The sequence below is a fragment of the Amphibalanus amphitrite genome, unplaced genomic scaffold (genome assembly GCF_019059575.1).
Source record: "Amphibalanus amphitrite isolate SeventyFive unplaced genomic scaffold, NRLGWU_Aamphi_draft 000346F_arrow, whole genome shotgun sequence".
NCBI classification, from domain to species: domain Eukaryota; kingdom Metazoa; phylum Arthropoda; class Thecostraca; order Balanomorpha; family Balanidae; genus Amphibalanus; species Amphibalanus amphitrite.
This window is the reverse complement of record NW_024881841.1, coordinates 59,080-186,214: the sequence shown is the minus strand read 5'-3', so window position 1 is coordinate 186,214 and position 127,135 is coordinate 59,080. Positions and strand designations below refer to the sequence as shown.

The window sequence follows — 127,135 nt, the reverse complement described above, 5'->3', positions numbered from 1 at the left end:
TTATTTTTGGGGGTCAAAATCCAAAAGTTTCAAAAATCCGAGATTGCAGTTTTGTAGCCCTGTCAATTCTACAGCTTTTATGTCCTAATCGTATTTCTGTATTTGCAAAGCTATAGGCCTGACAGCTCTTCCCGCGAAACCCTTTTTTCGGTCGAAAACGGCAGAACATGACGTCACTCTGACGTCATTTCCGGCCAACCTATCATAGCCTTTGGAACAAATTTTGGTCACAATGTGTACAATTGATGTCCGGGAGGGTACTGAAAGTTTGGTGACGATCGGCGCAGCGGTTCTGGAGATATATCGAAAAGTCTGGAGGGGGGGCAAAAAATAGCCCCCCCCCCCACCAGGGCGCGGGATAACTGATAGGTATGGGCACTGGAATAGAGCGACAAGCTAAAGAGACTTTGTCTATGTTACCACGTTTATTTTCAAAATGTATATTTTGGCCAGGTGTAAACCAAACTGCTCAGTAGGACCTATCATCTCATGGAAAACAGCGGTTTAGTGGCATTGCTCTCGGTTGGGGGTAAGCTTGCCCACTCAACCGGGGTTACCCCAATGTGTTAATTTCATTTTAGAACAGCGATGTTCGAAACAAAATGCCACACTTAACCCGGCAGGCGGTGGCCTCCCGGCCACCTTCTGCGCGGTGGGGGGGGGGGGGGGCATTTTTTTGCCTCCGAAACTACTGGACGGATTCGGAAAATTCAAACGGCGCTCGATATAGCCCTGTCAAATTTGTTGAAGGAAACCAAATTTCATTGACCTCGGGGTCACCGATGACGTCACAGGTCAGGTCAAAGATAGACACGGGTCATCTAGGGTAAGCGCTATAACACCGAGTAAAACGCATTTTGTCGAAAATCAGCGATAGGGCGTCAGTTGAAGTTGTCTAGTACATGTGTTGCTATTAGAGGTCACTGGTCATACCAGGTCAGGTCACAGGTCAGGTCACCAAGGGTCACCACATGAACCCAACTTTACTAATGTTGTACGATGCATGTTTTATGGCCAGTTTTTCATTTCCAACTCAATGGTGTTGGTTATAAGACCATCAGGTACAGTTTAGGTCACTTTCTGGTGGAGGTCCTGGTCAGGTCAAGGTCAGGTCAAAGAAAGTCAAATTTCAAAGTTGTTAGTTTTGCATAAAATGGCTATTGATTCGATGCAGCTCGTCACGGGGAGTTTAATGGTTGTCTTTGTTTTGCGCTACGAGGTCTAAAATTGCTAACAATTGAGTTTGAAAATTTGACTTAATCAATTTTGAACAGTTTTTTTTCGCTATAACTTGGCCAAAAAAAAAGAGGTATCGATCTCAAATTTGGTATGTAGATAGGAGGCCCAGGGGGACTATCATATACACACCGTTTTTTTTCGAAATTCAAAAAAACTTCTTGGATTTTTTCGGCTATTATATTTAAAAAATCAATTTTTTTATTTTTGGGGGGTCAAAATCAAACATTTCAAAAATCCGAGACAGCAGTTTTGTAGCACTCTGAATTCTTCACCTTTTATGTCAAAAATATTTCTCTGTGTCTCTAAAGATGTAGGCCTGACTGCTCTTTTCGCGAAACCTTTTTTTGGTCGAAAATGGCAGAAATGACGTCACTCTGACGTCACTAGCGTCCAACCTATCATAGCCTTTGGAAAATTTTTGGTTGCAATGTGCAATAGCTATTCGCGGGAGGGTACTGAAAGTTTGGTGACGATCGGCGCAGCGGTTCTCGAGATATATCGAAAAAACGAAGGGGGGGGGGGCAAAAAAATGTTTCCCCCCACCGCCTGAAAGGTTAAGCCTCCCAAAAGTTTTCTATCACGGAACAAATCATTTAATCCTTCAGATAATCCGCAAATCATTAACAATTTGTGTAATCCACAAAGAAAAACAATTTCCTACAATTTTTATTCAGTAGAAACAAGCGCAGCTCAGTTTGGTTTTCGACAGCGGAGACAACAATGGCTCGTCCGGCTCATCTTCCCCCGGGTGAAAATGGCTCATCTTGCCCCACCCGCGGCCATTTTCGATTAATGACACCCGGTAAGAAAAATAACTATGCACCGCAGATTCTCAGCAGCCACTTGACCGATTTACATGCGGCAATTTTTGTAGGGTAGCTTCATTCCTTCTACCAAGTATTGGACTATTCCCGATGCATGCGAGTGACCCCTTATGCACGTGCCACGTGCAAAACGAAGAGGTGTCAGTTTTGTAATAGTTGCAATATCTCGGTAACTACTTGGCCGATTGCGCTGAAAGTTGGTATGTATGTAGGTAGGCACCCACTAGGCAATGCATATCCATGTGCCAGAGTTGGGGTGCTGCTGCAAGTGCGCACGTGCAGGGGTCGTTTCCAGATCTCGACAACGGCAGACCGACTGCGCTCAAATTTGGTACACGGCTAGGGACCAGTTAGTTGGGTGCCGTGCACAAGTCAGTTGGGACCCATTTTGCACGTGCGCACGTGCAGGGTGCCGCTTCCAGATCTCGAGAACGGCTGGGCCGATTGTGCTCAAATTTGGCACATCGCTAGAGACCGGTTAGTAGGGTGCCGTTCACAATTTAGTTGGAGGTACCCCCTCGGAATTTCACACGTGCAAGGCTCACCCTCTCGCTCGCTCCGTTAGTCGCCCCAAAAGGCGTTATACTGGTGCCAATCAATTAACTTTATCTCTCCTGTCCTAATCTGAAGTGACCTACCTCATTTGTCCTATACTTTATCTTTGATCAAAACAAATAGGTACGGATTTCGTTATCAACACCCTAAAAAATGTAATAACAACTTTGATAAGTTCTAGCAGAGCGGGCCATTGACATGACCTGGAAGGTCAACCTTGGGTCAACCAATGACTTAAAACCTAGAAATTGGGTATCATCGGCTTCCTCTCGCCACGGGCAGAACGCTCGTGTATTTTTTTTTTTTTTTTTGTGAACCTCCAGCTCCATGGGCGCCGAATGGCTGCAGTAGTACAGCTGACTCCTCTTCACCTCATACGTAAACTGCTGGAAAAAAAAAAACATTGTATGGGCAATGGTTAATATCTCATGGACATCCTATAATTTATTCTAAAACACGGTTTGCTAGGTCTATGACCCGGTAGCCACCTTGATTAAGTTTGCGTGGGGGACTGAAGATGAAATCGTCGAACGTTATTGATTGCTGATGCGCTTTATGGCTAAAAACATGCACGCACTTCTTGTGTTCGTTGTAGGTTTGGATAAGGTCAGCTTAGGGTGTTGACCTCGGGTCAAAGTCAGGTCAGCGCCCCCAGGTCACGAAATTGGTCGAAGGAGGTCATGTCGCAATCATTCGATTCAGAAGGTCTTCCTGAGTCCATCGGTGGCCTTCTCGACTACGACTCGCTAGTTCAATATGATCGGGCGTTATTGACGAAACACTAATATGACCCTAATGACGTCATACATGACGTCACGCAAGGTTAACATTGCAAAAGTAACGCATCGAACCTTGCAAGGAATGCATGAAATTACGATTCTGTGTGCTTGAGTTAGTTGGAGATCGTTCTCGGCGCCAGAATAGCAGTTTTCATGTTCCCCATTGACTTATAGTGGTGAGGTCACGAAAATCACCTGACCTGATATGACCTTTAGGAAAAATCCGAGATAACAAGTTGTGAGACTTCTTATGGATACTAGGTCCTGCGAGTTTCATTTCCCTGTGACAGCTCTCCCATGTGGCAGTGAGGGCGTCGCGAAGTTGCGACATCTGAAGACCGTGCAGTGCAGAGGTTCACTTATGACGTCATAGGTCAGTGACCTGACCTGAAATGCGGTTGGTGTCAAAAGATCCGACTTGAATCAGGGGTCAGGTATGCCAAGTTTCAGCTATCTATCACCAGCGTGTTCTGAGCTATCACAAAAAAACATATGGGGGGCGGCACCCCCATCCAGAGTTGGCCTGCGCTACGCTACGTTACGCACTACGTTACGCTGCGTTTGCTTTTTTGGCCAAAACTACGATACCGAATTACGATACGTTATATATTGCTACGTTACTGAATTACGGTATTTGTTAATTAACGCAGCAAATTATTTTATCGTACTACGTTATGCAATATGTCATCATCCACCACCCAGTGGAAACGGTTAGTCTCTAGTAAGCCAAATACTGCGCACAATGATCGCCGGCTTTGCAGCATCGTCGGTGCGGCGGTGCCTACGCGCTACTCGCTAGATGCGCTGGACTTCCGACAGGGAATTCCGTGGGACTCCACAGTGGGAAATCCCCGGTGTCGGTCCGGCCGGAAGAAAGACTCAGTGGTATTCATATAGCAGGCGTCTCACATCCGTGTAAACGGCCGGAGGTCTGGTGACGATATGAGTAAACTGAAAAAATTATGTACTTTATACAAATACAGCTGACCTGTAATTGCTACGGAATCCATTTCGTAGTTCCTACGTTATTCTATTATTTTCCGTACTACGCTACCGAAACATCCCAATTACGCTACGAAACGGTAGGTACTGACAGCTACGGGTTACCGAAAACTTCAAAATAACGTAACGTATGCCAACTCTGCCCCCATCGGCCGGCGAGGGTTAATTTTTTTCTAAGAGGAAAAATTCCAGCAACTGTGAGTGAGTGCAGGTCGAGACGGGTTTCCTGGGCCCAGCCTTACCAATGCCGTAAATAGGATTTGGCAGCACTGGCCGGAGTTTATGGCACTAAGTGATATCAAATATATCCTTTTTAATTACATCCAGCTAATCTTGTCCAATGATTTTGATAGCGTGAATGATTATAGATATTGCCTGAACGAATGAATAAGTGACTGTGGAATAGATTTGAATGTTATCAAGTGCCATGAATGCGCATTCATGGCTTTTGGTAAGATTGGGCCCAGGTTCAGGCCATTAGCCTCGAGTATTTCTTTCTGAGAAAGATACCAAGACATAACATTTCGCCACGTGCTTATATACCCTGTTCGCCGATTGCATGTGCTGTTGAGAAAATAGCCTTGTTATGCGATACAAAGTTGACGTGTACCAATCCAATTACCTTGTTCTTCCACCCATATTTAATTGATCGCATAGGAGATCTACTGAGTCGGAGCCGGAGCCGGAGCCGGAGCCGAAGCCGCCGGAGCCGGACCATTTTACTCGGAGCCGGAGCCGGAGCCAGAGCCGGAGCCTTCTGAAATTTCCACGGCTCTGCTTCCCTGATTATATTGCTTTATAGAACATGCACATAAAACTCAATGAACATAATGCTAATAAGTAAAACGTATTATCAATGAACGTATTATGAACATATTGTTTAACCTGCGCGGGCCGGGGGTGATTGAACACCCCCCCCCCCTGCGGTTTTTCGCAGATATCTCAAAAACGGCGGCGCGGAGCGCCACCGTTTTTGGCACACCTGTTAAAGGGACTATCCCACCTTTAACATGGGGTTTGAGTTGAGATAGCCAAGTTTGCGGCGAGATTCAGAAACCACTATCTATCTAGGTTGCAACCCCCGCGGCCTCTTGGTGTTGAAGAAATTCGTTCCCTTCATTTGAAAATGGGCCTTGTACAAGGCCCTATCTTCAACATGGAGCGACCGTTAGTGTGACGTCACCTCGTTTAGTCATTCTGATTTAACCCGCGCCCTGCTGGGGGGGGGTGTTTGAACACCCCCCCCTTGTGGTTTTTCGCGAATATCTCAAAAACGGCGGCGCGGAGCGCCGCCGTTTTTGGTACACCTTATCATACATCAATTCTACACATGTTGTGAAAATTTCAGACCAAGGTCATTCAAGGTCAGGTCACCAGGTCACTTGAAGTGACCTCACCTCATAAAAAGTTTCAATGTCTGTCATAGCTACACCGAGTGACCGATCGCTTTGAAACTTTCAGCGATTGCTAAGAGCAATAGCATGTACAACATGTATATCTCAGAATTTTGATATCGATGACCTAAGGTCAGGTCAATTTTGCGACCTCCCCATTATAAGTCAATGGGAGAAAATTGAAATGCGCCTCTTTTGAACGAAAGACATTATAAACACTCCCAAACACTGAATTACAAGTGGTTTAGACACACTGAACATGAAAATGGTGTCCGTGACCCCTGTTTATGCCCTGAGGTCATCTTAGGTCACGAATGGTATCTAACAGTTTTTCGCAAATAACTTTTGATAGAGGCATGCTAGAGCGATGAAAACGCCTTAGATGTGTTCAGCTCGACGATACGGATCGACTGATATGCAACATGACCCTTTCCGGTCAGGTCATGACCTTGACCTGAGGTCAAATTTTCAAGTTGACCTTTCAAGGTCAAGTTATAGTTCATTCGATGCGTCTTGACGAGAGGAACACGATGCCGGTAAAAGTAAGCTCGTACAAGGCTTGGGTCAGAAGTTATTGCAGAAAAACTGTTTCCGAAAAAATCGGCTATTTTTGCAGTTTTTGCCCCCTGCAGGCAAAACCGTTGACGTTAGGTGAAATCTGAGAAAATTACTCAGAAAGGGCGTTAATAGGGCTATCGAATGCGCTTTTCCGCGGCGCTGTAGCTCTATTGGTTCCCGAGTTATGCGTTGGCTTCTTGGAAATTTTCGACATTCGACTTGGAAATCGGCGAAATTTTGCCTTCAATGACCTCTGGTGACCTGACCTTTGACCTGACCAAAAAATTGACCGAAGTGATTTCGTCATTATTTTTGACGCTCTTTCGAACGCCGCCTTCCGCGTATCGGTACGTGGCCCAGGAGCCGAGTTAGAAGGGGGGGTGTTCAAACACCCCCCCCCCCCCCCCCCAGCAGGGCGTGGAAATCCAGGACCCCCAGCAGGGCGCGGGTTAAATGGGTTTGTTCGTTGAAAAATCGCTTAAAACTTGGTCTGAACTTTGTTGTGGTGCCTACAGAGTAAAAAGAATCAGCTTTATGACAGTAATGTGGCCTGGGGAAGGAGGTAATTTTGGGCTGTGACGTCACATATTTGAAAGTTTGTGTTTGGAATATGGGAAGCCTAAGATGTTTAATGAAAAATAAATGCCAGAACCGTGTTCCTGGTCATCCAATCTATAAAGTCGGGCACAATTTAACTGGTTTTAACAACATTTTAGAAGGTGGGATAGTCCCTTTAATGCATCTTTTTCGCACATGTTGTTAAAATTGTAGACCCAGGACTCTCAAGGTCAGGTCACCAGGTCAGGTCAAGTGACCTCACCTCAGAAAAAGTTTCAATCCTCGTCATAGCTACACCAACTGAACAATCGCCTTAACCCTATTAGTGGCAGGGGGGGGGGTTGTTTTTATCCACCCCTCAGGTTTTTCGGGAATATCTCCGAAACCGCTGAAGCTACGATGCTGAAATTTTCTGACTTTTCCTAAAACTAAATTGGGCACATTCCCTGAAAATTTCAAGTTCATAACTTTACCAGGGGCGGCTCCAGAGCACTGGGAATTGGGGGTCCTATTCGTGAAGCGAGTCATTTGGGCGAAGATCACGATGCTGCACCAGTTTTACGAACAGTGAATGAAAGGTATCATGTGATAACATATACAAAGTTATTGTGCATCCTCTTTTGACACGTTTTTGCTATAATAGGCGGATCCAGGCGTCCAAAAAGGGGAGTTATTTTTTACCTCCCAACATATGTGCCCTGACACCGCCTATGCATGAACAATACAATTTTAGTCGTTCTCTCATAAGAAAATTGTAACATAACAAGACCATTGCCACCCTTTTTAGAAACAGTACCAACAAAAACCTTATTTACTATACTTTTTGTGTACCCCCAATCTCAATGATCTGTATCCGCCTATGATTTTTGAAAATGCATATTTTTAGGATCCATGTGAATTTCTGGTTCATTCTCTATCGATCGGCAAAAGTTGCGTTAAGGTTGGTTCAGAAACCTGGCCGTGATAAACAGTCTAAAATGTATCTGCAATTTGCCAGTTTTTACCCCCCTCTACCCCCCTATTGACATTTTTTAATTTTTTTTTTAGAAATGTAGATCTCGTTGAGCCAAATCGAATGCCGTTTGAATTTTGAAAATCGGCCGGTTAGATCTCGAGATATCAAGGGGGGGTCGTAAACAGCCCCCCCCCCCCCCTGCCACTAATATGGGGTAGCCAGGAGCCTGCCACTAATAGGGTTAAAACTTTCAGCGATTGATAAAAATAACAGCATGTACAAAATGTTTATCTCGGAATTTTGATATAGGTGACCTAAGGTCAGGTCAATTTTGCGACCTCTCCATTATAAGTCAATGGGAGAAAATTGAAATGCACCTCTTTTGGACGGATGACGTTCAAAACCCTCTCAAACATCAGTTCACAGGTAAACATGACACACTGAATCGGAAAAATGCACCTGTGACCCCTCTCTGTGCCCCTGAGGTCATCTCAGGTCATGAACGGTCACCAGCAGTTTTTTGGCTATAACTTTTGATAAAGACGTGCTAGAGCGATAAAAACAAGTCAGATGTATTCAGCTCGACGATACGGATCGACTGATATGCAATATGACCCTTTCCAGTTTCCGGTCAGGTCATGACCTTGACCTGAGGTAAAATTTTCAAAATGACCTTTCAAGGTCAACAAATTGTTCATTCGACGCGTCTCAACGAGAGGAACACGATGCTGCCAAAAGTAATGTCGTGGCTCTCTTGAGATAAAAGTTATTGACGAAAAACCACTTTCGGGAAACTACTATTTTTACAGTTTTTGCCCTCTGGAGCAAAACCGTTGACCTGAGATCAACTCTGAGAACAATACTCAGAAAGGTCTGTAAAAGGGCTATCGAATGCGCTTTTCCGCGGTGCTGTAGCTCTATTGATTCCGGAGTTAGCCGTTGTCAGTTTCCAAAATTGTTGAAATGGACTACATTTAACCTTCGATGACCTCTAGCGACCTGACCTTTGACCTGACCCAAAAAATGACCTAGTGTTTCCGTCATAATTTTTGACGCTCTTTCGAATGCCGCTTACTGTGTGTTGCTACCTGGCCCAGGAGCCGAGTTAGACGGGGGGTGTTCAGACACCCTCCCCCCCCCCGGCCCGGCGCGAAAGTCGCAGAGCACTGGCCCGGCGCGGGTTAAAAACTTTTGGAACACACTGTAGGTATACTTTGGACCTCAAATCTCACCCAAGAGGGATCGGGCTTCGGAAGTCCAGGAATTTCTTCACTACGCCTCCAGAGGTCTCTGTGAGCGCCTTCCACGAGTAGATGGCACTGAAAGCCCACGTTGGTGCTGAGACTGCTTACGCTGTGCAGTTGTGCACTACTGCATCAGTGGCGTATCCAAGGAGTGGTCCTGGGGTCCTAGGGTCCCCCTGGAACATATTCCGATTTTTTGTCTCGAAAGAATCGAAATGGCTTCGAGGGCCCTTTTGACCACTTACCCACTAATTTTATATAATTTTTAAAACGGGTCCTTTTAGGTCTTTTCACGACCTGAGGCCAACCGCGGGCCCGTTTTAAGTTAGCCCAAATGCCTAGTTCGCGCGTATGCACGTTTGGGTACGGCGTCAAAGACCATTACGTCAGCGATGACGTATTTTACCCAGGATCGCATCCTGACTGGTCCACCGGAGAGTGATTTTCCTTGATAGTAGAGGACCTTGGTCTAACGTCGTTAAACACACCTGTCCGTGCTTCTATCCTCAGGATACTGAAATCCTTCTCCTCCACGCCACAACCCCCTTCCGGGCTGGGCAGGCAACTTTATCTCATGCGGGCTGCTCCCTTGGAGCGGCACCGCTGCTCCCGAGGGAGCGCACCCCGTAGCCGGGTGCAGTGAGTGCCTTGGGGCTGGGTGGCCTGTCCTCTGGACGGGCTCAGCCCCGGCGACTCACTAGGGTGCCTGCCCAGACCAATGTCTCCCCCTAACTCCTATCATCCTTCCGGCTCTGCAATGGTCTTGTCGACCGAAAGGGCCTAACCCAACAAAACAAACAAACAAACAAACGTCGTTAAAAGAGCTTCATATGAAGCCCACTAAAAATAGGCGTGATGCTCGCCACCCCCGTTCAAAGCGTGAATAACGTCCACTGAACCTCGAGAGTCACAGATATGACGTCACACGCCAACGACCGCGTTATCATTGGGTGCCGGTGGCGGTGCTGACGTCACTGTCGGGAGTATGACCGTTGAAACGGTGCCGGTCGACCGCCGTGCCGCCCTACCGCCGCCCGCGTCATACCACCCACTCAATACGGAAACGATAGGCGATGTTCGACGGCACTATCGCATCGAACCACCAGTAAGCCGAATTTTGTGACGAACGACAGACAGCCCAAGCTCTTCCTGCGTCATGTTATGTGTTTTCTGTCACATGTTCTCGTTTACATTTAACTGCAAAAACATAAAACTTTTAGATAACTACCGAATACGTAGGTAGGATAATACCTGTGCAGGAACAAGAACGTAATTGTCGCTGAAGTCAATCAATTTTATCAGAATGCCCATGCTAATAGGAATGACGGTACTCCACCAGTCAGCCTGGGACGTGCATTCCTATCGATGAACAGAAGCTCAGTAACCAGATACTACGATAACATATCTTTTTTTAAGCCATAGACTGAAGTCCCAAGCCGGCAACCGCATTCCAAAATTTTGCGGACGCTTTGCATTATTTTTCATCACGAATTTAACCGAGTCCAAGAAAACATTCGTCGAGGAACATTTTTACTTTCCACGATTTTAAGTACCCACACGCGAGCTTGATGTTTTCACATAATTTGTTTATTTGATAATATTTGTCTTTGTTTCAGACGATATTAACCTAGTCATGTACCTTTCATAGGTGTGTTTGTACTGCCAGATCCAGAAATTTGGCTTTCGATAATCTGATTTTTTACGTGGGAGGAGGGGGGGTGCTAATCAAAAAGTATCGCCTATTCCTGAAATCAGGGATGCGGAGCCGTAAAAATTTCAGACGGTTCCGTCTCCGGCTCCGGCTCCGGAAAAAAATCGGCTTCAGCTCCGGCTCCGGCTCCGGGTGAAATGTCATGGCGGCTCCGGCTCCGGCTCCGGCTCCGACTCAGTACATCTCCTATGCGCAGGGATGCGGAGCCGTGGAAATTTCAGACAGCTCCGGCTCCGGCCCTGGCTTCGGAGAAAAAATCGGCTCCGGCTCCGGCTCCGGGCAAAATGTGCCGGCTCCGGCGGCTCCGGCTCCAGCTCCGGCTGCGGCTCCGCACCCCTGCCTGAAATATCATCGGATTTCTCCATTTTATGCATTTCTGTTCAGTTGAAAATAAATTTACATGTAAAGGTATTTAACTAGTTTTCTTCAGCTGCGAAAAACATAAATAGAATATCACCAATTTCGGATTTTGCGGGAGGGGCAAGTGCTCCGGCTACCTTGGACCCATCAGTGTGTGCTCATCTGTTAATCAGAAACAAATATCGTCTCATAGTATTTCAGAGCCCAAAACTATCGACTTAACTCCTCTACTCATTCGATTTACCCCTTTTATGTATACCTCATTTTAGAACCCAAAAACATTTCAAAGTCTTGTCGCCCAAACCATTAATCTGCCATCTTCTCACGCGTTGGCATTTATGCAATACGGAACGTTTGTATGTTTGTTCAAAGGCTGTCGTTTACCGGAACAGCTATGATTTGTCACTCGGATCAGAGATCACATGCCAATAGCGCGGCGCGGCCGGGTGCGGTGGCTCGGAAGTATAGGCTCATTGTATTCCGGGACACTCAGCGGGGCTGAGGCGGTGCAGTCGCAGTGACGCGCCACTCCTCGGCGGCCCGGCCGGCGTCACACGGCTGTGACATCAGCGTCACACGCCGGCCACTTATCGGCGGCTGCAAACACCCGCCGAGCGGCGCCCCTGACACGGCTAATTTTGGCGATAGTGAGCTCGATAGGTAGGTGAGCGATAGCGCGGGTGGCGGACGGCGGACGGTGGACGCTCGGTCACTCAGCCGACACTGGGCCAAGAGAGGCAGCCGCTCACCCTCCCAGCGCAGCGTGTCACCATGAGCGTCACCAACAGCGGTGCAGAGGTCGTGGGAGAGAAGAAACGAGGCCGGCTGCACAAATTGTTACCATGGAAGAAGCACAAGGTAAGTGAATCCGGGCGGCAGATGGGACTATTTGAGACAGTTGGCTTTGTTTTAAGCTATTTTGTCGCTAACCGCAGTGTATATCCATCTTAGCCCGGCACCGCCTGGGCTATTTTCGTACCCACGACAGCCTGGGGGGGGGGGGTCGGATCCGACCCCCCCCCCCCTGTTATCTCGAGAACCAATGGTCGTATCGAGCCCCGCGAGGCGGCGTTCGAAAGGTCTCTACGAGACCTTCCCAAAGCACTCTTAAGATTTTAAGATTGAGGTCAACTTTCGGGTCAAGGTCAGGTCAAAGGTCAAATTCTGGGGTTTTGCACGATTAGGCTTACGGACAGCGGAATCGACAGCTGCTGCTCGAAACTCACCAAAAATGACCTCAAAGGCCTAGTGAAGGTACCATGTGCGTATAGGGGTCATACTAAGTACGGGTCAAGGTCAGGTCAGGTCACGAAAGGTCACGGTTTTCACTTTCTGCTACATGGGCGTGCGACACATGTTTTATGGCTTATTTTTCACGCCGAATCCGATGGTAATGGTTATATGTGACCCCAAGTCACTATGCTTGGTGATAAGTGTGCATTGAAAGCATAAAAAATCGTTTATACCATACATAACTAAGAGAGGGCTAAGAAAAAAAGTCAATTTTTCAACTTTTTATTTTTGACATAAAAATACACTTTTCTAGACGAGCTTTGTCCCAGGAATCTAGTGGTGCCATTTGTTTTCACATGCGATGTTCAGAAGTGCCTCTAATTCACGAAAATGCTTATGACGTCACCATGCCCTATGCATGTTGGAGCTATTTTTTACAATTTGGGGGTCAAAAATCAAGATAGAAAGTTGAAATTTGGGACATCTAATGTTCTAATAGAGCTCTATAACATATATTCCGGTTTTTTGGAAATTCTCAAAATTTTGGATTTTATGAGCTGTTTTTAAAAAAATATAGTTTTTTGAATTTTTGGGGGTGAAAAACGCATTTTATGGAAAATCCGAGATAGCCATTTTAAAGAACTCGTTGAGCTGCATCTATTCATGTCCTTAATTTGCAATTTGCCTTAAACCCTGATTTTTGGCGATTTTTTAAACATTTACCACTTTTTGACTGAAAACGCCATGTAGTTACATCACTAAAATCGATATATCTCACAATTTTTTGGAAATTTTTTCTTCAAAATTGCACAGGAGACGTCAAATTGATGGGGGAAAAGGTATGCCAAGTTTCAAGTCGATAGCGTAAGCGGTTCATAAGTTATTCAAGAAAAACGGAGGGGGGGTCGGATCCGACCCCCCCAGGCGGTCGCGGGTTAGGATGGTTGGGGCAGAACTTTATCAGTTTTGTGCTTGTTTCGACCAAGCATTAGGTATTTATGGCGGTCCTTCCTCATTGGTGGGGTCTGAAGATAAAATCATCGTCAGCTCTGTTGTGTCCTACGCATTAGGTATACAGGGTGTCCCGAAAGTTTTGCAACATCCGTTTTCCCATATGTTTTGTCTCTACCGCTAATATCAACGTTCCACTGGCAACCTTCCGCTTGTCCCGGGTAGACGGCGCGACTGCCCACCCGACCCAGCGGCGGTTATTGCCGCGGGGCACGGCTGACCCGTCTGGGGCGGCCGCCGTCTGACCTTAGGTCAGTCGCAGACATGAAGGTGGCCGGACGGGTAACGCGCAGAGAGGCGGTGCGCTCCCGCGCGATCGGGTTGCTGGAAGGTGGCGTGGCGCAGGGGGTTGTCGCAGAGAAGCTGGGCGTCGATCGGACCACTGTCTACCGGTGGTGGAAACGTTTTCGCGACGGCAAACCGTTAGCCGACAAGAAACGTTCAGGCCGGCCGCGTGCCGTGTCCAACGTCGCCAGAATCGTCTGTGCCAAAGCTGCTGGCAAGCGTGGCCAAAGCGTCAGGAAATTGGCCACGCGGCTGACGCGAAAGGGTTACCCGGTGTCAAAGTCGGGTGTCCATCGGTCCATGACCCAGTCGAAGCATTTCCGGTCGTACAAAAGATCAAAACAGCCGAAAATGACAAGAAAACAGAAGCTTGCAAGATTGGAATTTTGCAAGAGGGTAAAAAATTGGGGCTTCGATGAGTTCAAGAACGTCATCTGGTCTGACGAGTCCATCTTCGAAATCCAGCATACGCCAAATCGGCAAAACGATCGAGTCTGGGCGAAATCTCGCGACGAAGTGCCCCCGGTTGAAACCATCAAGCACCCCGCGAAACTCATGGTGTGGGGCGGAATGACCGCACAGGGCCTGACTGAACTTCACGTGGTGCAAAAAACCAGACTGTCAACACCGCATACTACGTGTCCGAGATTCTGGAGGGCTCACTTCTGCCGGCGGTCAACCGTAAGAGCAGCAATGGCGGTGTCACGGAGAAGAAAATCGTCGACCGGAGGTCAGAAGGAATTTTTATGCAAGATGGCGCACCAGCACACACCGCAAAGCGGACACAAGAATGGTGTGCGGAACACCTCCCAGGGTTTTGGGGTAAAGGGGAGTGGCCTGGCAACTCCCCCGACCTAAACCCGATAGAGAATGTGTGGGCAATCATGAAGGAGAGCCTCGACCAGCAGGAGCCCGCCACCAACCTGGGTCAGCTCGAGCGCCGGCTGAAGAAGGCCTGGAGAGACATCTCCGCGGACACACTGCGCCGCCTGGTGGCCAGCATGCCATCACGTGTCCAGAAGTGTGCCCGGCTTCGCGGTGACTATGTTGGTTGTTAAATAAAGCGGAAAGGACAACTCTGAAGTGTTTAATTTACAACGTTAAGGATGTTGCAAAACTTTCGGGACACCCTGTACATACATAGGTATGTAGGTGCACATTGGTGTGCACTACGCACTATCCCTACTACGCAATGCGCTGGCGAGTGAATCGCATGCCGTCAACAGCGGTGCCTTTGCGTGGGATGCCTCCATAGACGAGTTTCTTAGCCCAGTACCTATGTAACTCTTTGAAGGTTGCGGCGCCGGCCGTCGATACACCGGCTTCAGCTGCCCGCTGTTGCATTAGGTACAACAGTTGACCATTAAGACAGACACATCGGGTGGTTCGAATGTAAGTCTGCGTCCAGGAGGATCAGACTAAGCTCTACGTCATCAATGGTACGACCGTCATCGATACAGCTCCGGGAGAGAGTTGCGGAGAAGGATGGATCGCTACTCTTGATTGCTATACCCTCTCTTACCATTCTTATTTCTCCCCCTCATTCTCTCTCTCTCTCCCTCCCTCCCTCCCTCTCTCTCTCTCTCTCTCTCTCTCTCTCTCTCTCTCTCTCTCTCTCTCTCTCTCTCTCTCTCTCTCTCTCTCTCTTTCTCTCTCTCTCTCACTCTCACTTTCTCTCTCTCTCTCTCTCTCTCTCTCTCTCTCTCTCTCTCTCTCTCTCTCTCTCTCTCTCTCTCTCTCTCTCTCTCTCTCTCTCTCTCTCTCTCTCGTCTTTCCCCTTTTTTATCCCTCTCATGTTTTCGCGATGCAAGGCAAGACATCAGGCTTACATGTCACTCGGGCATAAGGCTTGTGCATGTCAGCAAGGTCAATAACGGTGTTAATTCCCTTTAATTGGCCGTCGACTCAACTGTGTCAGGTGCTCCACGAATCTATCGATTTTGTGACGCGTTCGCCCGTGGGCTCATCCACTGGTGAGGAGTCTGCACATCCAATCGACATACTGCGTGTCCGGCGGGTGTGTGGAGACTCCATCCCAGGGCCTACTCGTCCGTCGAACCGTGCATACGTATAGCCAGGGTGTGGGGCGCGGTTCTCGACAAAGTATGGTAGATTTGGTGAGTCAGCTATACCTATACGCAGTACACATTTCTGCTGTGCTGTGGTCTATTGTTTGATTAGTGTACATATTTTAGTCTCTATTTCCTCACTTGCATAACGCCGAATAGCTTCTAGGTATTACTTCTGTTGTATAACATGTTCAAGTGCAGATGTGTTTTGAAATACTGCGCACTGCACAGTATATGATGGTTCAGGTGGCCGGCGTGTAGCGCAATAGCTCACAATGCGTTGCACACTCGCACTGCCCTTAGCCAAGGCGATGCGGACCTTGGTCTCCAATACGTCACCCAATCTCCGTGGTATGTGAGCACTTAAGAGCGCATGTCAGTGTTTGTCGAGTAAAGCTATTTATCTTATCTGGCCTTGTATATCTGAAGCTAATCTGGCGCTGACTATGAGTCAGTGCACTTCTGCTGAATGCTCGCCACTCGCTGAGATTGTGTATGGTTGCCACGTCGACCCACCATTGTGATTGATACAATGCTCTTTTTGACTGGAGACACGTGCTTGCAAGTTAAACGGGAAATATTTCAGCATAATCAATAACCTGTTTTGAAAATGTTTCGTGCACATAAACGCAAATAAAGCCTATATTTTGATAGCTATTTAGTTTTACCGCCCAACTTTCACCATTCCTATCGGCTTAATGTGCTGATAGAAATGTAAGCAGAGAGCGCGTCCAATTTAATCCTTTAAAAGTGAGCCGCGGTGCGATGAACTGGCGACAGGCGTTTGACCTCGTCTTAGATGTTACATAAGGCAACCAGGTACATACGTCTGAGTCTGGCTCTCGTGACACAGCGGAGTGAACCTTCACCTTGAACAAAACGTAGTACGTACGTCCTGCCATAGCGCCGGTACCACTACCTATCTCCTTTTCTACACTTTCTTTAAGAGTAACGTTGATAAATATCTATTCGTTGACGCATCCCGGTCTGTTTGCCTTGGGTTGTGTGTGATACCTAGACATCACCATGCTTTTATTTTGGAGGGTCGTTAGATCCTAGGGTAGGTAATATTTTGGCTCCAGGCTCGGTAGATCCAAATGTCTTCCTTGACTCACTCCCTCATTCCCCGCCCGATTCCGCAATGAATCTCTCTGACGGACGGGTAATAGATTTGTGAAGACGTATCCTATTTGCGTATACGACTACGTAGTACGTACTACCTGCACTTTTACTTACCCAACACCAGCCTGTCATCCAATCATTGTTTTGTTTCAGGCACAAATGAAGCTCACTGCCAGTCCCATAGCCTTCGAGCAGTACGACCCGCAAACCAAGTCCCTGCTGAAGCAGAACTTTGGCGTGTTGAACAACCTGGAGACGGTGTGGCCGGGTGGCATCTGCCTGCCGTCCACCTACCGCGACATCGCCGACAAGGTGTACCACCTGCCGCTGCGTCCGTCAGACGTCTGGGTCATATCCTTCCCGAAAACAGGTCAGCCATAGCGGCCCTGCACGTATCAAACTGATTGCCAGTGTAACCGTGACTCGCGGCGTGTCCGTCCACTATCCGTCCATGGCGGCTGGGTGCTTTGATATCAGGGCCCAGGGGAACCTGATAAGAAATAATAAAACTTCACCTTGCATGAGCTAAGAAAAATCGCATTTTAAGTATCACGGGAAAGGTTGCTATCTTTTTAGCTTGTTCGATGGTTTACTTCAGAGAAACAGTAGCATTTTTACGTTTATGCGCCGGCAGGCTCCACATGGACACAGGAGCTCGTTTGGTGCGTTGGCAACGACTGTGATCTTGCCAAGGCCAAGTCACTTCACATGGACGTGAAGTTCCCGCTGCTGGAGCACTGGATCAACAGCAAAGGCATGATGACCAAGGTGATCAAGCAGAAGGGTGCGAAGACCACCAAAATGTTCACCATGCTCCGTCACAACCCTGAGCTCATGGCGCTAGCCAAGAACGACACAACACAGATCATGCAGCAGACTCCCGATAACGAGAGACGCTTCGTCAAGACGCACATCTTCTTCTCTCTGCTGCCGCCCCGGATACTGGACGTCTGCAAGGTGAGCTCTGTCACTGTGAGCACTGATGTCAGGCTCATGTGACCCTGACATCGCCGAACCAAGCTTACGGCGGCAGCTCATCCCTGTCCTGTCACTCCGTATCAGAGTGGTATCTGCAGGCCGACACTGACGATAGACATGCATCGGGTATCGAAACCATTGGTCCTTCTGCGACGAGGCACAGCAGGACCCATAGCCCAACCCTGCCGAGGGTCCTTGGGTCGACCTAAATGTGGCTCATTCCGTGGTAGCGGAACTCAGAAGGTTGACTCGGGAAGGTCGGGGCTCGTCTAGGAATTTTTGTCAATCTAAGCCTTGATCTAAGCTGTCTTGAATTTCAGCTCCGGTAGTGCAGAAACGTGTCTACAGATAACGCAGAAGTTTGTGTACTATCTTGCATCTTACCTGGCGTCGTAATGCACTGGAGAAATAACAATTCCTTAGCTTGGTGACTTCTCTCACCGAATATTCCAAACTGCGCCGCGAACATGTCAAGCCAGTAACGACCAGATCGATAGGGCGCGTGCGTAGTTTAATTGCACGTGGAGTCTGGAGCGTACACTCCAAATGAAACCTAGAACTGCAGTCTGTACCTATGTACGGCCCTCCAGGTATTAAGTGGTTGGTTGCCAACATCACAATAATCGATCTGCATTGATGAATACGTCGAATGGCTGTTTAAAACCACTGCCGAAATGTGTGCACGAACCCTCTTCTCATTTCTATCGAGTCATTTTACAGGAGTGTCTCTGTCATTTTAAGTTATTACACCAAAAGCACATAGGCTAACCAACCACTCTTTTGCTGAAGGGCCGTACAGTATGTTCCAGAGATGGGCCTTGGGAGAAACCTATACAAAGAATTTCACAACGCGCGTACGTGTTTCCTCAGTCCTCACAGCGATATCTCTCAATTTGAGTGCATTCAACCAGGAATTGAATATGCATGCTGATCGTGTACATCTTTTCTTTTCATTTTAGATAGTGTACGTGACCAGAAACCCGAAGGACACAGTGGTGAGCTACTACCACCACAACCTGCTCTTCAAAGGCCTGTATGAGTTCCGGGGAGACTTCAAGACCTTCGTAGAACTATTCATGGCGAACACATGTGAGTTGAGTTGATGTGTGATAAGTAGCATTAGAATATGGCTAACACACGTTTTCAAAACACCTATAATGTTCAAATCCATATATCGCGCCTACCTATTCTGAGTATTCGAATAACTTTCTCACAAATACCTAATTGAATGCGAGATTTTACGTTAGCGTTTGCGTTTGTTGTTTCATCGCATCTTATCAAAAACCTTGTCAACGTACTCAGAAAATGTCAACCTAGGTGAATTGAATGAATTTTTATGTTGTCATCGACGCACATATCTATGCATGTTGCATAAGCAGATATAGGTATTTCACACGCTTAGGTATTTCAACTGTCACCGGTGTTGTGTGTGTGTGTGTGTGTGTGTGTGCGCTGCAGTGCCGTGGTGCCCGTACTGGGAGAACCTGCGGCAGGCCTGGAGTCGGAAGGACCACCCCAACATGTGCTTCCTGGTCTACGAGGACATGAAACAGGTGAGTGCCGATGAGCCTTGGTGTGGCATCTCACTGTATGAGGATAGTGGGCGTGCTATCGCGGGGACTGATACTCGAATCATTCAACGTTTATAGGTTTACCGGTCTGCGAAGTGGTCGAGGATCTAAAGAGCTCACTGCAGTGCCCCACCATACACAATAAATGCAGGACGATAATCAGATTTAGACGCGTGGTTTATTTGTTTCACTTATAGATAATCCATTGTACACGGACCACGGTGTTTTGGCTGCTCAAAGGGCTGGTTTGGGCTCACGTTTATAGTTTTGGGAACGGTAGCTGGGCGGTGGGCTGCAGCCAGTTCTCCTCAGAGTACTCGGCGCCGTCCGTTTCCACCACGTGGAACGTGTAGATGTGCCGCGAGCGGGCCGACGTGTTAGCACTGCTGCGGTGCTGCACCAGGCCGCTGATGAGCACACAGCCGCCCCTCTTCACCGGCACCGGCACGAACGCCTCCGGGTCGACCTCCTGCTGCTGGCCGCGGAACAGCAGCCGCGGCCCGGCCGGGTCGGGGTTCCTCACGAACCGGCGCGTGACGGGACCTTTGTGCGAGCCGGGCGCGAACCACAGACAGCCGTTCTCGACGTCGGCATCCTCCAGCGCCATCCAGAGGCCGGCGATGGCCGACGGCGGCTCCGTGTAGAGGAACGTGGCGTCCTGGTGGGGTGTCACCTCGCCGCCGATGCCCGGCTGTTTGAAGATGTACATCGACTGCGCCACGGCCGGCGCCGAGAAGCGCAGCGAGCGGCACAGCGCGCGCACCTTGTCGCTGAATGTGACGGCTCGGAACTCGGGCACTAGCCAGTGCAGCGCGTGGCCGATCTTGTTGATGGCCAGCGACCGGTCCACAGTCAGTTCCCCGGCCGTGTTGAACGCGCCCTCCTCCCAGAAGAACCGCACCTTGTCGCCACTCTCCAGGAAGTAATCATCCTTGGCTCGAAGGTCCACCTGCAACAGACGAAAGCAACAAACGCTGAAGAGAGGCAGTGAGTGTGGACTTGCGCTAATTATTTACATGCACGTTACTGAAAGACAGGAGTTTCTATCGGAAAGGCTCTTCTCGTATATGGTGCGCAATGCGTATAGGTCGCTAAGTGGATAATGAAACAGCCCCGCAGCTTTTCGCACATGCTGCGTATAGAGAATGGTGTCATGCCATCCATAGCGGCAATTCCCACCCTTTTGTTTTTGTTCCTTTTTCGCGAACATATAAGAAACAGCGGCGCATCTTATCCTCTATCTTTCCTGCAAATATGGTAAAAATTCACCTTCAAGCGGGAATCAAACCTGGATGGCTGAAATGGTGAAAACTATAAAGCGCATTGCCAACGAGTTGAGAAAGTACTCATTTGTGAAGATTCTCCGATAGCTCCAAACGCCTGTTGGTGCTGTGATGTGAGCCGTACGGCTGCGCCCGGCGGGTGTGCGCAGTGTCACCTGACGGTCCTCCAGCGTAGTGAAGATGCTGATCCGGTGCTCGGCCGGGTCCAGGCCGTCCACTATCCGCGCCCGCGCCGCCTCCAGGGACGCGACCTCCTCGTCGGAGAGGAACTCGGGCAGCACGAGGTAGCCATCGTCCTCAAACTGACGCAGCTGGCTGGGAGTGAGCATGGCGCTGGCCGCACTCCTGCGCCGCTGACCCACGCGTCACCACTGACCAGTGACCGCCGTCTCGGCGCCAGCCGGTCGGATAAACAGCCGGCCGACCGCACCAGACGGCCGCTGGGGGCTGGTCTCGGCCAGCGGGACCCCGTATCCAACAGGCGTCCCGCCGTGCTATCCCACTTATATAAACAACTGAGTTACGTCTGTTATTGGCTACAACCGAGCGCCCTTTCCGCACTATATACCAACTCAAGGCCATTTGGGTGCGTGGAATTTGTACAATGCTGCTTTTAAAATAGCATTCCCTAGAGAACGGATAGTACCATGTACGACCGTTATATTCCGCAGCCGTTTGAAAAATCAAGACGAGCTCCCACCATCTCTAAATTATGGTGTAGCTTTGTAATTTCGCAAGTATAGGTCTGCATATGTTTTCTCGTCACTTCGTTATCCCGGGAAGGAGGGAGAACATTGAGGGCTAATGCACTTTCCACTGCTAATGTTATCTAAATAAGGTACAGACTTGTGTTGGGCACAAACTTTTTATTAAACGTGAAATTGTCGACAGATGAATAGCATTTCCCGATAAAGTGCACACAAGACGAACGGACATGATTGCATATAGCATCTTGTACGACAGGCGTACAGTTAGGCTGACCCGCTTAACTTCAAAGTCATGCGGCACAGTCGACCTGCAGTATCATGCGGCTGCTGCCAGTGCTGAGGCCTAGGTTAACACCGAATTAATAGTCCCTATCGGTTAACTTGTAACTGACTCTACCAATCACGGGTATATACTCGCCCGAAATCGAAATCGTTATACTTCACCCTGTCGTTGTGACGGGTATAACTCACGCTGACCCGACCCTTGACTTCGTGCCGGTACCTATTTCGCACTGACCCAACTCTTTTCTTTGTGAAGGACTTGGCCGCCGCAGTCCGGAAAGTCTCCGACTTCCTGGAGAAGCCGATGACGGAGCAGCAGGTGGTCGACCTCTGCGACCACCTCAGCTTCAGCTCCATGAGCAAAAATGACAAGGTGAACCGAGAGGTCTTCAGAGACGTCCTGATGCACGAGAACAAGTCTGAGAAAAAGTTCATCCGGAAAGGTAAGACGCGTTAAAAAATCAGTCTTCTCTACTATCAAGAAGTCTTATGTGTCAATTTAAAATATTGCTGCACGTAAACGGATTAAATATGCAATTAAGAAATTCGGTAAGGCAAATCACGTTCAATGTTAAACAAGGACTAAGAGGAAAATGTGTGGAACTTCGTCTGGCGTTGATAAAAGGACGCCCCTTTATTCATCAAAGGTCATTCGTCTCATGAATTGAGCCCTTCAGCGCATTAGATTGGTGGTGGGTGTATGACTGTTGGGAGGGACTCCGCTCGACTAACCTGTCAATTTCACTTTTTCCCAATAAAGGTCAGATCGGTGACTGGAAGAACTACTTCGACGAGGACCTGAACCGTCGGTTCGACGCCTGGATCGCGGCAAACAGTGAGGGCATCGACATCCAGTTCCAGTACGAATGACGGCCGCCGTTGCTGGGTGGTGGTGCCGAGACTCGTGAGGGGTAGGACGGTCTGACGTCTCTGCCGATGCCGCTCTCTGGAAAAGGATGGCGACTTCGGCCGCTCTCCAGGAAAGGACAGTCGTCCCTCCCTTTCTAGAGGAAAGGACAGAGACCTCGCCAGCTCTCTAGGGAAAGAGCAGCGGTCTTGCTCGCTCGATGTGAAATGACAGTGGCGCAGGCCACTGTTATCAGTGGCGCAAGTCCGTGGAAGGGCAGCAGCCTCGCTCTGTGGCGAGCCGCGCCGGAGCCGACCGGCTGCTTGCGCGGTACACATGCAACTCAGGAGTGCAACTAGCAAGTGCAACAATATGCGAAAGACGGCAAAGTCAACATTTATGAAATAGTGTGCGCCAATGAATTGTAGATGTGCCTAACTCTGCGACAACGACAAGGAACGAGCCAAATATCCAATCGCGTCGTTTCTTCATGCCCGGACTTGTATAAGAGGTTGAAGAGGGGCTAGAAAGCTGGAAGGAAGCCTAGGGGTTGGGGGAATCGTGTGGGCATGGTATATCTTTGTATGGCATCGTACGTTGTAGAAGAATCGCAGAAATGGTAAAACTACCAATGTGAAATTATGGCGTGCAATTACTTGCGCTTGTATCGGACCGCTCTACGATCGTATACACTCATTGTTCATGTTACATATTTCTAAAGAATTGTTTTATTCCCGTATTCCAGGAACATTGTGTGCTATATGTCACATGTTTTGTTAACCGACAAACCGAAAGAGGCGAAATATTGTTAGCATTCCTTACATTTGGCGTGCATCTGAGATTAACCCTGACTTGAGGGGACCGAATGAGATCAGTGTTTGTGATAAAGTGGATTGAAATATAGGTGACTGTTTTCAATGCGAGAACATATGTGATGAATGTGAGAACCGTGCATTTTTTTCAGTCCCTTCATAGCTATCGTTGATAGTCGAAACTCTCTTGGTGGTACGAATTTCATTGCTTTGTAAAAAGACACGAGAAATGCAATTGTCTCTCCCGTCCCGTTTATTTTCAAGCTCATGCAATGTGCATCCAATACGAATGTATTATTGTTCGGTACCGATTCACGACCTTCTGCGCCAGCTCCGAAACCTCCCGATGTCGGATACAGGCAGCATGGCCTGCATCTGCTCTACTCTACAGCCGGCAGTTTCCCGGTTTCACCTGTGACCCCGCGACGAGACGAGGCCACTTAGCTCGCTGTTCTACCGTTCAGTGGCAGGCACTCACATTATCTAACCCTTAGACGGATGACACCACCGACATGCCATGCACGGGATCGCAGACGGAGGGCAATCGGTTACATTTACCGGATCAGAGGCGGAGAGGGCACCTGGTACCTACTCACTACTCAGTGGCAGATACCGAATCAGACACGACGAGAAGACACTGTACTTTGACAATGCGATATGAACATTAGGTACTCAGTATAAAGTTCATAATCTTATCCCGCGCCGTGCCAGTGGTCTGCGTTTTCCGTGTCATGATGGGGGAGGGGGGGGGGGGGGGGTCCGGGGGGGCGTGTCACTTTCACGCCCCCCCCCCCCCCCATCTAACTCGGCTACTGGACCACGTAGCAACACGCAGTAAGCGGAATTCAAAAGAGCTTAAAAACAAAACAATGAAAACATATTCCAGTAATATTTTGGTCAGGTAAGGCCAGGTCACCAGAGGTCATTAACCTTCCAGGCGGTGGGGGGCATTGTTTGCCCCCCTTTGTTTTTTTTTCTCGATATATCTCCAGAACCGCTGCGCCGATCGTTACCAAACTTTCAGTACCCTCCCGTGAATAGCTATTGCACATTGTGACCAAAAATTTTTCCAAAGGCTATGATAGGTTGGACGCTAATGACGTCAGAGTGACGTCATTTCTGCCATTTTCGACCCCAAAAAAAGGTTTCGCGAGAAGAGCTGTCAGGCCTACAGCTTTAGAGATAGGTACAGAAAAATGTTTCGACATAAAAGATGTAGAATTTAAAGGGCTACGAAACTGCTACCTCGGTTTTTAGAAATTTTAGGAATTTGACCCCAAAAATTAAAAAAAATAGATTTTTTGAATATAATAGCCAAATAATCCAAAAAGTTGTTTGAATTTCGAAAAACCGAAGATATGTGATAGTCACTACCACCTTCTATCTACATACCAAATTTTAGATCGATACCTCTTTTTTTGGCCAAGTTATAGCGAAAAAACTGTTCAAGATTGATGACGTCAAATTTTCAAACTCAATTTTTAGCAATTCTAGACCTCGTAGCGCAAAACAAAGAACACCATTAGACTCCCCGTGACGAGCTGCATCGAATCAATCATTTTATGCAAAAATATCAACTTTAAATTTTTACTTTTTTTACCTGACCTTGACCTGACCTCCACCAGAAAGTGACCTAAACCGTACATGATGGTCTTATAACCAACACCATTGAGTTGGAAATGAAAAACTGGCCATAAAACATGCATCGCACAACCTTAGTAAAGTTGGGTTCATGTGGTGACCCTTGGTGACCTTTGGTGACCTGACCTGTGACCTGACCTGGTATGACCAGTGACCTCTAATAGCAACATATGTACGAGACAACTGACGCCCTATCGCTGCTTTCCGACAAAATGCGTTTTATTCGGTGTTATACCTATAGCGCTTTCCCTAGAAGCCCCGTGAACGGTGAAACATTCTATCTTTGACCTGACGACCTGTGACGTCATCGGTGAACCCGAGGTCAATGAAATTTGGTTGATTTCGACAAATTTGACAGGACTATCGAACACCGTTTGAATTTTCCGGATCCGTCCAGTAGTTTTTGAGATACGGGGGGGGGCAAAAAATTCCCCCCCCCCCCACCGCGCGGAAGGTGGCCGGGAGGCCCACCGCCTGCCGGGTTAAAGTCGTGTTCAGGTGTCATTCTTCACGGCTGGTCACCAGCGTTGCTCTAGCCTCTAGTTCAGTCCAGGCATAAGCGAGAGATTTCTCCGGAGTCCGGACCTACGTCTCCGACTCTCGTGTCCGTGTGGCGGCTGTAGGGGTGGAGACTCGAGCCCGGTCCTGTGGGTCTGTCGCTATCTCCCCCCCCCCCCTTATCAGCTACTTTACTCTACATATGACAAGTGGTTGGCTGGGATGTCTCCCTTGCTTGCCGTTAACCCGTCTGCCACCCGGGCCCTTGCCCGGGCCACTGTCATTCTACATGTGCATCTACGGTGGGGCCGTACACTCGAGTGGTTCAGTGATGAATGCTCGCCATTTGGTAGCCGCGCGTTGGGTAGCGTGCCGATGAGTATAGGTACTAATCTAATGAGCACAAAACACTCCTAAGCCAAATAAAGCTAAAGGGACCCTCCCACCTTAACATAAGATTTGAGTTGAGATAGCCAAAATGGGGTCCCTGGCTCACAATTAGGTACCGGTTTCGGCACTCACAACATCGAGAAATGCCTTAAATCGGAAATATTGAATTTCAAAATTGCAGCATTTTGATTCAGAGGGGCTAATGGCGCTAATGCATAGGAATACCCCTCTGAATGTGTGACGTCAGCGCAGATATCTAACGATTTTTAAATATTTGACTAAAACGTTTTGTAGCACGCGGTGGTATATGCTGCGTTGCGCGCAACAAATGCCGCACTTTTAAAGGGACCCTCCCACCTTAACATTAGATTTGAGTTGAGATAGCCAAAATGGGGTCCCTGGCTCACAATTACCGGTTTCGGCACTCACAACATCGAGAAATGCCTTAAATCGGAAATATTGAATTTCAAAATTGCAGCATTTTGATTCAGAGGGGCTAATGCTTAGGAATACCCCTCTGAATGTGTGACGTCAGCGCAGATATCTAACGATTTTTAAATGTTTGACTAAAACGTTTTGTAGCACGCGGTGGTATATGCTATTTGCGCGCAACATCTGCCGCAAACGCCGCACTTCTAAAATAAAGTCGCTAGAAACAGCGGAGATCCCAAAAAAGTAAACAAAAGTAAAAGTATAATATCTTGAAAACTGGTGAATATTTTTCGGTGAAATTTGGTACATATTCGTTTTCGCTCTTTCTGAACCGAGCGACATCACTTTCATGCCAATTCATAAACTTTTTTGAAGGTGGGAGGGTCCCTTTAAATAAAGTCGCTAGGAACAGCGGAGATCCTAAAAAGTACCTAAACAAAAGAAAAAGTCTAATATCTTGAAAACCGGTGAATATTGTTCGATGAAATTTGGTAGATATTCGTTTTCGCTCTTTCTGAACCGAGTGACATCACTTTCATGCCAATTCATAAACTTTTTTGAAGGTGGGAGGGTCCCTTTAACCATGGCAAAACTAAAGTAGGCCGACATAAAATGCTTCCGCTCTTTCATTCCTCCTTCTCGTCTCGTATACCTCCATGAAAAGTTGATATCGATTTTGCCCCTATGCAATAACACCAAAATAGTATCGGACTGCGATCAATAAATACACATCAATAAAGCCGCCAAAATATGCGCAAACAGGGGTGGAGAATTATGGGTTTTGGGGGTGCTCAAGCACCCCCTGAAATTCAAAAGTCACCGTGCAATAGTGCTCCAGGGGTGCTTAATTTACGCCTGAGACACAAACTGCTTTGCGTAAGCCGCGAGGAGAGTGATGCTGCTTGGAAAACGTACCTACACATGCTTTTCTACGCAAGAATTTGAAGCTTCCATTCGCCAGATGCTAGAAAAGCACCCCCTGAGATTATGACAATTTTCCACCCCTGTGCGCAAACTAACCTATCATAACCTAACGCAATTCGCAATATAAAGTTATCCGCCTACCCAGCTCCAAACCTATCTATAGGAAGACCTTTGGGCCCGTATCTTCCCAGTGCCCAGGGACCGTACCTTGAGACCAAGCCAGCAGCGGTGATTCGTCGGATGGGCGGGCCTCGGAGCAGCGCACTCAGCAGCGAACTGGCATCGAAGACCCCGCTTCACTCTCATTCACCAATTTTGTACCTACTCGAGGCCCGAGGCGGTAGTGCATTCTAAAAACAGGCATGCCGCATGAGGCAAAGGCCATGTCCTTCGAACGTACAGTAGGTCTACAAAATAAGTCCCCGCCGTATGCGGGTCACCAGTGGACAGTTAGCGCCTGAGCGCTAGCTCGGGCGCCACCTGCTCGCATACGGAGAGGACTTATTTTGTAATTTGTTGCCTACTGTACCTGGCACCCAGGCACTAGCGCACCGCCAGTCACCGTCCCCCGACACAGGCATGAACGGCCAGTCTATTCTGACCGTCTACATTTCGGTGAGCTGACGGTTTTTAAACTACGGGCGCAAAACAATGCCGCAAATTTAGTCGACGAAGACCTTACATGACCTTACACGGCACGAGCCACGAGGTGCGGTCTGGCCACAATATTTCGTAGATATCTAAAACAGGTAGTTATATTACACTGTATTTTAACATTTTTGTTCTTGTAACGATGTGGGGAACTGAAACTCTTTTAGTTTCAGGGCTTGTTAGATTTCTTTAAAGGCTTTTGCAGTAAATTATATCGAAATAATATTTTTGCAGTATTTTAGACGATTGCATATCGTCAAAGTGACGCGCTTGCGACGAAACAATTCCATCATGTTTTCCGCAAGGGACGCGTGTATATCACACCACGGTGAGATTTACATAATGCATCGCACTGTAGTGTAAACCTCACCCGGGTGTGATTTACACAATACACTACTCCTGTGTATATCACACCACGCGGAGTGTGATTTACACAGTGGGCCGGCAATGCGTAAATCACACCGGGGTGTGATATACACAATGTGCTCCTAGTGTGTAAATCACACCCGGGTGTCAGACCACGCAGCACCTGGGTGTGATTTACACAGTAGGCCCGGCAAATGCGTAAATCACACCGTGGTGTGATATACACAATGTGTTCCTAGTGTGTAAATCACACCTGGGTGTCAAACCACGCAGCACCTGGGTGTGATTTACACAGTAGGCCTAGCCAATGTGTAAATCTCACCAGGGTGTGATATACACTGTGTGCTCGGTAGTGGGTAAATCACACCTGGGTGTCAAACCACGCAGCACCTGGGTGAGATTTACACAGTAGGCACGGTAACAAGACACTTAACCAAACCTTAGACCTGACCTGACCTGACCTAACCTAACCTAACCTAACCTAACCTAACCTAACCTAACCTAACCTAACCTAACCTAACCTAACCTAACCTAACCTGACCTACTGATTTTTGCCTACCCGTGGATGAGGAAGAAGGTACTCGCATGAAGAGATTGCAAGCAATGGTAAGTCAAATATTTTTAGGTTAAGTGGTTGTGCATCAGGCTTCAGGCCTTCGGCCTGAAGCCAGATACACAACCACTTAACCTAAAAATATTTGACTTACCATTGCCTGTAATCTCTCCTAAGGCATTGCCTTCGGCACTGCACCGCTTCGCCACGAGCATTCAGACGTCGCTTTCCATATTGTATTGGTGCTTTTAAACTTGTCGGTCGGCAGCGAACCCACCGCTACCAAGGAAAAGCGAAAATGCGGGAAAAAGCGCCCGCACCGACGGGACTCGAACCCGCAACATTCGTATGATGGTGCAAGCACCTTCACCACTAGGCCAGGCGGTCAGCTGATTTCGAGAGAGAGGACGCCCGGAATGCCGCCGGAATATTCGTAGTGCTTAGTCTGATCTGACCAATGGGCGAGCAGAGTCACTGCTCTGACCAATGGACGTTCAGCGTTGCTATGACGTCACATCGTGGTGAGATATACACACAGCTGCCCTCTCTGTGTATTCCTCACCCGGGTGTGATTTACACTACGTAGTAGATTTTGTGTATATCACACCGGGGTGGGTGTGATTTACACAAATGGCCGGTATTGTGTAAATCTCACCGTGGTGTGATATACACGGTCCCTTCCGCAAGGCCCTATATATCAGGTACAGTCTGTCTTAAAAGTACCGCGCAAAGTGACGTTGGATCCATCATGCCTGACCGAGGAAGGGCCTACTGCATTTGAGTCACCGAAGCAATTCACATCCTCGTCCATTCTCTAGGTCAATTGGTTCGGTGACTTTCAAATTATAGCAGGCCCTACCTCAGTCAGGCTTGATGGATCCACCGTCACTTTGCGCGGTACTTTTAAGACAGACTGTACATCAGGTATATAGGGCCTTGCATGATTTGTTGCCTGAGCGCCCGACGAGGCTGTGTTAGGAACACGAGGGCGGGGAGTGAGTATTTCATAGGTGGTTGAAGAATTGTATAGCTAATGCATTTCAGGATTATTTCAATTTATGACCAACAATAGGATAGGCTCAATTCGACTGTGTGTTTATGCTACATAAAGGAGGTGAAATCCTCCTTTTCTACCCTAGGCTCTAAAATCACAAGCAACCACACCATATTGTAAAAAGGTATTAAAGGGACTCTCCCAAGTCCCACCCTCAAAAAAGTTAATGAATTGGCATGAAAGTGATGTCGCTCGGTTCAGAAAGAGCGAAAATGAATATCTACCAAATTTCATTGAAAAATATTCACCTGTTTCTAAACTTTTACTTTTGTTTACTTTTAGGGATCTCTGCTGTTCCTAGTGACTTTATTTGAAAGTGCGGCACTTGTTGCGCTCAAAGCAGCATATACCACAGCGTGCTACCAAATGTTTTAGTAAAAGATTTAAAATCGTTAGATCTGAGCTGATGTCAGTCGTCCATTCAGAGGGGGCATTCTAATACATGAGCACCTCTGAATCATAGTGGGCAGAACGGGGAGGGCACCGGGGCACCATGCCCCCTTTGATTTGGGCATTTTAAAATTAGCCCTATCCTATGGGCGTTGTATGGAAAGAATGGGACCAAAAGTTGGCAGTGCCCCCCCCCCCCCTTCATTGAAGGTATTCCGCCGCTGCTCTGAATCCAAGTGCTGCAACTTTGAAATTACCTATATATTTTCGATTTGGGGCATTTTTTGATCTTGTGAGTGCTCAAACCAGTAAGTGCAAGCCAGGGACCCCATTTTGGCTATCTCAACTCAAAACTAATGTTAAGGTGGGATGGACACCTTAGCATAGAAAATTGTTCAAACAATCCTTTACTCTTACTCCTAAGAAAAGCAGGTACATTACAAGCAAAAATAACAAAACCTAATCGAACCTGACCTAACCCTTCTTAACGCCAGACGGGAAAAATACATGTTATGCCGAATATGTCCGGGGTGGTGGCGGGATTGCGCAAAAAATTTCAGCGCACGTCTTGTGTAACTTTGCATGCGCCGAATTCAGTGCATGGCTGATGGCGGCGGCTGAATTTTTCGGCGCAGGGTGGCCGCATAATTTTAGGCAAAAGACGGTCACCGAATTTAGTTGGCACGCTGGTCAATCTAGCAGCAGATTTGCCCTGCGGGCAGCTCTGGAGAGGTTTCGGGACGAGACGTCCCCGCTCCGCTCCGGTCATCGCGTGCTCGAACTGGCGAGCCGCCCTGAGTCTATTCAGCTGAGGAGCGGCCGCCCAGGTGAGGCCTCAACGTTCGGCGTGGAGATAGGCACGGAAGACCTTGTTGAACATCGCCGACCCGAGCGTTGTCAAATAATACTGCGGTGGGTTCTTGCCCACTCCGGTATCAAGGGGAATGAGAGCGCGTACGACCTGGCGAAATAAGCGGCCGCCCTGCCCTCAAACGCCCGCTCGCTGACCAGGGCGGTTCATTGTGCGGCCTAGCATCAATGGCGCTACACTGGTCCGAGTCACTATTCAAGCCACTCCTCGGGAGCACGCCGCCGCTCCCTATCCCCGGAGAGGACCGAGAGGACGTCGTTTCGGTGCACCCGATGAGGGCGGGCCAGCGGGGCCACTCGCTCCAGTATGTACAGCCCTCAGCAGACTGCGTGGTAGGTATTCTTTTTTCGACAAAACCAGTAATAACTCAAAGACTATGTTTTCAGTCGGTCGGAACTCACTGCAAATAGAGGCGCCATGCTCTACTTCTTCGATTGGGTCTATCACTAAACAAAGTTTATGCCTTGTGTGGCAACAAAATGCAAAAGTTTGTTTTGGGGGCAAATATAAACTTTTGAATTTTGTTGCCAAACTGGATGAAAAATAAATGCGATGATAAAGCCAATCTAAGGTGCGGAGTCTCGCGCGTCTTGCTGTTATGACTTCCGGTTGACCGATAGCATAGTATCCGCGTTATTCTCGGTTTTGTCGAAGAAAGAATATCTACCACGCAGTTTGCAGAGGGCTGTGCGTGCACCGCATCGGCTGTCTCCACTCCGCTGCGTGCCAGCACCAGCAGTGCCCAGACAAGCGGTGCCCCGCGGCGCTCTGCACCGTGTGCCGAGAAGAGGCTGATGTGCCTGAGCACGTGCTGCTCCGCTGCCCCGGGCCTTGCCGGCTCCCGCCAGCCTCGAACACACCGCTCCGCCGATTTTTGCGGCCCCAGAACTTCCGGCTCCGGCCTTGTTTCACGGCACGACGCTACAGTGCGCTAAGCGCATGCCGCATTGAAGCATTGGGTTTCCGTGGAAATAAAGAACTTTTCGGATACTGAAACATGAAAGAGCGTCCGAGGCCCCGGAACGCTCTATCTATCTCTATCCGCTTCCAGATCTCGAGCACGGCTAGGCCGATTGCGCTTGAATTTGGTACATCGATAGGGACCGGTTAATAGGGTGCAGTGCACAAGTTAGTCGGAGTTACAGCCCACCGCTAAAGTAATGTAGGGTTTTACCAATCTCAACGGTTGGCTTTGACTGGCGATTGTTTAATGCGGAGTGATCGAAAAGAAGATGTCAATAGCTAAAGTTGCAGCTGCAAGGGTGACGATACATATAAGCTACATTCAAAGTTTCATTGTAGTCTGGCTAATCGTTCCTAAGCTTCAGAAGCAGAACATACCCATGACTGAAACCCCACATTACTTCTGCTGTGGATTGACCTACCCCCTCGCAATTTCGTACGTGCAAGGCCCACTCTCTCGCTCGCTCCCTGGTCGCTCCAAAAGGCGTTTTGCTGGTTAGATAAGTTCCTCCTAGTTCCTCTGTAGAAAATTGTCACGGCATTATGATGAGGGAAAGGAGAAGCATCGCGTGCCAACCCATGATTATTGAATACTTTAACCCTGCCCCCCCCCCCATATATTTTTTCGCGATAGCTCCGAACATGCCGACGATAGAGGGCTGAAACTTGGCATACTGACCTTTGATTCCAGCCGTTTTTTTTACACCAACTGCATTTTTGGGTCAGGTCAGGTCACTGACCTATGGCGTCATAAGTGAACCTCTGTTCGGTCTTCAGATGTCGCAACTTCGCAACGCCCTCACTGCCAGAGGAGCTTTCACAAGGAATTGAAACTTGTAGGATCTAGTATCCATTATAAGTCTCACAACTTGTATATCTCGGATTTTTCCTAAAGGTTATATGAGTTCAGGTCATTTTGGTGACCTCACCATTATAACTCATTGGGAAAAATGAAAACTGCTATTCTGGCGCCGGGAACGATCCCCAACTAGTTATTTCAAGCACACAGAATCGTTATTTCATGCACTCTTTGCAAGGTTCGATGCGTCACTTTTGCAATGTTGACCTTGCGTGTCGTCATTTATGACTTCATGAGGGTCATATTAGTTTTTCGTCAATAACTCCCGATCAAATTGAGCTAGGGAGTCGGGAAAGCCACCAATGGACTCAGGAAGCCCTGCCGAATCGAATGATATGCGACATGACCTCCGACCAATTTCGTCACCTGGGGGCGCTGACCTGACCGTGACCTGAGGTCAACACCCTAAGTTGGCCTCACCTCATCCAAACAAGAAGTATACCATTCGACGCGCCTGAGCGAGGCGAACACGATGCTGCCAAAATCGCGGGCCCGCGGCTCTGCGGCCGTTTTTTTCTGCGAAGCTACTCACCAAAAACGGAACCGTACCTTGGGGCACTTGACCTGACCTTAGAGGTCACCGGTTGACCTAGGACCTAAAAATCGGGTATCAATATCTGCGTCTCGTAACGGCGCACACGATCGTTTTCTTCCGCGATGCGCTAGCTCCACCAGGGGCGAAACGACGAGGGGGGTCGTACCCCCCCCCCCCCCTCCCTCGGCCGGCGCGTATGTAAAAAACCAATAGGTCCGGCGAGGGTTAAGATAATCTTTTCGTTTAATCAGTTCTGTTAATTCATTCCAAAAAGAAACAATCCGAGAAGTATACTAAGATATTTTATAGAAATTACATAACGAGCACTCAAACATATTGATAAAAATGATAAAGATTATGTGTATTAAGTCATTCCTGTCTTTTTCCTTTACAGCAGATCACTGTAAAGCAAGATGGAGGTAGACATACGGTTGGCCGCAGAGAGGCTGCGTCAGGAGGAAGCCACGCGTGGTGCCGCCCAACTGGTCACACCAGGAGACACCGTCACAGGAGATGGCGGATTTATGAGGTAAGTCAGGTGCATGCAATTCCGATGCGTTTGTCACTAGGTGAAATGGAGTCGGAGAGAGCTGATGGAAACGTCAGTTCTCGCCCACACATGCAGAACTTTGTCACTCTAGAAGCACAAATGGGTTGCAAGGTGCTGCCTTTGTTCTGTTTAACTCCTGGAGATAGTTTTGCAATAAACGCCATCTGGATCGTGAGGATATCAAAAATAGTATAATTCTCAACGTTGGATGTTTATTATCCACGGTACATATGTATGTTGATCATATGCGATGTTCACACAATGACGGCTAATGGCTGTCCGAACATCGGCCCCGCCGTTTCCTTGAGAACGAGCTCGTGTAACGGAGTATAGATGAAGAGTAGAAAGGGAGCGGAACAAAAACAAAATCAGTCCTGCGCAAATGACGCAGCATGTTGCTAAGTAAAACTGTCTGTGATTGGCGATTCCTCACCCTCCTAATGTTTGTAAAAGGGTCCATAAAGTAAATGGTGCAGCGATTATCAGTCAATTAGGCACGACCCACACGAGAGTGACGATAGTGGATTAACTAGTGCGAGTAATGAATGGCCTGCTGACTCACTACGTGATGCCGGCTCTATGGCTCTGTCCTCTTTGTTTGCCATAAGCTGCCCATTGATGTGCTTTTACATTGCATATGTATTTTCAGGGGTCACGGTACCTACAAAGATGGAGAGAATTTAGTGGCCTCTGTTGCAGGATTTGTGAGAAGAATAAATCGACTTATTTCTGTTCAGCCCCTGAAAGCCCGATACAATGGTATGTATGTATACTTAACAAATCAGGGACATAGTCAAGGGGTAAGAACTCCTCCTGAGCTGGTCTATCCTTAGTGAAATGTGATTTAATTATTTAAAAAAGTACATTTTTACAATTTATTTACTTCCCGATGAGTGACCGAGTATGCCATCGTCCAGGGCATATTGCTGACAAATTGCTGACGGTTGACCGTGTGTTCTCCGTCCAGGGGAGATAGGTGACGCCTAACTGTGTATTTTCCGTCCAGGGGAGATTGGTGACGTGGTGACCGTGTGTCCTCCTGTCCAGGGGGAGATAGGTGTCGACTGACCGCGTGTCCTGCCGTACAGGAGGGATTGGTGACGAGTGAGCGGCTGTGTTGTTTTCCAGGGGAGATTGGTGACGTGGTGATTGGCCGGGTGATCGAGGTGCAGCAGAAACGCTGGAAGGTGGACACGTGCAGTCGACTCCACTCACTACTCATGCTTTCCTCTGTGAACCTGCCCGGCGGCGAACAGCGCCGTAAGACACAGGAGGATGAGCTGGCCATGCGCTCTTACCTGGAGGAGGGTGATCTCATCTCGGCAGAGGTGCAGAACATCTTCTCCGACGGATCACTGTCGCTGCACACTCGCAGTCTCAAATATGGAAAGGTAAGAATGGCTGCAACGTGAGTGTGAGCTGTGTCAACGTGCTGCACCCTGAGACAGATGAGCTCAGTAAATCCAATCTCTAGTTTAAGATCACCACCACTGTGAGGCACCACCAGTCTTGCCACTAGCTGTTGTGTATGTGTGTTGTGTGTGCCATCAGTGGCAACTGGCCTAACATCAGTTGTGCTGTGTCTGACGTCAGTTGTGTGACGTTCGTCGCCGCTGTTAGTTGTCTGAGGTCAGTTGTATCTAACGCCTATCATACCTGAGCTATACCAGTTATATCTATCAGTTATATTGCCCATACCAGTTGTGTGACGTCAGTCACCGCTGATAGTTGCGTCTGACGTCAGTCGCCGTCGGCAGCTGTGTCTGACGTCATTACCCCTAGAGTCGTGTGACTGTGTCAGTTGCCGATAATAGTTGTGTCTGACGTCGGTCTCTGTCGCCGCGTTCAGCTCTCGCAGGGTGTGGTGGTGGCCGTGCCGTCGAACCTGGTGCTGCGGCGGAAGAACCACTTCCACGACCTGCCGTGCGGCGCTACGGTGATCCTGGGCAACAACGGCTACATCTGGATCTGCGCCACGGTCGTTGGAGAGGACGGCGGAGCCGGTACCGGCGGCTATGTCCAGAACTTGGAGGTGGGTTGCACTACGCCGCGCGGACCGCTGTGATGCAGGATGTCGCCGTGCGGGGCGCTGTGGTGTGGGATGTCGCCGCATTGGCGCTGTTGGTCGAGGACGAGTCCCGATATATCTCAAGCAAACATATGATGAGTTTTCAAGCTGGCTGCTTGCTAAGATGTGACCGAGGATAGTAATGTAGCGTTGCAACTCCCCTCCCTTCCTGCCCACTTCCTCGTTTTTGGTGGATAGATAATACTGCGCAAGTTTACTTTGTAACTTTTCTTCCGATGAATAATGGCAAAATCACGTCAGTTGTCTTGAGTAGCTCTAAAATGGTTTTTATTATAAAATGTTTATTTCTAGTAACTAGTATCTGTCAAGCGAAATATCAGCGACGTTTTCCTTTTTTTATATTTCCCATGCCGTCGAGAAGGAAGAGGATGCTAAGTCCGCCGCGACTCGTGCCGATCCGCTGCTGTCTGCCTGACCGCGGCGTCCCCCCTACAGCGTGTGCCCCTGCCGGAGCGAGAGGTGATCTCACGGCTGCGGAACTGCATCCTGGCACTGGCCGGCTCCTGGATGATGCTCTACGACACGTCCATACTGTACGCCTTCGAAGCCTCCTCCAAGTTCCAGGTAGGTGCGGTACCTGTCTCGCAGGAGCCCGGGTCAGGTTACCGGGTGAGGTCACTTGATAAAATATTGACCGTTCTGGGACTATGTTTTGGTGACGTTATTATTTCACCGGTATATTACATGTAGCGTATGGGGCATTCCAGGACGATTCAACAGCTCATGGGTGCAAATTAACACCCGACCCCCTCAGATTTTCTTTAAAATTGCTGTATAGGGTTATTCTGTGCCCAGAAGCCGAATCTGAGATTTTTAGACCTGTAGGAGCAACGGTTTTTGAGTTATAACTTTGGGAAATTTTGGAAAGTTAAAAAACATCATTGTATTTTAGTAGCTATATCTAATCGAAAACTTTTTTTAATTATAAAAATTATACATATTTGAACTCGCCACATCACAAGCTTTCAGATGGTATGCAAACTTTTTCAAAATTTTGAATTTTGAATTTTCAAAAAATTGTTCAAAAATTTCTTTCAAATTTTTCAAAGTGTGGCCAGTTAAATAAAATTTATTTTTTTAGCTTTTAGTAATGCTTAGGGTATTGGGAAACTATATTGTGAAAATTGGAGATAGGTATTTTTTATAAATATTTTATTTTATTTTTTTACTTTCTCCATGTAAATATACCATTTTGCTTTGATATGGTGCCGACGGTGCTATCTCGGGAACGGATGATCGTAGCGCGCCGGACGAGGCGGCAATGGAAAGATCTCAACAAGATGGATCTAGAAATTGTCCGAATGTTGTTCTTAAAGGTCACGGGTCAGGTCAAGGTCAGGTCACGAAAGGTCATGATGAATAAAAAGGGATTGTGTGCATGCGACACATGTTTCATGGGTTATTTTCCAATTCAAAATCAATGGTGATGGGCATTTGACGATTCAGGACAAAATCAGGTCAGTTCAGGTCAGGTCACGGTCAGGTCAACCAATCCCTTGTTCAACGAAGGAAATACAACACACATTTTGGTGACCAGCTCGTTGAAATGTATTGGGCACACATATCACCAACAATACAGTGCACAGACAGCCACCATACAGACACACGGCAGGGGTGCTAGCAAGTCTACGCGGGCTCACTTTCGTCTTTTCGGTGCCCTACTGCGTTGCACTTTCACCAGCCGGCCTGGTCCCCCTGACAACTTTGAGACTCGCAGTGTCTCGTGGTTGACCGGAATAAAGCAGTGCAGACTCTACGTGCCTTTCACTGCCACCGCTTTGCTGAAACGCTCCTTGAGGTGTTCTGCAGCTTTTTCGACTTCGACCCTCGACACGAATACAAAGTTCACTGTAGTCTCGAATTTGTCACTTAAAAACTCAAACATTTCAATCATCTGATTATCTTAACACATAAAACGTCACATCTGACATATTTGTGATAATATTCACAAGAACATTTCACCGGTTGCAACATAACATTGTATTAATTGATTGGAGGTACTAATTATTTAATATCTCTGCTGGGTGGAATTAAATGAGGTACGGCATCAACATAATGTCATCAAACATCCCAGACTCTTAATAACGAAAACAGTATGGACTATGGACAATTTTTCTTACTAGGTCGAAGTGGCGTCTCTCCGAGAAGGTGAAGGACTTCGCTCGTTTCTTGCCTCGCGACTTCACTTTCGACTGATGAGCTCCTTTGAGTGGCAGGATCATTGTCGCTTGGAAGGCTTGGTGACCTTTGCTGGCTGCTCGAAGGGATCGGCGATGACCGTTCTCTTGGCGGTAGACATTTTGGATCTTTAAGCAGTCGTTTCCGGCAGGAAACGCATAAAAATGCACCAGTTCCTACCCTGTCGTCATTCACTTCACTCACTAGTCTTGCGGATACTCTCTGAACTCCTTTCAGCACTGGATTCGGATGATGACAATCAAACGGATCCTGGCAGTAATTTCTTGCTGCACGTGGTGACATTTCCAAGCACGAACGGTTCACACGCACTGTCGCATGCGGTGACTTTCGGAAGACTGGAGTCCCCATCCCGCAACTGGCCCGCGCAGCTGTGACCAGCGACCAACGTCACCCTATGCGTTTATGGCACCCGATGATTTTATTGTGCTGTTTTGACCGCATGGACCGGCGCGTCGTCTGTCACCGCGCCAAGGCTCATTCGAGCGAGCCGAGCTCGCAGTGACTGGTCTGTCACAGGCGCAGATGATATAGCGATAGGTTTCGGGATGGGCCAAATGGAAATTTGGAAACGGAGACAAATGTAAAAATTATTCATTTCATTTCACTCATTACTCTAGTATAGCCATATATCATCGACATAGAAACAACAACTTTACACATTGACCTTGGCATTGGCCTAATCTGACCTGATTTGGTCCCGAATGGTCAAATGCCCATCACCATTGACTTGGAATCGGAAAATAACCCATAAAACATGTGTCGCATGTCCCTAATCCCTGTTTATTCATCATGACCTTTCGTGACCTGATTTTGACCTTGACCTCACCTTGTGATTGCATATTTACTGATTCACCGCCTTTATAAATATGTTGGACGCATGCTGTGCGATTTTCACATCGCTTTATCATTATGAAAGTGCCTCAGGAGCAGCCGGGGAATGAGAACCTGGAATTTTGGTCTTTGACCTGACCTTGACCTGACCCGTGACCTTTAAGAACAACATTCGGACAATGTCTAGATCCATCTCGTTGAGATCTTTCCATTGCCGCCTCGTCCGGCGCGCTACGATCATCCGTTCCCGAGATAGCACCGTCGGCACCATATCAAAGAAAAATGGTATTTTAACATGCAGAAAGTAAAAAAATAAAATAAAATATTTATAAAAAATACCTATCTCCAATTTTCACAATATAGTTTCCCAATACCCTAAGCATTAATAAAAGCTAAAAAAATAAATTTTATTTAACTGGCCACACTTTGAAAAATTTGAAATAAATTTTTGAACAATTTTCGGAAAATTAAAAATTCAAAATTTTGAACAATTTTGCATACCATCAGATAGCTTGTGATGTGGCGAGTTCAAATATGTATAATTTTTATAGTTTAATAAAAGTTTTCGAAGAGATATAGCTACTAAAATACAATGATGTTTTTTAACTTTCCAAAATTTCCCAATGCTATAACTCAAAAACCGTTGCTTCTACGGGTCTGAAAATTTCAGATTCGGCTTCTGGGCACAGAATAACCCTGTACAGCAATTTAGAAGCAAATCTGAGGGGGTCGGGTGTTATGCACCTGTTGAATCGTCCTGGAATGCCCCGTATATTACATGTATGTATATTGTATAATATAAAAAGCACGGCTCGAAGATGTCGGCATTGGGACACCATATCTTTTCGATCTGAACATGTTTGATATAGTTCCTGAACGGCTAGGTACCGATTAAAATGATACTTCTGGCTGCACGCAGCGTATTTCAACGTCGCATTTTACGGGCTTACGACTGTGCGCGCCCCTGTTCTTGCCTGCCGCGGGCCGGCTCCCACCACGCCCTGAGGTGTGTAATCGGCGCGTGTGACGTACTCCCGTGACTTAATGAAACCTGAGGTGATCGCAGTACTCCTGCCCTAAGCTGAGGCGTCGGTATCCGCTGCCACCCTCCCCAACTGACCCGTGTGCGGCGCGTCTGTTGCAGGCCCGTGACCTACTGAAGCCAGAGGTGATGGCGGAGGCAGCTGACCTGTGTGTGTACTGTGTCTCCTGCCCTGTGTGTGTGTGTGACGCTTTGTCCCGGCCTGAGGTCTGTGCGGCGCGTCTGTTGCAGGCCCGTGACCTTCTGAAGCCCGAGGTGATGGCGGAGGTGGCCGACCTCACCCGGAAACGACTGGACCTGGAGGCAGCTGAGTGAACCGCCCCCATCATCCGATCATGGTTACTGTCACCGCATATTGTCCCCATCTTCATCAATGAATGCAATATGAAAATAAATAGGCACACAACATGACATTGTATCGGTTGATCCATAAAACCCAACTAGTGAGTGTAGTAAATCTCTGTAGATGGACATTGGGCATACCAGGGTACAGCACGTGAGCGTCAATGTGGGCTCATATTCTGGTGGGCTGGTCGGGAGCGCACCGTTTTCAGTTTTTGGCTGGCATCCACAGGAAATATTATTTTCCACAGTGGCCAATCGGCCTGGCTTAAATTATGTCTTGGGTAGACGTCCCGAATTCTAAATTGATACCACTTAATTGTTATCGTCTTTAGCGTAGTGCCCGATGTCAATTTTTTCGCGGGTTTCAAAAACGGTTCTTGCATTTAAAAACTTCAGATCTAGATTAACTAGGGTCAGGTAACCACTAACCAGGCTACTGAAGTGACATCACTTCGATAAAGTAAATGTTTTTCCAACTACAGCAATTGGAAGATCGTTTCAAGGAATCGAATGTAATCTTTCGGGAAAAGGTGATATAATTCATTAAAAGTGCGTTTCAGATCTGCGACATTAGTGACCGGAAGTCGATACCTTTGCGATATTTATATTTGAATACAATTGTTACAAATCATATTTGTTACAAATACAGCTGGCTGTCAGAAAGTGGGGCGTAAACATGCGCTGCATCCAATTTGTCGGTACTTGAAGCGTTTTTCATTTATTCACAAGATATTCCTCCTATTAGCTGGTCAGGTCTGGTCAGGTCAGTTATCCGTGGTATAAGTAGATGTGCTAGATGAAAAGTGCGAAACATGTGTAACAAATACACAAGAAACCATTTTCTAATGGCTGGCACCGGAATACCCACGCCTGCGTCTCTACCCATTTATCTAAATTATACGTAAGTACTTATCATCTGTACCAGGATCACAAAGTACGAGAGCACGAAGCTCATCATCGACAGCATGGTCTCCTTGCGGACGGTGAAGAGGCCTCCTCCGTGGAAGTTGGGCGGCCGGCGCGTCTGCTCCACCAGCATCTGCAGGGCATGTCTCACCCCGGGCGAGAGGCGGCGCGGCCACCGACCTCCAACTAGAGTAGTGTTGAGCCGCTCCCCGCAGGACAGCAGCCGGCTGCCAGCGCCCGAGACGAACGCAACGCGCAGCGTGTTCAACATCAGAAAGATGACCAGACTGACGCGGACGAACGTACCTTGCTCGCCGACGATAAAGAGGTTGATGGCGACGTACATTCCGATCAGAAGCACGGCAGTCACGCTGGCGTGGAGCGAGAGTGTCGGCACGGAGCAGAACTCGGCGGCGTCAGAGGCCAGGTCGTACACGGCGCGGTACGCCTCAGACAGACGCTCCAGGCCGGCCTCCAGGTCCCCGGCGGGGTCACGCAGCTCGATCGGATCGGCTGAGTCGCGCTCGACCTTAGGGGAGGGACGGAGTTCGGCGCTGTACAGCCAGAGGCCGTTCGGTGTGCCGGTCTGACTCGGTTTTATGACCAGACTGGCGACGAAGTCAGCGGACCCTTTCGGCGAGACAGCATTGTCAGATATATAAAATGCGCCCTGGTTCAGAGTCGGCACCGGCAGTTTTTTGCCGAGCCCCAGTTCGGTAGAGTCGCCTGCAGGACGCACCTTGTGCTCTGACGCGGGCGACGCGCCGTCTCCGGCAACTGCATCGTCTCCGGTGATGTACCGTCGCGTGTACCGATCCAACCGCTCCAAATATAGCGCTACCGAGTCGAGGAGGCCGATCAGCACCACGTCAAACACGGACTGGTAGGCGAAGCAGGCCGCGGCAGCCGGCACCTGGAGGGCGATGATGACCGTGAACCAGTCGGGCGTCTGCAGCGCGGCCGGCACCCACATGGGGAACAAGTAGTTGGGATGCTGCCACGGCAGGGCGCCGCTGAAGAGGCTGGCCGACCACACGCAGATGGTGGCCACCGCCAGCACGGCGATGGCCGCCGCACTCCAATGGAGCCGCGCAAAGTCGCCCGGCCGGCCGCACAGCGCCGTGGCGGCCTCCATGGCGGCGGCGCGCCGCAGCAGCGCGTGCAGCCGGTGCCGGCCGCGCAGCAGCAGCAGCAGCAGCAGCAGCAACAGCGCGTGGTAGGCGGCCAGGCCGTAGACGGCTCCGTACAGCAGGTCACCAGCAGAGGGGGCCGTCAGCAGGCTGGCTGTGTTCCCGGCCGTGGTGACGATGGTCAGCAGCAGGGGCCAGATACGGAGCGCGCGCCACAGCGGCGGCGAGTGGCGTCCGTCCACGTGCAGCCCAGCCAGGGTGATCAGCGAGCAGGCGAACAGCACCAGCCGCAGTACTCCAGTGTGGCACCACATCTGGGCACGGAGGGGGTCGGAGGCGGAGAGATCACCGGCAGTCAGCGAAACCAGACAGGATCCCGTGCTAAAGCTGGCACGGGTTGGAGCGGGCGTACTGTTTCCCTTCGGCTCACCTTTGCATCTGCTTCCTCCGATTCTTTGCAGCAAATTTCGATTGAGAATCCTTGATGCTAATTAAAAATCGTAGTAAGAAATTCCACGACCTGTAAAAGTGGTATTTCTAGTCCGGTCCTCTGGCCATATATCCCTCTTCCGCAGACTCCGCTTCGTACGGTCTTCGCGCGAGCAATGCTAGCGACGTGCTTTCGAGCCCGAGGTACCCCGCTTTTGACGGCGACGTTCGCTGTCATTCATTATCACGGTTCGTACGATCATGACCGGGCACCGTTACAATGTTTACCATTGCACCAAAGAATAGCTGCTGTTTGACGAAGAGTCGTTCCCAGCGATAATTTATCGCTCACCGAACATATCGCCGAATAACGGCGAGGTCATTCGGCCCAGAATTGAACCGAACTCAATAAGCTCTATTGCAGTTGTCCGTGTTGAGTTTGTTTCGTGTTAGTTATCGATGCATTGCGCAAACACACACATCGGCACGACATCGCTCTTGTATTGACTCTGCCCGCGCGTAACTCTGGAATACTGTTAGTGTTGACGGAACAAAGTCGGCCATGGAAGGAAAGTCGTTACCTCAGAAAGCACGAGTGCTTCAAACGAGGTCCGGTTACATATTGGTCGTTTCCTTTCATGGTTTCCACCATTAATTCAACAGAATTAATGGTGCATATTCCTTTTGACATAAAGACGCTAACCTTGGCTAAGTCCACGCCGTGTGTTTGGAGAACTTAATAAAGCTTGTTACGTTGGCGGGGCTGAGCACACGCCCACCCCATGGCGTGGGTCAGGTCGGTAGCCGAAGGATCCGGCTGTGCTGAACAAATACCTACACTGCCGACAGAAGGATTATTAGGAGTAAGAAACTACATAGGGCTATTTAGTGATTGGACTAAGGGGACCTATTAAGAACAGGACACTGAATGAGGCTCTTTGATATTTATGTCTTTGAACATATTACTTTGATCATTAGCTTGTTAAGCTAGTGTGCTTACTTAGCGTTCGCTTAAGAGATTATGTGCTTCTGCGCTAATTACATTTTACCGTTTCGCTACTCGGTACTTCTATGCCTGTTTCATTCTGGGACTACAAATGGAATGGCGAATGACATGCATGATGCATATTCTAACAACGTTACAATGCTGTGGTATGGCTGTAGCATATGTTCTACATCGGCCTGTATGTACTGATCAGCTGTAACGTTTCAGACGTGTAGTCGGCATACCGGTACCCATCGACGGTCCTCAGCAGACCGGCCCGCCCGTTCAAACCTCTCCCTCCTCCCACTCTGTCGGTCCATCCCTGGACGCCTCGGTCGGGTAGACGGGCTCAAAGAGCACGTTGCCGGCCGGTCCGTAGTTGCAGACGTATGTTCGCCGCTCGCAGAAGACGGGGTCGGCGACGGCCATGAAGCCGCAGCCGACGCGCCGGGTGTGGGCCCACAGCAGCTGGGTCAGGTGGCCCGTGTAGCCGCCCGACACGGGGTCCTGGCCGCCGCGGAACTCCAGGTCGGCCTGCCGGAACAGCGGCAACTCGTCGGCAAACCACTGGCGCAGCGCCTCGGCCGTCCAGTTCTGCCGGCCGCCGCTCCACACGAAGGCGAAGTTCTGGCCGACCGGGAATCGGGCCACGTCGCGGCACTGGTCGTGTCCGCCGCGGCACTGGTCGGCCCAGCGCTGGGCGACCAGCGCCAGCTCGGCGTCCCAGCGCAGCTCGGGCAGCGCGCTGGCCGCCGGCAGGTTCTGGTCGGCGTAGTGGCCGTCTCGCACGGCGCGCCGGATGACATTGTGCGCCGAGACGATATCGTCCCGCTCTGTCTCTGTGACGCCGCGCCGGACCACGGTGCCGCACCCGGCGGCCGGCCCGCCCACTGGGTAGCGGTCGAGCGTGTGGGGCTGGTGGTTGGCGCAGTGGTGCACGCCGAGACTGGAGTCGTCCGCGGAGCGCGGCGAGCGCCGGCCGACCGCGGCTGCCGAGCGAGACACAGCCAGAACAGCCAGAGCCACTGGCAGAGCCGATAACACCAGCATCTTGCGGTAGGTGGCAGAAAGAGGCCTGGCGAGGAGCCCCAACCAACTCTGCGGGTTCACGCAATCGGCTGGAGCAACCTGGGATTAGCAATGGCTCAGACTAAAAATTGGGCCTGAACTGGTTGATGCATCGACTGCCACCGATTTAAAAACGCAAAAAGGAAACTGTTCCAAAAGTTGATCAGGGCAAAACTTAACAAATTTTGCTCCGGAACATAACTCCAACCACACGACAAAATCCTCGACATGACTTTACATGGAGGCCAGAGGATGCCATTTGCAACGTAGTATCTACAGGGTGTCCCATAAGTTCGTTCTCACCTAAATTTTACGTTTTTAGGCTCTCTTGCTTAAAGGCACGCTGAAATTGGTTCGTAACTGAGCTTACGTGGTTGCCATGGCTGGTAGAAATATGCTCCACAGTAGCTAATTTCTGTAGGCAAAATAGTTTTTGCTAGAGAGCCCGCTTCCTACAGAGACGGCTCACGCCGCAACAGAGAGGTCTCTGATACGGGTACGTCTCAGTATTTAGTCAGCACGTGACCATTCGCGACAATTGAGGGTGATTGAGGCCTACCAGTCTGTAGCCAATGTCCATCGCTAACTCTACGCACAGTCAGCAGGTGACGCCGATGATTTGTCGGGAGTCAATCACTGCAAGTTTATCCTCTTTCCAGTCAGCCCTCAGGAGTGAGCCAAGTGGCCAAAACTGTGTGGCGCCAAAGTGGCCATCAAAAAGGTCAAAGAGTTAGAAAGTTGGTAAGCAGACTTTTCAGGATGGATTACCAGCTGTCTAAGAGGGTTCTTTCGGGGTACATAACTCAAGGTGACTTAAGCTTTGCTTACCGGAGGGCACAAAACAGTCAAAAACGTCTTAAAATGGCCAAACATGAGTTTCGTTATGCCTGCGGCTAAACAAAACTAGAGGGTTGATGACATCAACCAGGTCATCTGGACTAACTAGTCCACGATCGAGATGAAACACCCGTCCAAACCCGAAAACAACCCCATAAGGGCGAAGGAGGAGGCCTCCGTTTCGTCCCGTTATGTTCCTATGCAAAAGGCCAGGGTCACTGTGTTGTGGGGTTATAGGCGTTCTGGAGTTGACCAAGTTGCAAGTGGCAACCCAGAAACAGTTTTGGGAAGCAGAATGCTTTTCCAAGAACATCTAGGAGGAGTTTCAGCCCTTAAGCTGAACTCAAACCGCGAGTATGAACACATTTATAGAGGAGAAAATGGCATTCGGGAGGTCGTAGGCCCATCTTCAGGCAAGACAGTGCATCAGTGCACAGGTCAAGCAAAGCTTAAAAGCGGTGCAAGGAGACTGTGACAGGCGTTTGTGGCAAGATCACATGCCAGGCACCTCATCGGATCAAAATTTCATAAAAATTTGTTGGTTGTGCTGAAATTGAGGCTCGTCGAAGCGTAGCGCTGTTCCAGCCTCGAGGAGCTCACGGCGCATGTCAAGTCAGTCTGGGTTAACTTTAAGCCTGCTATGCAGCCAAACATGCCGGTTGGCATGCCGCAGCATGTATTCATGTGTTTGCCTATTAAATGGGGAGCACATTGAGGGGTCATAAATATATAAAAACGCAATGTACTCTGATTCACATGCAAACATAATATGAGAACGAACTTATGGGACACCCTGTAATTGTAGGGCAGTTTTATCAACAAACAGATATCAGCAATTTCTAAGGTGACGTTAAAAGCACAGTGGAGCTCTTCCCGTAATTGCTATTTTTCCCCGAGAAGTGCTCACCTTTCTGAGAGCAGCGGACGTGTCGAGCCTCGCGCCACCAATGACCACCGCCTGCCGACCATGCAGCAGCCAGTGCAGCGACCTTGCATTCTTATTCCGGGGTCAGATTTATGCTCTATGATAGGTGGTCATTGAAGCTTCACGCTTGATTAATTCTGGAACAGAATTGTCGGCGTACACATGCAAACGCGAAATCAAACGGGATAACAATGTCATCAGTCTTCTTTTATTTTATGGATCCGACAATATGGTAGGGCCTCAGTTCCACTTTATTGGTTGCGAATGACGGTCATAAATAAGCATTGCTTGGAGTTGCACGTCAGTACCTACTCGGTCCCGCCAGGAAGGATATCTTCATCTGCGTAAAAATCAAATCGCGTTCCTGGGCGGAGAACCGGCAAAATGGACGGTGTAGGTTTACAGCTCCTCTTCATGTGCGGCAACGAAGAGCGGATTCTAGCCCTGGGTACTGCTACAGGGAGGTGTGCGGTGTTTGTACGAATCATCGCCCTAGGATGCATCTATTTATGGATGCCGCTCAGTTTAAATAAATCATGGTATTCCTCTCGTCATTGGAGCGGTGACGTGTGTGTGCAAACACACAGATGCTTCTGTAGCACTGACTGACAGTAAAAAGCAGCCTCCAATTATTCGTCTCCGATCACCCACATAGTCTGACCTCTCTCTCAACACAAGACGTTCACGACAAAGGCTTTTTATGCAATACTGCAGTGGATAAAGGGTACGGCGGTGCCAGCACACATCACAACACAGAATACATGGGCATTAGCGCGGCGCATCGAGCCTGGCCTCGGCGTCGGCGGAGCCACCGGACGGACTCGGTCCATAAGCGCTCTCAGTCGTCCAGCGGCCGCTATCCGAACACAAACGCAGTCAGGCACGAGCGACCTATCTCCGGGGCGGAGCAGAACTCACACCGGGCACGGCTGTAGGCAGGCTCGCACTGGGGTCGATCGGCCGACACACAGCCGGTGACCGGTTACCGTCGCAGCGTTACCGGCGGGCGACACAAGCAGCCACGGCGGGCGCCGCCCCTGCCACCTCACATCGTTCTACATTCAAGTGATGCGTACAAATTTATGTTGATGTAATTACTACAGCTAGAAAATATCAGATCTTAAACAGCGACGGCGAATCGGCAGGCAGGCTGGAAAACGGGCATTGCATTATCTGGGCAACCGTTCTTGCGATGTCTAACCCTAAAAGGTTTTTTTACGGCAGTGCATTGAAAAATATACTTTTTCAGTAGCAAGTTAATGAAAATATATTACTTGGAAACTATAATGTTGCTTATTGACTGATGCGTGCCACGCTCGGATACTCTTGACACGCTCTAAGGTAAATGCCCAAGTCTGATATACGCGGGGTGCATAGCTGGTGGCCTATACGCCGAGCGGTCCAAAACGCCCGACGGGCTGCAGCTGCGCCGAGGCGGACAGGGCACACTCCCTAGCGCACTGCGCGCCGAGGCAGACAGGGCACACTCCCTAGCACACTGCGCGCCGAGGCAAACAGGACACACTCCCTAGCGCACTGCGCGCCGAGCGAGGCAGACAGGGCACACTCCCTAGAACACTGACACACTGACACTGGACACACCAACGAACACCAACTAAGCTAAGCATCTTCATCTTAGAAACTAGATGCCCTCCGCGCTGAGCTACTAGGCGGACAAACCCGCGGAAAAGCACGCGAACAAAATCCATTAAGCTCCGTTGTAAATAATAAAAGGATGTCATGGCAACTTGGGCCAAGTAAACAATTTCATATTGCACGCGTATAAATGAACCCGAATGACTGGCCCTGGGAGTTGACTAATTACACTCATCTTCCACAAATATACCAAAACATATGGCAGCAAACTCAGCGACTACAAGTTGTAAAATGGCAGACTAGTTCCTTCTCAATTCTGTTAATGAACATTCCCGCTGTCCCCCACTACTGACAAAAACTCTGAACAGTTATGGCACAGGCGGTTCTATAGGCATACTGCAAGAGGTGGCACCTTCTGGCTGGACTTTGACGGTACGCGCCATCCAAAAGGAACCAACCAGCGGTGATTAAAGTGACTCATCCATCCAGCACCATGCAGCTACTAAGATTTAGCGTTACTTCAACGTCGCATAGCTAACGATACCGGTAAAATACAGATAGGCAAGCAGATAAGCCGGCAGTTGTACAATGTCTTGCCATTCGTCATGTTTTGATGTTGGCTAGGCGGTGACTCCATACGAAATAAAACTCAAAAAGGCGCTGATACACTCCGTGGCTAACCTCCACAAGTTCGCCTTTGTTTGTCCCCGGTGCCGGCTGCCGTGGTCGGTCGGCCAGGTGGACGGCCTAGTTAGCCTGCGCGGCCTCCGACCGGACCGTTGAAACACTGTCCGCCGGACGCTCACACTATGAGGCCGCTGTAGGACAGCAGAGGCCGGCAGGGCGGATGACTTACAGCTTGGTGACGAGCATGCGGCGCACTGAGCGCGCGTACTGCTTGATGGTGGCGCACGACGGGCCGAGACACAGACTGGCGTCGGCGCCTGTAACAAAATACAACAGTCAGTGGCCGCGACACAGACTGCCGTCGGCGCCTGCAACAGAATACACCTGTCAGTGGGAGGGACATTGGCGGACAATAGTCAGTGACTAGAGTTTGTTTCTTTGTTGGGGGTTAGGGGCGCGCCGACTGCGAGGTCATTTTGCGCCCAGTCAGTGACTAGAGACAGACCAGATCTGTCAGTAAGGAGATAACACCAAACTCTGTCAGTAACAGATATAATGCCCGACCCACCAGTGCCAGTAACACCATCAGACCCTGTCGGCTGTCTGCCAGCCCCACGGGTGACGGCTGCTGACCCACCTTTGGCGCGGCCGGCCTGCACGCCGGCTCGCAGCTCGGGGTTGGGGCCGTGGCGCAGCTCCGGGTCAGGACCATTCCAAGCGATGTAGTCGGATCTGAGCCACAGAACGGAGTCAGTTACAAACGCACAACCACCTAAACAAAGACTAACCTGACACACTAAAACACACCATCACGCCCACTTCTGGGCATTGAGAAACTGGATGACTGTGAGTTAATATTTTACCGACTGACTGCATCAACGACTGGCTGACCAAATGATTTAAAAGCCGAGCGACTTACCAATCACTAATGAACTAAACAAGCAGCTGACTGACGACGGCTCGGCGCTCACGACCTGTCCTGGCCGTCCCAGTCGGGGCCCGGCCGGGTGGCGGAGAGCCAACTACTCACAGCAGGTTGGTCGACTGGGGTCCGCGCACTAGGCTTTTGTCGGCTCCACGCGCCGCCGTCCTGTTCTGAGACCGGTACTCCATCTTGGTGCTGCGTCCTCCGCTGAAACATGTGAGCAACACACTGTCAGCGTCCCCGCCCAACACTCATCGAAACACTGAACACCTCCCGACGGCCTACACTCAGTAACATTCTTCCAGTTTCTGCAATGAGGAACAGTCGAATCTTGCACGACCAACAGACTCTGTCCGTTCCGCCCGAAAAGATCGTGTTCTTTTCTGGCTTTATTGGACACACGCACCACTCAGGGTCTGATCAACGACTAGCCCGCCCCGACATTGTAGCCCCCCCCCCCCCCCAGCCGACCGGGCGGTGCAGGGGCGGCCCCAGGCTCCGTCCGGCGGGCCGAGCTCCGCCGGCGGGTCGCCCGCGCAGGGGCGGGCTCAGGCGACACAATTTATACACGACACAATCACAACAGACCCCATATTTATTTTCCTTAGGGTAAATTTCGATGACACACTAGACACTACCACTCATATGCCGTTAGTGCTTTGGTTTTGCACCAAATATTTCGCCCCATGGAACCTCGAAGTCGCTTGGGGCTAGCTTTCTCCCATTCTTGATGAGCTGGCTAAATACGCTGGATTTTGATGAAGAAGCTGGTGGAGCTACTTCTGCGTCTACGGCTGAGTCCGACTCTTCTGCCGGGCCAGACGCGCGTCCTGCGACACACCCAACGTGATGGGGACCAGCTTCAGGAGGGGCTGTGGCGAGGATAGCGGCGGAGTTTCCCCGGATGATTGCTATCGAGACTCTTTGTAGAAGCCAGGACACTTCTCTGGGGTCCTTAGTCGCCGCAGAAATCCGACCGCCGATATCCCGGAGCAGCTTTGACCCTGCTTCTCCGACTACGCCGGTAGTCTCCACTGCTACTGGAGTGAAGATGTAGCGGTCTGCAAGACTGGCGTAGCGCATGCGCTTCAGGTTCTCGGCGGCGGCTGCAGCTGCGCCGGGATCCACTGCACACTTCACCACGTGTGACTCAGCAAACGTGTCAACGCACGTGGCGTCCCATGTGAGGCTTCGACCGGCACTGAAGGGGAACGTTGTCAGTCCGTCGGGGCGCCTTCCATCTCCTCTGTCTAGCCCCACAGGTTCTAAGACCGATGGTACGCCAGCGCTTGCCAGTGCTCGTTTAATGACGTCATTTAGGGCTGCGTGCCGTGGGAAGCGACCGGCGCTCTTCTTGCATGATAGGCCGTGGTGTCCCAGCCTGTCCACAGGGCATCCACATAGCTTGCATTGGTGGGGCTCACAGATGGGCAGGCCTAGTCGGAGGGCTACCGCTATACGAATGGTCTCGTCATCAATGTACAGTCCCAGGCTGGGGATTGGAGGTGCTTGCAGCCAGGCTGCAGTATGCGGCATACAAGCAGCACCGAGACGAGCGCGATGTATCTGATTGGCTCCGGCGATCAGGCGGTTAGCGGTGACAGTTGACGCGATGTCGTCCCAGGTCTTTTGGAGGCTGGCCGCCGGGCGTTCTGGAACAGTCTCGATGCCAGTTGCAGCCATGAACTGCTCCGTGGCTGGTTGCAGTGCCGCTGGCTCAGGGCCCGTGAAGGTTGAAGGGCAGATAGATAAGACCAGCGGTGCTGCTGCGGTGAGACGACAAGTAGCAGGGCAGAGCGAGAGCGTGCACGGAGCGCACGCCGAGCCCGCCATGCCTCTGGGGCAGTGCAGCCTGCTCCCAGGCCTCGTCTGTCAGTGCCACGTTACCAACTTCCTGGAGCGTGAGACGAACTGTGCTGTCGATTCGGGATAGCTCTGCAGGCTCCCGATAGGCTGGCGATGAACGTAGGAGATATTGCACTCGCGGGGCAGCTACGTACTTCGATAAGAAGAACAGAGCTGTGTGTCGATCGAGGAGGCGGAGTCGACTGCACAGCAGTTTGATAGTCGTGTGGGCTGCTCTGACAGAGTCGCCAAGCCCAGCCTCTTGTAGCGGTGAGCCGAGCAGTGTGAGCTGTTCAGGAGGGGTGGTTTTGATGCCGGCGAGGACTGACGAGATTTTCCTTACATAGCCCGCTGATTATCCTAACGGTGATAACTCAGCTGAAGAAGAAAAAAGTGGTTATAAGAACAGATTGATGCGTTTTATGATTAGGATGATTAGGTGTTGACATAACAGTCCCGTACACCCTCGCTCGCATTATCTCAGTCGCACCACCTCAGAAGATAAACCGTCACACGGCTCGATCATTACGTGCAATGATCCAGTGTGTCGCATACAGCACGACTACTTGGTCGGAGTCAGAGAGGCCGGAGTCCGCCGGCTCCTTGGCACTCACCTGGGCGGCTCCTGGACACTCACCTGAGCGGCTCCTGGGCTCTCACCTGGGCGGCAACTCGACTCTCACCTGGGCGGCTCCTGAGCTCTCACCTGGGTGGCTGAGCGGCCGCTGTGGCGCGCGCCTTTCTGCTCGGACTGGCCAGAGGACTGGACGTGGACGTCGTCTCCGCCTGCACGCGGGCCACGCGCCGCGGCGAGCGGGGTGAACTGTGCTTCGGGGACGGACCGGCGGCCGGCTCACTGCTGAGGGGCGACAGAGCGGGCCGTCAGCGACCGAACCCAGTGCCTATCAGCAGCCGGCGCCGCGGCTCAGCCCCGCCCACAGAACACACTGCCCACATGGCCCCTCCACGGTACAAGGTTCAAAACGACAGACTACGAGTCGACTCAGACGTAATCATTTATCAACACTATCAGATGCACGTTTATACACAAAGCCGCTCGGACAAGGACGTAGTTTCTAGAACAATTGCACTCGCCGTGTCATAATGAAGTTGGGCAATGAAACGCTACGTCTAGGCTCCAAACTAATATGGTATCGAGTTGTCATCGGTATCATGTTTAAGGTGCAGAATAAACAGCCAATCCCAGATGCAATTGCGTCGTTAAGCGACCGGCGCACTGAGCAGGCCACCGGAGCACTGGCGGGGTGACAGGTCACTGACCTGGTGTGTGCCGAGCCCGGCGCCGCGTCGGTGACCGTGGCCGCCGACGAGCCGCGACCCTCTACCATGCTCTCCAGCACACTCCGGGTCCGCTCGAGGTCATAGCCGCCCGACTCGAGGGCCAGTTTCCGCACCTCCTCCGAGACGGACGGAAAGTCGCGCAGCAGGGCGTCTCGGGCTGTCAGACACAGACCGTCATAGGTCAGCGTCACGGGAGAGCCACACGATCCAGCGGAGCGTCGCAGTCTGTCCGACACATTGTACACGGTTCATCGTCACAGAATGTAATATATGTAGGTCCGGGGTCACGGGATACCCACCCAGAACGGTGTCACGGGATGTGCAACACACGGCACACATTAGTGGTGTTAAGACACCCGCCAGATATCAGTAAGTCCTCGTGGCTGGCCATTGCTTTCTGGTATCCCCGCGCCTACGTACCGTGCTGTCGCTCGGTCTCCGAGATGACCAGCCGGGAGCGAGGGGACGGCTCCGGCTGCCGTGGGCTCTCGGGCCGCCGCACCACAGCCGCGTCCCGCTGGTGACGCAGGTCGAACCGGGCGGGAACCACGGGCGTCTCGCTCTTGTCGTACCCCATGCCTGTGTGCGAAACGTAAGAACGTTAATCCGCCGCGGCATCCATAAGTTACACGGTGTCACACAGGGGCATACATTATCCATGATCATGATGAAATGTGCTATTTTTTTCGAAAGATAACATAGAAACAAGCAATCAAAATGAATATTGTCAAAAATAATGACAATAAACACCAAATAAGACCGCGTTGCACCCCCACTCCCCCCACAAAAGACATGCAACTGCCCCACCCTCCCCTCCACCCCCTACGGCAGACCAGCCCCGGCACTGCCACGTACTGGTGAGGCGGATGCCGGCCTTCTGCACGCTGTTGTCGCAGTTGGTGAGCACATCCAACAGGAGAGCTTCATCGGCCTCTGGGAACACTGACTTCAGGTACCTGTGGCGCAGCATGGGGCTCCCGTTAGCCGGCGCGGCACGCAACAGTCAGACGGGACCACCTGAAGAAAGGGAGGGTACTGAAGCCGTCCCGATTGACACCAGCGACGCACATCGGGAGCTGCTCGCTGTCGTCGGAACAGCGGTGCGATGAACGAATGAAAGCACTGCACTTGGGAACGTTTTAGTAGTGCAAATAACAACTACTGACACAAAACGTCAATGTCAGAGATACCTATGCTGAATCCAGTCACACTTGCAGGGTAATAGTACAACTGGGCTGTTTTGGCAAACGATGCATGTTATTACTTGATGCCACGCTGAACTATGCGTATTTACATACATATAGGTATATGGTAGAGTGAAACACACAGACTACATCAAAGATACCCGGGCACCATTTGCGACACATTGCTAGTCACCTTCATTGGTTGTGATGTTGTGAGGCTTTGAAGATAAAAAAGAGCCCAGCCGAGTCTACATCGCCATCATGTTGATCTCTCGTCAGAAGAGTCCTTCATTCGTAAAAATGCAAGCAAATGGGGCGAAAATCTAGCAAAGATGGTGCCCGGGCATGTCTGATGTTGCTAAAATAAGAAGCAGGCGCTACTAAGTTTGGAAGTGACTTATTGCCGACTGGATATGCTAAGAAAGCGTGTATTTATTCGAATTTCAAATCAATTGAACGACCCAGCCCAAGCTACGTTACGGACCAATGAAAAGGGCGCTTCTTGGGATCAAGTGGGCTTGAGAAGTCAAAACTTAGAGTCATCTGAAAATGCCCAGTCGACAGTAAGCCAAAACCAAACAGAACCATGCCGATGCACCCCTCCCCTCCTAGCGTGCACCCGTCCCCAGTCGCTGTAGCCTTATTTACCGTCTCCCACGAAGATAAGGTAGGTAGTCACGTGCAGAGAGGTGCAGCGTGCGGGACGGCATGCACTGTTCGGGCTCGACGATAAGCGCAGTTCGGCTCCACCGCAGGTCAGAAACCTTCAGCGGCAGTCGACCGGATGGGGTCGCTTCAGCCGCAGCTACGACGTTTTCGCCGGCCCACCGATCGGAACACGCAGCGCCGGCTAGTCAGCTACGCACTGGGTACAGTCAGGCCAGCCAGAGCCGACACTACCCGGCCCGGCGGGCCGCCCACCCCGCCGAGCTTGACCTGAGCTTCATTTTTGGCGACGAGTGGGGTCGCGGCTGGCCGTCCGGACGCGGAGACGAGTAGCCGAGCACAGGCGACGGCCAGGAGACGGTGGCGCCACTGCCGGCCGAGCCGGGCCGCGGAGAGCCCGGGCCCGTCACCGCTCCCGCCGCAGGCGCTCCGTACGACGGCGGTGACGGGGAAGCGTGTCGCGGCGTGGTCGTGGCGGCCAGCGAGGGACTGGCGGTGGCGACGGCGGCGGCGGCGGCAGCCCGGAACGAGGGCGGGGTTCCGAGCGGCCCGGGCATGACCAGCGGGTGGCGCTGGACCTGCAGTGCCGAGATGACCACCGCCTCGCGCTGGTGGTACCTGCCGAGCCGCCGTTAGCGTCACTGCCCGCGCCGCCGTCACTGCCGTCCCCGCACACCTCCGCCGTGCGGTTAGTAGGCGTCACGAAACAGGGTGCCACAGCAGTCGTCAGACCCAACGTACCAACCTGGCAGCTCGTATCAAAAGCCAAGGTCAAAAGCACCAGTGCTCGTTGCCCAAACATTAGCATGCCAATAGATAAAGTCAAGCTTAGCAAACCAATGAATGATTAAAGCCAAACCCTAGCCAAAAAGGTTATTCCAAAAAGGTAAGTATCAAAATAATCGTTCAGACGTAGTACTGAACTCAGTTGATTAGATTAAAGTACGCCTTCACGTCCCATACAAGGCGGCGCCCCTGTGCAAACACGATCTGCAGGCCAGCCGCTAGCCTGCGGTGAGCGGTTGTGTGAGAAGCCCAGCCGATCAGAGTGCGTTAGCGGCGGGCGGCCGGGGCGCTGTGAGGGACACGGGGCGCATGCATGCTGGCACCGTTTGAGCAGCTCTCGGATGCGCTCCTCGGGCACGGTGGGGAACAGGGCGCCGATCTTGGTGGCTGAGTCCTCCGAGTCTGCCGACTGGTTGTGGTCGTGGTCGGCCTCGGTGGCCGGCGGGGAGACGCTCAGCGCGGCGATCACCACCTCCTCGCGGCTGCTGTACCTGGGGAACACGGAACACGACGCACGATCAGTTACACCGCACAGATCAACACTGACAAACTCCTCGCGGCTGCTGTACCTGGAGCACCACGGAACGCGACCCACGACCAGTCATACCGCACAGGTCAATACTGATCACCTCCTTGCCTGGGGTACGACGTGCGCTCGGGTGTAAAACGCAATCCATTACCATATCGACTTCACTGTTCAGTACCTGTCGCACATCGCAAACCACATACGCTTGTCGAAAAGCAATGGGCTATAGGTATGAGCGGCTGAGGCTATGGTGAGTGTATGGGAAATGAGTGCCAGACAGTTGCCCACATCCTACATTAAGAAATGAGTATGGATCCATATTTGCTACAACATCGATTATTATGTATCGGTAAGCGTGGCGGCCGTCCGCTGCGGTTCTCACTTTGTCAGCAGGTCGCTGATGACGTGCGGCTCGATATGGGGGAAAAGAGCGCAGATGCGCGGCACGGCCTCGGTGCCGGTCACCGGCCGCTCCGTGCCAGACTCCTCGGACGTCAGCGAGCCGCCGCCTGTTCCCCCGGTCGTCTGTAAATACACATTTATCAGTTATCACACACGTCATACAGACTGGTCGTCTACACAGACGCATACACAGACAGACGGACGCCAACGAGCCGTCTCCCGTGCTGCCGGTCGCCGGTGCATACACACACAGGCACAGACAGGTGCCAAACTACATCGACGGGAGAAAGTACATCATGTACGTACATGTACATCGACGGGAGAAAGCAGCGGTGTAAACATATCCGCCGACAAAATATACGCCCACATTCATGACTTACTCACATAACTGGAATAATTCATAAGTCATGGAAAGACGACGCATTATAAGACTTGATCTGGACACTTGGCGCTGTACACTGCTCGCCTGTTTCTGACCTCAGAGGATGGGAGGCACTCCTCTCACCTGAGTCTGAGTCTGACCATGGGACGCCTCAGAGGAGGATGGGAGGTCCTCTCACCTGAGTCTGACCGGGCGGCACGGACAGCTGACTGGAGCGGCGCGCCGCCGGCTGGCCGCCGTAGGCCGCCTGCCGGGGCACGCTGAGCGGCGAGTCGGTCGCTGCCGGCCGCTGAGCGCTCTCTGTAGTCTGCACCGGCGGGGTGGGCGGCTGGTGAATGTGGTGGGCAAAGTGGCTGTGGTGCTCACCCTGCTGGGGCTGAACAGAGTACGGGAGCGCGGAGTGCTGATGATTAGCATGCTGCTGCTCCTGCTGCTGTGGGCGACTGGGATACGGGAGGCCGTGCTGATGATGGCTGTCATTTTGTTGTGTTTGCTGCGGCTGTGGCTGTGACTGATGCTGTTGCCACTGCCACTGTGGCTGTTGGTGCTGCTGTTGATGTGGCTGTTGGTGATGCTGTTGCTGATGCAGTGGCTGATGTTGCTGATGTAGCTGTTGCTGCTGTTGCTGCCACTGCCCATGTGGCTGGTGTGATGGCTGGTGTGAATGGTGCTGTGACTGGTGTTGTGGCTGATGAGTCTGAGGCTGATGTTGTAGCTGTTGCTGCTGTTGCTGCCACTGCCCATGTGGCTGGTGTGACTGGTGCTGTGGCTGGTGAGTCTGTGGCTGGTGCTGTGGCTGATGAGTCTGAGGCTGGTGTTGTGGCTGGTGTTGTTGTTGCTGTTGTTGTTGCCACTGCCACTGTGACTGGTATTGCTGCTGAGCCTGCGGTTGTTGCGCCTGTGAGCTTCCATGCTGGTCTCTTGGGTCCTGCCAGGTGGTAGTTTGAGACGTGTGATCGATGAAATACCTGTAAGTCAATAAAATCCATCCATCAAAAAGGCCATCAATAAAGTTCCCAGAGAAATGTTCAAAATTGACAATGTATATTCACTTGAAAGTGAATCATGACATTCAGCTTTTGTTATTTAAACTATAACATTAGGTTAAAAATCAAAGGTCAGTTATGACTGTTGTTCTTACGCTTTTCCACGCCTGCTGTCCCATTTCATTTCCCAGCCAGGAGGCAAAGGGCCCTTGTCAGCAACCATTTTTGCAGCCGGGACTGAAAAATGGAAAAAAACAAGTCACGGAGTGCTCTTGCATTTTCCTTCCACCAAGGTATTTTGAGAATTCCTGTGATTCTTAGGGCGGGTGGTTTAAAGGCAGGTGTAACCAACTTCAGAATTATGCATGTGCAAGACTTGCTCTCCAAAACTGACTCACTCCTCACTCCTGTCATGTGTCAGCTATAGCATGTTGCCAGCTAAGCATTTTACTCATGCTAATAATTAGGAAATGTAAGATCCTTTCTCAGAGAACGTATTTGCAACACCTTTGTGAATATGTCTAATTTGGGGCTTTAGCCACTTTCAATAATTGAAGTGAGAAACTGGTTTGGTAAATATCAATATTGCAACAATGAGCACCATACCTTTGGCCTTCTTTGCCTTGCCGCTCCTTCAGAATGTTGTTGTTATTGAAGAGTTGGGCGCACAGCAGCTTGGCTCTAGTGTCCAACTTCCAGGTAGTTTGAGTTATGTTCTATTGTAGTCTGAATTGCAGTTGGGGTTGGGTCTCCTCGAGAAAGGTCAGCGACTTCGCCTCTTGCCCAGGGATGACAGGGACTGATAAATGTGGCTGAGCCAGACGGCTGGGCAGTGGGCTGAATCCACCGTCTCAATGATATTGAGATGGGGGACTTGCCTGAGCCTTTAAGCATGGGACTGGCTTATCCCTAATCGTTCGATTAGTATCGTAATGGCCTTGATCGTAATTGAAAAATATTATCGTATCTCATCCCACAGTGCAAAATCAATACCACCGCAAACGTCTCATGCGCGCAAGGCTCATTAAGGGGTTTCAAAATCAACTTATTTTTTAATGACGTCATCAATACAGAATGCAAAATGGTATTTATCAGTCAAAACCCTTTGAAAAAATGCAATATAGCATGAAATTGACAGATTTGGATTAATTCGAAAAAAACGTCTACTTAGAAGAATCAAAATGATATGAATCTCGAATAAAAATTCGAGTCAGGCTGGTTTGGTCCAAGATGTTTGGTCCAAGATTGTTTGACGCTATTTCGAAGCGAGGGGATCAAAGAATACCCAAACCTTGAATAAAAAACACATCTTGAAGTCTTGAATTGTTTACATAAGTTCAAGAAGCAAATGAGGTAAGAGCTGTTGATTACATTTATATCAATATTGATATTTTCTAGGGTTGCGGAGCTGTTGGCCGCCTGTATTCTTCCCACTGAACTCTAATTCTTCCTCAGCCTTGTTGGTAACTGATTGGTCTAAGCGGATGAAAACAGAAGGGTCTGTTCCAGCGCCTCCAGAAACCTCCAGAAAGCTCCAGAAAGCTCTAGAATCCTCCAGAGAGCGTTCCAGCGCCTCCAGAAAGCTCCAGAAAGCTCTCGCCAAAGCTCCAGAAACCTCCAGTAGCCTCCAGAGAGTTGGGAGGTCCAAGGGCCTGTTCCAGCGCCTCCAGTAAAAATTCTTGACTGGAGGCTCTACCAGAGGTTTCACTGGAGGCGCTGGAACGCAATCTGGAGATTTCTGGAGATTGGCGTCATAGATACCAAAAGAATGACTATTGTTCTCTCTTGAAATGTAACATTTGTTTTCAATTTTAGTAAAAAAGATTAACAAAATTATAGCAATGTAATTTTCTTTACATTCAAGTTGTAAAGTTCTCAGTCAAAAGTTCTTTGTTTACATTCGTGATTGTCACATGTGCGCCATAATTGTAGACCAGAGCCTCCAGAGAAATTTGGACCTCCCAACTCTCTGGAGGCTACTGGAGGTTTCTGGAGCTTTGGCGAGAGCTTTCTGGAGCTTTCTGGAGGCGCTGGAACGCTCTCTGGAGGATTCTAGAGCTTTCTGGAGCTTTCTGGAGCTTTCTGGAGGCGCTGGAACAGGCCCCAAATTTCTCTGGAGGCTCTGGTCTACAATTATGGCGCACATGTGACAATCACGAGTGTAAACAATGGACTTTTCACTGATAATTTTACTACTTGAATGTAAAGAAAATTACATTGCTATAATTTTGTTAATCTTTCTTAATAAAATTGAAAACAAATTTTGCGTTTCAAGAGAGAACAATCGTCACTCTTTTGGTATATGTGATGCCAATCTCCAGAAATCTCCAGATTGCGTTCCAGCGCCTCCAGTAAAACCTCTGGTAGAGCCTCCAGTCAAGAATTTCTACTGGAGGCGCTGGAACAGGCCCTAACTTTAAGCGGATGAAAACAGACTAACTTTACAGGATTGGGATGCCTCCCTGTCCCTCTTTGATTCGGATTCTCTATCTTTGGCCCTCAGAAGTGAGAAGGACCTGAAGTCTGAGTCGAAACCGAGCTCTGAAGACCGGAAGAAAGGGAGGAGCACAGGATTTTGGAGTTCTCTGAGGTAGGCCATGAACAGGCAATCCGCAGCAGAAGGGATGTGATCTATGGTGGTTTTCTATCAAAACATGCCAGACTGAGACTGGAAAAAATCCATACACTGCCGGACACCTAGCCTTTGGGGGCTCATGCGTCAAAATTCACAGCAAATGACTTTGTGCTGAAATCTTTGCAAAATTTCCCCAGAAATTTGAAGCTTGTTTGTGCTAAATTTTAACCTCTTTGAACACTTAAGCTCATGAGTCATGCACATCTATCTGTGCCATAAACATTTAAAGGGTGGTCACATTGCCCACCTGTCCTGGTTCAGACATTAGTTAATTGAAATTCCTATAATTTGCCATTTAGCATTAGCCCTTCAGTAGAGCGTTGGAATCCGTGTGGTGAGAGTACGCGTTCTCGGTTATAACAGTCCGGGTTCGAAGCGTGACGGGCGCTTGACGTTAATGTGCCTCCTACCAGGTAGGTTGCGGTTGGTGGCAGACCGTAGCCAGGCGAAGTCAGTGAGGGGCCAGCCGTGCGCGGCTATGTGCGCACGTTAAATTTTGGACTCCAAATTCTGCCATAGAACCGGAATTCAAATTGCGTGATCGGAGGGTAGAGGGCAGGGTCACCGCAACAAGCTTCGCTTAGCAGGGCTCTGTCCTTGTGAATCCTTCTATTCAAAAGTATCAGACTACATTTATAAAAAAAAAAAACACCGGTACCGGATAATAGACAATCATTCCGAGTATTGAACTGCGATCTTCATACTGCCACTGCATGCGAACCTTCTGTGTTCCTCTTCAGACGACTCGGCGAGCAAATTACCTCCGCAGTCCGCACGTAATCGCACCGCTTCATTGCATATTGCAGACAGGGCATGGGCAGGGTACTCGGGCGGCGGGCCTAGTAATCCGATCAGTCTTTTCGAGCCCCGCGAAACCCCCAGTCGCCCCTAGCGGGTATGGTCACTCCAGACACAACTTCAGAGGCTAGGAGTCCGAATATCAACCAGCCCAGTCCGCACTCTTCACCTTGGTTCCAATCGTCCGAGGGCTGTCACAAATGTCGACCCAGGGGGGAGGGGGAGGGGACGGGTGGCCTCAGATGAACATTAAGCACCCATCATCGACTTTGTTTATGATCCGAACGTGGATTATAGCGAGTGAACTTAGGTAAGGATAGGTCTCGTGGTCTTACGCCGAAGGTTCTAAAATCGTCCACTTGCGCCAAAATTTATTTGTCCATTCGTGCGCCGAACTTTCGGCGCAGTTAGCCATGTCGACGGTACATGACGACGGTAACATGGGTTTTTTCCAGTCTAGAAAACATGGTATTATTTGTCAAATGCAGAATGAAGCATGCCACTTGTTTCTTAGATGCAAATCAAATCAAGCTGCTTGTTACATCAGCTGTTATTACGCATGCTATGTTCGACATGATATGACACTGGACCCATTGGGATTTTAAAGCAGATCAGTAGAGTCGACGAGTCCTGCCAGCTAGAGTTGATGGCATTAACTTATTATGGGGTTAAATCTCCGACCAGACTGAGGCACACCCTGGCTCCTACCCCACATATGATCCAGATACCAATATGTTGAGATTTCGGGGGTTGGGAAAAAATGGGATAGTTTCTGAGAATGGCTTTGAGACCAACATTGGTCGGAGTTGTCAGTTGACGGTTCTAGCTAGAGTCGGAACCACCGAAATCTGCAAGATTTTGTTTAGGTACAGTCACGGATATATCATTGCTTTGCTTCAATCATGTTCATAGTTGTTTCTTAGCTAAATTTTAAACACATTTAATAGTTCATTTTGTATGCCGTCAGTACATGTATCCACTATCCAATATACATATGCTTGGGGTAGTTTGAGACGGCTGCGGAGTCGGAGTCGGTCAGAGTCGACAGCACTAACCGGAGTCAGAGTCGGTGCAGGAGTCGATTTTGGAAACCGGAGCCGTTGTCGGAGTCACCGAAAATCCATCGACTCTGCAGACCTGGCAGGGCTGCGGAGTCTGAGTTGGAGTCGATCGGAGACCGGAGTCGACAGTTCTTCCCGGAGTCGGAGTCAGAGTCACCAAAATCCATCGACTCCGCAGCCCTGGTTCTAGATCATTTCCGGTGCTAAAATCGCAGTTTCCATATTTCCCCCATTGACTTGTAATGGTGAGGTCACATGACCGACCTGACCTCAGGTGACCTTAGGCAAAATTCGAGGTGTACAAGTTGTGAGGCCTCTAAAGAATACTAGGTCGAAAATTTTCTGAAGCTTCATCTCCCCATGAAAGGTCCTCTGGCACTGAGGGCTTTGCGAAGTTGCAGCATTTTAGGACCGTGCAGAGATTAACTGATGGCGCCATAGGTCATTGACCGTGGCCTGACCCTACCTGAAATGCGGTTAGTTTAAACAAATTTGCTTGAATCAAAGGTCGTGTATTAGGTTTCAGTTTTCTATCGCTATATTGTCCCGAGCTGTTGCAAAAAAAAAAAAACTATGGGGGCGACACCCTCCCCCCCCCCCCCTCTCGCGCGAGGGATAAAGCAGATATGTATATGGACTGATAATGAAAAAAGATAATGTAATAAATAATCATCAACATTACAAAAGTTGGTCCCTATTCAGCATTTCATGCGATCAGCATTTTTGCCGTGTCGTTTGGTGCAAGAGGCCGTTGTCAGCCTCCACTTCAGGCCCGTTTCATTTAGCCTTTGCGATTGAGCATTGTCTTCTTAGGATTCAGCTTCTGTTCCAGCCTCGGTTAGCTGGTCGGCCTCTGGAGGTTTGGTCCATCTTCTGCTCCGACATGTCAGGAAGCATCGTCATTCGTCACCGATCCGCTGTCGCCCAGGAAGGGCTGCCTTTGCTTCCCTGTGCGGTGTGTTGACGCTGCTTCAGGCTTACTGTGCCCGGCAGTTGCAGTGGTCTTCTCCCCAGGCTACGAGGCTAGACACGTTCTTGGCCGTACTTTGAACTCCGCGGCTGACTTCCGGCGTGGCTCGTGTCCAAACAGCCGTATTCTTCACTGCGGCCCGTCCACGAACGGTCGCAGGTTGTTACGTCGACTACTCTCCGTCTGCCCGTGGCCGCTGGTACGGCTGTCTCGTCAGTCGTATCCACCACGGCTGTCTCGTCAGTCGTATCCACCACGGCTGCTGGTACTCGACGTTTTCTGTTGCGTATCACTGATGCGACGCCGTGACCCTGTCCTTACTCCTTTCATCTCTTGTCAGATTCCATTTCTGTCAGCAATAGTGAAAATCTATTTATTTTGGAAAGCCAAATCCATCGGGGCCTGGGTATCGGGAAAACGGTGACGAATTTTGAGGAACGAACCGAAATTGTTCGGACGGTAGCGTTTGATTGTGCCTTTCAGAAGCACTAAGTTCCATTGCAAAGATGACTTACTTTAGCAGTGTGAGCTCTGCCGGCCATAGCCTCTTTGTTGAACATAGCTATCTGGTTTCCATGGGACATTTTTGGCACCAATTATCGTGCAAGTTGCACCTTGTCGCTTTATCTTTTCCGCGTAGTATTTTGTTCCAGATTACGATGCCTGAGGCTGGATCATTACAGCCAAACAAGTAGGTATAGTCAACAGCTTGCAATTCGGGGCTATTGATGAAGTTAAATTGCGAATTTGCATTTCTGTAGGTTAAATCATAGGCATGTGGGTAGGTAGTTTTCTGTCTTATCGTTATTGATTTTTTAAAAGCCTTTTTTGCTTTTTAAGTCAAATAGATATGACGTCCCTCGATATTTGGATAGAAGTTTCGTTTGCATTTGATATTACGGGTATGGTATGGGAAGTTGGGGTAAAAGCTGTATGGCGTTTATACTGAAAAAAAAACTCACAAAAAGCTTGTTTATAAAGCAACGCACTCTGTTGATGCCTTTCTGAGCTGCCCTATTGGTCCACCTAGGTTTTCTGGTCGCCCCTTGCCGCGATGCTGGCCAGAAGCTGTTGGCGACATCTGGGCGGCCGCCCGGTCAGCTCTGCCCTCCGGTCCGTCCGTCAGCTGAGCGGCGGTCCCACTCACTGGATGTACCCGCTGACCGGGCGAGGTCTGGTGCGCGTGCGGGGACCGCAGGCGGTGCCTTTCCTCCAGGGACTCGTCACCAACGACATGCGCCACTTCGAGGACGGTGCTCGAGCCATGTATGCCATGATGCTCAACAACAAGGGTCGCGTGCTGTTCGACCTGCTGATCCACCAACACGATGATGACGGCAGCTTCTTCCTCGAGGTGGACCGATCGATGACCTCCAAGCTGCAGAGCATGCTGAAAATATACCGGGTGCGACGCGCCATCGAGATTGACGACGTGACAGAGCAGACGGCCGTGTTTGTGGTACAGGAGGCGGCCGGTGCCGACGACGGCGGTCTGTCCGCCGTCCAGTGCACAGAGCACGGCGCCTCGCCGCACGCCACGGGGCCGCTGGGACTGCCGCTGCAGCCGGCCCAGGGTCTGATCTCGGCGTCCCGGGACCCCCGGCTGGCTGCGCTCGGCTGGCGCCTGCTTCTGGACGCGTTCACCCTGCCGCGAGACGTGCTGCCGACGGCCAGGACCGGTCCGGATCCGCGGCCGCTGCGCTACCGCCTGGGCGTGGCTGAGGGCGCCGACGAGGTGCCCTACGCCGCCTGCACGCCGCTCGAGTACAACGCCGACTACCTGCACGGCGTCAGCTTCCACAAGGGCTGCTACGTGGGTCAAGAGCTGACGGCACGCACACACCACACGGGAGTAATCAGGAAGCGGGTGATGCCGCTGCACTTCTCGCGGCCTCCCGGAGACGCGGCTGTGGGTGCGGCGGTGCGCGGCGCCGGCGCTGGACGGCCGCTGGGCAGAGTGCTGGCCGTCAGTGGGCCGGACGGTATCGGCCTGATGCGGGTGGCGGAGTGCCTGGCGGCGCCCGAGCTGACGCTGGAAGATGACGGTTGCGTGGTGACCACCCATCGGCCGGACTGGTGGCCACAGGAGGCCGCCAAAGACCCGCAGAACAGAACCGGCTGATAACCGCGGATCCAATCCCTCCAGCAGTCCAGTCGGCCGCCTGAGCGGCGGTGTCCCCCTCCCCCTCCCCCTCCCCCCTCCAGCAGCCCAGTTGGCTGACTGAGTGGCGCAGCTCTGTTCCTGCAGACGGGTTTAATTGTGTTTACTCTGATGCTGGTCAGCTGACGGCGGCGAGAAGCTTCCAGCCTCCGATCCGTCAGCTTACACGGTTTTGGTTTACTCGGCGCCAGCGGTGATATTTGCCGAGTAGAGCATAGCCATCTGGTCCGAATACGTGCTGTATTCTCTTGTATTGTGACGTCAGCTTGCTGGTCTGCTATGTGTCCAGTTAGGGGCTACAGTAATCCGCTGTTAACGCTTTCTATTAAGAGTGATGTTGGCATCCTGGGCCGAATACGCATCACTGCGTAAGCCGGCACCGTGTCGCCGGTGGGCTGTCTGTGGCCTGGTGTAATATGTTCAATGGGCTGTGGCGGTTGGGTAGTCTGTGTCTTGTGCATTGTTTCCCATGGGCAGTCTGTGCCGTGCAGTTTGCCCAGGTAGTCTGTTCTGGTGCAGTTTGTCCAGTAGGTAGCATGTTCTGAGTCCTAGTGCTGTGTTTGGTTGATAGTCTGTCCTGTACAGGGTCCAGTGCGGTGGCTGTGTTTCGATACAGTCAGACCGCAGCTCGAGTTCTGGGGAGGCTATCCGCTTTAGCTGTTAGTTGCAAGTCGCAGCAGTCAGCTGTTTTAGGCAGAGTTCGCTGCATGTTGATGCTGTTAGTTGCAGGGGGTATCGGTTCAGCTCGGCCCTTATCAGCAATGCCGTACAATTGTGTGGCATTATCAAGACTACGAACAATTCGAATGTCGAACGCTTGCCTGTGTGTGCAATACCTTTGTTAATTAAGTTATGGAATTATAATAAAAGTGCTCGAGCAACATTATTGTCTGCCCAATCTCTCACATTTGAACTCCCAGAAGTTTTAGCTTGATTGCCTAGTCACTGGCAAATTCTCGTGAAAATGGCGTGTGCGGTGTGTCACAGTGCAACCACCTGCCCATCACCGATTTTCGGGAAGCTATGTAGTATAAACTTCCGCCACCAGATGGGTGAGAGGAGGAAACTGTAGTGCAAGCTTACCGTCACCAGGTGGCGGGCAGGGTCTGGGAAAAATCTGGCTTGGAGTGGCCAGGCTTCTCACCACCACAAAACATACGTACGCAGTCGAGAACTTGGGCTGTGAGTCTCATGACGCTCTTGATGGTCTCAAGTGACATCAGGCTCTAGCTCACTCCTAGGAGCCTCAGGTGTGAGGTGGCTCTCCTTCATGCTCATTGCTCATCTCGTCTTGCCTCACTCCCTGCTTTAGCCGGAGTGCCGGCCGATAGATGTCGCCGTCGGAGTAGCTGCCACTGCCAGCCTCGGCTAACAGATGGCGCTAGTGTGTCCTTGTGGAGACTCCTCTGCGCTTCGTGATCGTGGGATGGAATGGAATGCGGCGTGTGACCGACCCACAGCGCTGAATCGCATCCATGACGAGACATGGCCTCGGCTGGAAATGCCGTATCACTTGCTGCGTCACGTTTCTATGGAAACGCTGGCGTCGGCTCTTGTAGACTGGCGTGCTGCGTGACTCTTTGAATTCTGACGTGAGTTCTGAGTCCTCATACCGGAACCTGCTGACGAGGCGTGATGAGCTCGACAGACGCTCGTCAGAAAATATCCTGTCTGATCGGACGTGCCCCACTGCTGGTTTGAGGAGGCTCAGTATCGAGGTCACATGAGTAGGAAGAGAGGTGGGTTTGTGGGCTCAGGCTTCCTCGATCGGCGTCGTCCAGGGACCAACGGGGCATTCCACGTCAAATCGAACAAAAATCGGCTGTTTTGCACCTTACCATCAGCGATTTCATTATAAATTTGTGAGTGAGTTCCTGTGTCGCCCCGGACATTACATTGATGTTTTTTGCACATTCTGACCACAGGTCTTCTAAATATAGGGCATCAAATTTTTACAAAATGTTGCATCTTTATATTTTTGAACGACCATAACTTTGGTTGTACTTGTTTGATTTGAATGAAATAAGCCTTACTCTTTAGGTAATTTCTTAAGCATTTGTTTAGAATTACATCGACTTAAATATATGACCTTGAAATTTGCTTAACTCTGTTCTTAAGCACAAAAATTGAAATAGCAAAAAACACGCCACCTTCGATTTGGCTCATTTTCATATATTTTATTGCCTACCATATTCTTAACAACCTGTGAAAAAATTAGAGTGGGCCATTCATAAGTTTTGAAGAAAATGGCACATATGCAAACGTATGTTAGCACGCGCAGTGGAGGGGGAAGAGTGAATTTCGCCCCACCCCTCCTGTTTTTCGCCAATATCTCATAATATTGATGCGAAATTACTTATGGCTACCTGTCCAGAATTGAATTGCACATCTCATCGTGCAAGCAATAAGAAAATCGGTTCACAACTGTTCTAGTAATAGCGGTGTAAAGTGAACATCCTGTCGCCGCGGCGACGCGGCGACTCGGCAGCCGGCGCCGACCGCTAGCCGCCGCCTGAATTGTAGACTGTGCCGGGACGGAACGGAACGTTCCGTCTTTACATCGCGCTCCTTACCGCTAATTACGTTTGATTCGCGTCCAATTTTGTGAGAAGACTAAGAAATGTACAGGCAATCTTATGGTGAAAGAATTCTGAAAATAGGTTGGTAAACAATTGAAATATGAACGTGTAAACACAAAATTGTGACTGCTGCGTTTCCCGCGTCGGCCGATCCCGCCTCAGCCGGCGACATGTTACTCTTAGCAGGACTCTAACTGCCATATTTATTATCGGATTAACTAGAAATTCCCCATACATACTCAAAAATGTATGTTCTTTCGTATAGTGAAGATCAAAAGACGTGAAGATATCGTTGCGTGATAATGTTTTCGTTGAATTTATGTCATGATGCATTTCCACACGGCTCAAAATTCACCGCAAAATACCGTTTGCCTGAGACACTTTTACAATGGAACGTGAATGCTTGACTACGATGACTATGCATTTCCATTCTCGCAGAGTTTGGGTTATCACTAATCAGCAATCATTCATTTCAGAAAGTGTACACAAGCAAGCATGTCTTGACTCTGTCTCTCAAGGTCACGCGCGGTTGCGTGATGTTGATGCATGAAAACGGCGTTTGCCGCGAAAGTTATGAATGGCCCACTCCAATTTTTTCACAGATGGTTAGGAACATTGTGACGGACATAATATGTAAAAATTACTCAAATCGAAGGTGGCGTGTTTTTTGCTATTTAAATTTTTCTGTTTTAATTCAAGGTCAAATGCATTTCAAGGTCACTTCAATTTAATTTTATAATTAAAAATCAAAGCCTTATCAATTGCCTACAAGACCCTGTTAATATCATTTTGATACCAGAAAAGGAACCAGAGTTATAAGCATTTAAAAAAATGATGTCTGGCATTTTTGGCTATATTCGATGACCTATATCTCGGCGATACGTTATCAAATTTCGAAAATATTATACGTAACTCAGTTTTGAACCATGCCCAGTCTGCCTACAAATTTTCAGAAAAATCGAAGGGGATGACGGATTTCGGTGTTTGATTTGACGTGGAATGCCCCCAACGCTAACAGCGGGCGGTTTGTTTTTCCGCCGCCCGGTCATGTTTTCGCCGCTGGCATGACGGGACGGAGGGGAGGGGATGACGGGACGGTGGGGAGGGGAGGACGGCGGCCCGCCGGCACGGAGGGAGCGCCGCCGCTCGGCTCCGAGGGTGTTTGTGCCGCCGCCGCGGTGTTGCGTCAGCCGGCCGAACGGACGGCGAGCGGTGGACCGGTGGTGTCGCCAGCCGGTTCTCTCTGTTCCACCCCGTTCGTCTGGTGAGCGGCTGACGCCACCTCCTTCCCTCCAGCCCGCCGGGCCGCGGAGCTCTGATTAGCCGGCTCGAGCCGTGCCGCCATGGTGGGTTTTGTGGCCGGTCGGCGCGGCTCTGAACCGGTTCCCGCTCGCCGGGGGTGGTGACTGCAGAACACCCTGTCCGCCGCCGGGCCGGACCGGCTGTTGCCCTCTGTCTGACCTCCGAGTGGTCCCTCTGTCTGTCCGCCGACTGGACCCACTGCAGCGGCCGCGGCGTCTCCGACCGACCTCGGTCCCTGCAGTCTGCAGCGACGGGACGCCGGTCTGGAAGATTACCGGCGGCGTCCCCGCCCTGCTGCCGAGGTGCTTTATCTCATTTGGACATATGACAGCCAGCTAACCACAGCAAGGAAAGCTTCGGCCCTAAGTCTTGTTCCACTGTTGGTGTTCAAAAGCTGAACGCACTGTTACACTTGCAGTGTTACTTTTTTCGAGCACCTGTCATTTATCTACCCAATTACAATTATGGACGGACGAAAGTAAGACAAATTGAAGCTCTCACACTGACGTAAACCTAATCCGTAATTGATGGAGCCTGTCATTTGATTCAGGTGCTGGGGTGAGAGCACGTGCAAAATGTCAACTTTGATTGTGATTAGGTATTTGTCGTTTTTTAGCTACAGTGCCGGGTGCTGCGCAAGCACATGTGAGGTGCACGCTTAGCTCTGGTATCCCGAAAAAATGTAACCTAACGTTCGGATAACGATATCCAGTTCCACAGTCCAAAGATAAGCCAGGATCCAGTCCAGCGTAATCGGTTCAAGTCCAGCCATTGAGCAATGATTTTGACGCGCTTGACCGCACCCCGTAGTTGACTCATGCCCCGAAGTTCAACTCATTCAATCATGAGTTACAGGATACAGGATGAGGCAACCTGGCAAAGAATATGATTAGTCAGAATGACGTGATGTTGCAATGCTTTTAGCGTATCAATGATGCTCTGGCCGGACCGGGTCATTTTTGCCTCACGTTTGCACTTGTCCCAGGTGATCATAAATAGCATAATCTGCATTCATTCTGCTTAATTTTCTCGGCATGCTTCAGTGGAATAGACGTCATTCATTCCTTGCGTAATGCGGCAAATTCAGCGTTAGGCCGAACAGCGCGGCGTGGCCAGCCCGCCGCCGCCGCTGCCGCCCCTCCCCCGGTAGTGCCGCTGACGCAGCCGGTTATTTCCGGCAGGCCTCCCCCTCCCCTCCCTTTCCCTCCCCTGCCCGGTCAGCGATCCCTTGCCCCTCGTCCGTCCGCGGTGGCTATTTACAGGTACTGGCGCAAATAGTGCTTCACACCCCTCTCGGCTAATCGATATCCTCGCCGATCCCTAGTCCGTCACCAGTCGCCAGAGAAACTCAGATGTGATGGTCAGCACTGGATCAAAATTTGGGTACGATGGTCCCGAGATGGACTATGGAGCGGAGGGAAGGAGTGCTCAGCTTGGCTTTCCGATTTATATCGTCAGACCAATTTCAGGTTATGGAATTTTATTAACGCGCGCCCTGCTGAGAGAGAAGGGAGGCAGAATCTGCCCCGCTGCCGTATTTCGCTTATATTTTATCTTCTAAACGCGTCAAGCCAGCTGCGTCAAACTTTCAGTCCATTTCATGCATCAAATTCGTGTTCCAACTTCGTGTCATGTCACGCCATTTCGCTTCAAGAACTCGAAAACTCAAAATGCGTCTAACATCTTCAGTTTTAACCCGCGCATGACGGGGGGGGGGGCTCTACAGAACCCCCTCCCGTTTTTCAGCAATATATTCTGAACCGTAGGTATGACGGATCAACACGAAACTTGCAGTACCCTCAGCGGCATCAATTTGACACACTGTGTTGAAATTTCAACTTTCTAGCTATCATAGTTTGGCTGAAAGGAAATGACGTCAGAGTAACGTCATGTCGCCCGATTTTAATGCAAAATATTGAATTACGGCAAATGCTCTCACGAGCTCAGTTTTAAAGGTAGATCCATTTTCTTTGCATGAGTGGACTACAAATACACGTAGCTATCAAACTGCTATATCGAATAAAAAAAATGAAAATTTTGAAAAATATGTTTACAATTACAAAAAATATGTCTTGATTTTTTTCCAAAAAGTTTTCGATTTTTCGCAAAATCCGGAATACATGTGATAGAACACACTCTGATGAACTACACTAGCAATTTTCAGTCAAATATCTTCAAAGTTCAAAAGTAGGCAAGTTATTCGCATTATTGTCAAAATTTTACAATTACACATTTTTCCAATCCACTTTTCAGTACGTTTTTGACGTCGTACAGCAATATAAATGGCACTATCGTGCTCCTGAGTTCAAACTGCATCTGATAGGCACCTTTTTTGTTGAAAAAAATCATTTTCAAAATTTGACCTTTTTCTGACCTGAAAGTGACCTGACCTCCGGTAAATTCAGCTGACAATAATCTCAAATGACACAGACGACACTATTTTCGAAATCTACGAGTAAAATGGACCATAAAACATACGTCACGTGACCAATACATGATATACAATTTTCGTGACCTAGGATGACCTGACCTTGACCCTAAAAATTCGAAGTAAAAGTTCGTTACCCTCAGGGTATCTAGGGAATCTATCAAGGAGTGCGTAAACCAAAAATGGGCCTGATCGGACATGTTAGCCGGTGGTCAGAGCCCAAATTGTGAACTAGCAAGAATGCCGATAATTTTTACTTTGACCTGACCTGTGACGTCATCGGTGACCTCGAGGTCAATGAAAATATATTTCGTCCGACAGTTTTTCCAGGGCTATCAGACACCGTTTGAATTTTGACAATCGGCCCAGTAGTTTCGGAGATAAGAGGGGGGCTCTGGAGAGCCCCCCTCCCCCCAGTCACTCGCGTTATGGAAAATACCCCAGTCTTGCGCGGGTTAAGGAAACAAGACGTAACAAGAGGCACAAGTGCGATTCTACTTTTTCAAATGACTATATTCTTTTTATTTTGATTCAATTTCTTTAAACACCAGAACTGACTTTTTACTGTGCCCCGGTGAATATTTATTTATTATTACTGACCTGAATCAGTGAAATAGCCTCTAGCAAGGATACTCTTCTGTGACATTGACCTTTCAGCAGCCTCGTATCGTAAGATGAACCACAAATAGGGAACTGATAGCCTCAAAACATTTCAAAACATTTTGGAAGCTAGCACGCAAGATGTACGAAAAAGTGCAAAGTTTGAGGTCAATTTTGAGCGTGACCTTGACCTTGACCTTTCATTTTGAGCACATTTTCGGAATTCTCAGATTCTTTTCTTTCAGTTGACCCCCAATTTTGCCGGTTTATGCATCCTGCCGTCCTCTGGAACGCTTACTTTGAGATCACTACACATGTGCCGGTTTTTGCCTTTGACCTTAACCTCTGACCTTGAAAATTGACCTGAGATCAAAAATTTTGGGTGCTTTAGAATCTTCTCGTAAGGACCTTTCGTTTGGTATCGCTTTTGTTTCCGTAGCTCCCTTATTTACGGAGTTAGACAGGGGGGGGGGGCGAAAACGCCCCCCCCCCCGGGCTGCGGTGGTTGGGATTACCCCCGGGCCCGGCCGGGCTAGGAAGGTCAGAAGTCAGGTCAAGGTCAGGTCAAGAGTACAAAAAACAGGTTTCTACAGGCTGTGGAAAGCAGCTGGCGAACAAAGGACTGAGATTGGTTTGGTTATCTAAAACGTGTACCTATTTAGGCTACGAAGACTAGATTCGTTGCATACAAATGTCGTACAAATGTCAAAGTCACTAAAAGTAAAATATAGAATAGGTAGGACATGTTCGACACATGTTCTATGGGTCTTTTTATTCATAGAATTTAATGAGCACACTAAATTAGTGATTAGGACCACATTTGAATGAATTTCAGGTCGAGGTTAGGTCAAGCTTAGGTCATGTCAAGTGATGTCAAATTTTGAAGTTGATTGTTAAAACACAAAAAGTGTCTCCTATCTGATGCAGTTTTTCATGACGAGTCGAATGGTGCCATTTTCGTTCCCGTACGCGGTCTAGAACTTCCCATTTTTTTTTATTGTGTTTTTCATGACTCATGACATCTGAATATTTGAATAACTCCTAACAGTCTCCTATATTTTTTTTTAGTCCGTTAGTCTCCTACATTTTTGAACCGATTTTTTCTTCTAAAAATTGGGATGTAGGTACACAGCTACTACAAGAGGTAATACCAAAGATTTAAGTCACGTATGTATTGTGCAGCGTTATGCAGATAGGCGGCATTCTTTTTCCATGCCTTTTCCTGTTTTCTTTCTCTCTCTTGTGTTCCTTTTCTTTTGTAGGTAGGTACTCCTTCTTTTTCCTTTCCCTCTCCCATTCCCAACCTTTTTCTTTTTTATCTTTTAGTCTCTTGATCTCACTTTCGAAGTCTCTCTCCCTTTCTTCTGTGGACTTCTTTATGTAATTGTGAAGTATCGGCTTTCTATACTGATACGACATTGGCCAAGTAATGGCAATGCTATTTACTGCAAAATGACTGCAAATTACTCAGCAATTAGACCTGCATACAGGACCTGCCGGGCTGAATAAAGGTGCAGTGAATCATACCTGTCCAGCGTATGAGCGCTGATAGCCAGATACGTGGTCGGCATATTTGTTGGCTATAGCCGTGCTGCTCTGTTACTGTCGCCGGGCGATTGTGTGTCGCGTGACGTCATTTCCGACGTCATTTCCAGCCGGGATTAGCCGGCTTCAAGGCCGTCATGAACACGGCTCAGCCAGTCGGCGCCGTGCACTCACGGAAAGACGGCACCGGTCCGCTTCACAAGATCGTCTTTGATCGCTCAGCTTTTGCTGCACTGCTGGTTCCCATGTTCTTTGTTTGCGGATGACACGTTTCTTTGTGAGCTAAGTGTTACGGAGAAGAGGGATGGTTCAGTGGTAATCTTATGATCACGTCTTTGTTTCTTCTCCACAAAAATGGCATCTTGCTTTTTCGGTGTGCCTTCATCACTTTACAACGGCGGGTATTGCAGCTTGGTGTTTGTGATTGAAACCTGCCTAGTATCTACTAACAGAACATGCAGGCATACACAGATCTATCGTGGAGGTCAAATTGGAGCTAAATCTCAGGCAGGCCTTGCATGGCCAGTTTGAACTAGGCTGAGACGGGAGGGACGCCGCTGAATTATGGATCACGATCTGGACTGGACCTTTATCAGATTCAGATGAGAAACAGCCCATCTGCGCTGCTGGAGGGAGGCCGCCGCGGCTCGGTCTCTCGCTGTTCGAATAACGGTACCCCGTGCGGGTGACTGGCAACTGGCGACTGGCCCGGCCGGCCGGTTCTGCAGCCCGGTCACCGCCTTTTGCGGCCGCCCCGCACGTGTGGTTTCTGCACTGCGCCGCCCCCGCTCTGCTCCTTGACGACGTCCAGACCGCTGCGGAGCGGCTGGTCGCTGCACGCTGCACGGCCGATGGTGCGCCGACGAGCCATCGCGCCGCCCTGGCGCCGCCAAATGGCCATCGCGCTGCACAGCGCGCAGGTCAAATCACTTGCGAAACGCCGCGATCCCAGGCTCTGCACCAGTTGGGAGAGGAGCTGCAGCTCCCTATTCGCCATTTTAGGCAACTGATAGCACACTTTATATAGTATCTACCAGCAGTCTGCACCTCAATGGGTCACAAATTCAGTTTTATGATAAATCCGCGGGAATGTTGTGCCGAAGCACGTGAACTGATTGGCTATAAACACGAACTGCTCGTCTAAATCTGGTCTAAATCACTTTTTTATATTTTGCGGATCGCTTGACGACTGGCTCATCACTAATTAGTTTTCTTATGTAATGTGTTGACTGTTGAGCGAATAATCTGCATATTCCCCAATATTCTGTCAGAGCCTTTAAAGGTAGTGTGCCAGCTTTCTTGGACCATATGGAGTTAATGACCCGGATAAGGAGAACCGGATTTTTAGAACTTATCCATACCTTCAAAACTTATGGAAACGTCTTAAATTCTTCAAATTTTGAGTACCCCAGTGCGAAATTCGCCCCGACGGGTTGTCGGTCGTACCCCAACCACATTTCACACCACTATGAACAATAAATGCACACACTAAAATCGCTATTACCGATAGGCTCATCCAATCAAGTTTCGATAAACCCGTTCATCATCATCTCCTGCGGTTTCGAACACGCCTGTTAGGTGGCTTCTGATGCTCGTCGAGGTCGGAATTTCCAAATACGCGTGGTACCGCGTCGGGCCGTGCGCTCTGACTTCGGCCAAGAAAAATGCGTCAGCTGATCATTGTCATTTCTGCCACTTGCGTGTGGTGTAATGGGGTCATAACTTAAGAGACGGCTGTTTCATATCAATTATTTTACATAAAATCATATTTCAAACCACAAATTAATGTTCGACAGCCAAATTTAAGAAACAATACCAATACAGGCTTACAGTTTAAGGCTCGACATTGTGTTGTCTACGATTAGACAGCTGATAACATGTAACGGAAGTTAGCAGGGATTCAGCAGGGGTTCAGCAGGGATTCAGCAGGGATCGACGGCCCCTACGATTTCGCTGAATTTTGGTGGAGAGGTGCAGAATGGTGTACTCTATCGAAAATCCTAGTGCCAAAATGCGGGGAATCCATCAGGGGGGCCACAAATCCCAAAAAACAGTATGCCCTCAGGGCACAATCGACGAACTTTGAAAACCCTACTTCTAGCCGTCAAAACAGCTAAAAATGCACGTCATTCGAAAGAGGACAAAATTTTACGTGCAACGGTACCAAATTTAGGGGGCTAGCGCCCCCCTGAACCGAACAAAACAGCTTCAAATATATGGGCCCGGGAGTATGCCCTCGGGGCATAAATAAACGTTTTCAACAATTTCAGGCCTATAACATCGACAAAATCCAGCAATATGCACATCATTAGAAAGAGCGTAATTTCCCAAACAAAAAACCCAAGTAACATTTTTCGATGGGGCCCACCTGGGGCCCACGGGACCCAATTGAAATTTGGGGCCCAATGGGGCGGCCCCTACGATTTTCTTCAAAATATGCACAGACACTCTCCTGGGCCCCCTCTTCAATCTGGCTGAAGAAACCTACCGGGGAATCCAAAGGAAGGGGCCCAAAGAGGGCCCCAAAGAGGCCCTTTCTAAGTATTGCCCCTAATTTCGCGACCAACCCCGGCAATATGCACATCATTGGAAAGAGCGTAATTTCCCAAACAAAAAACCCAAGTAACATTTTCCGATGGGGCCCACCTGGGGCCCACGGGACCCAATTGAAATTTGGGGCCCAATGGGGCGGCCCCTACGATTTTCTTCAAAATTTGCACAGACACTCTCCTGGGCCCCCTCTTTAATCTGGCTGGAGAAACCTACCGGGGAATCCAAAGGAAGGGGCCCAAAGAGGGCCCCAAAGAGGCCCTTTCTAAGTATTGCCCCTAATTTCGCGACCAACCCCGGCAATATGCACATCATTGGAAAGAGCGTAATTTCCCAAACAAAAAACCCAAGTTACATTTTTCGATGGGGCCCACCTGGGGCCCACGGGACCCAATTGAAATTTGGGGCCCAATGGGGCGGCCCCTACGATTTTCTTCAAAATTTGCACAGACACTCTCCTGGGCCCCCTCTTCAATCTGGCTGAAGAATCCTACCGGGGAATCCAAAGGAAGGGGCCCAAAGAGGGCCCCAAAGAGGCCCTTTCTAAGTATTGCCTCTAATTTCGCAACCAACCCCGGCAATATGCACATCATTGGAAAGAGCGTAATTTCCCAAACAAAAAACCCAAGTAACATTTTTCGATGGGGCCCACCTGGGGCCCACGGGACCCAATTGAAATTTGGGGCCCAATGGGGCGGCTCCTACGATTTTCTTCAAAATTTGCACAGACACTCTCCTGGGCCCCCTCTTCAATCTGGCTGAAGAAACCTACCGGGGAATCCAAAGGAAGGGGCCCAAAGAAGGCCCCAAAGAGGCCCTTTCTAAGTATTGCTCCTAATTTCGCGACCAACCCCGGCAATATGCACATCATTAGAAAGAGCGTAATTTCCCAAACAAAAAACCCAAGTTACATTTTTCGATGGGGCCCACCTGGGGCCCACGGGACCCAATTTAAATAGAAAGGGCCTCTTTGGGGCCCTCTTTGGGCCCCTTTCTTTGGATTCCCCGGTAGGTTTCTTCAGCCAGATTGAAGAGGGGGCTCAGGAGAGTGTCTGTGCAAATTTTGAAGAAAATCGTAGGGGCCGCCAAATTGGGCCCCAAATTTCAATTGGGTCCCGTGGGCCCCAGGTTGGCCCCATCGAAAAATGTTACTTGGGTTTTTTGTTTGGGAAATTACGCTCTTTCCAATGATGTGCATATTGCCGGGGTTGATCGCGAAATTAGGGGCAATACTTAGAAAGGGCCTCTTTGGGGCCCTCTTTGGGCCCCTTCCTTTGGATTCCCCGGTAGGTTTCTTCAGCCAGATTGAAGAGGGGGCCCAGGAGAGTGTCTGTGCAAATTTTGAAGAAAATCGTAGGGGCCGCCCCATTGGGCCCCAAATTTCAATTGGATCCCGTGGGCCCCAGGTGGGCCCCATCGAAAAATGTTACTTGGGTTTTTTGTTTGGGAAATTACGCTCTTTCCAATGATGTGCATATTGCCGGGGTTGGTCGCGAAATTAGGGGCAATACTTAGAAAGGGCCTCTTTGGGGCCCTCTTTGGGCCCCTTCCTTTGGATTCCCCGGTAGGTTTCTTCAGCCAGATTGAAGAGGGGGCCCAGGAGAGTGTCTGTGCAAATTTTGAAGAAAATCGTAGGGGCCGCCCCATTGGGCCCCAAATTTCAGTTGGGTCCCGTGGGCCCCAGGTGGGCCCCATCGAAAAATGTTACTTGGGTTTTTTGTTTGGGAAATTACGCTCTTTCCAATGATGTGCATATTGCCGGGGTTGGTCGCGAAATTAGGGGCAATACTTAGAAAGGGCCTCTTTGGGGCCCTCTTTGGGCCCCTTCCTTTGGATTCCCCGGTAGGTTTCTTCAGCCAGATTAAAGAGGGGGCCCAGGAGAGTGTCTGTGCAAATTTTGAAGAAAATCGTAGGGGCCGCCCCATTGGGCCCCAAATTTCAATTGGGTCCCGTGGGCCCCAGGTGGGCCCCATCGAAAAATGTTACTTGGGTTTTTTGTTTGGGAAATTACGCTCTTTCCAATGATGTGCATATTGCCGGGGTTGGTCGCGAAATTAGGGGCAATACTTAGAAAGGGCCTCTTTGGGGCCCTCTTTGGGCCCCTTCCTTTGGATTCCCCGGTAGGTTTCTTCAGCCAGATTGAAAAGGGGGCCCAGGAGTGTCTGTGCACATTTTAAAGAAAATCGTAGGGGCCGCCCCATTGGGCCCCAAATTTCAATTGGGTCCCGTGGGCCCCAGGTGGGCCCCATCGAAAAATGTTACTTGGGTTTTTTGTTTGGGAAATTACGCTCTTTCCAATGATGTGCATATTGCCGGGGTTGGTCGCGAAATTAGGGGCAATACTTAGAAAGGGCCTCTTTGGGGCCCTCTTTGGGCCCCTTCCTTTGGATTCCCCGGTAGGTTTCTTCAGCCAGATTGAAGAGGGGGCCCAGGAGAGTGTCTGTGCAAATTTTGAAGAAAATCGTAGGGGCCGCCCCATTGGGCCCCAAATTTCAATTGGGTCCCGTGGGCCCCAGGTGGGCCCCATCGAAAAATGTTACTTGGGTTTTTTGTTTGGGAAATTACGCTCTTTCCAATGATGTGCATATTGCCGGGGTTGGTCGCGAAATTAGGGGCAATACTTAGAAAGGGCCTCTTTGGGGCCCTCTTTGGGCCCCTTCCTTTGGATTCCCCGGTAGGTTTCTTCAGCCAGATTGAAGAGGGGGCCCAGGAGAGTGTCTGTGCAAATTTTGAAGAAAATCGTAGGGGCCGCCCCATTGGGCCCCAAATTTCAATTGGGTCCCGTGGGCCCCAGGTGGGCCCCATCGAAAAATGTTACTTGGGTTTTTTGTTTGGGAAATTACGCTCTTTCCAATGATGTGCATATTGCCGGGGTTGGTCGCGAAATTAGGGGCAATACTTTGAAAGGGCCTCTTTGGGGCCCTCTTTGGGCCCCTTCCTTTGGATTCCCCGGTAGGTTTCTTCAGCCAGATTGAAAAGGGGGCCCAGGAGAGTGTCTGTGCAAATTTTAAAGAAAATCGTAGGGGCCGCCCCATTGGGCCCCAAATTTCAATTGGGTCCCGTGGGCCCCAGGTGGGCCCCATCGAAAAATGTTACTTGGGTTTTTTGTTTGGGAAATTACGCTCTTTCCAATGATGTGCATATTGCCGGGGTTGGTTGCGAAATTAGGGGCAATACTTAGAAAGGGCCTCTTTGGGGCCCTCTTTGGGCCCCTTCCTTTGGATTCCCCGGTAGGTTTCTTCAGCCAGATTGAAGAGGGGGCCCAGGAGAGTGTCTGTGCACATTTTGAAGAAATACGTAGGGGCCGCCCCATTGGGCCCCAAATTTCAATTGGGTCCCGTGGGCTTTAGGTGGGCCCCATCGAAAAATGTTACTTGGGTTTTTTGTTTGGGAAATTACGCTCTTTCCAATGATGTGCATATTGCCGGGGTTGGTCGCGAAATTAGGGGCAATACTTAGAAAGGGCTTCTTTGGGGCCCTCTTTGGGCCCCTTCCTTTGGATTCCCCGGTAGGTTTCTTCAGCCAGATTAAAGAGGGGGCCCAGGAGAGTGTCTTTGCAAATTTTGAAGAAAATCGTAGGGGCCGCCCCATTGGGCCCCAAATTTCAATTGGGTCCCGTGGGCCCCAGGTGGGCCCCATCGAAAAATGTTACTTGGGTTTTTTGTTTGGGAAATTACGCTCTTTCCAATGATGTGCATATTGCCGGGGTTGGTCGCGAAATTAGGGGCAATACTTAGAAAGGGCCTCTTTGGGGCCCTCTTTGGGCCCCTTCCTTTGGATTCCCCGGTAGGTTTCTTCAGCCAGATTGAAACGGGGGCCCAGGAGAGTGTCTGTGCACATTTTGAAGAAAATCGTAGGGGCCGCCCCATTGGCCCCAAATTTCAATTGGGTCCCGTGGGCCCCAGGTGGGCCCCATCGAAAAATGTTACTTGGGTTTTTTGTTTGGGAAATTACGCTCTTTCCAATGATGTGCATATTGCCGGGGTTGGTCGCGAAATTAGGGGCAATACTTAGAAAGGGCCTCTTTGGGGCCCTCTTTGGGCCCCTTCCTTTGGATTCCCCGGTAGGTTTCTTCAGCCAGATTAAAGAGGGGGCCCAGGAGAGTGTCTGTGCAAATTTTGAAGAAAATCGTAGGGGCCGCCCCATTGGGCCCCAAATTTCAATTGGGTCCCGTGGGCCCCAGGTGGGCCCCATCGAAAAATGTTACTTGGGTTTTTTGTTTGGGAAATTACGCTCTTTCCAATGATGTGCATATTGCCGGGGTTGGTCGCGAAATTAGGGGCAATACTTTGAAAGGGCCTCTTTGGGGCCCTCTTTGGGCCCCTTCCTTTGGATTCCCCGGTAGGTTTCTTCAGCCAGATTGAAAAGGGGGCCCAGGAGAGTGTCTGTGCACATTTTAAAGAAAATCGTAGGGGTCGCCCCATTGGGCCCCAAATTTCAATTGGGTCCCGTGGGCCCCAGGTGGGCCCCATCGAAAAATGTTACTTGGGTTTTTTGTTTGGGAAATTACGCTCTTTCCAATTATGTGCATATTGCCGGGGTTGGTCGCGAAATTAAGGGCAATACTTAGAAAGGGCCTCTTTGGGGCCCTCTTTGGGCCCCTTCCTTTGGATTCCCCGGTAGGTTTCTTCAGCCAGATTGAAGAGGGGGCCCAGGAGAGTGTCTGTGCAAATTTTGAAGAAAATCGTAGGGGCCGCCCCATTGGGCCCCAAATTTCAGTTGGGTCCCGTGGGCCCCAGGTGGGCCCCATCGAAAAATGTTACTTGGGTTTTTTGTTTGGGAAATTACGCTCTTTCCAATGATGTGCATATTGCCGGGGTTGGTCGCGAAATTAGGGGCAATACTTTGAAAGGGCCTCTTTGGGGCCCTCTTTGGGCCCCTTCCTTTGGATTCCCCGGTAGGTTTCTTCAGCCAGATTGAAGAGGGGGCCCAGGAGAGTGTCTCTGCACATTTTGAAGAAAATCGTAGGGGCCGCCCCATTGGGCCCCAAATTTCAATTGGGTCCCGTGGGCCCCAGGTGGGCCCCATCGAGAAATGTTACTTGGGTTTTTTGTTTGGGAAATTACGCTCTTCCCAATGATGTGCATATTGCCGGGGTTGGTCGCGAAATTAGGGGCAATACTTAGAAAGGGCCTCTTTGGGGCCCTCTTTGGGCCCCTTCCTTTGGATTCCCCGGTAGGTTTCTTCAGCCAGATTAAAGAGGGGGCCCAGGAGAGTGTCTGTGCAAATTTTGAAGAAAATCGTAGGGGCCGCCCCATTGGGCCCCAAATTTCAGTTGGGTCCCGTGGGCCCCAGGTGGGCCCCATCGAAAAATGTTACTTGGGTTTTTTGTTTGGGAAATTACGCTCTTTCCAATGATGTGCATATTGCCGGGGTTGGTCGCGAAATTAGGGGCAATACTTAGAAAGGGCCTCTTTGGGGCCCTCTTTGGGCCCCTTCCTTTGGATTCCCCGGTAGGTTTCTTCAGCCAGATTGAAGAGGGGGCCCAGGAGAGTGTCTGTGCAAATTTTGAAGAAAATCGTAGGGGCCGCCTTATTGGGCCCCAAATTTCAATTGGGTCCCGTGGGCCCCAGGTGGGCCCCATCGAAAAATGTTACTTGGGTTTTTTGTTTGGGAAATTACGGTCTTTCCAATGATGTGCATATTGCCGGGGTTGGTCGCGAAATTAGGGGCAATACTTAGAAAGGGCCTCTTTGGGGCCCTCTTTGGGCCCCTTCCTTTGGATTCCCCGGTAGGTTTCTTCAGCCAGATTGAAGAGGGGGCCCAGGAGAGTGTCTGTGCAAATTTTGAAGAAAATCGTAGGGGCCGCCCTATTGGGCCCCAAATTTCAATTGGGTCCCGTGGGCCCCAGGTGGGCCCCATCGAAAAATGTTAGTTGGGTTTTTTGTTTGGGAAATTACGCTCTTTCCAATGATGTGCATATTGCCGGGGTTGGTCCCGAAATTAGGGGCAATACTTAGAAAGGGCCTATTTGGGGCCCTCTTTGGGCCCCTTCCTTTGGATTCCCCGGTAGGTTTCTCCAGCCAGATTAAAGAGGGGGCCCAGGAGAGTGTCTGTGCAAATTTTGAAGAAAATCGTAGGGGCCGCCCCATTGGGCCCCAAATTTCAATTGGGTCCCGTGGGCCCCAGGTGGGCCCCATCGAAAAATGTTACTTGGGTTTTTTGTTTGGGAAATTACGCTCTTTCCAATGATGTGCATATTGCCGGGGTTGGTCGCGAAATTAGGGGCAATACTTAGAAAGGGCCTCTTTGGGGCCCTCTTTGGGCCCCTTCCTTTGGATTCCCCGGTAGGTTTCTTCAGCCAGATTGAAACGGGGGCCCAGGAGAGTGTCTGTGCACATTTTGAAGAAAATCGTAGGGGCCGCCCCATTGGCCCCAAATTTCAATTGGGTCCCGTGGGCCCCAGGTGGGCCCCATCGAAAAATGTTACTTGGGTTTTTTGTTTGGGAAATTACGCTCTTTCCAATGATGTGCATATTGCCGGGGTTGGTCGCGAAATTAGGGGCAATACTTAGAAAGGGCCTCTTTGGGGCCCTCTTTGGGCCCCTTCCTTTGGATTCCCCGGTAGGTTTCTTCAGCCAGATTAAAGAGGGGGCCCAGGAGAGTGTCTGTGCAAGTTTTGAAGAAAATCGTAGGGGCCGCCCCATTGGGCCCCAAATTTCAATTGGGTCCCGTGGGCCCCAGGTGGGCCCCATCGAAAAATGTTACTTGGGTTTTTTGTTTGGGAAATTACGCTCTTTCCAATGATGTGCATATTGCCGGGGTTGGTCGTGAAATTAGGGTCAATACTTTGAAAGGGCCTCTTTGGGGCCCTCTTTGGGCCCCTTCCTTTGGATTCCCCGGTAGGTTTCTTCAGCCAGATTGAAAAGGGGGCCCAGGAGAGTGTCTGTGCACATTTTAAAGAAAATCGTAGGGGTCGCCCCATTGGGCCCCAAATTTCAATTGGGTCCCGTGGGCCCCAGGTGGGCCCCATCGAAAAATGTTACTTGGGTTTTTTGTTTGGGAAATTACGCTCTTTCCAATGATGTGCATATTGCCGGGGTTGGTCGCGAAATTAAGGGCAATACTTAGAAAGGGCCTCTTTGGGGCCCTCTTTGGGCCCCTTCCTTTGGATTCCCCGGTAGGTTTCTTCAGCCAGATTGAAGAGGGGGCCCAGGAGAGTGTCTGTGCAAATTTTGAAGAAAATCGTAGGGGCCGCCCCATTGGGCCCCAAATTTCAGTTGGGTCCCGTGGGCCCCAGGTGGGCCCCATCGAAAAATGTTACTTGGGTTTTTTGTTTGGGAAATTACGCTCTTTCCAATGATGTGCATATTGCCGGGTTTGGTCGCGAAATTAGGGGCAATACTTAGAAAGGGCCTCTTTGGGGCCCTCTTTGGGCCCCTTCCTTTGGATTCCCCGGTAGGTTTCTTCAGCCAGATTAAAGAGGGGGCCCAGGAGAGTGTCTGTGCAAATTTTGAAGAAAATCGTAGGGGCCGCCCCATTGGGCCCCAAATTTTAATTGGGTCCCGTGGGCCCCAGGTGGGCCCCATCGAAAAATGTTACTTGGGTTTTTTGTTTGGGAAATTACGCTCTTTCCAATGATGTGCATATTGCCGGGGTTGGTCGCGAAATTAGGGGCAATACTTTGAAAGGGCCTCTTTGGGGCCCTCTTTGGGCCCCTTCCTTTGGATTCCCCGGTAGGTTTCTTCAGCCAGATTGAAGAGGGGGCCCAGGAGAGTGTCTGTGCACATTTTGAAGAAAATCGTAGGGGCCGCCCCATTGGGCCCCAAATTTCAATTGGGTCCCGTGGGCCCCAGGTGGGCCCCATCGAAAAATGTTACTTGGGTTTTTTGTTTGGGAAATTACGCTCTTTCCAATGATGTGCATATTGCCGGGGTTGGTCGCGAAATTAGGGGCAATACTTAGAAAGGGCCTCTTTGGGGCCCTCTTTGGGCCCCTTCCTTTGGATTCCCCGGTAGGTTTCTTCAGCCAGATTGAAGAGGGGGCCCAGGAGAGTGTCTGTGCAAATTTTGAAGAAAATCGTAGGGGCCACCCCATTGGGCCCCAAATTTCAATTGGGTCCCGTGGGCCCCAGGTGGGCCCCATCGAAAAATGTTACTTGGGTTTTTTGTTTGGGAAATTACGCTCTTTCCAATGATGTGCATATTGCCGGGGTTGGTCGCGAAATTAGGGGCAATACTTAGAAAGGGCCTCTTTTGGGCCCTCTTTGGGCCCCTTCCTTTGGATTCCCTGGTAGGTTTCTTCAGCCAGATTGAAGAGGGGGCCCAGGAGAGTGTCTGTGCAAATTTTGAAGAAAATCGTAGGGGCCGCCCCATTTGGCCCCAAATTTCAATTGGGTCCCGTGGGCCCCAGGTGGGCCCCATCGAAAAATTTTACTTGGGTTTTTTGTTTGAGAAATTACGCTCTTTCCAATGATGTGCATATTGCCGGGGTTGGTCGCGAAATTAGGGGCAATACTTAGAAAGGGCCTCTTTGGGGCCCTCTTTGGGCCCCTTCCTTTGGATTCCCCGGTAGGTTTCTTCAGCCAGATTAAAGAGGGGGCCCAGGAGAGTGTCTGTGCAAATTTTGAAGAAAATCGTAGGGGCCGCCCCATTGGGCCCCAAATTTCAATTGGGTCCCGTGGGCCCCAGGTGGGCCCCATCGAAAAATGTTACTTGGGTTTTTTGTTTGGGAAATTACGCTCTTTCTAATGATGTGCATATTGCCGGGGTTGGTCGCGAAATTAGGGGCAATACTTAGAAAGGGCCTCTTTGGGGCCCTCTTTGGGCCCCTTCCTTTGGATTCCCCGGTAGGTTTCTTCAGCCAGATTGAAGAGGGGGCCCAGGAGAGTGTCTGTGCAAATTTTGAAGAAAATCGTAGGGGCCGCCCCATTGGGCCCCAAATTTCAATTGGGTCCCGTGGGCCCCAGGTGGGCCCCATCGAAAAATGTTACTTGGGTTTTTTGTTTGGGAAATTACGCTCTTTCCAATGATGTGCATATTGCCGGGGTTGGTCGCGAAATTAGGGGCAATACTTAGAAAGGGCCTCTTTGGGGCCCTCTTTGGGCCCCTTCCTTTGGATTCCCCGGTAGGTTTCTTCAGCCAGATTAAAGAGGGGGCCCAGGAGAGTGTCTGTGCAAATTTTGAAGAAAATCGTAGGGGCCGCCCCATTGGGCCCCAAATTTCAATTGGGTCCCGTGGGCCCCAGGTGGGCCCCATCGAAAAATGTTACTTGGGTTTTTTGTTTGGGAAATTACGGTCTTTCCAATGATGTGCATATTGCCGGGGTTGGTCGCGAAATTAGGGGCAATACTTAGAAAGGGCCTCTTTGGGGCCCTCTTTGGGCCCCTTCCTTTGGATTCCCCGGTAGGTTTCTTCAGCCAGATTGAAGAGGGGGCCCAGGAGAGTGTCTGTGCAAATTTTGAAGAAAATCGTAGGGGCCGCCCCATTGGGCCCCAAATTTCAATTGGGTCCCGTGGGCCCCAGGTGGGCCCCATCGAAAAATGTTACTTGGGTTTTTTGTTTGGGAAATTACGCTCTTTCCAATGATGTGCATATTGCCGGGGTTGGTCCCGAAATTAGGGGCAATACTTAGAAAGGGCCTCTTTGGGGCCCTCTTTGGGCCCCTTCCTTTGGATTCCCCGGTAGGTTTCTCCAGCCAGATTAAAGAGGGGGCCCAGGAGAGTGTCTGTGCAAATTTTGAAGAAAATCGTAGGGGCCGCCCCATTGGGCCCCAAATTTCAATTGGGTCCCGTGGGCCCCAGGTGGGCCCCATCGAAAAATGTTACTTGGGTTTTTTGTTTGGGAAATTACGCTCTTTCCAATGATGTGCATATTGCCGGGGTTGGTCGCGAAATTAGGGGCAATACTTAGAAAGGGCCTCTTTGGGGCCCTCTTTGGGCCCCTTCCTTTGGATTCCCTGGTAGGTTTCTTCAGCCAGATTGAAGAGGGGGCCCAGGAGAGTGTCTGTGCAAATTTTGAAGAAAATCGTAGGGGCCGCCCCATTGGGCCCCAAATTTCAATTGGGTCCCGTGGGCCCCAGGTGGGCCCCATCGAAAAATGTTACTTGGGTTTTTTGTTTGGGAAATTACGCTCTTTCTAATGATGTGCATATTGCTGGATTTTGTCGATGTTATAGGCCTGAAATTGTTGAAAACGTTTATTTATGCCCCGAGGGCATACTCCCGGGCCCATATATTTGAAGCTGTTTTGTTCGGTTCAGGGGGGCGCTAGCCCCCTAAATTTGGTACCGTTGCACGTAAAATTTTGTCCTCTTTCGAATGACGTGCATTTTTAGCTGTTTTGACGGCTAGAAGTAGGGTTTTCAAAGTTCGTCGATTGTGCCCTGAGGGCATACTGTTTTTTGGGATTTGTGGCCCCCCTGATGGATTCCCCGCATTTTGGCACTAGGATTTTCGATAGAGGACACCATTCTGCACCTCTCCACCAAAATTCAGCGAAATCGTAGGGGCCGTCGATCCCTGCTGAATCCCTGCTGAACCCCTGCTGAATCCCTGCTAACTTCCGTTACATGCTGATAACTCATTCCCGTACGTCGTATGGTCGTAACACTATAATGACCTTTGCTTATTGTCACAAGTGCGCCGCATTCGCGATTGTTGCCCGACGCCTGTTTGCAGGTGAGCCCACTACAGTTGTTATACATATCTAAAAACCGATAAACTTTTAGGCGAAAAAGGCACTATTCCAGGCCCATTTTTGATTTTTTTGCGATATTAGGTAAAAACAGAAGCTTCTTATCCTAGGAAAAATAAAAGGGGAAATCTTTCAAAGGTGGCACACTACCTTTAATTGGAGTAGACTATGTGTCCTGAAACTACGGTGTAACTCTCCCCACCGATTCGTGAATCGCTTTTAAAAGGAAATGTATGGTTTGATCACTGGATCGTTTTTCACTTTTGAACACTTCATCGATTATTTATGAATTTTGAAATGAACTGAACTCATAGACTGTGATTTATGGCTGTGATTGGTTGTAGGCAGAGACTTCGAATGAAATGAAAACTTGGTACACAGATGGTTACATAGTATTTACAAATTTGCATTGCATGCAACACATAAAATGTGACATTTGTTGATCGCAAATTATTGAATGTTTTTTTTTTTTGTATGAATAACAGAAGCGGGAAAGAAAATTTGCCGAGAGTATCAAACAAATATAGTAGGTAAACATTAAATAGTTAGTCATGATCAATGTGATTTGGACACGATTTGTTTGTCCCGTACGGGGTTATTACTTGCTTCCCGTACGGGAAAAAACGGACAAGGCAGTAAGGCCATTGCCAAATCGGAGAACGGCTGGGGCTCGCACGGGGAAAGGGCGGTCTTATTGCTGAAATGTTCGATTACCCCCTACGGGGAACTGACCCTAATAACGGGTTTTAAGTTTAACCATGGTTGGCGCGGGAGTAGCTTGGTGAGCTTTTGGGAACGCTTGGGTAGTTAAACCGTTTCCCCGTGCGAATCACGCGCCAAGTTCCCCGTACAAAGTGTCTCAAATCCCCAGCTAACGCTCCGTTTTCCCCAGGCGAACTGTCTGCCCTAGATTCCCTGAGTCTGCCCCAAGCCCGCCATAGATAGGCCTTTCCCCGTACGGGGAAAGCTTCGATTTCCTGGCTAGGTATATATTTTGTATTACACATTTTATCATCATTAAATAAAATGTTGATAATTAACCGAGTAAAAGGTAAAAATGAAACAAAATGAACCGGCATGAACCAGCAATACTCGTGCACATCATTCCGTCACGTCATAATTTCTCAATCAATTTAATTCCCGTCTTTCCTACTCCGTAGTATCCAAACAGAAAAGATACTAACAAACGCATAAGAGTGGTGCATAGAAATAGGTTAGAAACCTCGAAAATTGAAAATGCTTCTGTCAATTTTTGACTATTATAGGTACCAGTCATTCTTCAAACTGCCGATCACTGAATGAGTAGTGAAGTCAGGGTCTTGAGTCGGCAGCGTTTTATGAAATGATAGTCTTCGAAAATCAACTGTGATAATGTTTTTTGCCTGACCATGTGGTTTACAGTGGCTTCGAGTTACCCACTTTACTCAATAACGCAGTCAGTCACTTAAGTAACTTGTCAAACATCAACCAGCCCCTCCCCAAGCACATCACTACTAGTCTATGAATAACGCATTATGCATACTTACAACCACGGCGCTTGTTTACAAACATGTCGCACAAACCAACGCTGACGAATGATAGCCAAATATAATGCATAAGTAGCCGTAATAAGTGTCAGCTAAGCATTATTTACGGTTTTTACTGTTCTAGGCGTTCTAGCATTATGCGCCGCGCCGCCGTACGTTTCGAGTAGAATTAAAACGCTAAAGCCTACAAGAGTCTCCTTCATTTTTTTTATAGGAAGCCATGGAAGCAGTCATTGAAGCCAGCCATATATTTCGAAAACGCTCGCCTGAACACGTAACTAATCAACCACCCATGACGCTGTTATATCATCTCCCATACCTACCAGACGCAGGGTCTGTGCGAGTTGTACGGCTCTCGCGAGATTAAGCGGTAGGTTTTGCACTTTTACGTTTCCGGTTATATCTCAGAAACTAATCGATCTACGATGAAGCCATTTTACACGATCATGGCCGGCTTGTTACCCAACAAGTCTATCGCATCTTCAACACTCAAATGCTTAAGACGACGAAGATATAGCCTGAAGTACACTAAATTTTATAGGTGCAAAACCTACCATTAAAACCCGCGAGGCCTGTACATACTGTGACGCCCGTTACCCCTGGTCTGTTCTCAGGCGGCCCAGTCCGAGGCCGCTGGCGACATGAGTGACGACACGTCCATCTCGTCGGACACGGCTGGCACCCGAAAACCCCTCAAGCTCTGGGACGTTCACCGCAACAACAAACTGGGCATGGTGGCTGGCTCTCTGAAGGAATTCGTCACCAAAGGTAAGCGCCAGTCGCCAGTCGTCCTTGCAATTTGGCATATGGATGGTTTCTACATGTTCAATTAAGTGCAACATCAATGCGAAGGTAATTATCACTAGCGAAGGGAATGTGCAGTGTGTCCTAAGCGTGATGCTTTTCTCATAGATGTGAAGTTGAAAAAACGATGCGTTGTTGATTGTTTTGTTTTGTTTTGTTTGGTTTTGTTTTATCGTCCTAAACGGTATAACGGAATTTTTTAAAGGGACCCTCCCACCTTAACATTAGATTTGAGTTGAGATAGCCAAAATGGGGTCCCTGGCTCACTATTACCGGTTTCGGCACTCACAACATCGAGAAATGCCTTAAATCGGAAATATTGAATTTCAAAATTGCAGCATTTTGATTCAGAGGGGCTAATGCATAGGAATACCCCTCTGAATGTGTGACGTCAGCGCAGATATCTAACGATTTTTAAATGTTTGACTAAAACGTTTTGTAGCACGCGGTGGTATACGCTGCTTTGCGCGCAACAAGTGCCGCACTTTCAGCTGCCAAACTATTGCTTTGAAATAAAGTCGCTAGGAACAGCGGAGATCCCAAAAAGTAAACAAAAGTAAAAGTCTAATATCTTGAAAACCGGTGAATATTTTTCGGTGAAATTTGGTAGATATTCGTTTTCGCTCTTTCTGAACCGAGCGACATCACTTTCATGCCAATTCATAAACGTTTTTGAAGGTGGGAGGGTCCCTTTAAAGGGACCCTCCCACCTTCAAAAAAGTTAATGAATTGGCATGAAAGTGATGTCCCTTGGTTCAGAAAGAGCGAAAACGAATATCTACCAAATTTCACCGAAAAAATATTCACTGGTTTTCAAGATATTAGGCTTTTACTTTTGTTTACTTTTTGGGATCTCCCCTGTTACTTGCGACTTTATTTGGAAGCAATAATTTGGCAGCCTTAAAGTGCGGCAGACGTTGCGCGCAAAGCAGCGTATACCACCACGTGTTAACGATGGTTTTAGTCTAAGATTTAAAAATCGTTAGATCTCCGCTGACGTCACAAATTCTAAGGGGGCATTCCAATGCATTAACCCCTTAGAATCCGAAAACTGCAAGTTTGAAATTCCATATCTTCGAATTAAAGCATTTTTCGATGTTGTGAGTGCCCAAACCGGTATTTGCAGGCCATGGCCACCAATTTGGCTATCTCAACTCAAAACTAATGTTAAGGTGGGAGTGTCCCTTTAAGTCAGTTTATTCCGACTAGATTGTTTAATTTGGTTTTAGTGGGCAATGGCAGAACTGCCAAGCAGTTTCAGCTACAGCAGCGTCCAGGTTTTTTGACAGTCGGAATTTATGAGAATAATAATTATGCAGCACATTACGAATGTGAACCCAAACAATCAATGCCGAGTAACCTTGGATCGCACTTCGCGCCTTCATTACTCGCACCCTCGATGTCTCGATCGCTGTAACAGATTACTAGGTCCCTCGGTGCATGTGTGATTATTAGTTTGGCCCAGTGTTTATTGTCCTTGTCCGGTTGGTACGCCGATCCCAGCCAGTGATCCGGCCGGGGTCGTGAGGTCGCTCTGTGGACGCCTAGAATGGCTCACTGGGGCGCCGCTGAACTGTTCTGCCTCTCTCTGTAATGCCGGGCCTGTTCGTGTTGTTGCGGTTGTGGGACGGGTCACCACTGTCTTCTGTTTGTGTTGTTCTAGGGAAGGCCCGGCTCGGGATCCCCGAGACGGCACCCGTGCGACTCGTACTGGAGGTGGACGGCACGGCCGTCGATGACGAGGAGTACTTCAGCACACTGGAACCGCACACGGTCCTGATGCTGATCCCGCCCGGACACCGCTGGACCGACTCGAAAACGTTCGAATAGTGAGTGTTGAACAGCACGGGAGTAACAAATACCAAGCCGGCTCAATAACTTTAGCTGTTCTCCTTTTAATCATAAAACGACCGGGAAAAGGTGCTCAATTCGAGTAGCCAGCTTGGAAGTCTGGTTCAGCGAGACTGCTCCAGCGACTCAAACGAGAGGCACTGTGCAGCGAGCTGACAGCGCATTGACAGACAGGAAGCGCCGTGAAGGTCTCGTCTGAGGAGGCCGAAAAACTGTCGGCAGATCCGCCCAGAGTTTACTGTTAACGACAGGAAGGGAGACATACCTTCCCAACGCACAACACCGCTTAGCATGCGGAGATGCAGTCTCCCTTTTTCGTTCCACGTCCTCATTAGATATATTACAGTTTACACCCTGTACCGAAACACTTTTCTTCTGACGATGCCTGAACAGAACAAGACTGGCGTCTCCTCTCCCATGCTCAGCCCCGTTCGATGTGGGCAACCCTAGCATCTCCCACCCCCATGTAACATGTTTCCCCGTCTCTTGTGGACAGATTCGCGCGATGCCCACGTGTTGGTTGAGCCCCTCCTCTCGTCCTTCGTTGACCGGCCTGTCGTCGCCGTCCCTTGTGGACGGACCTGGTATCGCTGCCCCATATCCGTCACTGGTCTGACCTCGGCGGCTTGCGACGGCCGGCTGGCTCTAGACGCTAATGTTTATCGTCTGCTGGTCGTCGGTAAACATTTCGGCTAATTCTGATGATCTGACGAGCTGCAGATGACCCGTTGGACCACCTCGCTTGATCTGCTGTCTCTGTTTGGAATAACGGTCAGCGCTGTGTGATATATTCAAACCACTCCTGTATCTCAGCGGTCAGCACTGTTCGGTCCTGTCCTCAGTCCTGGCATGTCTGTCCTGTCCTGTCCTATCCTATCCTATTCTGTCCTGTCATATCTTGTTCTGTCCTCAGTCCTGTCCTGTCCTGTTCTATCCTGTCTTGTCCTGTCCTGTCCTGTCCTGTCCTGTCCTGTCATGTCCTGTCATCAGTCCTGTCCGGTCCTGTCCTGTCCGGTCCTGTCCTGTCCTGTCCTGTCCTGTCCTGTCCTGTCCTATCGTATCTCTATGCAGGCACACAGGGCGCTTGTTGGGCGTCTTGTTACGTTTTGATTAATGAAACAGGATACCCCGCATGTCTTCTTTGAGTATCAAAATGACTTTTGCACCATTCTTCCCTGCCAGACATCGACCTTCCGGTTTCTTTCAGTCTCCAATTACGCGGGAATGAGTTAATGATCGCTGCCCATTCTCAGCCATCACTGCCTATTGGCGACCTGACCCAGTGTCCCATTTGCAGTGCACTAAATTGGAATGAGTCTAGTGCAGATGGGTGGTTAGGCCTATTAGCTCATCTGTATTGAACTGCAGAAGAAAGTTAGCACGGATGGTAAATTGCTGGGTCAAGTATCACGTTTTTAAGGAACTGGACGACGATTCAGTGGCGTAGGACTTTCTAGGGGGTCCACATTTGTCCGTGGATTCCGTTTTTGTAAAGAGAATGCTAAGGAAAGTGGCGACAATGGGCTTACATGAATCAGCTGGTATGGGTTCTTCAGCAGACAGAGCTATGTCACAGTGCACTGCCTCTGTCAGCAGGGCTATGTCAGAGTCTTCTCTCCCGACAGGACGGTCTGGGGACTGTCTCAGAGCTCCGAGGGCTGTCTTGGAACTGTCTCAGAGCTCCGATGGCTGTCTTGGGACTGTCTCAGAGCTCCGAGGGCTGTCTCAGCTCGCCAGCGGAAGGTTGTCAGGGCTTATGTGGCAATCAGGGTTGTCACGGCCGGCGCCGGTTGCCAGTCACGCGAGCTGAGCGGGTTGGTGGTTCTCGGTAGCAGCGAGGTCGTCTGTCGAGGAACGGTCTGCCGCTGTCCGTGACAGGACCACGAGTATACATAATCGGGGGCGTTCTGCCGCTTCGGCGGCTCTGGTGGGCGACCTTATCGGGTGCATCGCCGCCACTGTGCCGTGCAGGCGCCTGCACCGTGCACCGGGCAAAATGGCAACCGCGACACGAAATGGCGGATTCTGATCCATTTCTCAGTCTGGGCATAGCCTTCAAGTATTGATAAATCGACATTATGCGATACTTGAGTCCTTAAGGACAGTTGCATATATTCTTTCAAGTTTTGTCTATGCTTTGGTCTAAATTCATCCGGTTAAAAATGTCATAAGTAGGCTATTTTAGTTCCCAAATGAGTCACTTGTGGAGGAATGCGTTGCCTTCCGGAAGAATGCAAAGAATGCAGCCACCTCTGGCAGAGGCCAATCGTCAGCTAATCAGCATACAGTTGGTTTTGAACTATACGCAATATGGTTGGTCAACGCGTTATAAGCTTCCCCTGCAAACATAATTTAGCCTCTACCATATAGATGGAAAAAAGTTATTCGTAGGTACATGAAAATATTTTAAAAGTTCCTTTCGTACCTAAATATTAATTGTTTTCTTTTCTGTTCATTTTAGGCATTAAAAATCAGAAGCCGGCAGGGGCGCAGGAGCTACTTTCAGAGGGGGGGGGGGCACACCATAATAGAGATCAACCTAGGGTACCCCCAAATCTAGTTTTCTTACCGGTTTTTAGGCCACATATTTTTCAATCCTTAGCTTTTTCAACAAAAAAGAAAACATTTGCATAAAAAAGTGTGGTATTCCGTCTCAAAGTTGTGGGGGCAACGCCCCCACGGCTCCAGAGTTGTGGGGGCAAGCTACCCGCACTGCCCCCCCCCCGGTTCTCGCACCTATGCAAGCCGGTAACAAAAAAAGCTAATTTGAGGGAAGTGGTATATTTCTTTTAAAGTCGCAACTGTTTAGAACAAACTCGTGCTCTGTCTGAACTCCTGCAGTGTGGTCTAGCGCCTGCCCATTTTAAGACTCATTGATCCTGATTCGTTCTGAAGGCCTCGCTCGGTGCTTCGGTAGCTGACAACCTGGCAAGGTCAGGAGTTATACTTCGCCGCTTGCAGCAGCGGCGATGGATATTTATACGGCCGATGGGATGTCCAGTCGTGGCCGAGTGTCGTCAGACAACAGAGGCTGGGTCGAGCTGCTGTCGTTTGCGTGGACATTACATCGGCTCTTTATTAGTGCAACTGGGGCAGTGGGGCATTTAGTCAGTACCTATGCCAGCGTTCCTGGGGGGAGGGGCAAGAATGAGATCATCAATCATTTTTTTACATTATCTTTCATATGTTAGTGAACATAGGTATGAAAGATATGTAGTCATATGTTAGTGCCTTGGGATCATCAGTCAGTTTCATTATTCGACAAAAATGAAAAAGCACACTAGACATAGAAGCAAAATTGATGATGGCTTAGCAGATCATCATTGCTATCATGCCTTATATGATAGGGATGCTGTATGCGCCATATCTTGGTCGCGAATGTCGTGTTCCTGAAGGGCCAGTTCTTCGGTAAGATCCATGTTGACTGGGTGGGCTGAAGGAGAGTGGACAGTGCCATTCACGCTGTCCAGGATCTACATTAGCCGTTTTCACGAAGTGCATCTGGTACACATTTGGTGCAGATTAGGTGCAGATTTGGTCAAATCATGCTCGTTGTATTTCTTAAAAGTTATCAGAAGTATCAGACATTATTTCGATTAAAACACTGAAATAAATTCATGATGTGAAGAAATTTGCTGTAAAAGGGGAGTTGCTGCAGATTTGGTCAAGTTAGGTGCATTCGCCAGATAGCCCGTCGTGAAAACGGTTTGTGTGACCCCCGCTGACCTCCGTGTCTTCCTCCAGTACGGTGCAGATTGGAGACGAGCCAGACGCGTGCGGCAGTGGCGGCGCGGCGGCGGCGCGTCGCAGTCACCTGCTGCACCGTCTGCGCGCCGATCCCGGCTACATCGCGCTGCTAGGTGGCACCGACCTGGAGCTGCTCGGCGCGCTGACGCCCGACCAGGCCACCGGCTACGACGCCCAGTTCGTGGCCGACATCCAGGAGGCTAGCTGCCGCTACCTGGATGGCCGGCGCGACGTCGAGGAGGCGCTCAGCTTCCTCAAACACTGCAAGAAGGGTGGGAACTGAGTCCAGGCGCCGACCGGGCGGGGAGAGCTCAACAACCGCTCCAGCGCTGCGTTCAATGTGGATGGAGTGTGCGTGGCGCACTGAGCTGGCCGAGCCAACTGGAGTGTCGTTGGTTAGGGCTGAGGAATGGCTGAGCCCGAGGAATCGCTAGGCGCGGTGATACGCTTGCTTTCATTTCATGTGTTTTTACGCCATCCTTGCCCATTTATATTCATGGAATGTATTTGTATGGACATTCATGCTTCTTTTGTAAGTGTTTTGTTACATCACACATCCTTTTATGTATTTGGTTGTCTGATACCTCCTTGGTGGGTCAGGTTATGTCACCAGATGTAGCTTACCTGACTATCATAGTTGTAACTTTCACGAGGCTGGAGCTGTCTCGCGTCTTATTTTCTGTATGTCACTCCTTCCCTTCCCTAACTCCTCTGTTGGCAGTCCTGTCTGCCACTCATCCGTGTGCCGTTTGAGCGTCGTTCTGTGGTCGTCACCGGCCACTGGGGCAAGTTGTGCTCCTTTGGTGTCCTGGAGGAGGTGCTCGTATTCGGTTACGATGGACTGCTCTGTGGTGGCTCTGTGACGTGATTCTTACCTTTGCTCAGAGGGTTCTTGTTCGGGACGTGACATGAGTGACGTCTACGACACGTCTGGAGGCTCACAGTTTGTAAGGGGCGGCGTTTCTACGTTTTCTAAAAATGATCTCGGACTGAGTAGTTAGCTAAGTAGCTAGGTATTAGATAGGGGTGGCCAAAATGGTCCTACCCTTTTGATGTTCGTGTCATGTTGGTTACACTGCTCTGGCTGATGGTCGTGAGTAACGTCTCAGCCTCTGTCATCGTGTCGATCCTTGTTCCCGGTGTTGTATGTACCAGCTCTTCCGTTTTCCCGTGGGGGACGCTGTCTGACAGCCTACTGCGGTCTGCCGCACGCATGTTTGTAGATGTTCATTACAAATATACTGTCTGACGACAAACACTTCAGTTTCAATGAAGTATAATGTGTCAGGGGAAAAAGGAATTCCTGCCATTATTTGCTCACAATTATCTCATCAGAAAAATGAAGCCGTCAGGTGCCAGCCTCTTCAAATGGTCTCCTCCATAACGTGGTCTTCGAAGTCAAAGACCGATCTAAACGTCTTTGGCTTTTACGTTTGCATGTTTGTCGTCTGTTGTGAATTGTTCCCACTCCAGAGGCGATTTGATAGGGACTGATTTTGTTTTGGATGGAGACCTTGCCAATCATATTTTAGCCACCCTCTAGTTAAATAGCGATGATGATGGCCCTCTAGACTTGGCTGGTCCGGTCTCTCCCCCTCCCCATTGAATTTGGATCCACCAGTGGGTTCAAACCATATTGGAAACATCCGGGCCATGTGATTAGGTACTCACCAAAAAAAAAAAAAAAAAAAAACGAGACGTGTCTCTTATTCCTAATTGTTTGCTGCTGTCGGAGAACAGGTCGTTTTGTCTCAAACTGAGTTTCAGGAAAGGTTCAAATAAGAAAATTGTTAGTTGCCGAAAAGTGAATGGTTATTTCAAGTGACGGCACGTCGGGAATGTTTGTAATCGCATAACCATATTCGACACCGATATGGAGCGCAGTATCAGTGGTTTTTGAACTTCAAGTGCGAGAGTCAGAGTGAGTGAGTGAGTGAGAGAGAGAGAGAGAGAGAGAGAGAGAGAGAGAGAGAGAGAGAGAGAGAGAGAGAGAGAGAGAGAGAGATATTTCCTCACTCTATTGACATTTGACCTCCACTATCTTTCCCCTCTTATCTCCTGCCTCTGCTATCTCCCTATCTCTCTATCTCGTGTATCTCTCCCCTAGCGTGGGTTGAGCCAGTCCGACACCGCTGACCCTCTCCAGACTCGCCGTTGGCGGACCGTGTTTCATTGCCCCTCCCCTCCCCTCCCCTCCCCTCCCCTCCCCTCCCCTCCCCTCCTGCGGCCTCGCCCGCCCGCTCTCACCACCAGCCCACGGCGCTTTGTTCGCGGCACACGGTGCGCGGAACGGCCCTACACGCGAGCGGGCCCGGCTGAAGGCTATTCGTCCGGTCGGCCGCGAGGGCAGCACTCAGTCGCTCTCCTCAGACGGAGTGAGGTCGAGGCGCACGCGCGCGGCGGACGCGGAGCTCGTGGTGTCTGGAAGGGGCTCACTTTCTGGCTAGTCGCGGGCAACCGCGCTCCCAGCCGCCAAGATGTTTGATATTTTTGGATCGGTGCAGGGCCTGTTGAAGATCGACACGGTCTGCATCGATAACAACATCTTCCGTCTGCACTACAAGGCGACCGTGATCCTGCTGGTCGTGTGCTCGCTGCTGGTCACCTCGCGCCAGTACATCGGTGACCCGATCGACTGCATTGTCGATGGCGTTCCCGGCAATGTCATGGACACCTACTGCTGGATCCACTCGACCTTCACGGTGCCCCGCGCCCTGACCAAGGCGCAGGGCGAGACCGTGCCGCACCCCGGCGTGGACACCGTGCAGGAAGGCGACGAGATCAAGTACCACAAGTACTACCAGTGGGTGTGCTTCGTGCTCTTCTTCCAGGCCATCCTCTTCTTCGTGCCCCGCTACCTGTGGAAGATCTGGGAGGGCGGCAAGTGCAAGATGCTGGTCATGGAGATGAACTGCCCCATCATCGACGAAGACGCCAAGCGGGATCGTAAGAAGCTGCTGGTCGACTACTTCCAAATGAACCTGCACAACCACAACTTCTACGCCATTCGTTTCTTCTTCTGCGAAGTGCTCAACTTCGTCAACGTCATCTGTCAGATGTACTTTACCGACATGTTCCTGGGTTACGAGTTCACGACGTACGGCTCGCGCGTGGTGCACTACGCCAACATGGACCAGGAGGACCGGCCCGACCCGATGGCCATGGTGTTCCCCAAGGTAACCAAGTGCACGTTCCACAAGTACGGAGCCTCCGGCACCGTGCAGCGCCTCGACGGCCTGTGCGTCCTGTCGCTCAACATCATCAACGAGAAGATCTTCGTGTTCCTCTGGTTCTGGTTCATCATCGTGGCGGTGGTGTCTGGTCTGTCGCTGCTGTACCGCCTGGCGGTGGTGGTCTCGCCCCAGGTGCGGCTCTACCTGTTCCGTGCCCGCGCCCGCCTCGCACCCCCAGAACAGATTGAAACGATCGCCCGCAAGAGCCAGATCGGCGACTGGTTCCTGCTCTATCAGCTGGGAAAGAACATGGACCCGCTCATCTACAAGGAGTTCATCAACGATCTCTCACGTCGTTTCGAGGGCAAAGACGTCCAATAGTAGCAGCATCAGCCCTGAGGGCGTCTTTGTTAACAGCGGCCCTACCTAGGGGCGGAGGGGAGGGGCCGTCCGGTGTTCCAACACCGGCACCGACAGCGACGTGCCACCTCCAACACCGTGTGATAGTCCGGCCACCGGCGCGTGGGCACTGACGCCACGTGATCACGTGCGCGAGTCATGTGCCCACAGGAGCCTGGACTGACCTTGTCACGTGCGCGCTGAGCTTGGGTGTTGAGGCACCTCCGTGTGTGGCAGGAATGGGTGTGTTACTGTATCTCAGAAACAGGCGCGGCTCGATAACGCGATCCGCCCGACACTGACAATAGTTTTGTATTCATATCGCATCTCATGACGCCGAACTGCCGCCGCTGATACGTCGGTCTCGGCACGGGGAGATTAGCGTGCTGCGTCCACGCCGGCCGACCGGCGACTTTTTTTAGCTCATACGAAGCCGAGTGCTTGCTGGTTTTAGGGGCCAAGTGAATGACTATTTTGTGGAAATAAACGAAATCACTGAAAACCTGTCTTTTCAGCCGAAAGGAGGCAGAACCGAACACGGTCTGTGTTGACAATCGCACTTCGCCAAACATAACACGGTAAACGTCATCCCACACATAGTACAGTAGTTACGCTGTAGTTAGATAGGTCTGCTGATTACTTAACGCTTGATTAGGTACACATCACTTTAACCCATAGGCGGCGGAACGGGGAGGGCACCGGGGCACCGTGCCCCCTTTTATTTTGGCATTTTAACATTAGCCCCATTAGCGTCGCCACGGGGGGGGGGGCAAGCGGGGCAGCTTGTCCCCCCCCCCAACCTCGGACCGGGCACCCCCTGAGATCGATGCAGATCCGATGAAATTTTGGAGTCGGGGAAAAATGGGGGTACCTTTCTGAGAATGCCTGTGAGGTCAGACTCGGCTGGAGCGTGCAGTTCAAACCAGAGTCGGAGTCGCAGTCGCCAAAATCTTCTCCGACTCCAGACTCGGAAATATCAATGTCATGATTCATTCCTTGTTCCTAGTTTGCCCTTGATCACATTTTAGCCCTCGCCGGACCTATTGGTTTTCTACATAGGTACGCGACGGCCGATGGGGGGTACGACCCCCCTCGCCGTTTCGCCCCTGGTGGAGCTAGCGCGTCGCGGAAAAAACGAGCGTGTGCGCCGTTACGAGACGCAGAGATCGGTACCCGATTTTAACCCGCGCCGGGCCGGGGGGGGGGGGGTGTTTGAACACACACCCCCCCCCCCTCTGTGGTTTTTCGCAGATATCTCAAAAACGGCGGCGCTCCCGCCGTTTTTGGCACACCTGTTTGTGCATCTTTTCCGTACATGTGACAATTTCAAACCCAGGTCACCTTAGGTCAGGTCACCAGGTCACACCAAGTTACCTCACCTCAGAAAAAATAAGAATCCTCGTCATAGCTACACCGATTGATCGATTGCCTTGAAATTTTCAGCGATTGATTAGAGCAACATTATCTATAAAATGTATATCTCGGAATTTTGATATCGGTGACCTAAGGTCAGGTCAATTTTGCGACCCCTCCATTATAAGTCAATGGGAGAAAATTGAAAAGCGTCTGTTTTGCACGAACGCTATTCTAGACACTCTCAAACATCGAGATGTAGGTAAAATGGACACACTGAACCGGAAAATGGCAACTGTGACCCCTCGTTCTGTCCCCGAGGTCATCTCAGGTCACGAACAGAATCTAACAGTTTTTCGCTAATAACTTCTGATAGAGACGTGCTAGAGCGCTGAAAACGCCTTAGATGTGTTCGGCTCGACGTTGCGGATCGACTGATATGCAACATGACCTTTTCCGGTCAGGTCATGACCTTGACCTGAGGTCAAATTTTCAAGTTGACCTTTCAAGGTCAAATTTTAGTTCATTCGACGCGTCTCGACGAGAGGAACACGATGGTGGCAACAGTAATGTCATGACTTTTTTTAGTCAAAAGCTATTGCCGAAAAAAACGTTTTTCGTGAAAACGGCTATTTTTGGAGTTTTTGCCCTCTGGAGGCTAAACCGTTGACCTGAGGTCAAATATAAGAACATTACTCAGAAAGGTCTGTTAAAGGGCTATCGAATGCGCTTTTCCGCGGCGCTGTAGCTCTATCGGTTCCCGAGATAGCCGTTGGCAGTTTCCAAGATGTTGAAATAGTGGACATTTGACCTTTGGTGACCGCTGGTGACCTGACCTTTGACCTGACCCAAAAAATGACCGAAGTGTTTTCGTCCTTATTTTGGACGTTCTTTCGATTGCCGCTTACCACGTGTCGCTACGTGGCCCAAGAGCCGAGTTAAAAGGGGGGTGTTCAGACACCCCCCCCCCCCGGCCCGGCGCGGAATCTCAGAGCACCGGCCCGGCGCGGGTTAAGGTCCTAGGTCAACCGGTGACCTCTGTGGTCAGGTCAAGTGCCCCAAGGTACGGTTTAGTTTTTGGTGAATAGCTTCGCAAAAAACGGCCGCAGAGCAGCGATTTTGGTAGCATCGTGGTCGCCTTGCTCAGGCGCGTCGAATGATATACTTTTTGTTTGGGTCAGGTCAACGTAGGGTGTTGACCTTAGGTCACGGTCAGGTCAGCACCCCAGGTCACGAAGTTGGTCAAAAGAGGTCATGTCGCATATCATTCGATTCGGCAGGTCTTCCTGAGTCCAGTGGTGGCTTTTCCGACACGCTATCTCAATTTGATCGGGAGTTATTGACGAAAAACTAATATGACCTTGATGACGTCATAAATGACGTCACGCAAGGTCAACATTGGAAAATTGACGCATCTAACCTTGCAAGGAGTGCATCAAATCACGATTCTGTGTGCTTGAGATAGTTAGAGATCGTTCCCGGCGCCAGAATAGCAGTTTTCATTTTTCTCCATTGACTTATAATTGTAAGGTCACGAAAATGACCTGACCTCATATGACCGTTAGAAAAATCCGAGATATACGAGTTGTGAGACTCATAATGGATACTAGATCCTGCAAGTTTCATTTCCCTGTGACATCTCCTCTGGCAGTGAGGGCGTTCCGAATTTGCGACATCTGAAGACCGTGCAGAGGCTTACTTATGACGTCATAGGTCAGTGACCTGACCTGACCCAAAAATGCGGTTGGTGTCAAAAGATCCGGCTTGAATCAAAGGTCATGTATGATGTATGAGAAGTTTCAGCTCTCTGTCGCCAGCGTGTTCGGAGCTATCACGAAAAAAACTATGGGGGGGGGGCGGCACCCACCCTCCCCCCGGCCGGCGAGGGTTACGTTTCCTAAAGATGTTAAGGACCCTACGCGAACTACGCTGAGACTTAAAGAGACAATGACCTCATAATGGCGCATGGTTTAACCCTTTGCGGCCGAGGGAGCGAGCGCTATTCGCCTCTGGCGGTTTTCTCGCCATTGCTCGGAAAGTAATTGGCAATAGAGCGCTGAAAGATGTTGCAACTTATCTTTGATTTATCTTTTGACACCAAACGCACTTTCACACCAGTCGATCTTTACCGAACTATGGCGTTATGGATGAACCTATGCAAGTTTAAGAAATATCGCCACTGCGAAACGCCACTCATGTTGTTACAACTATATTTGTCAAAGTTTTTGCCCGTACCTGAAACTCGCCTCATAGTTCAGGTCGGTAACGTGACCTCGCCACCATAAGCCAATGAGGAAGCATTGAAATTTATTTTCATGCAGCCGGGAATGATGACTTTCTCAAGCACATATAATTATAATTTCATACATTTCTTGCAAGGTCTGATGGTTAAGTTTTGCATTTTGTACCTTGCGTAACATTATAAAGACATTACGTCATTTATGACGTCACTTAGGGCACTTGAAATCCGAATTCTTCGTTAGATAATAGCCCCCGGAAAAACTGAGTTAGCGATTGGAAAGGCACTATGTACCAGTAGGCAATAAATTCAGAATGAGCTGTCACATCGACTAATACCTTTGCTGTATGATTTCAATTGACCAACTTCGTGACCTGAACGAGTTTGTCCTGATCTTGACTTTCGGCCAGCACCCAAGTTGAACTTTTCAAAATATCAGCATATCATTCGACGCGAATGAGCAGGACAAACAAGATGGTGCCAAAATGACGGCTCTGCGACCATTTTCGAAATACAGTGACCGAAAACCGGGCCTCTGTCTCGGGGCATTTGAACTCGCGGTTCACCTCACCGGTATATAATTTTGCTTGAAAGAGGTCAAATTAAGGTGCTGACCTCAGGTCAAAGTCACGTCAAAACCGCTCAGGTCAAGAAACTGCTTAAAGGAGGTAATAGGTATTAGCCGTTTTCACGACAGATTGTTGCCCTCCTTGTGGTTGCCCTCCTTGATCATATTGCCCCCCTTGTGGTTTTCCTGAGTAACAGGAAAACGGCGGCGGGCGGCCGCCAAATTTTCAGTACCTTCCCAGGCACCAATTTGACACCTTCGTACAAAATTTCAAGCATTAGGTCACCTAAGGTCAGGAGTTATTGAGGTCAAACTGAGGTCATGTTTGAGCAAAAATGAGCAAAAAACATGAAATCTTGAAACGCTCACAAAACCCAAGTTAACAAGCAATTTCAAAGTTCTTTATCAGGTCGTGTAGAGAAAAGACGGTGCTACAAAACTGCTATCTCGGATGTTCAACATTTTGTGATTTTGACCCCCCAAAATAAAAGAAATTGATTTTTTAGAAAAACGGAAAAAAACAACAGTTTTTTCAAAGTTCGAAAAAACGGTATATATATGATAGTCCCTGTGCTATTCTATCTACATAACAAACTCTAGATCGATGCCTCCTCTTCTGGTCAAGTTATAGCGAAAAAAAAACTTCAAAATTGATGACGTCAAATTTTTAAACTCAACTTTAGCAATTATATACCACTTAGCGCAAAACAAAGACCACCATTAGACTCTCCATGACTAGCTGCATCGATACTCATTTTACGTAAAATACCTATCAAGTTTAAAATGTGACATAATCGCGTAATCACATTTGTCATAATCGCATTTGTCATGTAAAATGGACCAACATGCATCACATGATATTTTCATATTGTGACCCTCAGTGAACTGACGTCTGTGGCCTGACCTGGTATCAGTGACCTCAGATAGCAAAATATGTGTTTGAAGAACAATTCGTCATCGATGATTTTCAATGACATACATTTTACTCGATTTTACAACGCATTTCTGGAAATGGCTGTAAAGCGTGAAAATTCGACATTTGACCTAACTTGTGACGTCATCGGTTTGACCGAGGTCAATGAATTTGGGTCGCAAGGTAGTTTCCCGTTGGGGTTACCTAACACCGTTTGCTGTGCTGCTTGTTGCTATGTTGCGTGGTTTTCGGGATCTTAGAGGGGCCAAAATGCCCCCCCCCAACGCGGCGCGTTGCTCGGCCCCAACAGGGCGCGGGTTAACATAATTTGGCCAAATTGCACCAAATGTAGCAAATGTGTGCCATGAGATAACCGTTGTGAAAACGGCTATTGCATATCGCTCGATTAGCTAGTTTCCCTAAGTCCATTAGTGACTTTTTCGACGTGCTATTATTGATCAAATAATTTGACTACAGAAGGATTTTCCACTCCTCACAACCTATCAGTTGACTGCAGTGCTAGGCTGTGCCGCTTATCACGCAACAAGTGCATCTATGACGAGCATGCGGTCACAGTGTGAACTGCGTCACTCAGCCTGTGTCATGCGGCACAGCCTACCACTCCAGGCAACTGATCGCCGCCGCGCTGGGAAGCGGAGCATACGAGATTGAATTATTTTGCTAGGTAGGTGCTGTCATTCTGTATTACCATTATCATTGCCGTCGACAGATCGTATCAGCCTTGGAGATAGGCGTAGGATAAAGACCGAGTCCAATATTTTTTAGACGCAAGCAAGCACATTTAGGTAGGTATCACACACCGAAACGCAGGGTCAATGCAGACTGTTGTAAGCACTCACCCCACTAATTTTACAGACTTTTTCAACCCTCCGCCTCGTATACCTTTTATACGTATTTGCTTTGCTAATGTTATCAGCCAAATCGATATTCAAGTAGACCAAAAGACGTCCAAAAGGTGTTATCAGATTCGTCTCCTAGATGTCAGCACGGTCTGTGTTTGTGCCCACACTGGGTTCGGTCGGTCGGTCGGACGGACGGACCGGACCGGGCCTAAGATGGCGAACCCGTCACACGGCTGGTCCGATGACGTCACAGCGGAGGGGTGCGGGCCGGGCGTCGGGATGGGCGGGCCAGCGGCGGTCAAAGCCCCGGCCCTACCTCTCGCCCTCCCCTCCCCCTCAAACAGAGAGAGCAGCTGCCTGGTCGGTGCTTCGACCGCCGCCCGGCGCCGCGCTGTCGTCACCTGTTGAACCTGTGAACCCACCTGCAGTGCTTCATACATGCGCTTCAAGTTCACAACCAGCCTACGCTACACACCTGTGAGCGTAACCTTTGTCTCACCCGCAGCGAGTTAATTTGGCATTTATTTATGCATTCCACCGCTAACAGATGTACCTCCATTTATATAGGTACAGGTGAAATCGGATAGCAGTTAAACGTTCACAGTGGAACAGGACACGTGTTTTTAATAACATTAACAAGCTATTAACAGGCTAACAACACAACGATTGGTCATAAAGATAAGATAAAAGGCATGAACAGAAAAATCAGTCAAAAATCCCACAAGAATGGCTATTAGGTACAGATCGATTCGTTCAACTTGATTAGAGAAACCTCTTTGAGCTTGTTGCTCTCGACTTTATGTAGATTTAAATTTCACGAGGTCTGCAGCTGAATACTTCATAAAGAGGATATCCTATCCTAAGCACATGCTAGATGCAGCAATCTGCGATCATCAAGGCAAAATGGACCGGCGCTAGTGCTCCGGAACTCTCAGTTCCTCAGTCCCTCGCCGTCCGCCGCAGACGGGGTCCCTGGACGCGCCCGTGCGCGGGCACTCCTCACTCCTCGCTTTCAGTCCCTCACCGTCCGCGCGGTCGGTGCCGCCGGCGGTGTCTGGCCCGCGCTGGTATGCGGCCGGTTTGGGTTGGAAAGGGGAGTCGGTCCCAGGGTACTTGTCGGTCCCGGCCCGGCTGCTGTCCGCCCGTCTCCAACCCGCCACCCCAGTCGCTAGAGATGTCAATCGGATACCAACTTTTTGGTATACTGATACCAAACCGATACCAACTCGGTATTTGGTATTTCAATCCTAATGTGTTCCAATCCAATCCTAATGTCGACTCGGATGGAAGGGGACTGTAACTTGAGACCGTATGTCATTGGCGCTTTGCGAATGACTTGTCAGTTTGTATTCTAATCGGCACTCAGTCCTCTGCCCGGCGGCAGCAGACCTGCGGCACCTCCTCCCCTACAATTCACTCTGCCACCCGCCTGAACGTAATTAGAGTTATTACCTAACATTAGTCAATTAGCGTCCCGGCATCCCCGGCTTTACTATAACGTACGCCCAGCAATCACCACCTGCTACTACAAAATAGGCACATCTGTAGTTTTAACTCGCGCTCCGGACATTAACGGATCCAGTGTCCGGGCAGATCCGGACTCTGGCGGATCCAGCGGATCCTTTGACATTGCGAGGGAGCATACCCCCAAAAAAGTTTCTCGAACTTCCAAAAACTTATCGGATTTCGATTTCTTATGCACTGCTCCGCTGTTTAAAACAAACGTTTCCTAATAAAAGTTGTTTGGTTTTCCTTTAATTCTCGGAAAAAAACGCAAATTCTCGTCGATCTCGGGCGTTGCGACCCAAATGTCCCCCCCCCCCTGGATCCACCAGTTGCCCCGAGAATGTTCCCCGACCCTGCCATCCGTCGCGAGCCGTTTGCCCACCTCCCCCTCTTCCCGCCCTAAGATTTTGGAATGTTACTGACCGAATTTCAAAGTTCAGGCGGCATTCCGAAACCCCGCACGTGAACTATCAGAATATCGTGCGAAAGGTGTCCACAGGTGATTAATGGATGCTCAAGTCATGAATATAAGGCACAACTGTCAACACAAAGCTTAGCAGATCCTCTAGCGATCGCTTAGATCCAATATCTGTCGGCACTCGGTAGGTGAAGCCTGAGTGGCGGACTACGAGGTGCCTCTTCCCGCGTACCTACCCCGTCTGACGTAGTACGTAAACTCTGGAACAGGTCATGGTTGTAATCTCATGACCGACTCGTTGCGCATCCCGATGCATCCTCGTCATATGCGCAGTGTACCCGACGACTATGGTAAAACGAGGTCTAGGTACCTACGATGCAGCGATGCGCCAAAGATGCGCCGTGGTGACGCGCTACTTCGTCGGATGTCGTTGGCCGCTGGAAAGTCAGGCACTCGTCAGTATAGGAGTGGGGCGTCCCAACGGAGAGAGACGAGACTGATGCAACGACTATTACATTACTGCTCTTCTGGAAACGCGGCTGCCTCAGCCTTCGCAGCGATAGAGAGAAGTGGTGCATAAAGCAGACCGCTCATTTGCAACAGACCAAGGGGGCGGGAGCAGCCTGTCATGATGTAAACTTCACTGCAGGTCTGGGGGATAAAAGGGGAAACGTCCCCAGAAGCGTAGGAAAGGGAATTTGCGGTTTCTCAGATGCATAATTACTTTTTGACTTCACAAATTGTTTTGAATTAATACAGCTGAATGCATGATAGGATAGGAAACAATCTTTCTTCAACATTCTTTTTTTCAGGGTGCATGATTTTTTTAGGTAATCTTTTGGTCAGTGCGCAATGTGCATGCTCCCCACACGCAGTGCCCATACCACCCTTTCTGGAACTGTCAATGGTAATGATCTGAACAGGCAGAGGCAGGTCTGCCCGTTTTGTTTTATAAATAGCTGAACACAAAACGCTACAGCCTACAAGGTAGTTTACAAGCGCAGCAAATGGAGCCAAAGCGAAATTTAGATCAGGTATGTTCTGTATGTTGATCAAGCAGGTGACAGGCGAGATCTGTTGTCCTCGATATAGCTAATTTTTTCGTTCCTAAGTTCCTAGCCATGTTCAGTTGACTACAGAATAGAGCACTTCATGGGCCGGATAAATCCGTTATCCACGGATAAATCCGCGGACCGGATAGGATTGGATTCTAAATTTGTTAAAAAAGAACGGATATGGGCGGGCCGGATTTGGGAATTGAAGGTTGAACCCGGATCAAAACGGATCAAAATTTTAACATTCAACATTGAAGTTAAAAATTAACCTAATGTGTTAAGCGGCAGCATGATGGTCTGTGAGATATATGGCTGTCTGGTCCCTTAGATTGAATTTGTTAGTCCATTTTTGGGTGAAACCAGTTATTGGTGAAACGGATTATTACGGATATTTTTTGGAAGTTTGGCTGCAATACGGGCCATGGGTGGGCCGGATTCTGATATTCAAAGAAAGGCGGATAATGGGCGGATCTGGATATGACTTGCCGGATATGGGCCGGGCCGGATCCTAAAAAGCCTATCCGTGAAGTGCTCTACTACAGAATGTTGTATTTCTCCGAGGCGTTCATTGCCTGGCATGATAGGCTGTGCCGCATTACACATGCTGAGTGCCACTATCTGTAGGTACTCTTGCTCATCCTACACAGACTTTATTGCGCGACAAGGTGGCGGAACAGCCTAGTACCTATTCCACTACCTGCCTAGTACATATCAATATCAACTATTCCACTCCACTGATTGCTTGTGTCCGCGTAGAACATCATTCCGTAGTCACCTGCACATGGTCAATGCGCCATCGCGGTGCATTTATGAAAAGGCATTTGTTGTGTTAGAACAGACGTTATTTGAAATGAAGCATTTTACGCGGAACATGCTCAGCGTATGAGTTGACCATTGAGTTCCACGTTTTCCAACAGCGGCCATCCGCCCGTGCGACCGCCGCGCTGTGCCTGGGCAGTGTCTGCGACCTGCGTGACCCCGCCGCCTGTTGCCGGGCAGCCGGGGGCACTGTGCAGCCCTGTCTCTGCACGCCTCACCCCGTCCTCCGGTCGAGCGGACCCGAGCCGGCCGGTAAAAAAGGAACGCACCGAGTGCGCGTCGCCTTATCTATTCAGCTCAGAGGCTGTTTTTGTCGCTGAGCCTGCTGCACCGTCGCTGCGCGGCGGGTGTCGTCAGAGGGTCCCGGGCGCGCGCGGGGACCTTTGTTCGCGGCGACCATCGGTCAGCCGTCAGCGTGCCCAGGCGTCTCTCCAGCCGTACCGCCCTTCAGCCTCCTCACACGCAGTCGCTGTGTATAAGAGGATAACACTGGGGGCGGTGCACACCCATCCTGCATGCTTTTCGCCCTGTCCGTATCCCGAACGGAAATGCGGCTTTGTGCCTGGGCGCTGCACGGTTCAGCATTCCGCCGCCAGAGGCAGCACCGTCTGGAGGAGCATTGACGGGAAAATCAGCTGGATCGACGGTCCCATGCAGCCGACGGACCGTGTTTTTCCGTCGTACAGTAGGTCTACTAAAAAAGTCCCCCGCTCCAGAGGCGGCCGGCCGGCCGAACCCCCGGATTCCAGCCCCGACTCTATTGCGCAGGCCGCGGCAGTGACACGGGTCAGGTCGCGGCGCCCGGCGAGTGGGTCAGTTGGCGGCGGCCGGCCGTGGAGTGAGGACGCCGCGTGTGGGGCGCAGCGATGCCGCAGTGCAGAGGAGGGGAAGATAGTGACTGCACGATGCCGGAAATGATGCCTTTGTGATCTAAATTAAACACCTGCACTGCAGTGCATATCCTCACTTGCCCCATTCCTATTATGTATATCATAATCCTTCAATAATCCGTAATGACCATTCAACGCAAGCAAGCAAACAAAACAACCCGTTGAGCGGCGACATCATCTTGGATAAAAAAGCGACAGTGATGATTAGAATTGACTTAGCGCGAGGGCATATCGAGGGGTATATATGTATCATATGCCGAGTATTTTATTCCCATCTAGCAAATTAGGATTGGGGATCTTGTCCAACAAGTCAGCGGCCGTTCTAGACACAGATAAATATTTTGTTTTCGGTCGCATCATTATCTGCAATAATTCGAAGCGATGTTTAACCCTCGCCGGCCGAGAAAAAGGGGTGGATGCCGCCACCTTGTATTTTTTTTTTGTGGTAGCTCAAAGCACACTGATGATAGAAGGCTGACATTTCATATGCCTTACATTTGATTTAAGCCGGATCATTTGAAATCAACCACGTTTTCATGTCAGGTCACTTAACTATGACGTCTTAAGTAAACCTCTGCAGACTGCACGGTTGTCGGTTATAAAATGATGCAAATCCGTAATGCACTTAGTCTCATATAAGCATAATGGGAAAATATGGAATCTGTTAATTTGGCGTCGGAAATGACCTAAAACTATACCTCAAGCACATGAAATCGTGACTTCATACATTCTTGGCAAGGTTTACTGCTTCACTTTTGCATTGTTCACCTTGCGTGACGGAGTGCTCGTCAATAGGAGTGCTTCGTCAATAACTCCCGATCAAAATGAGCTAGCCAGTCGGGACAGCCATCAATGGACTCTGCAAGACTTGCCGAATCAAATGTTATGCAACATGTCCTCCTTTCAACAGCTTCGTGACCTGTGTTGCCCTAACATGACATTGACCTAAACATCCTAAATTGCTTCACCTAAGCAAAAAAGCATATAAATCGACGCGTCTGAGAATAGAAAACACGATTGTATCAAAATGACGATAATGCGACCATTTTTTGCGAAGTTTTCCACCCAAAACCGATCCAATGCCGTGGGGCCCTTGACCTGCCCTAAGAGGTCACTGATATTTTAAAATGGGGTAACAGTCGCTGCGTCACGTAACGACGCAAACGCTCGTTTTTTCCGCGAGGCTCTAGCAGTTAGCTCAATTATAGGAGCTAAACATGGGGTTGGGGAATCGCTCCCTTCTCACTCACTATTTGGCCGGGATAGTGTTCGCAATTATTGTTAAAATCTTAACATTTTAAGATTTCAAATGACCCATTTGTTTCCGCCCAAGTCTTTCAATTGAAGGTCATAACACCAGGTCATGTCAAGTGACCTTACCTCAAGGAAAGTTCCTGCGCTCATCATATCTAAATGCATCGACTAACCGATCGCTTTAGAACCTTCAGCGATTTCAATGGGCAACAGTACTACTGTTTTTTTTTCAATTACATTCAATTCAATTACAATTTTTCAAATACATATGATATGTATTTGAAACGTTTACTTTGCAAGTTTGACATTGCTGACAGAAAGGTCGAGTCACTTTTGAGATCGCTAAAGTCAATGGGAGAAAGTTGAACTGCGCTTTTTTTGGACGGAAGGCATAATAAACACTCTGAAGTCTGAAAACATGTTGTGCCTGATGAGATACAATACTGAATGAGAAAATTGTTTGTTTTGTTGGGAGCCATCTTTTTCGGTCTGAGAAGGCCCTTGCAGAGCTATGACATAACTATGCTCTGGTGTAGAAATTTGGTTGTGCGAGCCAGCGACAGTGATCTGCGGAAGCGTGACTGTTCCCGTGGGACGATTGCCCTGTCGGGGCGTTCCAGTCGTCTTCCCAACGGTCACCCGAAGAGGATTATGTGTCCTGGAATGGAACCGACATCAACTACAGGTTGGCTGGTGGGGTGACCTCCAGTCCAGAGAGGGAAGCATGAAGACTAGGGGCGATGCGGATTGGTTTTTCCTGAGGATAGCGGGGACGGAAGGAATCTAGCACCCTTGACCCTTTCTTATACTGAATGTATCTCAGGCTGTTAAATCTCCTAAGCGTTTTTTTTTTCTCGACATCGTCAAGGTGTCATTAATAAAAATATGAAATCCGGGAGGATAAATTAAATATAGAAATTGTGGCCAACAGAACATTATCAGTTGCGTTCAACATACTCGCAAGCATGATCACACACCCAGCTTACACGTGAGCCATGTAATAAATATTTTTGATAGACATGCTTAAGTTATGAAATCATCTAAAGTGTTTGTTAAGTTCCACGATACGGATCTAATATCCTGCTATGCATCATGACCATTTCTGGTCAGGTCATGTCTTTGAACATCGCGTCGGCCAAATTCTTCAAATGGCCTTTAAAGATCAACTTTTGATTCATTCGAAGTGTTTTGATAAGAGGAACACGACGCTGGTAAAATTAATTTCATGCAAGTTTAGCTTAAAACTTTTAGTGTTTGTGGAAAAGCAATTGGTTTTCTCATAAAACCGATGATGGCAGTTGCTGTTATTTACGTGCTTAGCCGTTGACCTTAATTAAATCTGACAATATTATTCAGACATAGCGGTAAACGAGCTGCTTGTTGTGTTAGGTTAGGCTCTTTCGGTCAATTTCAGAGTGGTAAGGATGACAGGAATTAGGGGGAGACAGGGGGCCTGGGCGGGAGTCCTGGGCCTCATGCTCCGCTGGGGCCGAGCCCATCAAGTGGGTGGGATTGCCCTGACACATGGATAGCCGTGGGCGGTGTTTCACGGCCCCGCGCTGCAGCACGCTGCGCTGCGCTGCCATGCATTGTTGCGGCGGTTGATATGAATTCGGCTCCACACTAGCGTTACGAGCTTCCGAGTCTGTTGATGCATCCATGGAAATTGGAAACCCAATGCACCGGTGCGCGCAACGCACCCTGTCCAAGCAAAATTTTATCATCGATGACCTCTGGTGACATGATCTTTTGCTCTGACCCGATCTAAAATTGGCTGAAGTATCTTTTCTTCTTTTTGCTACTTTTGACGCTACTTCGAATACCACTTAAATGCCCAAAGCTGAGTTATAAGAATGATGCTCAATCCCCATTTCCACTCCAACAGGGCTTGAGAGTCTAGGCATTCCTGTGGGGCACGGGCTAACAATGACTATCTCATAATCATTGTGACCATGAACATCTACTGCCATTCATTAACACCGGTTTCGCTGCGCTGAGCGGTGGCCGTCCCGTTTGTTGGATTCTACAGCTGGCTGGCGGAAAGCGTTACCGGCCGCCCGTCCACCGCCCGCGGGCCGGACCGAGCGCGGCGGTCCCGCTGACCCTACCTGACCTGAGCCCGGCGCGATATGGGACGGGCAGACGGGGGTTCGGCTCAGCGAAGGCAGCGCCCACTGGTGCTGGGGACTTTTTTAATAGACCTACTGTACTCACGACACGGCCGGGAAACAGCCGTCCGCCGTTCTCACCGGGTCCGATATCCATCAGATCTATTTGTGTCTAGCTCACGGAAGTCTCAATTTGACTGCCGCAGCCGCCACTCGGTGAGAACTAGGCTAAAGTGACTCCGCGACGCACGCTTGTAAAGAAAGGGTCGAAACAGCCGACGGCGAGTGTTCACCATGGATAAAAGCAGCAATATACCCATCTAAAATTCTAATCGGATGCGCTAAAAAGATGCTATGACTTCAACAATGTGCAACGTTAAACACTGGCGGAGCCAGGCTTGCGTTTTTTTTTTTTGGGGGGGGGGGGCCAACTCGTGCAAGAGCCAAACCGGGTACCCCCAAATCCTGTTTTCTCATCGGATTTAGGCCACTTATTTTTCGTCACAGCCCTGACACTATGAATATTTTTTTCTCAACTAAAAAGAAAAATATTTAAATGGTAGCCCACCCGACCCATGCCTTTATATTACTTTGTAAACACTTACCATTGCTTTTGTCGACAAGTTAACCCGCTTCGAGTCAGTGCTTGGGTCCCTTTGCGGGCCGGGAGGTGGTAAAACACCCCCTGTCTAACTCGGCTCCTGGGCCACGCACTGATTGAACTATGTTTCATTATCGTTTGGGGGAGGAGGCAAACGGGCCACTTTAGGCCTCTGGGAAGGGGGCATGGCCCTAAATGCCCCCTCCCTGGATCCGCCAGTGTAAGAGACCATTGGAGATGCAGAATTGGGTACCTCAGACGTCAGGGTACGCCCTCAGATGTATAGGACTCGCGTGGAGACCTCTTATGCTATAGTGGACTGAAATGACCCAAAGGAGCCCGTCTAGGGCTCCCGGAGATAGACGTGGGCCCTCAGGAGCCCGCCAGAGCCCCCAATGAGGGATAAGTGAGGGATACCAAGTGCCTGCAATTGCATATTGCATAAGCCATAACGCCTTTACAAATCAATATATTATGTATCAGTGGCAGATCCAAGGGGGGCCACATGGGTCATGACCCCCCTTGGTGCCCGGGGCACCACAGGCCTGTCAGGGGCACCACCGGCCTAGCAGGGGCACCACCAGCCCGCCAGGGGCACCACAGGCCTAGCAAGGGCACCACGGGCGTGTGAGGGGCCCCACAGGCTTGTCAGGGGCACCCCAGGTCTGTCAGGGACACCAGAGACATGCCAGGGGCACCACCGGCCTCGCAGAGGCACCATGGGCCTGTCAGGGGCACCAGAGGCCTAGCAGGGGTACCACAGGCCTTACAGGGGCACCACCGGCCTTGCAGGGGCACCTTGGGCCTGTCAGGGGCACCACAGTCCTGTCAGGGCCCAGGGGCACCAGCGGCCTAGCAGGGGTACCACAGGCCTGCCAGGGGCACCACCGGTCTAGCAGGGGCACCACCGGCCTCGCAGGGGCACCATGGGCCTGTCAGGGGCCCCACCGGCCTCGCAGGGGCACCACCGGCCTCGCAGGCATCACGGCATCACGCAGAGGCACCTTGGGCCTGTCGAGGGCATCACGGGCCTGTTGGGGGCACTTTAACCCTAGGCCCGCGCCCGCCAGAGGCACCACAGGCCTGCCAGGGTCCAGGGGCACCACAGGCCTAGCAAGGGCACCACGGGCCTGTCAGGGGCACCTCAGGCTCCCGTGCCCCCCCCCCCCCCCTGGATCCGCCAGTGATGCCACACCACGCGAAACACCGCCAACTACCAGCTGCCGCGCCATAAACACGTGCCAACAACAGTCTTTTTTTGAAGGTCGACTCCGCTCGCGCAACTTTTGACTGACCCTCACTGCTACCATATTGCTTCCATATTATGCTGTGGAAAGGTTTACTTCAAGTGGCTAAAAACCTCCATCAAGGTATATTTTCTTAGCAATTTTTCTGACGTTTTGGGGGGGGGCCAAACAGGCCACTTTAGGCCTTTGGGGGGGCCATGGCCCTAAATGCCCCCCCTGGATCCGCCAGTGACGTTAAACGTACAACTAAAACTGTTCCAATCATTTATTGAGTGAGTTGCAATGAATGAAGGTCACGCATACCTAAGTCAAACATATTTTGCACAATGCTTTACCTAATTCCTTGCAAATAGAAAAATAGCCTAAGGACCTTAAATTTCAAAAAGGTGAGAAAAACTACAAATTTTAGAGTGTTCGTATTGATTGTTGTAAACGCTGGTTTCGCAGTTTGACATTTCTTTGTGAATTTGTCAATACGAGCCAGTGCAGCGACTGATTGGCCGGGCGGCGTCTCGCCCGCCAGGGCCGTTCGGGCGCGGTGTTTGGGAAAGGGGAGCGCCGCACCCGCCCCCCCCCCCTCCCTGGTCACCGCGGCGTCTGGGGGCCGTCTGGAGGCCGACGCCCATCTGGCAAACACGTGGCGTCGCCCCATCCGCTCCGGCGCCGCGCCGCAAATTTACGAACCATTAAACCGACTCGCACGTCGAGTATGAGAGGACGCCACATCTGGGTGCTAGCTTATTATACTGTACGAAAAAATGTGTGCTGGGTAACTTGTCTTTCGAAATGTTCTTGTCTGAAACGATTAGTTAACCCTCGCCGGCCGAGGGGGGGGGGGGCGGGTGCCGCCCCCCCCATAGGGTTTTTTCGCGATAGCTCCGAACACGCTGGCGATAGAGAGCTGAAACTTGGCATACCTGACCTTTGATCCAAGCCGCATCTTTTGACACCAACCGCATTTTTGGGTCAGGTCAGGTCACTGACCTATGACGTCATAAGTGAACCTCTGCACGGTCTTCAGATGTCGCAACTTCGCAACGCCCTCACTGCCAGAGGAGATGTCACAGGGAAATGAAACTTGCAGGATCTAGTATCCATTATGAGTCCCACAACTTGTATATCTCGGATTTTTCCTAAAGGTCATATGAGGTCAGGTCATTTTCGTGACCTCACCATTATAAGTCAATGGGGAAAAATGAAAACTGCTATTCTGGCGCCGGGAACGATCTCCAACTATCTCAAGCACACAGAATCGTGATTTGATGCACTCCTTGCAAGGTTAGGTGCGTCACTTTTGCAATGTTGACCTTGCGTGACGTCATTTATGACGTCATCAAGGTCATATTAGTTTTTCGTCAATAACTCTTGATCAAATTGAGCTAGCGAGTCGGGAAAGCCACCAATGGACTCAGGAAGACCTGCCGAATCGAATGATATGCGACATGACCTCTTTCGATCAACTTCGTGACCTGGGGGTGCTGACCTGACCTTGACCTGAGGTCAACACCCCAAGTTGACCTGACCCGGACAAAAAGTATATCATTCGACGCGCCTGAGCGAGACGAACACGATGCTGCCAAAATCGGCGCTCTGCGGCCGTTTTTTGCGAAGTTATTCACCAAAAACTGAACCTTACCTTGGGGCACTTGACCTGACCTCAGAGGTCACCGGTTGACCTAGGACCTTAAAATCGGGTACCAATCTCTGCGTCTCGTAACGGCGCACACGCTCGTTTTTTCCGCGACGCGCTAGCTCCACCAGGGGCGAAACGGCGAGGGGGGGGTCGTACCCGCCCCCCCCTCGGCCGGCGCGTATGTAGAAAACCAATAGGTCCGGCGAGGGTTAAGGATGCACGTTGCACTTTGCACAGCGGCAATACTTCGAGCATATATTTATGTACATACACACCAATACCATGCCGTAGTTCACGCCGGCATAGCACTCACGCAACAAGGATTGACGCTTTAACCCACGTGCTCAGAGACCGGTACCATTTTTTTTTTTTTGTCATTGCTTACGCAAACACTGGACAAAACTATTTTAGGGCTGGCTTGGGAAATCCATATCTAGTTTTGGTCAAAGATTGTTATCTTTACGTGCTCTTGATGATAATAGTGTAGAATTGAGCCTATTAGTTAATATCTAATGATGTAAATGTGGCATGTCTACCATCCCTTGATAGACTAAGGCTGGAGACTTCCAGTTTGCGGTTAACTCGCGTTTATTTTGGTGGCTAACTTCCTTACACGCGTGTAGCTGCCCACCAACTTTTACCCGGGGACTTCCATCCGCGGTTAACTGGTGGGTAGCTACACGCGTGTAAATATTTAAATGCCGACTTACACGCCAGTTTAAAGGGCTTCCCGATCAGCTGATCGGGATGCGGCGATCAGCTGGTCCAATGAACAAGTGCGAAATTCCGTTATTTATGGGACCGGTGGCCCCCAATCAGCGTTTTTGCACATGCAATGAGTACAGCCGTAACAATGGGATGTGGTGATGCATTAACCTAACCAGAACAGCGTTTGAAGCCGTGCCAATCAGCATCAGTAATGCTAATCGCCTTGTGTTATTTCACTCTGTATGGCCGACCGCCAGTCTACTGCATGATCTTGCAACAGCCGTATCTCAGATTACTCGTCTGCCCTCGTCGGTTCGTCTCCGTCACCCCCCGTCCTCACCCCCGCCCCGTCACTTCACCGGTGAGGCGTCGTCGGTGTCCAATGCAATGCCACACAAAAGACGATTATCACCGAGTGATCAGTTCAGTGGCGGATCCAGGGGGGGGGGGCTGCGGGGGCTGGCAGCCCCCACCCAAGGAAAACTGGCGCCACTGCGCCGAAGGCGCAGTGGCGCCAATTTTCAATTCGCAACTCATCGGAGTGCCGCATACTAGGACTAGGATGCAAAAATCAGTCGAATAACGTCGTTTCAGTACGCTCCGCACCGATATTTCCAATCGTGTGGTGTTACTGTACAATGTACATACTGATCCTGGGCGCCTCTTGTCAGGGCCACTGGGCGCCAATATTTCAGCGCCAATACGATGCGACTATGGCGCCCATCCGGGGCGTGGCGCCCAATTATGACCTGCAGCCCCTCCCCAGTGAAAATCCTGGATCCGCCACTGGATCAGTTTAATATGTGCGTGTCGCGGGGGTGGCTGACGTTCCAACGGCGCAGGATCCGGTCCACCACCAGTGCCCATTTGCTGCCGTTTAAACCGCTAATGGTTCTTTTTGGCCGTCCTTTTCATATCTCTCCAGAGCTGTGTCAGCTGTTTCTAGTCCCATTTTTCTTCTGACCTTGCATTACAGGCTGTAACAATGTTCTTCCAAGACCGTTTTCGTTCTTCATTACTCCTTCCATCGTGTCGCTTATTTTTGATGACTTTTACTTCAGTCTTCATGACATCGGCTAACAAATGCATGTCTCTACTACTGAAATTTCTGCTCCTCTTCTTCCTGTCCATGGTTGTTGACCGGACACTCGTATTGCTTCCACTGAGCTGGTCCTCGCCCCACTGACACGTAACGCGAAGTGCGACGACAGGGGCCCGACACTAGCCGGCTGGCTCGACGATCACATTATTTCGGATGCGATACAAATCCCATCTCACTATCCCGAAGATTACGAAATAGCAGCTGGTGGCAAGGAGATAGGTGCGATGGAAATAGACTAATACCTCCGTATTTGAAAATTTGAGTCCTACATCCTCAATTCTGTCAACTCAAATATTGCTCTGATTACTCATGTATGACTTGTTGAAAACATCTGGATACTTGCAGTGATGAAATACGTAATTTGTAACCCCTCAACAAGCACAGAGGCCAGTTTAACCAACAGAAAAATAGCCGCCTGGCAGAATTTTTTGCCTAAAGAACGTTTCACATACGGAGTGGAAACGCGATAAGCACGTAAGCGGATAGGGCTTTACCGCTCTCGATCCGTATGTGAATCGGCCTTTAGGCGAAAAATTCCGCCAGGCGGCTATTTTTCTGTTGGTAAAACTGGCCTCAGTACTATGAAAAGGTGACCTCAAATTCGTCTAATCTTAGCAGCCGAACGGCTAGGCCGAACTGGCTGAAAAAGCCTGAACTAGATGATTGCACTATTGTCTATCACTTGCACTTAAAATTTGCACAGAAATAAACTTTTAAAACCCCCTAAGGACCAAAAAAAGCACCACCGAAAAGATACCCGCGAACTTAATACATGGGGTGGCTCCCGTGTAAGTTCGGTCGCTAACTTAGCGAACAAACTATTTACCCGCAGATGGAAGTCTCCGGGCAAAGTTACCCGCCGACTTAAACGCGAGATAAACGCCAACTTACCCGCAAACCACTTACACGCGACTTACCCGCGTGTGGAAGTCTCCAGCCTTTTTTTAACAACGGAATGATAAAGCTGCTTTTCTAGCGTGACCACCTTAAGATGGAGTTGTTTTTAAACAGAGTGGGATGATAAAGCTGCTGTCAGTGTCTCTGCGTGGTGTTTGTCCACGTATGATGTCGGGGTGTTTATTGGTGTGCGATGCGGCGCCCCCCGAAGAAGTATCGCCCCTTCTGCGTCACGCACTCGGGCCCATCAGAAGAAGGCGACCAGAGTCGACACGGGTGGTCCGCTGTCACAGTCACACGTCGTATTTATGCCTGTGTGTCTATTATTTATGGACGACGTTTGAGCGGCTGGGTGGACACTGGATAGCCCTCAGTAGTCGAACAGAGGGTGGCGGGCGCAGGAAGGGCGTGATTGTGTTACGGCATTTCTGAAACTGAGGACCCCGCCCTTCACTTCACCCGACTTTGTGAGACACTGGCGACAGTCTCAGAAATTCATCCGGACTTCAATTGACACAACTAAGGTGAGCAGGCACGGGCAGTGGGCAGTTGGCACTGGGCAGTGGGTACCCATTTATCTTGACGGAAAGACGCCAGTCCCTAATAAACGGCGCGGGGCCAAGATGTGCTCACTCTAAAGATATCGAGATTCACGGCAAAATTATCGGTCCAGTTGGAGTTTATAGTGTAATCCCTATTCCCCGCCTGTCCATAGCAAAAATCTGCAAATTTCGGTATAACTTTCGAAATCATCATCCATACAACCAGACCAGTGCACGAGTCCTAGAAAATTGATTTTAGAATCAGATCCCACGGTTCTTGAGCTGAGTTCTAATAAGATCATAGATCACTTGGATCCATGCACATTGCACATGTCTGCACACAGCACATTGGCGTAGATGTTCGACTCTTGCATGCAAATGAGACAGTTGTCCCTCGGTCAATCGCAACCAAGTCGCGGTTAGCCAACTCCATAGACGATCGTGACGAGAACGTGAAGCTCGTCGGAGCAGGTGAAAGCAAACGACTGTGCTGTTCAGTATTCATGAAGTGAATTAGCGAGATTTAGTTACACTGCAGTTGGACGGCTAGTTCGAACGCCAGATTGACGGCCAGTTTGTTTGGTTTGAACTTAGTTGTAAATGCTGGCTCAGAAGGTAGAGTGGCAAAGAACTTGTTGTAGGACATGTTTCCTTCTTCAAATTTTACATTTGCTGATTTACTGAACCCACCTTTGCTGACATTTAGGGTACAATTTCGATAGCATAAGACAGTGCCATTAAAATAAATGCTTAATTTTTATTCCTCTCATTAAAAACATAAAATTTAACTCCTGATATTTAACACGACACTCTGCTGGGCTGGCACGACTCGCTGCTCCTTCCACCCCGTTTCAGGGTCGCGGCCGCCGCCGGACAAGATGGCGCTCTCGGAGATGTTCGCAGATATCTCCCGCTTCATCAAGGGAAAAGGTCCAGACGGTATCCGCATCGACAACCATCTCTTTCAGCTGCACTACCGGCTAACGACGTTCATATTTTTCGGTGAGGGAGCGCCAGCAAAAGTGTCACGTTCGTCGAGTACTGTGAGCTGATGTCGAAGGTGATAGCCGTGATAGCCAAGGAGCAAAAAACGCCCAGAAAACCGGACTCGTCTGGGCGTCTGGGTTGACAGCTCTGCCGTTCGCGAGGGATGTGGCTCAGCCGTCCATCGGCCGTCCCTCCGGTAATAGCCCTCGGCTAGCTGGGACGCTTAAAATAAAGCTTAAAATCTCAGCTTATAATAAATACCTATACCCTTGCAGCCTTCCTTATCGAGTCGTCACAGGAGAGGGGACTTACTTGAGCTTACCTGTCACAAATGCGGAAATCACCGATGCGGAATAAAACCCGACCATCGCGCGGAAGCATCAAATGATGATGGTGTTTATTATACAAACAATGTCTGGCATAATTTCATTGATATTTTTTATAGTGAAGGCCTATAACTATAACCGTTTAGATGTTTTGTTCCTTTCCCTTCGAAGGAGCAAATAACCAAAGCTTTTGAAAAGCGAATTTAGTAAGGGTGGAATGGATTTAAATTTAAAATCCACAAGACGATATAATTGCCGATGTCCTGCACAGCGGCACTCATTTCTGCAGCTGCAACATTAAATTGTCTTTGTTAGAATCATACAATAGTGATGACGTAGATATGCGGAAGCAAACCTGAATCAGCACTTCCGCCATCTCCACTGCTGTGGCGTGCGTCGGGCCTGAATCACGCGACCGCTGTCACCTGCTGCCCTGGCGACTGACGGACTCGCCGCCAGCAGGTGATCCGTCACACATCGCTAATGAATGAATAACTGATGATGAATGCCGTCCTTGCTGTCGGCGAAGCGGATTGATTTGATCCGAGCGGTCTTTGATACCGTTGGGCGGCGTGCTACACGCTCATATACATATATGTAAGTGAGCGGTGCTATCGAAGGTCAAATCGAGTGTCAGCGTCGTGCTTGTGCACCTGAAAGGACTTCCACGAGTCGTGTGGACGCATAATAATGTCAGCACTGCATCCGGAGTGTTGGATTCATGCATTAACAAGTATAAATTGCAGTTATCACGTTCACAGCATTGTTAGAAGATTCAGCTTCAGATATATGCCTATAAAAATATTTGCTATGATTATGCGGCAGTGTCTCGTTGAGGAATGGCAAAAGTTGCGTACGAGCGTTTAGCGTTTAAGTTTTTTTAGTCTTTAAGTTTTTAGCTCGTATTAAGCGTTTACTAAATTTCTGGCTATTTGGTGCTTAGCTAGCAGTGATGTGCGTTCCTACTTTACTCACTTTCAACAGCCGTCATTAGGTGACGTGCAGCAAGTGTATAGAGTATAGACCAATGGTCGCAAGTTGAGATGGATGGCCAGTTGGACCGTGGGCGTCTCTTCCATAAACCTTATTCGAAGTGCAATCCTAGAATATTTCCTTAATTTGAGTTGATGAACTCTGGACTTCTTAAAATACGAGTATACCTTCTTGTGTTTAGGTGCAGTCGGTGCAGCCGGTAGCAGCAAGTAAAATGAAAGCACCGATTTTATACGCGTTCGCAATACGGTTCTGCGCACGGCAAAAGTGCACGGATTTGATTTAAAAGCCGAGGAGGAATATTTATTCAAATGAGTTCGCCTATATTCGCTTATCATACGATGTCGATCATTGCATGACTCCGTAGTCAGTTGCATTGCTCATTAAATTATTTCGAATCAACTGAATTCGGTCAAGGCATGGTTAAATCAAATTTCTTAGGAAGCGTACTGTTCTTCCTTATGCTGGACAGCAATGTCCTTTTTAATGGCCACCCCACCAATGTCCTGTGGTGTGTCAAGTTTTTATCGCGTCATTTTGTTTATTCCAGCATCGTCGACGCTGCTGTGCGCCAGCTCCCTGTTTGGTAACCCTGTGACGTGCCACCACGCCGACCCGGACCGCATCTCAAATGACGTCATCAATACCTACTGCTGGGTAACGTCGACATACACGCTGCCGCACCTGTTGACCGCCTCTGATCGGTACCCGACCAGTGAGTATGGGGTAATCCGACCAGTGAGTATGGGGTAACCCGACAAGTGTGAGTATTCAGTATGGATACCCGACCTGTGAGTATGGGGTAACCCGACCAGTGAGTACTCAGTATGGATACCCGACCAGTGAATATGGGGCCTGATAATACCTAACCAGCGAGTATGAGGCCTGATAATGCCCAGTATGTGAGAATGGGGCCTGATAATATACCTGACCAGCGAGTATGAGGCCTGATTGTACATACCTAACTAGTGAGTATGCGTCTGATATGTGCATACCTGAGCAGTGAGTATACCTACCTAATGTCTGTAGTCTGTACAGACTGTTTACATGTATATTTTAATTCGTATACCTAACCGACCACTGACCAGTGACCAGTGTTTATCGAGTTTTATGCATATGCATGCATACTTTATGGCCGACCAGTGAGCAGGCATGGTATCTGTCCGGTATCAGACTACTGTTAACGCCAGACCCCTTGAGACCCTAATTTTTCGCGATTACTTTTAAATGCGTGAAGGAATTTCAACCAAGCTCAGGACATGGCCGTTTCAAGACAGGCCGAAACTTTTACAATTTAGATATTTTATCGCCATTTCAATATTTCAGGCACTTGTCATTGACTCGTAATGTTAAATTTCGAGCAAGATTTTCATCCGGTGTGTAGAGGCTATCACCAGTCAGTCTGTGATACGTTATGACGTCACAGCTAAGCCCCGCCTCTGTGGTCTTGGCCTGCGGCGGTTTCGGGCCGGCGCGCGGTCACTCTCGCTGTGGCGGGGAGCGGGGACGGGCGACGGTCGAGCGGTGCCGAAAGCCGGCGGAGTTGTGCGTAGCGTCTTGGCTGACAGTGCCCAGAGAGCGACATGATGACTAAGGAGTCATAAATGCTCAATGCGCATTGCTTCTACAATGCTGATATGTTCGCTGATATTTTTTTTTTATAAGCTGCATATGACGGGCAGATGGCATATAACTGACATAAGGTTAGGAAATATTCACCTGTATTTAAAGCCTATGGCGTTGCAGATAATGCGATAATGGGATGTCGGATGTCACCAAGTAGCTGCCGATTTGTACATCGCTATGCAACCATCGAACAACGCAATAATAAGTTAATTGCCTGAGCTTCACATCATACGGCTCGCTCGTATTTCAAACAGATACCTTACATCGAAAATCGTATTTGTTAGGAATCGTTAACGTTTGTTCGAAGCACGACTGAGTAGTAGGTTGAGGAGTGATGGTCCTCTTGGTCCTATATACAAGAGTCAACAAGAGCCTAACATTTACTTGACCGTCTGCTGCAATTGACTCATAGCACGTGAAGCGTCAGCGAAATTCATAGTCCTTCACAGATGGCAGGGCAGTCGTGTGTACAGAGGTCGCTGATGGGCACGGGTCAATGCCGCAGTCGTGGGCGGAGCCTAATGTCATATGACGTAGAAAGCCTCTATCCAGGATGGAAAAACAGTTAACATTACGAGTCAATGACAAGTGCCTGAAATATTGAAATGGCGATAAAATATCTAAATTGTAAAAGTTTCGGCCTGTCTTGAAACGGCCATGTCCTGAGCTTGGTTGAAATTCCTTCACGCATTTAAAAGTAATCGCGAAAAATTAGGGTCTCAAGGGGTCTGGCGTTAACAGTAGTTCAGCGAAGAGGGCTAACACTGCAATCTCTTCTTCGTGACAACGTTATTCGTGCAATCTCAGTTTCGTGATCTAAATGACGGCTATAGCACCACGCGATGTGTTAAGATGCAGGAGATGCACGATAAAACCGTATGTCTTGCTGTTCTAGCCTTGCAGCAGCAGTCAGATTAACGAACATAGACAGACAGACAGACAGACAGACAGACAGACAGACAGACAGACAGACAGACAGACAGACAGACAGACAGACAGACAGACAGACAGACAGACAGACAGACAGACAGACAGACAAACAGACAGACTGTGCAAACAGACAGACAGATAGCCAGACTGCGTAGACAGACAGACAGCGCAAACAGACTGACATACAGACTGCACAGACAGACAGACTGCGCAGACAGACAGACTGCGCAGACAGACAGACTCCGCAAACAACAGATAGACAGACTGTGCAGACAGACAGCCAGAGTGGACAGATAGACGGACAGACAGACTGCGCAAACAGACAGTCATACAGACAGACAGACAGACAGACAGACAGACAGACAGACAGACAGACAGACAGACAGACATACAGACAGACCGTGCAAACAGACAGACAGACAGACAGACTGTGCAGACAGACAGACAGACATACAGACAGACAGGGGCGTAACTTTGTATACTTTTGGGGAGGCAGGTGCCCCCCCAACTTGAAATTTTGCCACCCCAACATTCCGTTTGCCCCCCCCAACCTTGGTGGGCGCCCCCAGGCCCGAAAGGCGCCCTCACGGGCCAGCGGCGTCATAGGAGCGCGTGCGCCATCTTTCAAGGGGGCGCCATCGCCTATGGAAATGGGATGCGTGAGAGGGGAACCTCTGAGGCCGTGGGGGCGCCTGCATGCGAAAGAGGGGCGCCCATGAAGTCCTCAGGGGCGCCTCAATGCAAAACACGGGCGCCTGAGATGGCCACAGGGGCGCCTGCATGCGAAAGAGGGGCACCTTATTGGCCTCTGAGGCCCTTCGGGGTGCCTCTGAGATCTATAGTATAGGGGCGCCCACATGAAAAAGGGGCGCCCATTAAGGCCATAACGGCGCCCCAATACGAAACAGGGGAGACTGCATGCCAAATGGGGGCGCCTCGGAGGCCCATAGAAAGAGGAGCTCCAGTTGAAGTCCAAAGGGGCGCCTCAATGGGAATTAGAGACGCCTGTGAGGTCTATAGGGGCGCCTCTGATGCCCATGTCGAGAGAGTCGTCAGTCGTTTGTGTAACGTTCCTCAGGGATGGTGCGCCGCTTGCGGCAAGTAAAAACTTAGCTAAATAGCGTGCCCCATTGGTTAAAAAGCGCCCCTCGAGCCAAAGTGGTGCCCCTCTGACAACACGCACGTCTTATGACATCTGTTTTGCTAATAACTAATGCCCCCGCACGCAGAGCGGCGCCCCATCCGTTTATCAATGTGACCCTTCAGGTGGATGAAGCGCCCCTCTGGCCAATACCTTATCAGCATTGTTGCTAGAACAGCGCCCCTAGTCCGTAGACTGCCCCATTGGCTCCTGAAGGCGCCCCTCGTGCCCGTTTTGGCGCCCCTCTGCACTGAGTAATGAATTGTATGTGGCCTACCAATTCTTAAGGGCGCTCCTTGAGTCATAATCATCGCTCCTCGGGGAGGGGGGGGGGGAGGCTAGAGGGCCTAGATGCCATAACACGCTATAGTGTGTTATGGCATCCCTGCTGCTAAAACGGCACACTTAGCTAGGTTAGCGCCTCAACGGTTCATACAAGCGCCCCTCGAGCCGAAGTTAGCGCTCCTCTGACTTACATAATTTCCTTGCTAAGTACGACGCCCCTCGCTGGGCATGGGGTGGCGCCCCACCAGTTTACCAACGCGCCCCTTTAGCCACATGAAGCGCTCCTCTGGTCAATGCGGTCAATACCTTATTTCATCACTGCAGCTAGAGCGGCGCCCCTATTTCGGTGGCTGTTCCATCGGTTCCTGAAGGCACCCCTCGAGACAGTTTGGAGGCCATCTGCAGTGAGTATTAAAATTGATGTGGTTAAGAATGGCGCCCTCTGCACGGTGTCGCACCGATTCTAAAGGGCGCCCCTTGAGTCAATGTAATCGTCCCACAGGGCCTTGTGTGTTATGGTATCCCTGCTGTTAAAGCGCCACTCTTGCTTGGCGCAGCGTCCCAACGGTTCATAGCACCCATCGAGCCAATGTTAGCGCTCCTCTGACTATACTGGTATCCTACATCATCTTTTTTTGCTAATTACGGCTCCCTTCGACCGAAAGGGCAGTGTCTCAAGTCTCAACAAATCAATGTAGAACTCTAGTTGTTATGAACAAAATAGTGCATTTTAGTGCTATTTTGACAATATACCGGTTTTGTGACCTTGTGACCTGACCTCAGGTCACTGGAAGCTAAAACTCCCAGGTCAAGTGACAAACAGATCCCCCAAGTTATATCTGAAATTTGGTAGCGATACGTGCCATAGCTAATTACGGTCATAGCTAATTACGTGTCATTGCTAATCTTTTGCTAATTACGGCTCCCTTCGACCGAAAGGGCAGTGCCTCAAGCCTCAACAGTTAATCAACTTGCCCCTGGTGCCAGTTGAGGCGTCCCGTGGTTCACACCTTGCCATTGTTGACTTGTTGCTAGAACAGAGACCCTTATTCAGGAAGGAAGGCTTTCCCACTGGTTCTTGAAGACGTCCCTTGAGGCTCTTTTGACGCCCATCTTTAGAACGTAATGACATTTATGTGGTCAAGAGCGATGCCCTTGGCGCTGAGTGGCGCCTCACTATTTATCAATGCGCCCCTCCAGTCTTGAAATCGCTCCTCTGGGAAATCCCTTGTTATTTTTTTGCGGTAAAACGGCACACTTAGCTAGTTGGAGAGCCTCATCGACCAATAAAAACGCCTC

General features: G+C 49.8%; 9 protein-coding genes across 26 annotated transcripts in view; 6 read left to right on the top strand and 3 right to left on the bottom strand.

Moving 5' to 3' along the window:
* The first annotated feature begins 11,672 nt into the window (after positions 1-11,672).
* Positions 11,673-23,627, top strand: LOC122389165 (luciferin sulfotransferase-like). Its single transcript, XM_043380905.1, has 7 exons — positions 11,673-12,037; positions 17,053-17,269; positions 17,534-17,856; positions 18,837-18,966; positions 19,336-19,430; positions 21,977-22,163; positions 22,481-23,627. Exons 1-7 carry the CDS (start codon positions 11,951-11,953, stop codon positions 22,588-22,590), a joined length of 1,149 nt encoding a protein of 382 aa, XP_043236840.1. The 5' UTR covers positions 11,673-11,950; the 3' UTR covers positions 22,591-23,627.
* LOC122389167 (phytanoyl-CoA dioxygenase domain-containing protein 1-like) lies at positions 19,603-27,614 on the bottom strand. Of its 2 annotated transcripts, none has more exons than XM_043380919.1 (2): positions 27,472-27,614; positions 19,603-20,397 (listed from the first exon to the last, which is right to left on the bottom strand). In XM_043380919.1, the coding sequence occupies exons 1-2, from the start codon at positions 27,568-27,570 to the stop codon at positions 19,708-19,710; spliced, it is 789 nt and encodes a 262-aa protein (XP_043236854.1). In that variant the 5' UTR covers positions 27,571-27,614; the 3' UTR covers positions 19,603-19,707. The 2 variants fall into 2 exon arrangements, with proteins under 2 accessions (XP_043236854.1, XP_043236853.1); XM_043380918.1 differs by lacking the exon at positions 27,472-27,614 and adding an exon at positions 20,887-21,216.
* A 626-nt stretch (positions 27,615-28,240) lies between these two features.
* Positions 28,241-40,625, top strand: LOC122389166 (exosome complex component RRP4-like). Of its 11 annotated transcripts, XM_043380909.1 has the most exons (8): positions 28,274-28,289; positions 28,442-28,448; positions 33,901-34,035; positions 34,706-34,815; positions 35,185-35,447; positions 35,906-36,088; positions 36,581-36,709; positions 40,320-40,625. In XM_043380909.1, exons 3-8 carry the CDS (start codon positions 33,920-33,922, stop codon positions 40,530-40,532), a joined length of 1,014 nt encoding a protein of 337 aa, XP_043236844.1. In that variant the 5' UTR covers positions 28,274-28,289; positions 28,442-28,448; positions 33,901-33,919; the 3' UTR covers positions 40,533-40,625. The 11 variants fall into 11 exon arrangements, with proteins under 11 accessions (XP_043236852.1, XP_043236845.1, XP_043236850.1 ...); XM_043380917.1 differs by lacking the exon at positions 28,442-28,448 and having other exon boundaries at positions 28,241-28,274; positions 40,449-40,625; XM_043380910.1 differs by lacking the exon at positions 28,442-28,448 and having other exon boundaries at positions 28,249-28,274.
* A 2,913-nt stretch (positions 40,626-43,538) lies between these two features.
* Positions 43,539-45,062, bottom strand: LOC122389160 (venom allergen 5-like). Its single transcript, XM_043380899.1, has one exon. It carries the CDS (start codon positions 45,060-45,062, stop codon positions 44,298-44,300), a length of 765 nt encoding a protein of 254 aa, XP_043236834.1. The 3' UTR covers positions 43,539-44,297.
* Positions 45,063-48,755: 3,693 nt separating this feature from the next.
* LOC122389171 (ataxin-2 homolog) lies at positions 48,756-59,052 on the bottom strand. 4 transcript variants are annotated; one of them, XM_043380923.1, is made up of 13 exons: positions 58,676-58,926; positions 58,225-58,306; positions 57,262-58,051; positions 56,682-56,824; positions 56,097-56,264; positions 55,258-55,605; positions 53,993-54,093; positions 53,558-53,716; positions 53,117-53,294; positions 52,542-52,694; positions 50,096-50,197; positions 49,703-49,797; positions 48,756-49,382 (listed from the first exon to the last, which is right to left on the bottom strand). In XM_043380923.1, exons 2-13 carry the CDS (start codon positions 58,290-58,292, stop codon positions 49,291-49,293), a joined length of 2,397 nt encoding a protein of 798 aa, XP_043236858.1. In that variant the 5' UTR covers positions 58,293-58,306; positions 58,676-58,926; the 3' UTR covers positions 48,756-49,290. The 4 variants fall into 4 exon arrangements, with proteins under 4 accessions (XP_043236858.1, XP_043236859.1, XP_043236860.1 ...); XM_043380924.1 differs by having other exon boundaries at positions 52,542-52,691; XM_043380925.1 differs by lacking the exon at positions 55,258-55,605 and having other exon boundaries at positions 58,676-59,052.
* LOC122389173 (putative transferase CAF17 homolog, mitochondrial) lies at positions 58,741-66,577 on the top strand. 4 transcript variants are annotated; one of them, XM_043380931.1, is made up of 4 exons: positions 58,821-58,831; positions 59,208-59,422; positions 60,573-60,659; positions 64,564-66,577. In XM_043380931.1, exon 4 carries the CDS (start codon positions 64,588-64,590, stop codon positions 65,653-65,655), a length of 1,068 nt encoding a protein of 355 aa, XP_043236866.1. In that variant the 5' UTR covers positions 58,821-58,831; positions 59,208-59,422; positions 60,573-60,659; positions 64,564-64,587; the 3' UTR covers positions 65,656-66,577. The 4 variants fall into 4 exon arrangements, with proteins under 4 accessions (XP_043236864.1, XP_043236866.1, XP_043236865.1 ...); XM_043380929.1 differs by lacking the exons at positions 58,821-58,831; positions 59,208-59,422 and adding an exon at positions 58,741-58,768; XM_043380930.1 differs by lacking the exon at positions 58,821-58,831 and having other exon boundaries at positions 58,957-59,422.
* Positions 66,578-88,995: 22,418 nt separating this feature from the next.
* LOC122389182 (DNA fragmentation factor subunit alpha-like) lies at positions 88,996-95,543 on the top strand. Its single transcript, XM_043380947.1, has 4 exons — positions 88,996-89,010; positions 89,473-89,626; positions 91,326-91,491; positions 95,258-95,543. Exons 1-4 carry the CDS (start codon positions 88,996-88,998, stop codon positions 95,541-95,543), a joined length of 621 nt encoding a protein of 206 aa, XP_043236882.1.
* Positions 95,544-97,183: 1,640 nt separating this feature from the next.
* LOC122389172 (innexin inx2-like) lies at positions 97,184-99,334 on the top strand. The gene has a single exon (XM_043380928.1). The coding sequence runs from the start codon at positions 97,738-97,740 to the stop codon at positions 98,812-98,814; it is 1,077 nt and encodes a 358-aa protein (XP_043236863.1). The 5' UTR covers positions 97,184-97,737; the 3' UTR covers positions 98,815-99,334.
* A 19,569-nt stretch (positions 99,335-118,903) lies between these two features.
* LOC122389158 (innexin inx2-like) overlaps positions 118,904-127,135 on the top strand; it is a 14,162-nt gene continuing 5,930 nt past the window's right edge. Inside the window, exons 1-3 of the mRNA XM_043380896.1 lie at positions 118,904-119,530; positions 120,404-120,550; positions 122,405-122,569. Of these exons, the coding sequence (XP_043236831.1) occupies positions 120,427-120,550; positions 122,405-122,569 (289 nt within the window). The 5' untranslated portion in view covers positions 118,904-119,530; positions 120,404-120,426. The remainder of the gene's footprint in view (positions 119,531-120,403; positions 120,551-122,404; positions 122,570-127,135) is intronic.

What these genes read in the sequence shown, in the direction of transcription:
- LOC122389165 (XM_043380905.1), top strand. Translation starts at nt 11,951, where the DNA reads ATGAGCGTCACCAACAGCGGTGCAGAGGTCGTGGGAGAGAAGAAACGA. An exon ending in CATATCCTTCCCGAAAACAG is followed by an intron (nt 17,270 to 17,533) that starts GTCAGCCATAGC and finishes ATGCGCCGGCAG; the next exon opens with GCTCCACATGGACACAGGAG. An exon ending in GGATACTGGACGTCTGCAAG is followed by an intron (nt 17,857 to 18,836) that starts GTGAGCTCTGTC and finishes TTTTCATTTTAG; the next exon opens with ATAGTGTACGTGACCAGAAA.
- LOC122389167 (XM_043380918.1), bottom strand. Translation starts at nt 21,060, where the DNA reads ATGCTCACTCCCAGCCAGCTGCGTCAGTTTGAGGACGATGGCTACCTC. An exon ending in CTACGCTGGAGGACCGTCAG is followed by an intron (nt 20,398 to 20,886) that starts GTGACACTGCGC and finishes CGTCTGTTGCAG; the next exon opens with GTGGACCTTCGAGCCAAGGA.
- LOC122389166 (XM_043380910.1), top strand. Translation starts at nt 33,920, where the DNA reads ATGGAGGTAGACATACGGTTGGCCGCAGAGAGGCTGCGTCAGGAGGAA. An exon ending in GGAGATGGCGGATTTATGAG is followed by an intron (nt 34,036 to 34,705) that starts GTAAGTCAGGTG and finishes ATGTATTTTCAG; the next exon opens with GGGTCACGGTACCTACAAAG. An exon ending in GCTATGTCCAGAACTTGGAG is followed by an intron (nt 36,089 to 36,580) that starts GTGGGTTGCACT and finishes TCCCCCCTACAG; the next exon opens with CGTGTGCCCCTGCCGGAGCG.
- LOC122389160 (XM_043380899.1), bottom strand. Translation starts at nt 45,062, where the DNA reads ATGCTGGTGTTATCGGCTCTGCCAGTGGCTCTGGCTGTTCTGGCTGTG.
- LOC122389171 (XM_043380923.1), bottom strand. Translation starts at nt 58,292, where the DNA reads ATGGTTGCTGACAAGGGCCCTTTGCCTCCTGGCTGGGAAATGAAATGG. An exon ending in ATCCGAGAGCTGCTCAAACG is followed by an intron (nt 55,606 to 56,096) that starts GTGCCAGCATGC and finishes GCGGCTCGGCAG; the next exon opens with GTACCACCAGCGCGAGGCGG. An exon ending in GCGGCCGCTCAGCCACCCAG is followed by an intron (nt 50,198 to 52,541) that starts GTGAGAGCTCAG and finishes CACATGTTTCAG; the next exon opens with CGGAGGACGCAGCACCAAGA.
- LOC122389173 (XM_043380929.1), top strand. Translation starts at nt 64,588, where the DNA reads ATGCTGGCCAGAAGCTGTTGGCGACATCTGGGCGGCCGCCCGGTCAGC.
- LOC122389182 (XM_043380947.1), top strand. An exon ending in GAAGGAATTCGTCACCAAAG is followed by an intron (nt 89,627 to 91,325) that starts GTAAGCGCCAGT and finishes GTGTTGTTCTAG; the next exon opens with GGAAGGCCCGGCTCGGGATC. An exon ending in GACTCGAAAACGTTCGAATA is followed by an intron (nt 91,492 to 95,257) that starts GTGAGTGTTGAA and finishes GTCTTCCTCCAG; the next exon opens with TACGGTGCAGATTGGAGACG.
- LOC122389172 (XM_043380928.1), top strand. Translation starts at nt 97,738, where the DNA reads ATGTTTGATATTTTTGGATCGGTGCAGGGCCTGTTGAAGATCGACACG.